This window comes from Staurois parvus, unplaced genomic scaffold (assembly GCF_062004578.1).
Source record: "Staurois parvus isolate SC_StPar_1 unplaced genomic scaffold, SC_StPar_1.0 ptg000468l, whole genome shotgun sequence".
NCBI lineage: Eukaryota > Metazoa > Chordata > Amphibia > Anura > Ranidae > Staurois > Staurois parvus.
Window position 1 is genome coordinate 6,960,563 of NW_028318264.1, and position 144,179 is coordinate 7,104,741.

Sequence of the window (144,179 nt, forward strand, 5' to 3'; positions counted from 1 at the left end):
GAATGGAGATGCAGAGCTGTGCCTTTATTTGTAAATACAGGCACAGGATCTAGCTGGTTCTTCTCTCCCTGGAACCAGAGACATCACACGTGAGTAAAAGCAGCACACTGCACCCACACACATTAAAGACATTTTACCCCTTGATTGCCCCCTGCGACCCTGCCAGTGCAATTAGTACAGCGTCAATGTACTGACCACTGTATTAGTGCCACTAGCGACACCAGATAGCGTCAGATAGCATCAGGGTCAGTTAGCGTCCCTCCCAGCTAGGGTCAGCTAGCGTTAGATTGCCCACACACTATCGCACTCACGCTATAGGTCGCTGATCACCGTCATTACTAGTATAGTGTTTTTATGGATCAATATATTGATCATGAGCAAAACTATACCAGTGATCCCTTAGTATTAGTGTCCCCAAAAACGCTGTGTTAGCAGGATCATCCCTGTTCACTGCCAATACTAGCGTTTAGTCCCAAAGCTCGCCCCAAGAAGCGCAGTGTCAGTATAATTTCTGATCTCTGTCACCTGTAATACATTGCACACAAAACCACAGTGTTAGCAGAATCAGACCTGATCTCTGCCAGCATTAGCAGCTGAATTTTATTGGTAGCAGTTCAAGCAGTCCCTGATAGCCAGGCGCTCTTTTTCCCAGGAGTCGCACGAGGTACTTGTAAGTTTCCAAAGTCCAAAATGTCCAACGAAAGGTAAACTAGTGAAGAGGCCTACAGTATTCTGAGCATGTCAGATGAAAGCGAATCTTCTTCAGAATGCAAACCTGTAGACAGCAGCGGCACCCTGACAGGTAGCTCAGACGATAGAGAAGAGATCCCTGTTAAGATCAGGCGTACCCGACCCCATGACGCTGATGTGTTAGGATCGCATGACTTATCTCATATGCAGCAGGGTGCCAGTACTACCTTTTGGTGAACTGTTGAGCACCATTTGCCTAGTACATCCTGGTCTTTTTTATACCAGCACTGCAGTATCACTTGGTGACGTGGCATTTCCCATAAGTGCAGTACAAGCTGGTGCGGTGGTGATCACAAGTAGTGTCCCCCAGCCACCAAAAATTCGCACACAGGCCCGTAGAGCCCCTAGTGTCCTTCCGGATGTGCTTGCGAATCCTGATTGGCAGCCCACAGATTCTGCAGCACCCGTACTTCCCACATTCACTGCCCAACCTGGAATTCAGGTGGAAACAGCAAATTTACCTACTCCCCTTGATTTTATGGAGCTGTTTTTCACATAAGATTTGTACAATTTGATTGTGGGCCAAAGCAATTTATATGCTCAACAATATATCGCTGTAAACCCAAATTCAAACCTTGCCAGACCATTTGCATTTAAAACTTTTTTGGGCCTAACCTTCAACATGGGTATTACAAAAAAGAATGAGTTGCAGTTGTATTGGTCCACAGACCCGATTCATCATATGCCTGTGTTCTCTGGTGCCATAGCCAGGCATAGATACAGTATGAGACGATAATGCGCTTCATGCACTTCAGTGATAACACACTCTGTCGTCCTCGGGGTGACCCTGAACATGACATGCTCTACAAAATTCATCCCCTTATAAACCACCTCACTGAGAAATTTGCAGATGTGTATATGCCCCAGCAAAACATCTGCATGGATGAGTCCCTCATTCACTTTTCTGGCCGCCTTACATTCAAACAGTACATCCCCAGCAAGCGTGCCAGATACAGGATCAAATTGTATAAGAGACAGCGAAGTAGAGCCCCTCGACTGCCCAGACTGCATAGGAGCAGTGGCAAGATAGTTTGGGAATTGGTGTCATCTTTGTTCCATAAGGGGTACCACTTACACGTGGACAATTTCTATACAAGCGTGCCACTATTTAGACATTTGTGCAATCTTGGAATTGGCTCATGTTGCACCGTGTGACCTAGTCCCCAGGGCTTCCCCCAACGACTTGTAAAAACTTATAAAGGGAGAGAAAGCCTGCTTGAGGAATGATGAATTGCTCGCAGTGAAGTGGAAGGACAAACGGGATGTTTTCGTCCTGTCTTCCATTCACTCAGATGCTACAGTCCAAATTAACACGGTATCTGCCATTGTTGAGAAACCCCTGTGTCCACTTCTATAACCTTAACGACCAAATGCTGAATCCATACTTAGTTTCCCGGAAAGCTCGACACTGGTACAAAAACGTGTCTATTTATTTATTCCAATTGGCTATATATAACGCTTTTTTAATTTACAAAGCAACTGGACAAAGTGGATCCTTCCTAAAATTTCAGGGAGAGATCATCACGGCCCTTTTTTATCCAGAAGGTGCTGTGGCCCAAACCTCAAATTTAGATGCAGTTAGCCGGCTGCATGAGAGGAATTTTCCGGATGTCCTCTCTGGTACACCAACCCAAAGATGTTGTGTCTGTAGCAGGCAAGGAATAAAACGCAACACCAGCTTTTTTTGTCCCTCCTCTCCTGGCCAACCTGGTCTCTGCCTCAAGGACTGCTTCCATCGCTACCATACACTAGTGGAGTATTAGTATAGGGTACAGGCTACTTGGGGACTAAGAATATGCATGCATCATACATACTAGGGGGAGTACAACTGGGGGAATCAATGGTGGAGAAGGATCTGGGAGTTCTGGTAGATCACAAGCTTAATAATGGCATGCAATGCCAAGCTGCAGTTTCTAAATTGAGCAAAATCCTCTCTTGTATTATAAGAGGTATAGACTCCAGAGAGAAATATTATTTTCCCCCGTACAACTCATTAGTAAGACCTCCTTAGTAAGGCCTTAGCCAGGGAGGTAACCAAGCATCCGATGGTAACTCTGAAAGAGCTCAAGCGTTTCTCTGTGGAGAGAGGAGAATCTTCCAGAAGAACAACCATCTCTGCAGCACTCCACCAATCAGGCCTGTATGGTAGAGTGGCCAGACGGAAGCCACTCCTCCAACAAAACTCTCTGGTCTGATGAAACAAAGATTGAGCTTTTTGAACTGAATGCCAAGCGTCGTGTCTGGAGGAAAACAGGCACCTCTCACCACCAGGCCAACACCATCCCTACAGTGAAGCATGGTGGTGGCAGCATCATGCTGTGGGGATGTTTTTCAGTGGCAGGAACTGGGAGACTAGTCAGGATCGAAGGAAAGATGAATGCAGCAATGTACAGAGACATCCTTGATGAAAACCTGTTCCAGAGCATTCTGGACCTTAGACTGGGGCAACGGTTCATCTTTCAACAGGACAATGACCCTAAGCACACAGCCCACATAACAAAGGAGTGGCTACGGGACAACTCTGTGAATGTCCTGGAGTGGCCCAGCCAGTGCCCACCTACTAAGTGACATAAAAAATTGCAGCACCCACCATTTTATTCACTAGGGTGTCTGCTTTAAAAAAATATATAATGTTTGGGGGTTCAAAGTAAGTTCCTAGCAAAAAAATCTGATTTTTTTCATGTGAACAAAAAGTGTCAGAAAAGGCTTGGTCTTCAGGTGGTTAGAATAGTGAGTGATGTGTGGCATAAACTTCTAATGCTGGGCATAAAATGCCCCCACCCCCCAAATTGATCCCTTTTTGGAAAGTAGACACCCCAAACTATTTGTGAGAGGCATGTTGAGCACGTTTGTGTAAAAAAAAAAAAATGTTTTTTGTCATTTTCCAAAAACTTGTGGGAAAAAAATAAATCTTCCATCTTAGCACCTCAAGAAATGTAATAGGCAGTCAGAAAGTAAAAGCGGTGTAATTTCCATTATCTATACCATGGTTTCACACAAACCAATTAATATGCAGTTATTGGGATTTTTTTTACCAAAGACATGTAGCAAAATATATTTTGGCCTAAATTTATGACGAAATTTGAGTTTTTTGGATATTTTTTATGACAGACATGAGAAAATATCTTTTTTTTTTCAAAATTTGGGTTTTTGTTTACAGCACAAAGAAGGTTAGTCGCTAAATGCACTGGGATATAATCATTCATCTCGTGAAGGAGGAATGCCACAGAACCTGGTCTATAGAGCTACATCTGTGTACCATGAACTATCCTGTTCCTTTTGTTGGCCTGCACACAGCTCTTGGTGGCTCCAGCTGTACAGGCCACGGCACCCATGTGAATTAACCCTTAATGAACCTGTACAGGCTAACTTTACCTTTACCAGAAAACAGCAGATGCCATAAAGGGGCCCCAGTAGATATTAAAAATTGCAAAATATGCCTCCATCTTTTTGTGCCTGGTAGTCTCGGCTACCCATGCTTCCTATGTTCATCTGGTCTGGGTGGTGACATCTGCATTTGTTTTTATATGTCTACGTCTTCCTTTTTTATGTCAATTGCTGTCAATTTGTAAGTAACTCAATGCACACATGGATCACAAATTAACATGACTGTACTCTTTTATGTGTTTTGTATAATGTTTATGTAATTATATTATAGTGGTGTGAAATCCTTGATACCCTTGAGGAAAGAGCTTCATATCTCTGAAACTCATTGGGTGAAAGGAGACACATCATTTACAGGTGAAACTCGAAAAACTAGAATATCGTGCAAAAGTTCATTTATTTCAGTAATGCAACTTAAAAGGTGAAACTAATATATGAGATAGACTCATTACATGCAAAGCAAGATAGTTCAAGCCGTGATTTGTCATAAATGTGATGAATATGGCTTACAGCTCATGAAAACCCCAAATCCACAATCTCAGAAAATTAGAATATTACATGCAATCAATAAAACAAGGATTGTACATAGAACAATATCAGACCTCTGAAAAGTATAAGCATGCATATGTACTCAGTACTTGGTTTGGGCCCCTTTTGCAGCAATTACTGCCTCAATGCGGCGTGGCATGGAAGCTATCAGCCTGTAGCACTGCTGAGGTGTTAGGGAAGACCAGGATGCTTCAAAAGCAGCCTTCAGCTCTTCTGTATTGTTCGGTCTCATGTCTCTCATCTTTCTCTTGGCAATGCCCCATAGATTCTCTATGGGGTTCAGGTCAGGCGAATTTGCTGACCAATCAAGCACAGTAATCCCACGGTCATTGAACCAGGTATTGGTGCTTTTGGCAGTGTGGGCAGGTGCCAAGTCCTGCTGGGAAAAGAAGTCAGCATCCCCATAAAGCTCATCTGCGGAAGGAAGCGTGAAGTGCTCCAAAATCTCCTGGTAGACGGCTGCGTTGACCCTGGACTTAATGAAGCACAGTGGACCAACACCAGCAGATGACATGGCTCCCCAAATCAACACAGACTGGACTTCAAGCATCTTGCAGTATGTGCCTCTCCATTCTTTCTCCATACTCTGGGTCCTTGGTTTCCAAATGAGATGCAAGTTGCTGTCATCAGAATAAAGGACGTTGGACCACTGAGCAACAGACCAGGTCTGTTTTTCTTTAACCCAGGTAAGACGCTTCTGACGTTGTTTGTTGTTCAGGAGTGGCTTGACAAGAGGAATATGACATTTAAAGCCCATGTCTAGGATCCGTCTGTGTATGGTGGCTCTTGCTGCACTGACTCCAGCCTCAGTCCACTCCTTGTGAAAGTCCCCAACACTTTTGAATGGCCTTTTCCTGACAATCCTCTCCAGATTGTGGTCATCCCTGCTGCTTGTGCACCTTTTTCTTCCACACTTTACCCTTCCACATAACTTTCTATTAATGTACTTTGATACAGCACTTTGGGAACATCCAACTTCTTTTGCAATTACCTTTTGAGGCTTTCCCTCCTTATGGAGGGTGTCGATGATGATTTTCTGCACAACTGTCAGGTCAGCAGTCTTTCCCATGATTGTGATTAGAGATGAGCAAATCGAACATGGCGAAGTGGAATTCGTTTCGAATATTAGGAAAAATTTGATTCGCGCCGAATCCGAAAATTAGCAAACTTCGGATGCATGAATCGAATTTTCCCCGATCGGCCGATTTTCATCCCTTCTACAGCCGGTAAAAAGTGTCCCTGCAGAGAGCTCCGCTATTTCTGACAGTTCTCTGACAGTTCCTTCACATTTACAGCGGTTGAAACATTGTATCTATTTGTTTCCATTTAGGATACAGATGTTTTATTCGGAAACAAATAGATACAATGTTTCAACCGCTGTAAATGTGAAGGAACTGTCAGAGAACTGTCAGAAATAGCGGAGCTCTCTGCAGATACACTTTTTGCCGGAATGGAATTCTTCTTATTTTCATCCTACTTCTTCTTCTTCTTCTTCTTCATCCTCATCCTCATCCTCTTCTTCTTCTTCTTCTTCTTCATCCTCATCCTCTTCTTCTTCTTCTTCTTCTTCTTCTTCTTCTTCTTCTTCTTCTTCTTCATCCTCATCCTCTTCCTCTTCTTCTTCTTCATCCTCATCCTCTTCTTCATCCCCATTCTCTTCTTCTTCATCCTCATCCTCTTCTTCTTCATCCTCATCCTCTTCTTCTTCTTCTTCTTCATCCTCATCCTCTTCTTCTTCTTCTTCTTCTTCATCCTCATCCTCCTCTTCTTCTTCTTCTTCCTCACCATCATCCTCTTCTTCTTCTTCATCCTCTTCTTCATCCTCATCCTCTTCTTCTTCTTCTTCTTCTTCTTCATCCTCATCCTCTTCTTCCTCTTCTTCTTCTTCCTCATCCTCTTCTTCTTCTTCTTCATCCTCTTCTTCTTCTTCTTCATCCTCATCTTCTTCTTCTTCATCCTCATCCTCTTCTTCTTCTTCCTCATCCTCATCCTCTTCTTCTTCTTCTTCTTCATCCTCTTCTTCTTCTTCTTCATCCTCATCCTCTTCTTCTTCTTCTTCTTCTTCTTCTTCATCCTCATCCTCTTCTTCTTCTTCTTCACCCTCATCCTCTTCTTCTTCTTCTTCTTCCTCATCCTCATCCTCTTCTTCTTCTTCTTCTTCTTCTTCTTCCTCATCCTCTTCTTCGTCTTCTTCTTCTTCTTCATCCTCATCTTCTTCTTCTTCATCCTCATCCTCTTCTTCTTCTTCTTCACCCTCATCCTCTTCTTCTTCTTCTTCTTCCTCATCCTCATCCTCTTCTTCTTCTTCTTCTTCTTCTTCTTCTTCCTCATCCTCTTCTTCGTCTTCTTCTTCTTCTTCATCCTCATCTTCTTCTTCCTCATCCTCTTCTTCTTCTTCTTCTTCATCCTCATCCTCATCCTCTTCTTCTTCTTCTTCTTCTTCTTCTTCCTCATCCTCATCCTCTTCTTCTTCTTCTTCTTCTTCTTCTTCATCCTCATCCTCTTCTTCTTCTTCTTCTTCTTCTTATTCATCCTCATCTTCTTCTTCTTATTCTTCTTCTTCTTCTTCTTCTTCATCCTCATCCTCTTCTTCTTCTTCTTCTTCTTCATCCTCATCCTCTTCTTCTTCTTCTTCTTCTTCATCCTCATCCTCATCCTCTTCTTCTTCTTCTTCATCCTCATCTTCTTCTTCTTCATCCTCATCCTCTTTTTCTTCTTCCTCTTCTTCATCCTCATCCTCTTCTTCTTCAATTGAAGCTGCTTCTGCTCCGCCACTCTGCCATTGGACTCTTGATAGTCGTCTCCCCACACTGCTGCTGGGGGGACTTTTTAACATAGGCCTCTGTATGGCCTTCAATTTAAGCTGCTTACGCTTCGCCACTCTGCCATGGGCCCCTGTACCACCTCCTCATGCTGCTGCCAGGCCCGTAATCTGCCATGGGCCCCCGTACCGACTCCTCATGCTGCTGCCAGGCCCGTAATCTGTCATGGGCCCCTGTACCGCCTCCTCATGCTGCTGCCAGGTCCAGAGTGTGTCATGGGTCCCTGTACGGCCTCCCATTGCTGCTGTCTCCATCGCCACACTCTGCCATGTGCCACTTTCAGGTCTCCTCACACTGCTGGTGGGTTCCATTTTGTCATAGGGTGCTGTATGGCCTCCCATTGCTGCTGCCTCCACCGCCACACTGTGGCTCCACACTCTGGTTTTGGCCCCGTGACTGCCCAAATGAGTGAAGTGTGCGGTGATTCTAAGATCGACGGCACTCATCTGCATGTCATACTGACTGACAGTATTATTTCTCTTCCCCAGCAGACTCCAAGGGCATTTAAATTAAAGGTACAGTGTTCTGCACTAATATAAAGGCTCTCTGAAGCCTAGAAACCCTTTTAATAAGTTAAATTCGCAGCGAATAAATTCGCATCGAATCGAATTTATTCCGCAAATTCGGCGAATCAGCCGAATCGAATTTTTGAATAATTCGCTCATCTCTAATTGTGATTCCTACTGAACCAGTCTGAGAGACCATTTAAAGGCTCAGGAACCCTTTGCAGGTGTTATGGCTTAATTAGCTGATTAGAGTGGGACACTTTGAGCCGAGAATATTGCACCTTTTCACAATATTCTAATTTTCTGAGATTGTGGATTTGGGGTTTTCATGAGCTGTAAGCCATAATCATCACAATTATGACAAATCACGGCTTGAACTATCTTGCTTTGCATGTAATGAGTCTATCTCATATGTTAATTTCACCTTTTAAGTTGCATTACTGAAATAAATGAACTTTTGCACGATATTCAAATTTTTCGAGTTTCACCTGTATATGATGCTGTTTATGACAGCTTTTTTATATTCTTTTTGTGACATGCTATATTGTAAGCTGTATGTATGTTTTTAATTCAGATTTTGTAGTTGAATAAAAATTCCTTATAACAATGTTGTGATATTAATGCCTACACATAGGGGTTTTGAGAGAGACACACCAACTTCAAGCAGACAGTTTAACTGCCAGTCTCTCTAATTATTGATGTATTATTTGCAGCAGTCCTATCTTTGAAGAAAGTCTTACTCATCACTGCTGTAGGTATTTGGGGGTGATGGAATAGCGATGACACTGTTGATTTCTTTGTTCTTTCTATTTTACCCATGGAACCACAGGGAAAAACATCAGCAGGTGCAACATGCACCTTGTTACAACCTTGACAATGGCATGACATGATCGTTTGCACCATTGCACGGGTGACAGCAGATCATTTTCTCACAGAAGCTTGTGGGTAACCATAGACTTCTGCCCAGCCTGGGTACATTGTACTATATTCAGGGACAGGTGACACTTGGAAACAGCATGATCCCAATCACTGCATCACAAACAGTGTGTCCATGTCCTGTATTATGCTGAGGCATAATCACATCTCTTGGGCACCATGAGCCACACATTCTCTAGAGTTTTTACCTCCAGAAGATACATACCCCCCTGTTACTATGGAGGATATCCTTTTACTTTGCGGAATATCCTCAACATATAGATACCTTGGGGTTTGTTGCAGAAGGAATGGCTCCATGTACCCTGCTCAGTATTCTTTAGGTCATGCTTCCTACAGAGCAGCCTGCTCAAAGTTCATGCTTATGTAGCATCCTTTGTAAACAGTCAGTTGGTCCAATTTTACCAATGTCGCTATGGGCAGAAACACTTGTTTTGTGCTTCTGATAGACCCCAAGGTTTTCACTGCACTATATTCTAGATTTCCACTTTCTATAGCTGGGGTCACCAATGCCATTGTCACTTTAAGAGTTCCCCATGAATTCTTTCAGGTACACCACACTTGCCACATGCTGTCCATAACAAGAACTCAGGTTTTAGTGCAAATAAGATGCTTTCTGCCCATATTCTCCACCATATGTGAGGATTCAGCTCAAAGTTTAGAACTTCCAAGGATTCAGTTCAGTTGATAACTTTGTTTAAGGGCTTTATGACCCTGTGTATTTAATACAAACATGTTCCTTACATTAGGGTGCCCCATGCAGGGGTTTCCAGCATCACACAAAATAAAAAAAAGAAAAACTGTTATATGTTCCTGGCAATTCTGGTTCACTCAAACCATCTGTTTGTTCCCACACTGACCCAAACTCACAAGCATTACAACTGTCAGTACACAAACCGACACCCCATGGTCTCCTAGGAAGGGTAGAAATCTAAGCCTCAGTTAACTCACCCACATAAGGAGCTGTCCACAGCTGCACAATCAGTCTAGACTGACTACAGTCTAAAATGTGAACCAAGAAGTGGAGGCTTCCTCTCACTGAAAAATCTATAACACCTCCACGCTTCTGCATGCTAACCAGAACATGCCAAGATCTGGATAAGGAAAAGCCTACTTTCTTCAATACAGACACAAATGTTGACACATAAACACACACTCCTATATATAAATATACACATTTTAAGCTATCCAGCAACAAAACTAAAAAAAATCAGGTTAAACTACTCAGCTTAAAAACAAAGGTTTTAGTTTCTTACATTTGGAAATGCATGTGGAAGCCACTGCTCAAGGCAGTGATAAGTGTGGTCCGTAACTCTATCTGAGTTTCCCAGCTATGGAACACATAGCAATTCACATATAGAGAGCAAGATCACCTGGAGACAGCCCTTTCCTCCATTAAAGTATAGTATAAAGTATAGCAATACACCAGAAGCCCAGACATTTCCTTTCAATCCCATTGAAGCTTGAATCTTTTGTTGCACTTGTGCCTATACAAGACATGCTCAGCAAGTAGAAATCCATTTATTTAAATTGCACCTATTCACATTAGTACTCCCTGTAACTTTCACCATGTTGTCTATTGCAGGAAAAAGTTCAGAAGCTTTCTTTTGAGCAGATTAAAGTGCATTTACCTCCATAGGATTAAACTGGTGTGCCTGGATATGCACAACACACATTTATACGTCTTTTATGAGTTTCTCTGCTTTAACTGCTAAGCTCCATCCTGGAAATGAGAAAGTAAAATTGCGTATACTATCATCTAAATCTCTGTAAAACGTACAGTAGGTTCACACATTCTTGATGTATTTAACCACTTGAGAACCAACCTTTCCTTTATTTTCACCTTTTGATAACACCTCTTCCTTTACCAAGATGTCTATCAAAAATGTCAGAGGGTTAGGAAAAACATTTGTCAATGCCAGGGGTGTTTACAGTAGTCAGTGTTTATTCATTTATGTAAAACTTTAATCCCAAATGGAAAAAAAAGACTTGCTTTAACTGTAGTGTTAGCTGGAGTCTGGCTTTAAATGGTTAGTCAAGTCCATCTAAATCTGCTAGTCCATCAAACATTACCCTCTCCTGGATTGACAATGCTGCTGTGCAAAGATTGTTCCACCATCCAGAGTGGAGACACCTCTGTGACTAGCTGGATCACCAGATAAAAATAAAGAAAAACCGAAATAGGATAACTAATGCAGCCAACTCATTTGGATCAATCTACTGCAATTTACTACATTTTTGTTTTTGGGTTTAATACTGCTTTAATATTGTTGTTCCATTTTTACCTGTTGATCCCACTAGGAATCTGGTAGGGCTGTTGCACTTAGGCTAGCTGAGCCCATTCAGTGTAATCACCAGTGTATTTCCTTCAGCCAAGCAGCCCGGGTGTTGCATAATTTTCTGTTTTTATGCATGCACCTGTAAGCTGTACCTGTGTTTACAATACCACTGCCATATACAGGAGTACAGCAGAGCTCAGCCATTCATTTCAATGGGAAGCTGTATGCCACACATGGGCTGCCCGGACAAAGACAATACTCTGCATGGCCTAGGGTTATCAGTGGTGTATCCCAAGGTTCAGTGTTGGGACCCTTACTTTTTAATATATTTATAAATGATATAGGGTCTGGGATTAAAAATCCCATTTCAGTCTTTGCAGATGACACCAAGCTGTGCAGTGGAATAACGTCCTTACAGGATGTCTTCAATTTACAAGCCGACCTCAACGTACTGTTTAATTGGGCAACTATGAGGCAAATGAAGTTTAATGTTGATAAATGTAAGGTTATGCACTGATACTAACATTTATAGGTAAAGAAGATCCAGGGAATATCCGATTGCTTCTCGGGGGATCAGGAAGGAATTTCTTTCCCTGCAGGAGCAAATTGGATCATGCTTTGCTGGGTTTTTTTTGCCTTCCTCTGGATCAACTGTGGGTATAGGAGTATAACTTTTTTTTTTTTTTAATGGTTGAACTGGATGGACTTATGTCTTTTTTCAGCCAGACTAACTATGTAACTATGTAACCAGCAATGCTGAATAGGCTCAGCTGGCCTGTGTGCAACAACCTGTAAGCTGATTACTTTCTGGGCTTTCCTGCATCTGTACTGCACTGTTGACAGCTGTTCTTTACTATTTTTGAGTACTCTAGAACACCTCCCCTTGGTGTACTTCCTATCCTAGGTCACAATTTTGCTGCTCCATAGGATTTTTTGAAGATGTTTACATACGTATTGTTTTATACATGTTTTCATATATCTTTTTATGTTTTTAAAAATGTTGCCTTTTGGTCCTGCTAGATCATATTTACATAAAAAATATTATTTTCCAAAAAAAACATTTCTTTGTGGGAATATTTTTGAGGAGTTGCAGGAGAATATGCTGAGATCCAACAGCAGAACAAAACACCATTGGGGAGATTAACTAAAACTGGAGCTGTCAGAATCTGGTGCAGCTGTGCCCAGCTTTCAACCTCAGCTTGTTCAATTAAGCTTTGACAATAAATCCTAGAAGATGATTGGTTTCTCTGCAGAGCTTCACCAGATTTTGCACTCTCCAGTGTTAGTAAATCTTTCCCCCCTGATATCACAACAGCACATAGATAAGCTGCTATACAATAGAAATGACAATAGATGATGTCACAGATGATTCAAAATTTTCATCGGGCAAGAAAAAAAATTCCTGAAGCTTAAAAAACACGTATAACACACACACACGCAAAAAAAAAAACACTTAAAAAATGCATGTAGCACACTTACTAAAAACACAAAATGCACTAAAACGTTTGTAAATCTCTTGAAATACACTCTTCTCAGGTGGGAATGCAGCCTTCATTCCAGTGTATATTTTCACCAAATAAAAAAAGCAACAATGTAAGTTCCTCTGAATTATGTGAATCTAGCAAAAAGTCAAAGGTGTGCCAGTACAAGGGGGAGGGGCACCTCTTGAAATAAATAAAAAGTCCAAAAATAGTTTTGTTTAGTTAGAACTGTTAAACAAAAAGCGCAAAAAGCTATGAAACTTAATCAATACCAGCTAACGAAATGTAACTTCCCTAATATGGAAGTGTGATGTTCATTCTTTCAGGGAATTGTAAGCAATTGTTGGCATAAGGTCAGTTTAAGCCTGGTTCACAGAAAACTAAGTACACGCGTTAAATTTACACAATAACACAGTAATCCTAAAGTCTATCTATTATTTTCAGAGATTAATGTTGTCACAGAGCCATTAAAGATCAAATGTAACATCAGGACAAAAAAAGGTTCCACACAAGCCAAAAATACAGTTTAATCTTTATATGTATCATATAAAGAATACCTATAATCTAAAAATATTTTAGACATATAGCTGATGCAAGGAGGAAGAACACATTAAATATATACACATTAAATCAGTACTTTTATGATTTTGATGTGGTGGATGAAAGATAACTCCCTTTAAATCTACTCTGTAAGTTTATTTGTCAAGCAGTTTGCATAGACATACTGATAAATCTGTCTTGTGGTGTGAGAGATTGCTCCCCTTGAGATACAATGACAGGAGTTAATAAATCAAGGTTAGAGTTTTAATATATTCAGATGGAGGTGCAGTTATTTTCAGCATCTACAAGATCTGCTCTATTTGTCAAATCAACTATGAGAAATATTTAAAAAAATGATGTTTACTATGATAGCCCATATTTTTAGCATGTAGTGTGTAGCATATGTACTGGAATAAAATAAACATGTAGCAATACCTAGTTATATATGTTAAAAAGTTTAGAAGAATAATATGATTTACTGTGGGGAATGTTGTAGCAAACAGTACATATATTTAATAAGACATCTCTGCTTATGGTTCACCGCATCAGATCTTTCACCAGTCTTGAAAAGTTAAGGATAAGATATCTTCCTATATTTGTTCAAAGTCACTATGCATTCAAGCTTGTATTTCCTCCCAACATTCTTGAAAATTATTGTGACAAATGCCAAAAGGTTTTGTTGGCTATGATTACTGGTTATTATCACTTGTTTCTTAACTCTTGCACAACCTAATTTTTTAGGTCATTCTTAAAGTGGTTGACTCATTAGTAAAAACAACAAAACATGTATTACAGCTATATAATCTCTATAGAGAGATATATCATATTACCTCTGTACAAATCATTAATAAGACCTCTTCTGGAATATGCAGTTCAGTTTTGGGCACCAATTCACAAAAAGAACATTGGGGAACTGGAGAAAGTACAGAGAAGGGCAACTATACTGATATGAGGCATGGAGGAGCTCAGCTATGAGGAAAGATCAGAGGAACTGAATTTATTCTCTCTTGAGAAGAGGAGATTAAGGGGGGATATGATCAACATGTATACAGTAAATACATCAGTGGTTCATATAGTGAACTCGGTGTAGAGCTATTCACCCTGAGGTCATCACAGAGGACAAGGGGGCAATCTTTACATCTGGAGGAAAAGAAATGTATTCTCTCTTGAGAAGAGGATATTAAGGGAGATATGATCTCCATGTATAAATACATCAGTGGTTCATATAGTGAACTCGGTGTAGAGCTATTCACTTTGAGGTCATCACAGAGGACAAGGGGGCACTCTTTACCTCTGAAGGAAAATAAATTTATTCTCCAAACATGGAAAGGTTTCTTCACAGTGAGAGCTGTGAAAATGTGGAATAGAGACCTCAAGAGGTGGTTCTGGCCAGCTCAGTGGATTGCTTCAAAAAAGGCCTGGATTCTTTCTTAGATACACAGAATATAACTGGATACTAACATTTATAGGTAAAGTTGATCCAGGGAATATCCGATTGCCTCTCGGGGGATCAGGAAATCATTTTTTTCCCAGCAAATTGGATCATGCTTTGCTGGTTTTTTTTGCCTTTCTCTGGATCAACTGTGAGTATAGGATTATAACTTTTTTTTTAATGGTTGAACTGGAAGGACTTTTGTCTTTTTTTCAGCCAGACTAGCTATATTTTCATAAAATCCAGAATATGAGCTGGCAGTTCAGACTGAAAATAATTTACAAGAGATTTACAGGTGAAACAGGTCAGCAATAATGTGGGATATTTTTAAGGAACAAACAGATGCTGCAATAAACATCCAAACCTGATACTTTGCCACGAAATCAACATAAGTCATCAACTACATTGGTGTTCCTTATTGGATTTTTTCATTGAAAAATCACTAACTGCTTTTTATAGCAGTATTAAACCCAAAAGAAAACATTCATGATATTGCAGTTTACCAATTCTTAGATATGATGGCTGCATTACTTTTCTTTTTTTTAGGCTGTCTTCTTTTATGTACACTTGGTGATCCAGCCAGTAAATCTGTCAAGCTGTCTTGCAGATGTAGAAGTTAAAGGGGTACTCACCCCTCTCCTGATATCATCCAGGCATTTTGACAGTTGTCATCCTCGGACCGTGGCTGGAGATGCCACCGGATTATTCCACACCACTGGCTAGGCTTGGCGCCCTGGTGTCCCATGTTGCTGCATGCCAGCATCACCATTGTACACACTGTGCCTTCAGCTGTTTTGTGTCCTGATGTCCTATATACATTGTGCCCCTGCAGTCTAGCAGATTGGTGAATATTTCACATGTATGTGTGCTGCTTTTTAATAAAGGTGTTATTGCTTGGTTTCAACCTTAGCACCCTGCTGGACAAGGGATGAGACAAACCATTTACCATTGATATGGGTGCTTACAATGATCAGCTTTTATTTTTTTATTAAAAACCTGTATCTCAAAAGAATAAAAAATGATTGTTGGAACTACAGAGTGTTAGCCAGATCACAAAGTAAAAACAGAGGGGAAAAAGCCTTAAAAAAAAAAAGAAAACTAATGCATCCATCACATCTAATGATTGGTAAGCTGCAATATATTACATGCCTGTGTAGTGCAGACCCAGGACTTTTCTGGCTGTTTGGTCCCAGGTTCTATTCCCTGATAGGCACACAGCAGCCAGGCCTACAGAGTTTTCCAATCACTCAAGCCAGATAACAGACTGTGCATATACTTTTTTGTTGTTTTTATTTTGCTATAGCACAGGGATAGGGTGAGCCTAGGGATACTCCAGTAAACTTTAAACGGGTAGCAGAGGACACTAATGCTGAACTAACACTTTGGGGTGATAGCACCCCATTTGAAGTTGTAGACAAAGTGGTACTAAACAGAGACTCCTCAACATGAACACAGTCCTGATTGTACTTGGTAGCAAAGTGAAACTTCATGGTGAAGGCACCCCTTTGCGAAGTGTAGTCCAAGTGGTACTATGCAGGAATTCCTCAGCAGGAATACAGTCCTGAGTGTACGAGCAGTAAAGAAAATCTCCCAAAAGAGGCCAAATAAAGTCTTTAAGAAGGCTGGTACTCACTGCATCCTGAATACTGTGTAGCCACATACAGTATCAGTCAGTTTCTGTACTCCAACTGTGTCCTAGATCCTTAGGAAGCTTTCTGCAAATGCTTCAGGAGACCAGAACAGAGGTGCCCCAGCCAAACAGTAGCTGGGACACCATAAAAGATATATGAGCTGCAGGTGAATCTCCCAGAATGCCACAGCCCTCAGACTGGGTCTTACTCCCCCAAGAATAAGAGCCCTCTGCTCTGAGTTCAAGCCTATTTATACTCTACGCAGCCCAATGCTGGTCACAATCTATATTGACCAGGGATTGGCTGGAAAGATGTTAATATGCAGGCTGGAGACTCTGCTCCTCCACCCACTATGTCCCATGATCCCCTTGAAGATAGGGGAAGTAGCTGAGCCCACACCAGCAGAGCCCATAGATGACCTTAACTAACAATTGCTGCTCTCGCTGAGAACAGCACGGCCAAAAACTACATGGAAACAACAGTAGCCTAATAGGGCGCTACATTTGCTTTTGGATTTATTGCCACTTTAAACTATAATAATGAGCTCCAGAGGATTGAGAAGGTAGCCTAAGTGAGCTGTTTTCCTTGTTTTCCACTAAGCAAATGATGAGTAGACTTATGTATTGATCCTTAATTGGTTTAGGTTATTTGGTGTGTACTCATATTCTACATACACTCACTGTCCACTTTATTAGGTACACCTGTTCAATTGCTTGGTAACACATATTGTTAATCAGCCAATCACATGGCAGTAACTCAATACATTTAGGCATCTAGACGTGGTGAAGACAACTTACTGAAGTTCAAACTGAGCATCAGAATGGGGAAGAAAGGGGATTTAAGTGACTTTGACAGTGGCATGGTTGTTGGTGCCAGACGGGCTGGTCTAAGTATTTTAAAAACTGCTGATCTGCTGGGATTTTCACTCACAACCATCTCTAGGGTTTACAGAGAATAGTTCAAAAAGGAGAAAATATCCAGTGAGCAGCAATTGTGTGGATGAAAATGCCTTGTTGATGTCAGAGGTCAGAGGAGAATGGGCAGACTGGTTTGAGATGATAGAAAGGCAGAAAAACAGTAACTCATATCAATATGGGACAAAATCTCTGAGGAATGTTTCCAAAACCTTGTTGAATCTATGCCACAAAGAAGTATTATTATTATTATACAGGATTTATATAGCGCCAACAGTTTGTGCAATTCTTTAAGTAAGGCAGTTCTGAAGGCAAAAGGGGGTCCAACTAGCAAGGTGTACCTAATAAAGTGGTGAGTGTATAATGCTGGTGATTAGCCCTTTGCCCTCAGCTCAAAGTAACAAAGGTCTTGTTTTTCTGGTTCTGTTTTTGGTCCTGGTCCTGGTAGTAAACCGCGACCAAAAAAAAAAAAAATCCCCTGCAAGATAAAGGCATAATGTGCCAGTATGCATTGCATACTAGCACACTATGTAAAACTTACCTTAAAACGAAGCCCTCCAGTGGCGCTGCCACCGCTACAGAGGCTTCCATTTTCACCAGGTCTTCCTTCCAGGTTCATGAGCTTCGGTCATCTGGCTGGCTGAGCCACAAAGCCATCACTCCCGCGCATGCTCATGGGAGCTTTGGGACACGTGCTCTGAAGGAACGACATCAATATCTCGGCGCACATTTAAGAGATATTCATTTTACCTACAGGTAAGCTTTATTACAAGTTTACCTGTAGATAAAAATTACTAAAGTGGCTTTACTACCACTTTAAATCTCATCTGATCAGCCATCTGTTAGGTCATTAAACTATAGCAAAACAAAGAACATGAACCATGGGGTGGGCTTCATGTTCTTTCTGCTGGCTCATATCTATGGCTTTTTTATTTACAATGTATTACTTTGATTGTACTCAATATTCTGTTTTTATGGAATGTTATCTGGGATTGTCTATTGTTGATAGAGGAGAAACTATATGAAAAATTTTGGCTTAAAAAGAATAACCAAAGAAGTTGAAACATTCAGTAGCAGAATTCAAATAGGCTTAGATTGCAAACAATGTATCCAAAAACAGGACAGCTTGGCTTTGGTCTAGACCTAAAAATGATCATTCTGAATCATAAATACATAAACTGTGCTTCACAATATTTGATCTAATATATTCATGTACCTGTCTGTGAAGGTGTATATGACACAAAAACAAAAAATACAACATGTAGGAATATAAAAAATGGGACAGACTCAATGGGGTTTATTTACTAAAGCTGGAGAGTCCAAAATCAGACTCCCTTCTGCATAGAAACCAATCAGCTTCTAACCTCAGCTTGTTCAATGAAGCTTTGGCAATGAAACCTGGAAGCTGATTGGTTTCTATGCAGAAGGGAGTCTGATTTTGGACTCTCCAGCTTTAGTAAATAAACCCCATTGAGTCTGTCCCATTTTTTATATTCCTACATGTTGTATTTTTTGTTTTTGTGTCATATACACCTTCACAGACTTTTTTTCTGCCATCACTTTTCTATGTTTCTATTAGACCCTTTATAAATTCCGCCCATTATTACACACTTCTTAACATATTGTGTTGGTTTCACATTCCTTTTGGATACTGATTTTTTGTGAGCACTATATTTTGTTTAAGTGTATGCACTATATGACATAATTGGAGGCACTGCTTTTGTATTTACGTTTGAGAATTTATTGTCAAAATGTTGAAATGGTGACTCATGCCACGGGTTATTTGTTTTTGTATCATTTTTTATTGCTGGAGGCTTTTCACAAAATTGACAGAAAAGTAAAGTATATGCAGTCTTCTTTTAGAAGTATGCTTATAATTTAAGTGACCCTGTGTCGGTAATTTTAGGTATGTATCTTTTTAGAAAATTTCAAACGTTGTATCTCACCATATCAAATCTCAAACACCCACTGATAATAAAATTTTTTTCTGTTCCTCCTAATTGTGTTCTATTTAACCAATTCAATACCGGGCAATTTTACACCTTCCTGCCCAGGCCAGTTTTCAGGTTTCAGCGCTCTCACACTTTGAATGACAATTGCGCGGTCATACAACATTGTACCCAAACTAAAAATTTATCATTTTCTTCACACAACTAGAGCTTTCTTTTTAGTGGTATTTAATCACCGCTGGGGTTTTTATTTTTTGCTAAATTAACAAAAAAAGACCAAAAATTTTGAAAACAACATGTTTTTCTTTGTTTCTGTTATAAAAGTTTGCAAATAAATAATTATTCTTCATAAATTTAGGCCGAGATGTATTCTGCTACATGTCTTTGGTGAAAATAACCCAAATTAGGATGTATTTTTTAGTTTGTAGGAAAGTTATAGATATATCTATATTGTACCGCGCTCCAAAATTAATAAATCTAAGTGCTCTAAATAAATAAATAAATAATTGTATATAACTAAAAATTCAATAATAATCTATATCCATAATACTTAAATTCATAATTGCATAATACTTGAATCCATGATAGAAGTGAAAAAATTCCATTAATATTGTAAATCAATACATAAAAAACTTCGTGCCTGAAAAACTATTTAAAAAATAATAAATAAATAAAATAAAATAAACTGGAAGAAAATTTTGTATGAATTAATAATAGTTCAGTTCATACGAATTGAGATGGTAATGTGAATCAATCTGACTGGCGTGGTAAGTCTATGTTCATGGCATGAACCTCTCTCTCCTTCCTCCTCTCCTTTCTCCTCAATTCAGCTTTTCTCAATTAGGACTTTCTCCTCTATCTGCTTGGCTTATTCCTCCATAAACGATGCATACATAGAAAAGGGAAAAAGAAACATAGTGTCTTATCCTTAGTAAAAATGTTTAATGAGCTTCTGATCTCCCACTCACATGGTATCAGCAAAAGTAACGCTTTGTGTAAATAAATCCAGGTCCTCCTGCAAACAGCCCTGCAGGTGTGTGTGTGTTCACTCGCTATACTCGCCGTTTCCTCTGTGGATGCGTGATGACGTCACCGCCCCTCCCCTACGCGTTACGCTACAGGGACTCGTAGCTTCCTCTGGGGGATGTAAAACTACATCCCCCAGAGGAAGCTACGAGTCCCTGTAGCGTAACGCGTAGGGGAGGGGCGGTGACGTCATCACGCATCCACAGAGGAAACGGCGAGTATAGCGAGTGAACACACACACACCTGCAGGGCTGTTTGCAGGAGGACCTGGATTTATTTACACAAAGCGTTACTTTTGCTGATACCATGTGAGTGGGAGATCAGAAGCTCATTAAACATTTTTACTAAGGATAAGACACTATGTTTCTTTTTCCCTTTTCTATGTATGCATCGTTTATGGAGGAATAAGCCAAGCAGATAGAGGAGAAAGTCCTAATTGAGAAAAGCTGAATTGAGGAGAAAGGAGAGGAGGAAGGAGAGAGAGGTTCATGCCATGAACATAGACTTACCACGCCAGTCAGATTGATTCACATTACCATCTCAATTCGTATGAACTGAACTATTATTAATTCATACAAAATTTTCTTCCAGTTTATTTTATTTTATTTATTTATTATTTTTTAAATAGTTTTTCAGGCACGAAGTTTTTTATGTATTGATTTACAATATTAATGGAATTTTTTCACTTCTATCATGGATTCAAGTATTATGCAATTATGAATTTAAGTATTATGGATATAGATTATTATTGAATTTTTAGTTATATACAATTATTTATTTATTTATTTAGAGCACTTAGATTTATTAATTTTGGAGCGCGGTACAATATAGATATATGAAATTAACATCCATACACCTGGAGAGGGTGTAAAAAGTACCTGGCGATCTAAATATTTATTATTTAATTAAGCACGGTTATTGATTTATTAGTTGTTCACTTGATTCATAGATTCAATATTATTAGTAATTTCATACACAGAATTTATTGCTCTATAAGTAAGAAAACTTCTAGTGGCTCACAAGTATTTTATTAATTTGCATTTTTAGGAAAGTTATAGAGTTCACAAACTATGGGATATATCTGAATATTGATCAATCCTAAAGTTCTGACAGCCAATCTAATTTCTTGAGATCCAAGAATGTCGGAACAGTACAGATATCCCCCAAATGACCCCTTTTTGCAAAGAAGACAGTCCGACGTGCTTCATAAGAGGCATGGCGAGTTTTTTGAAGTTGTATTTTTTTTTATCCTAATTTTTTGGAAAATTAAAAAAATTTGTTTCACAATTTTTTTTTTACATATTGTCACCAGTGCAGTACAGCATCATCATATAACTGGCATGGCGGTGATCAGGGACACTGACTGGTGACAGTATGACAAAAAAAAAAAATATATATTTTTTTTTATTATTATTTTTTATTTTTTTTTTATTTATTTTTATTTTTTTTAAGATTTTTTTTCCTATTTCACTATGACCAAAGTAGTACAATGTTACCATAGTAACATTGTCCTACTTTGGGGAAGTGATCAGTATTTTATTTATTTTTTTTACACAACTTGCTTATAGCAAAGAATTACTTTGCTATAAGCAAGCATTTACCTGAATGACATCGATTCATTCAGGGGTTTTTTTTTTTTTGTGCTTAGCTGTGATTTGGCCACAGCTAATCACATGACATGTGCATGTGATTAGCTGTGACCATTCACAGCTAGACACTAGTATACAATGGATGGCATGAATGAATGATGCAGCCATGTGGGTGGAGTCCCGCATGCCCCTCTGTTTTAAAATCTGACAAATAGTAAAATAGTACATGGAGACTTCTCATACTATCTGTCACATGGAGAGGGGGGTGGCGGGCATCGGCTGTAGCTGCGGATATGGGAACATGTTACCGTTCCACCTTAAAAACTAGTGGAGCATGTAACATATTCCAAAGGTGGACTTATCCTTTAACCAATAGCCGCCCGGCCAATAGCCATTTGGCGGCCGGCAAAATGCTGTAGATTTCCATATGGCGTCCTCCCGGGCATGCACAGTTTCTGAGCATGCAGAGCCGCGCAGCGGCACAATCTGTCACTGGCCGTGTACCTCAGACACCAGTCATTGTCCCTGATCACCGCCATGCCAGTTATATGATGACGCTGTACTGCACTGGTGACAATATGTAAAAAAAAAATTGTGCAAATAATTTTTTTTATTTTTTCATTTTCCGAAAAATTATGACAAAAAAATACAACTTCAAAAAACTCGCCATTCCTCTTATGAAGGACGTCGGACTGTCTACTCTGCAAAAAGGGGTCTTTTGGGGGATATCTGTACTGTTCTGACATTCTTGGACCTCAAGAAATTAGATTGGCCGTCAGTACTTCAGGATTGATCAATATTCAGATTTATACCATAGATTGTGAACTCTATAACTTTCCTACAAACTAAAAAATACATCCTAATTTGGGTTATTTTCACCAAAGACATGTAGTAGAATACATCTCGGCCTAAATTTATGAAGAACAATTATTTATTTGCAAACTTTTATAACAGAAACAAAGAAAAATGTGTTTTTTTTCAAAATGTTTGGTCTTTTTTTGTTAATTTAGCAAAAAATAAAAACCCCAGTGGTGATTAAATACCACCAAAAGAAAGCTCTAGTTGTGTGAAGAAAATGATAAAATTTTAGTTTGGGTACAATGTTGTATGACCGCGCAATTGTCATTCAAAGTGTGAGAGCGCTGAAACCTGAAAAATGGCCTGGGCAGGAAGGGGGAAATAGTGCCCGGTATTGAATTGGTTAAAAGACATGTGCCATTGGTTCAAAGCTGTGTTAGAGTCCTTTATTTTCTCAATTTTTTAAGTGCCTCCTATGTGACCATATACCTGAGAGTATTTTCAGGTTTGGTGATAATACAACCATATTTAGATGTCTGTGCAGCAAATGTACTGCATAACCTAGATCTCTACTCTGCCAAATGATCATGCTTATGGAAAGAGCCAGAAAAAAGTTCACCTGCAGCAGCAAAACAATACAACTCACTTCTTAAATTATTGATTTCCTTGAGAACTATTAATTAATGATCTAGCTAAAGATGTTTTTCTCCTGTTTATAGGTCCATTTACAGCTCATGTTTTCATGATCTTCAGGCACAGCTGTGTTCATTAAATAGGATTTATATAGGCAAGAAGGAAATTACCAGTGGCATGATGTCTAACTTCATACAAAAGTGCAAAAAGTGCAGCTTAAATTTTCAAATAACTGTCATGTTTCTATTTTTATCAGAAACATATTTTTGTGTCATTTTAGACAAGACAAATTATAGAATGAAATTTTAATTTTTACAGTACAGTTTACATTATTTACAGTACGCCTTTAAAAATAAAAACCCTAGTCAAAATAAAAAAAAAACAGATTAATTTATTTTTTATATAGTTACATAGTTACTCTGGTTGAAAAAAGACACAAGTCCATCCAGTTCATCCAATAGAAGTTACACATTCCTATATACATAATCCTATACCCACGGTTTATTCAGAGGAAGGCAAAAAAAACAATTAAGCATGGTCCAATTTGCTCTAGCAGGGAAAAAAATGCCTTACTGATCCCCCAAGAGACAATTGGATATACCATGGATCAGGGGCGGACTGACAACTCATGGGGCCCCTGGGCAGTAGGGGATCATGGGACCCCTATGTCCTTGCCCAAACTCAAAAAAGCCTATGAAAAAGGTACCAGGGGCATCTCATGGGGCCCCCTAATGACCCCGGGCCCTCGGGCAGTCCCCGAGTTTCCAAATGGTCAGTCCGCCCCTGCCATGGATGAAGTTTACTTCTAAATAGTATCTATTTATATTTTCTGTATCTAGGAAAGAATCCCAGCCTTTTTAAAAAAAAAAAATCTACTGAGCTAGCCAGCATCAGCTCTTGAGGGAGTCTATTCCACATTTTCACAGCTATTACTGTGAAAAACCCTTTCCATATTTAGAGGTTCAATCTCTTTTCTTCCAGATGTAAAGAATGCCCCTTATCCTTCGTGATAACCTTAAAGTGAATAACACCAAGTTCACTAGAAGAATCACTTTTTTTGTACATGTTGATCATATCCCTCTTAATCTTCTTTTTTCAAGAGAGCATAAATTCAGTTTCTCTAATCTTTCCTCATAGCTGAACTCCTCCATGCCTCTTATCAGTTTGGTTGCTCTTCTCTGCACTTTCTCTAGTTATCTGATATCCTTTTTGAGAATTGGTACCCAAAACTGAACTGCATATTCTAGATGAGTTCTTACGAATGATTTGTACAGGGGCAAAATGATGTCTTCCTCTCTGAAGTCCACTCTCTTAATACAAAATAGGATTTTGCTCGCTTTGGAAACTGCAGCTTGGCATTGCAAGCTATTATTAAGCCTATGTTCTACCAAAACACCCAGATCCTTCTCCACCATTGATTCCCCCTTATGTTTTCCTCCTAGAATGTATGTTGCATGCATGTTTTTGACCCCCAAGTGCATAATCTTACATTTATCAAAATTAAACCTCATTTGCTACATAGTTGCCCAATTAAACAGTGCATTGAGGTTGGTTTGTAAGTTGAAGACATCCTGTGAGGACGTTATTCCACTGCACAGCTTGGTGTCATCTGCAAAGACTGAAATGGTACTTTTAATCACAGACCCTATATCATTTTTAAATATGTTAAAAAATAAGAGACCCAACACTGAACCTTGGGGTACACCACTGATGACCTTAGAGCATTCATAGTATAAATCATTAACCACTACTCTCTGAATACGGTCTTTTAGTTAGTTTTCTATCCATTTACAAACTGATTTTTCCAAGCCTATACACTTTACCTTACACATTAGCTGTGTGTTGGGAACTGTGTCAAATGATTTAGCAAAATCCAAGTATAATATATCCACAACCACTCCTTTGTCTAAGTTTTTGCTGACCTCCTCATAAAAAGAAATCAGATTTGTTTGACAACTCCTGTTTTTCATGAATCTTTTCTGTCTGTTGCTTAGAATATATTTTTCTAGCAAGAACTCATCCATGTGGTTTTTTATTAAACTATTAAGCAGGGGTGGACTGACAACTCACAGGGCCCCTGGGCAATAGGGGATCATGGGGCTCCTGTGTCCTTGCCCACACTCAAAAAAAGCCTATAAAAAGGTACCAGGGGCATTTCATGGGGCCCCCAACTGACCCCGGGCCCTCGGGCAGTGCCCGAGTGCTCGAATGGTCAGTCCGGCCAAGCTGTCAAGTATCTTCCCAGTTATAGAAGTTAAGAAGTTACATCTTTTTGTCTACAGATTGGATAGGAAATAAAATCATTTTTACAGAACAATGTTGACAAAGAATTGCCTGGGTTGTCCCACAAAAAACAATGCATGTATTACAAAAAAAGTGATCTAGTCCATAATGGGTATAAGGCTATGGGACCTGAAGTGGTTAGAAATTTTAGAATATTGTTTGCTGGATTCCTGTAGGTTGTCGCTCTTGATATTTTTAGATAAATTGAACTGGGTTGATTTGACAGATGGTCTAGATATTTTGTGTAATTTATCTGACAAAATAAAAGGCTTTGGCTTTTTTCCAAAATGTTTAGATGAAGGCATGCTATTGACAGATAATTGGCCACATTTTGGCCAATTAACTACCATCAGAACTAAAAAACATACTGGAGATACTTAGGACATATAATTTTTGTCAGGATTCGTGATGAAGAGGTAATATTAATATTATTGGTATTGTACATAAACAACATCAAACTACCAGGGCTATAGGTTAAGTATGTGTTTATTCACATGGCATCTAAAAAGTATAAAAATAATATTAAGCATAAAACTAGTAACTGTATTTGTATCTCACAAACTTCACATGTTTTGCAGTAGAGAAAATATACTAATGGCGTATAATGGACCAACAGTTCTGATTTATAAAATGCTTTTAAAAAATGTATTAACAAATAAAAAGATATTCCAAACAACATTACTTTTGAACTCCAAAGTCAACTAAAAACAGATGGCTGTGAAGCACCATGCTTAATTTAGATTGAATTGAGGGTAATTTATTTAAATAATTCATAACTTGATCACAAGCTACCTTCTTTTATTTACAAAATTTCCATTACAGTATGTGGGCTGCATGATTCATCTCATATAGAAAAGGATTGAGCATTATTATTTTGGTGAGAAAAACTCTTCACCCTTATATAACAGGGCATGTTTTCTCTCCTTCCACATCATAGAGAGGGTTTTGTGTTGTGATGGACATCTATATATCGCTAAAACAGATGGTGTACTGAATGCTTTGAATTTTAGATAGAATATGTATTTGCAAAGTAAAAATATTTGATTTTTATGGGAATAGTCTTTATTCTTGCATTCTTACTTTGTCATCAGTTAAAGTGAAATGTTCTAGCTTCCAGCTAGTTTTAAAACTGCCCCCTTCTAACACCTATGCTAACTAACATATCTAAGAAAGATGTAGTGTATATGCTTCTCAAAAAAATTAAAGAATCACTTTTTCCTCTGGGTATAGCATCAAGTCAGTTAAACTCCTGGGATATTGATCTGGTCAGTTAAGTAGCAGGGTGGGTTGTTAATCAGTTTTAGCTGCTTTGGTGTTAATAAAATTAACAACAGGTGCGCTAGATGGGCAACAATGAAACAACCCCCAAAATAGGAATGGTTTTACAGGAGGAGCCCACTGACATTTTTTTCACTACTCCTCTTTTCTCACTGTTTTTCACTACTGGTAGCATGAGGTGAGGTGATACCTGGGCCCTACAAAGGTTGCACAGGCAGTCCAACTCCTCCAGGATGGTACAGCAATACGTGCCATTGCCAGAAGGTTTGCTGTGTCTCTCAGCACAGTTTCAAGAGCATAGAGGAGATTCCAGGAGACAGTTACTCTACGAGCTGGACAGGGAGACAGAAGGTCCTTGAGCCATCAGCAGGTCCGGTATCTGCTTCTTTGTGCACGGTATCTGCTTCTTTGTGCAAGGAGGAACAAGATGACCACTGCCAGAGCCCTACAAAATGACCTCCAGCAGGCCACTTGCGTGAATGTCTCTGACCAAACAATCAGAAACAGACTTCATGAGGGTGGTCTGAGGGCTCAATGTCCTCTAGTGAGTTCTGTGCTCAGCACCATGGAGCTTGACTGGCATTTGCCATTGAACACCAGAATTGGCAGGTATCCCACTGGTGCCCTGTGCTTTTCAGAGAGTGCAGGTTCACCCTGAGCACATGTGACAGATGTGAAAGGGTCTAGAGAAGACATGGAGAACATTGTGCTGCCTGTAACATCATTCAGCATGACCAATTTGGTGGTGGGTCAGTGATGGTCTGGGGAGGCATATCCATGGAGGGACGCACAGACCTCTACAGGCTAGACAATGGCACCCTGACTGCCATTAGGTATCAGGATGAAATCCTTGGACCCATTGTCAGACCCTATGCTAGTGCAGTGTGTCCTGGGTTCCTCCTGGTGCACAACAATGCCCGGCCTCATGTGGCGAGAGTATGCAGGTAGTTCCTGGAGGATGAAGGAATTGATACCATTGAATAGACCCCACACTCTCCTGACCTAAATCCAATAGAACACCTCTGGGATATCATGTTTCGGTCCATCCAACGCCACCAGGTTGCACCTCAGACAATCCAGGAGCTCAGTGATGCCCTGGTCCAGATCTTGGAGGAAATATCCCAGGACACCATCAGTCGTCTCATTAAGAGAATTCTGTGATGTTGTCAGGCATGTATACAAGCATGTGAGAGCCAAACAAAACTACTGAGTACCATGTTGAGTTGCTGCAATGAAATTTCAGCAAAATGGACTAGCCTTCTGAATCATTTTTTCACTTTGATTTTCGGGGTGTCTTTGAATTCAGTCCTATGTAGGTTGATAATTTTCATTTCCATCAAACAATTAGACATCATTTTTTCACTTTGATTTTTGGGGTGTCTTTACATTCAGTCCTCTGTAGGTTGATAATTTTAATTTCCATCAAACGATGGGACATCCTTACGTTCCTAACACGTTACCCAGTCCATATCAGTATAGATATCTAGCATGATATTTTTCCCCATTGAGATCTGATGTGTTATCAAAGTATTCCTTTTTTAGCAGCGTACTTACCTATTTTTAGGCTGTTCCAGTCTGGTTTCATGATCTGGCTCATCTGTGTCAGCCAGCGGAGCTTCAGGGGAAAGGAGGAATTGTGGATAAAGGATGGGCCACTGAAGCCTATGGCTGCTAAGAATTCCAGCCGTTGTCGGAGTGCTCTCTCATCTCCCCTACAGCCACCACTGGCTGAGACAGGGGAGATCACATGATGAGACTGGAACGCCCTGAACATCTTGTACATGTTTTTACACAAGTTAGTTGGCATAGGTGTTAGAAGGGGGAGGAGACAGTTTTAAGGACAGTTCCAGGAGAAAGCTGGAATTCCACTTCAAATGAATTTGCAATCATATATTGATATAAAGACTCCTCTTTAATGCAAAAGTTGTATCATGACTTTGTGCATATTGTGTATATTGCTTTTAATCATCCATGGCAGATTTTTTAACAACCCACACGCACACACTAAGCAGTACGGATATTTTAACCGCTTTCCTGCCGCTCTATAGCAGATATACTGCTACAGGGCGGCAGGGGTACACAAAATCACGTATACAGTATATATGTAATTTTGCATTTCTGGGTAGGGGGCGTGCCCTACCTGCGCCTCCATTCGCTGTTGTCAATCACCGGGTCCCAGACGGTGATTACTTGCTGGCTCCCAGTGATTGCCGAGGATCTCCGACGGGGAGGAGGGCTGCTTTGTTTACTCACACTCCTCCTCCCTGTTGGCTCGGACACACTGCTCTGGATGGCTGTTCATGGCACAGCCATCCAGAGCAGTGTGCTTACAGTTAAGCACACTGACACAGCTCCCCAGTAAAACATTCCAAGCACACAGTTAACGGTTTGATCTCCCCTCATATTAACCCCTTCCTGCCCAGTGCCATTAGTACAGTCTCAGTGCTACTTTTTAGCACTGATCACTGTATTGGTGTCACTGGGGATGTCAGTGACACCAAGTCAGTTCCCCCCAGTGTCAGAATGCCCACCGCAGTCCCACAGTCTAGCTATAAGTTGCTGATTGCCGCCATTAATAGTAAAAAAATAATAATTCCAGTGTATATATATATATATATATATATATACCGCCATTTCTAAACACTATAACTTTCACATAAACCAATTCATTTACATGTATTGGGATTTTTTTCTAGCAAAGACATGTCGTAGAACACATTTTGGCCTAGATTTATGATGAAATTTGATTTTGTTACATTTTTTTACTGGACATGTTTAAGAGCAAATGTCAAGAATTTTTTTTTTCTCAAAATTGTTGGTCTTTTTTTTATAGCGCAAATAATAAAGAACACACATGCAATCAAATTTCACAGAAAGAAATCTCAATTTGTGGGAAAAAAAGTACGTAAATTTAATTTGGGTGCAGTGTTGCATGACCGTGCAATTGTCAGTTAACCACTTGCCTACCAGGCACTTATACCCCCTTATTTACCAGGCCAATTTTCAGCTTTAAGCGCTGCCGCACTTTGATTGACAATTGCGCGGTCATGCAACATTGTACCCATATGAAATTTTGATCATTTTTTTCTCACAAATAGAGCTTTCTTTTGGTGGTATTTAATCGCCACTGGGCGCTTTACTTTTTGCGCTATAAATAAAAAAAGTGCAAAAAATTTGAAAAAAAAAAAAGTTTCCTTATTTCTATTATAAAATTTTTCAAACAGGTATTTTTTCTCCTTCACTGATGTGCGTTGATGAGGCGGCACTGATGGGCACTGATAGGCAGCACTAAAGGGCACTGATAGGCAGTACTAATGAGGTGGCACTGATAGACAGCACTAATGAGGTGTCACGGATAGGTGGCACTAATATGCAGCACTGATAAGCGGCACTGATAGGTGACACTGATGATGGGTACTGATAGACGGCACTGACTGGCATCACTGCTGGGCACTGACTGGCGGCACTGACTGGCACAACCCCTGGGCACTGACTGGTGGCACTGACTGGCAGCACTGCTGGGCTGCACTGGTGGGTGGCACTGGTGGGCAGCACTGGTGGGTGGGCACAGGTGGGTGGCACTGGTGGGCACAGGTGGGTGGCACTTCTGGGCACAGGTAGGTGGCACTTCTGGGCACAGGTGTGTGACACTGCAGAGTGGCACAGGTGGGTGCACTGCTGGGCACAGGTGGGTGCACTGCTGGGCACAGGTGGGTGATCTGCTGGGCACAGGTGGGCGGAGCTAGTGGGCGCACTGCTGGGCACAGGTGGGCGGAACTTGCGGGTGGCACTGCTGGGCACTGATCATCAGGGCACTGATCATCAGTGCCCTGATGATCGGTGCCGATCCCTGCTGTGACAACTGCCGGTTCTCGGCAGTACTTTCCTCACGATCTGACAGCGTGAGGAAAGTGCAGCCGAGAACCGGCACTTGCATTTCCCTGTGATCAGCGTGTCATTGGACACCGCTGATCACGTGGTAAAAGGCCGCTGTGATCGGCCTTTTACCACATCACGTGATCAGCTGTGTCCGTAGGACACAGCGATCACGGAGATCGCCGGGTGCGCGCCACCTGGGGCGCGCAGGAGAGCGCGTTCTGGGGGGACGTCATATGACGTCCACTCAGAACTGGCCGGCCGCAGTGCAGTCGTCATTCGGCTATCTGCGGTCGACTACTAGTTAAAGCAACGCATACCATGACGCAAAAGATGGCCTGGTCAGAAAGGGGAGTAAATCCTCAGGAGGGCAAGTGGTTAATGGGATTGTTTGTGCAGCCAGATTAAATAAAGGTAGAATGTGACTAAAATGCATTAAACAGTTGCAAATATGACTAAATAACATATTACTGGTGGAGGAGCTTGTTGTGTTCAGGAATTTTTGAGGACAAGTGCAGGATTTACATTAATTTATCAACACCTTTTAAATGGAACCAGTCTGATCAGCTGAGATGGGTCCCCAGCCAATAAATAGGTTGGTGACATCATTGGCTCCATGAACCATCTTTAAATAAGGTAAGGGTGATAAATATAGACCAATACTGTAACGATCTATCGTTGGTTGATAACAGTGATCAGTAAATCATCTAAATGATGTGTTGAAGCCAGGGGTGGACTGACAACTCATGGGGCCCCCCGGGCAATAGGGGATCATGGGGCCCCTGTGTCCTTGCTCAAACTCAAAAAAGCTTATGAAAATGGTACCAGGGACATCTCATGGGGCCCCCTACTGACCCCGGGCCCTCGGGCAGTGCCCGAGTTTCCAAATGGTCAGTCCGCCCCTGGTTGTAGCAGAGGTACAAGGGGGCTGATCATTATTAAAGCAATGGAGAAATCAGAGGAGCTGTACATAAAAAATATTTCTAGCACAGGAACATGTCTGGGAAAATGTTTATTTATGACAAGGTCCTGAAAAACTTCTACAATTAGATTCCTTTTGATCTGTTAAATATACCAGTGAAAGTACTTTTTTATACCTGGTTGAAAAGTGCAAAAATACCTGTTATATTTGCCAGACATATTTCTGTGATCTCTGGCTGTGCACAGGGATTGAAGAGATGAGAAGTGGACAAGAGAAGGTCTGTATTCTTTGTAATCCTTCAGAAAGGAAGTAGGCAGTGCTGACAATAAAGGTTTAGGAATTCAAAGCTGTGTTGTCATATCTAGGAATACAAGAGCATACTATATTTCTGAAATATCAACATTTATTTTTCTATACTTGCAAACTTGTTTAACCCTGTCGCTGCCACCAACGTAGAAACTATGTCTGTAGTAGTGGGAGGTTTTACACACACTTGTAATTAGCAATAAAGGTCTGCACACCACTATTGATGGCACCATTCAGCAACCAACAATATATTATTATTTAGGGTGCTTAAGCTTCTCCACAGTATTAATCTGTTAGTACAATAGTTTTTAATGTATAGCATAAGCACACCTCATAGCCAAACTGCTTTAGCAATAAGTTAGGCTTATACAGTACATACAATCACACAGCAGGTGTCAGGAATGGACTTGCCAATAATGGTGGGACTCACCTGCCTTGTGGGCTGCAGTACCAGGGCTGGCCAGCGGGTGCTCTCAGCAATCAGAGACTCACCCCTGCAGTCAGCCAAAACACCTGAAGCTGATTACAGGGGTTGTATTTAAGGAATGGCCAGACTCACAGTCAGGGCCTTGGTGTGTGTTTTTCCATGGGCCCCTGTATCTTGTAACCTGCATTCCTGTTCCTGTTCCTGTTTCTGCCTGACTTGTTGCCGACCCTGCCTGATCCTGACCTCTGCTGACTTCTCATGTTTGATCCCTGGCTTGTGACCCTGACCATTCTCTCCGCCTGCTCCTCCTGTACCTACCTGCCCGATAGTTATCGACCCGGCCTGCCTGACTACGTTGTGCTCTATATGTGTATGTACCTGTGTATCTATATCAGTTTAGGTTTGGGTTTGTTTCACCTTGTTGTATTCCCAAAAAAGGGATATGACACTGTGACCAAGGGAATGGTAAAATCTGTTTCAGATGCGTCAACTCTTTAGGGGGGAGAGAAATGTTGAGTGCTGTAGATTTATTCGGGTTTATTATTAGACCAGAAAGCGCGCCAAACGCCTCGAGAAGTCGGAGTAGGGAGGGTGAAGAAGTCAACGGTGACGTGAGAAAGAGCAAGACGTCATCCGCAAAGAGACATAGCTTATGGTGTGTGCCCCCAATTTCGAGTCCCCTGACATCCGGATTAGCTCTAATTAAGAGGGCTAGGGGCTCTATAGCCAGAGCAAAGAGCAAGGGGGACAGAGGGCAGCCCTGTCTCGTGCCTCTGGAGATCGGGAACTGAGCTGACATGTGCCCCAGATACCTAATTCTGGCCGAAGGCTCTCGATACAGCGAGAAGATCCAGGTTAAGAAATGTGGGCAAAAACCCCACCGATGCAAAATATAATCGAGGTATGGCCATGAGACTGTATCAAATGCTTTCCGGATATCTAGGGACAGGAAATATGCGGGAATATTACGGGATCTTGCTAAGTTTGCCAAAAGGGATGCACGTCTGATGTTATCTTCTGCTTGTCTAGTCGGGATAAAGTCCACTTGGTCATTATGAATTAAAGAGCCAATATACAGGTTAAGACGTGAAGAAAGGACTTTTGCTAGCAGTTTGATGTCAATGTTAAGGAGAGAGATTGGCCTATAGTTGGACCACTGCGTGTCATCAGAATTCGGCTTTGGGATCATTGAAATGTTCGCTTGCACTGTTTCATGGTTGAAGGTTTGGCCAGATAGTAAAGCGTTAAAAGAATTAGTGAGGATAGGTGTAAGGAGATGAGCAAATTTTTTATAGTAAGTGGCTGAGAAGCCATCTGGCCCTGGGCGTTTACGTAGCTTTAGACTTGTAATAGCGTCTAAGGTTTCGGCTTGGGAGATGGGTCTTTCAAGTGCCGCTAACTGGCACTCTGAGAGTTTCGGGAAAGAAATGGAAGTTAAAAGGGTATCAGCCTGTGTGGGGTCGAAAGGTGTGGAAGAGGAGTAAAGTTGTGACAAGTGTTTATGGAACGTCCGTAGGATGTGTTCCGGGTTACTAGTGAGGTTGCCAGAGGAGGTGCGTATCCTGATAGGTTTAGTGAGCTGGTCGAGCCTGCGAAGTGAAAGAGCCAGGAATGTGTTGGGTTTATTTGCCCTAGTATAGTATTTGTGCCTAGATCTACGGAGTGAGAGTTCCGCTTGGTCTGTGAGAAAGAGATCTAGGGCTAATCTAGATCGCTCCAGGGTTTCACGATTGGCAGGCGTAGGAGCCGCCTGGAAGGCTTGATGAGAACGATCATAAGTTTGCTCCAGTAGAAGACGTTGCTGCCTTTTGGTTTTATTTAAGAAGGATGCTTTGCTAATGCAAAACCCTCGCAATACCGGCTTGTGTGCTTCCCATAACAGGAGAGGGGAGATATCAGGTGATTGATTGAGAGAGAAGTAGTCTTTAAGGGCTGCTTCTATTTCTAGACAGTGAGCTGGGTTTACAAGCAGGTTATCATTAATGATCCAAGAGGATTCAGCAGGGGATGGGGCCAACGAGGCCATAGATGTGAACACGGCGCAATGGTCAGACCAGGGAATGGGAATTATTTCAGAGGTCAAAAGCCGAGGGGAAGAGGCAGTGGTGACAAAAATATGATCTATCCTAGAGAATGACCGGTGGGGGTGAGAATAGAAGGTGTATTGGCGTTTGGTCGGGTTAAGTTCTCGCCATGAGTCTATCAAAGAATAACGTTGTAGTATGGATTGGAAGGTTTGTTTAGAAGCAGGGATAGGAGATAGTTGAGGAGATTTGTCAAGAAAGGGATATATTACATTGTTAGAGTCTCCGCTAACAATTAAAGTTCCGCGTTTATGATGGTCTATAACCGAGAGTATGTGTGAAAGGAATGGTAAAGGGTCTTGGTTTGGGGCGTAGTATGCAACAATGGTGACATCTACATCAAGGAGTTGCCCTACTAACAGGAGGTAACGACCTTCTGGGTCTTTGATTTCGGTGGTAGGACACTTTTTTTATATGATCCGTTTACAAAGCGATCATGCATTACTCCATCCTGAATCATTATTATTATTATTATACAGGATTTATATAGCGCCAACAGTTTGCTCAGCGCTTTACAATATAATGGGAGACAATACAGCAACAATACAGTTCAATACGAGAGGGATAGGAGGACCCTGCTCCTTGGAACTTACAATCTAGGAGGGAGGGGCTAGTGGTACAAAATGTAGTAACTGTGGGGGATGGACTGGTTGGAAGAGTAGAGGATTCCATTATTAGCTGAGGGCAGGATAGGCTTCCCTGAAGAGATAGGTTTTCAGAGATCGCCTAAAAGTGAGCAGAGTAGGCGATAGTCTGATAAATTGGGGTAGAGAGTTCCAGAGGATGGGGGAAGCTCTGGAGAAGTCCTGGAGACAAGCATGGGAGGAGGAGACAAGGAGCTAGAGAGCAGGAGGTCTTGCGAGGAGCAAAGAGTACGGTTTGGGTGATATTTAGAGACAAGGTCGGTGATGTAATTTGGGACGGAGTTATAAATAGCTTTATACGTTATTGTTAATGTTTTGAATTTTATCCGTTGGGCAATGGGAAGCCAGTGGAGGGACTGGCAGAGAGGGGTGGCATTTACAGAACGGTTAGTAAGATGGATGAGTCTGGCAGCAGCATTCATGATAGACTGAAGAGGGGATAGCCTGCGATTAGGTAGGCCAGTGAGGAGGGAGTTACAATAGTCAAGGCGAGATATAACCAGGGAGTGAATAAGTTGCTTAGTGGTTTCCGAGGTTAGGAATGGGCGCATCTTGGAGATGTTTCAGAGGTTACACAACTTGGACAGTGATTGGATTTGGGGCTAAAAGGACAGATTGGAGTCTAGGATTACACCTAGTACCCTGGCATTAGGGAAGGGACTGATGATTGTGTTATTGATCTTGATGGAGAAGTCAGGGGAGGGGGCACGGGCTGGAGGTAATACTAAGAGCTCAGTTTTGGAAAGATTGAGTTTGAGGAAGTGGAGTGACATCCATGCTGATATGTCACTTAGTAGGTTAGTAATGCAAGAGGAGACTGAAGGGGTGAGGTGAGGGGTAGAAAGATAGATTTGTGTGTCATCAGCATAGAGATGGTACTTAAAGCCATGGGAGTTTATCAAGTGACCAAGGGAGGAAGTGTAAATGGAGAAGAGAAGGGGTCCAAGGACAGAACCTTGAGGGACCCCTACAGAAAGAGGGAGTGAAGAGGAGGAGGCAGCATTATAGGTAACGCTGAAGGAGAGCTGCAATAGGTAGAAGGAGAACCGGGAGAGAGCAGAGTCTCGGAGGCCAAGAGAGTGGAGTTTTTTTTAGGAGGAGGGGATGGTCAACCTTATCAAAAGCAGCAGGGAGGTCAAGTAGTAAGAGTACGGAGTTGTGACCATTGGTTTTAGCAGTTAGTAGATCATTAGTGAGTTTTAGTAGGGCAGTTTCAGTGGAGTGTAGTGTGTGAAAGCCAGACTGTAAAGGGTCAGTGTTGTCAGTGAGGTGGGAGCTCAAGCGATTGTAGACTAAGTGTTCTAGGAGTTTAGAGGTAAATGGCAACAGGGAGATGGGTCTTAAGTTGTTCAGGTTGGTGGGGTCCAGGTAGGGCTTTTTAAGTATGGGAGTGATGTGCGCATGCTTTAGAGGGGAGGGGAAGGCACCAGTAGAGAGGGAAAGATTGAAGATGTGAGTGAGGGATCATAGAATGGAAGAAGAGGGTGACCGTAGTAGTTGTGAGGGGACAGGATCCAGGGGGCAGGTAGTGAGACAGGCTTCTGAGAAAACCTTAATGACCTCTTCGGTAGTAGCAAGGTCAAAAGAGGAAAGTGTTGAGGGAGGTTTAGTATAAGGTATGCTAAGTGGGATGGATGTCTGTGCAGTGGCGATGCCCCTACGAATTGCGTCAATCTTGTTTTTGAAATGATTTGCAATCTCTTGAGCAGTGAGTGAGGTACTGGGTGGAGGTGGAGAAAGTAGAGAGTTAAAAGTAGAGAAGAGACGACGAGGACTGGGTGACAAGGTATTAATAAGAGTGACAAAGTAGGCTTGTTTGGCAGCATGAAGGGAGGAATTGTATGTTAAGAAAGCAGATTTATACAGGGTGAATGCTTGTTGAGATTTGGTTTTACGCCACAATCACTCCAGCGCATGACTATGTCGTTTAAGATTTCTGGTGGCATCAGTCTGCCAAGGTTGTAACGGTCAGGGCCTGATGCTTCGTGTTGTTAGAGGAGCGAGTGAGTCTAATGTGGATGAAAGCGAACTGTTGTAGACAGCAGTGGCCAGGTCAGGGCAGGACAGGGGAGAGCGTCAGTCATAGAGTTGGTCAGTTGCAGAGTGGAAAGGAGCAGGGTTCAAGTTGTGATGGTTTCTACGGGTAATTGTTTGCTGCTTGGAGGGATAGGTGTTTGAAGATGAGGACACTGTGAAGGTGATGAGATTGTGATCAGAGAGAGCAAAGGGGGTGTTTTTGAGGTTATAGGGAGTGCAAAGATGGGAGAAAACAAGGTCTAATGAATTCCCATCAGAGTGAGTGGAGGACTGTATACATTGTGCTAATGCAAAAGATGAGGTTAGGTTGAAGAGTTGGGATGTAGCCGGGTTGTTGACATTAATGGGGATGTTAAAATCTCCGAGAATGATAGTGGGTAGTTCAGAGGAGAGAAAGTAGGGTAGCCAGGTGGAGAAATCATCAAGAAAGCGGGACACCGGTCCAGGAGGCTGATAGATCACTGCAATCCTCAGAGAAATGGGAGAAAACAGCTGGATGCAGTGAGTCTCGAAAGAAGAGAAGGATAGAGAGGGAGGGTTAGGGATGACTTGAAAGGTGCTCAGTGGGGATAGAAGCAAATTAACTCCACCACCTTTCTGACCACTGGGTCTGGGTGAGTGGGTCCAGAGGAGGCCTCCTTCGGAAAGTGCTGTGGGAGAAGCAGAATCTGCTGCTTGAAGCCAGGTTTGTGTGATTGCTAGTAGGTTAAGGGAGCGGGAGACAAAAAGGTCATGGACAGAGGTGAGCTTATTACAGACAGATCGGGCATTCCATAGCACACATGAAAAAGGGAGGGTGGTTTTTGGGAGCATGGGAACTGATATTAAATTGAGGGGATTGCGGCTATTCCCGGAAGAAAGAGGATGCCTGGTGTGGGGGTGAGATAGTGGAGGACCAGGCTTTGGGGAGATATCCCCAGAGGTTAGGAGAAGAAGAAGGGTGAGGAAAGTAAGATGGGAGTGGGATGTACACGAGTGCACATGCCTTCCAGGCCTGGTGTTTGGGTCAGCAGGAGAGTAAAGTATCAGCAGGAGGTGATAAGAGCAGTAGTAGGGAGATGGTAGCAGTGAGGGTGAGATGTACAAGTTTTGGAGTGGAGCAGAGGGGTAAAGAAGTGAGATTTTGGGAACGCAGGTTAGTAATATGAAAAGGAGTGGGGGGGACATATTAAAAGGTACACTCAGACTTGTAAGAGATGTTTCCCAGGGTGTTTGCTTGCAGTCTGTCCAGTCTGTCATACCAGGCCACATGCCCTCAACATTGGAAGGGTACATTGCAAGAGAAGGCAGTACTGTAAAGTCTGCCCCATTGCAAGGTACTTTTTACCCATGTTGATGGGGATAAGAGTTTCATCTCTACCTCCTGTTCCCCAAAAGGAATCTGGGGACTGCAGGAGGAGACTTATTGGAATCTGGAAGCTTCAGATATCCAGCCCCCCCCAACATGAATGCGTAAGGTACTGTACATAAGACCTATTGTTGCTCATTCTCTAAAAAAAGGAAATAGTTAATAAAAACATCCACACAAAAATGTAAAAGTAAAGTAAAATAGTAAAAGAATAATTAACAACTCCCCTCAATGTACATTCAACATCAGTCACACTGTCAAGTGATTGGGTCCAGTGTCATTCTCCATGGCTGATGCCCGACAACCTGCCACCACAGTGATGCTACCCCTCTGTTATGCCCAATAAAAAAATGTAAATAAAATCATAGACACTGTGAAAAATATCCTTTATTAAAAAAAACTCCTTCCCCAAACAATAATGCCCCACATTGTAACTCCCATGACGCCAAGCAATTTAAATTTAGCATCAGTCATGATAAGTGACACCTGATGGCCCATCGACAGTGCTGCTTTACTGCTATGCCCTTTGCAAATGACTTATATCTAGAGTCACTAGATGATATTTTGCCAACCAGAGCATTGGAGAGCTGTCATTTGTGATGAAAGCAGCAGGGTCAGCATTGTGTGGCAGCAGGTTGTAGGGTGTCACTTAGGGTGATTGATGCAGGACCTACATCACTGGACAATGTAGAGGACATTGGATTTTCAGTGCATTGGGGGGGCATTGCTTAATAGTATTTTTTAAAATGACTTTTTTGGTGTGGGTGTTTTTATTTACTATTCCATTTTTATGTGCTATTTCTAAAGGAGTACATCATACTTGCACACATCTTCACATACAAGTTAAAGGCATTCATCAAGCATGTTATTTAAAAGCCTTATTTTTAATATTGCACTTTAATCCGCATTAAAACAAACAAGGGATCCCTGTGCTCAGATTCCAACAGCTAGTGCATGCACTTATCCATCAGGTGCTAAAGGGGTGTAAAATGTATGCAATGCATTGATATATGACCCCCATGGCGATCTACACCTCTTTTTTTTAACAAGCACTTGCAAATTGGTCTTGAAAAAGGCCAGAAAAAAAAAACAAGATTCAGCTCCCATAGACTCTATTAAGATTTGGTGCTATATACAGGTTTAGTGGAGTTTTCCTGAGTTGGCTAAACTTTGTGCCAAATTCATAGGTTTGCTCATTCCTATACATGATCATTGTGCTGTACTACACTGTCACTTTAGAACTCTAGGTCTGCTAATGTAACAAAGTTGTTGTTGTTTACAGGGGCAGACTGACAACTCATGGGGCCCCCGGGCAATAGGGGATCATGGGGCCCTTGTGTCCTTGCCCAAACTCAAAAAAGCCTATGAAAAAGGTACCAGAAGCATCTCATGGGGCCCCCTACTGACCCCGGGCCCTCCGGCAGTGCCCGAGTTTCCAAATGGTCAGTCCGCCCCTGGTTGTTTATAGCCTGTAGAACCTTGTGTTCTGATCCTCCATATAGAATTTAATTTCATACTAGAATTGCAGTGCATACACTGGCTAACTAGTATCTACCGCTCTGTGTAAATAAATATTAACCTCAAAATAACAAGTTTGTCAAGGCCCTCCCTATATAGTGTATTCTCAACTCTAGTCTATGAGAGTCTCTGCATTAAAGTATATATAGCAATGGATACGTTAAGGGCAGGACCAATGCTCCCTAAAGGCACAGAGACAAACCAAAAGCCCAGCAGTGCAGAAGAGCAGCTTAGGGCATCTTATGTGTCCACTGGCCATATACAGCAAGCCTAGCAAATATAGCATCTGCCTTAGTTTATAACTAGGTTTTATAGCGAGGTGCACATGGAAAGACTTTGCATAGCAAATAAAACCAAATATGTTTACCAGCAAACTTACCAGCTATCCAGAAAAAAAAAATTATATATATATATATACATCATTATCTGGGTCCTCAGGGTCATCTCAAGTTTACTAATCGTAAAGGTAGAACGGGCATTAAAAGGCTTAAAAATAGATTGTCAATCTATTTCAAATTTTAATAAGAATCAATAAAAGTACTTTTAAGGGAAGAGAAACCTAAAATGTGCTAAAACTCTCAGCATTGCTCCAAACATCAGCATTCGCACGTAATGGAATCATACCATACCCAGTGTGTGAACTGCTGTACTGGACTTTGGTAAAGTGAACCTGTTCCCAGATTATAGGCATTCAAGTATTTGCATATGCTTAACAAGCAATGAAAGACCTAACAGAAACTGATGCTGGCCTTTGTAGCTTCATGTATTGTCATAGCTTACAATAGAGACTCTGAAGTCTTGTTTAAGTAGATTCTAACAGCTTACCAGCACCTAGTGTTGGTTTACATTAGAAGCTGCCAAGAAAACAAGGGGAAAAAAGTTGTGACTGCAGTGCCTCTGTTATGAACTTTAAAGATGACACTATTTTATTTGACACTAAAGATAACGGTCTTAATTTGGACATGGGATTCCTCAACCACTATCCGACAGCTTTATGACTATCTATTAGCTAAAACTTGACCCCCTCTGTGTGAGTGTTGTATCCCCCCTCCCCCCCTCACTTTTGATGTATCTTATCTGTAGCCCTTTTTTTTTTTTTTTTTTTCTCTCAATCCATTCTAACATTCTGCTTAAACTTTGTGATTTTTAATAGTACTGCTTAGACCTTGAAGAAGGGGACATACCCCGAAAGCTTGTCCTCAAAATTGTATGTTAGTGCAAATAAAAAAAGTATCACGGACAGTACTCAATTGTTTCTGAACTTTAAAGATGAACTTCTCCACAATGTCTACAGCCACCCAGGTAAATGTGAGCTTGTTTTGGAGTGATTTTACTGCTTGTTCAGAATAAGTAAATATTTAAAGTATATAGTTTACACAGGTTCACTTTACAGAAGTAGTTGTTAATTTAAACATATCCACTTGCATAAAATGAGTACCTTTTTATCTCAGCAGACCAGCATGAATTTGGAATTCAGTAAAATGCTTGCTACTCCATCAACTGTAAATTGAATATAATGAGGTCATTTTCTGAGATTGCCATCGAGTACTGACAAAATATTTTATGTAAATGTACAGAGTATTTAGAACTTCATAGATTTTATGTCATTGGATCACAGCCAAACACTTGCACGAGCAATGTATACTGAATAATTGATCTTTAAATTGGCACACAATACTGTGAATAGCCAGTGTAGTAACTGCTTAGATGTCTAATTAAATATACATCATTATATTGTGTTAGGCTAAGAAAATATAAAAGTTTCCTTTTCAGTAATAATATATCCTTTACCTTAAAATTTTCTGGAATACACTATAATTTTTCTCAACACCAAAAACAGTTGTCATGTAGTCAATCAAACAAAGTTTGCTGAATTATACTAGGAAATATGCATCTAAACAAGTGTTCTGTTTCTCCATATTTTCTTATTAATTTTCAATGTTACTTTAATGTTTGCAATGTGGTTTCATGGTGTGGTTTCAAAATGTATTCTATGTTATATGCATAGAATATCAGTATTTCATTGTATTATGCATGTGATACATATTGTACCACTATCTTAAAAAATCCCAGAAGATCATGCTTTGTATATATTTCTTTGCATGGAACTAAATAACTGAAGTGATTCTTCTATTTATAGACCACAGGATGTCTAAATGATTAATGATGTGCTTGGAGTACCTGAATATTATAGCTTTTTTGTATATAGAATGCTATATAGAGATTGCTCTTAAGGCATAATCACTAGAAACATTAAACCATGGAAAACAGGTATTAACATACTCAGTTCTTTACTAATTAGCATTAAATACAAATGTTTTTCACTGTTAAAGAAAGGTGTTTGATGGGTTTAAAATAATATACTTAAATTAATCAGAATGAGGCCACATCAAATGGACATTAGGCATCATTCACACTGAGCGTAGCGATCCATTCACCCATGCAAAGGTCCATCTTCACCCATGTGGAGTGTAGAGGTGTTCAGTGTAGGCAGCCTCTGTAGCAAACTAGCTCATCAGAGTTGGAGCGGAGTTCTCCTTCAACCCTTTTTTCTCTTTTTATTCGAGATGTTTTCTATTTCTCAGCCCTCATTCCCTACCTCCCTCCCTTCCTGAGAGGCAAATGTTATCTCCTGACAGATGGTGCGGGTCAACCAGGTTTGGTGCCAGTTGTCTAAGTAAACATGTAACCTTTCTCACCTACGTCTGATAAGGCAGCATTTCTCAGAGAATTGGGAAGCACTGACCCCAAAACTGTGTAAGCCCCCACCTCATAAAACAGATAATAGCTTCTCTCCCGGACTTAAAAGAGAATTGAACATTCCTCAGGTCAACTGTGTGTTTCATATCATGGATTATGAAGCTGTTAGTTTTAACTGAGTTTCCCACTGACCACTCCCAAAACGTGTAGTAAGAGCTCCCCTCCCCTTTGAGAGGGACTTTTAAGAAGAGACAAGTTAGAGTTTTGACACACAGATCTCCCAGCGTAACATCAATCTACCACCTGGGGAGACCCTTTGCAACTTGGATCTGCAAACCCAGGCATATGGGCAAGTAACTTAACCCTGTAATCTTCTTCCTAATTATCTCTTTGCTGTGTCTTTGTATACATATATATATATTTTGTGACATCTCTTTGTAAATATTTTATTGCACCTGTTTGACTCTTTTAGTAATAAATCTTTCTTCCTGAAAGTGTTAAACTGTTTCTAAGCGCTTACTTGCAATTCACAAATTCCTGCCCTTTGAAGAGACGCTACTGTGTTTGTTTACTCCCTGCCCAATTGACCATATTGGACAGGTGACTTTTCAATCATTATAGTGTATTTCTGACAGAGTCCGTCTTCTCTGTACATTTCAAGATGGTGGTGGCAGTGTGAAGGGTTAGTTGCGTAATTAACCCGACCCAGTAACAAGCGCATTCAGGCTGCAGGCAACGATTGTAGCCCATTAGCTGGACAATCGCTGTGCAGGGTGCAGCTGGGTGGGGCCTTGTTGCGCGCATCACAGCGTGGTTTTAGATCGGCCGGTCCTTCGGTCACGAGTTTGGTGAGAAGGTCTGGGGTCTGACGCCGTGGGTGTGACGTATTACTGTTAGTCGCGGTCGTGCGATTGTCGCATGTTGGTGGCGGCGACCGTGGATCCGTGACAGCCTCCATAAATCAATGACAGGTTGAGTGTACATCCATGAAGATCCATTGCAAGGATCTGAATGCAGTCTGTCTGTATTCTCATTCATGCATTGCATCCAGATAGATGACCATTCCTGGATGCACTTGCAGACCTGTGTAGGTCCGTGCAACCAACATGACTGTCATTGATTTGAATAGGTTGGCTGCACAGAGCTCACAGAACCCGCAGCTGTCTTCACTGTCCTTCACGCAGGTGTTCAGACTGGTACACCAGAGTGAATGAGGCCTTCAAATGTTATTATTTTCTGAACTTAAATTAGTCTACACTTTTTGTTTTTAGTTTTGGATAGAATTCAGATGGGCCTGAACTAGCTATGAGCTTCTGGTTTGTTCTGAAAACAGGTTCAGTTTGAAGTTTGCCTGTTTGGGCATTCTTCCTTCGGCCCATTTGGCAGGAACCAAACATCATATTGAGTAGAGGGCTTTTCTCCTGCTTTTATATATGTCAGCTTTCTTCTTCCGCTTTCAAGGTTAAGAAAAACGCTTCATGTCTATTATGGATTTTACAGGGGAACCCCATGCAAAAAAAAGTGTCCACATCCTTATCTCATCCTTCTGATCAAGATCCTTATCTTAGCATGCAGCCTGGAAGGCCAGGAAAGGAGGGAATGAGAAAATATCTCCCTTATCCTGAACCATACCAGGTCACATGCTCTCATCATGGAGTGGTTCCTTCCTAGGAGGGATCATGTCATTAAGGACACAGCCCTGGCCTTCTGGTTGTGGGGGTCTGCCAGGGGCTTATCAAAATCAATAAAGGGACACTCAGATAGCAGGCCTTACATATGAGTGAGTAAGGGGTACGTAGTAACCCATCTCATTTACAAAAAAGTGAAAAGTAAATAAAAGCACACACACATTTTTTGACAAGTCCCTTAATTAAAAAAGTGATAAATATAAATTCATCATCTATCACTTTGCCTAGCAAGGCAGATCCACATCAGTCACTATAAATTATGCCCACTGAAAGCCATCCAACCACTGACACAGCCATTCTTGATGACTACTTGCACACAAATTATGTTATTGACATTTATACCCCTTACCCATTCACATGGGGTTTTAGATACCAATGCAACCTCATCTGCAAACCCACACAACCACTGGGCCAGAGCTGTGGGGTCCCCTCTGGCAAGGTATTCCCCCATGTTAAGGGCATGTGGCCTCATACTGTATGGTGTGGGGGATACACCAGGACCTAAGGGGGAATGGTAGGAATTATAGGAGGAACTATTTTTTTTGTGTTGTCCCCAACAAACGTTTATACTAGACCCTCATCTAGAATAATTCCGGTATATATGTAGGGATGATAAACATTGTTATAGCCGACACTCGTCTTCCCGAATAATAAACTTTATTGAACAAGTAAAATGTGGCTATTTTATATGCACATTTTACTCTTTCAATAAAGTTTATTATTTGGGAAGATGAGTACTGACTATAACAATTTTCATCATTCAGTTGCATCTGTGCTGGGAAGACACAGAGAGCCAGAGCCCCAACATTCCACCTCTGTGGGGATTATTTCTGGGCATAGCATCTACTTGTTCACATATATGATCCCTGGCTGTTTGTTAAGAAACAGAAGTAAAGCGGCCCAAGTGATCAATTTTGGAGAATTTAAACCACATTTTTTCTCTCTGTAAATGTCAGTTTTTCTGCAGTAATTTGTGTGCATGGTACAGATGCACCACTTCACAGTCAAGTTAAGGGCACCCTCCAAGTATGCTACTTAAAGGAATTTTGTACTTTTATTGTTTCACTTTAAGCATTATTAAAATGGTTACAAAAGTATTTCCAAAAGCCTTGATGTTCATGTGTCCACGTTAAGACAGACTCTCTACAAATGGAGAAAGTTTAGCACTGCTGCTACTCTCCCTAGGCATGGTCGTCCTGTCAAAATGACTGCAAGAGCACAGCGCAGAATGCTGCATGAGGTAAAGAAGAATCCCAGAGTGTCAGCTAAAGACCTACAGAAATCTCTGGCACATGCTAACATTTTTGTTGACACATCTACAATTAGGAAAACATTAAACAAGAATGGAGTACATGGGAGGACACCACGGAGGAAGCCATTGCTGTCCAAAAAGAATATTGCAGCACGTTTGAAGATTGCAAAAGAGCACCTGGATGTTCCACAGCACTACTGGCAACATATACTGTGGACAGATGAAACCAAGATTGAGTTGTTTGGGAAGAACACACAACACTATGTGTGGAGAAAAAAAGGCACAGCACACCAACATCAAAACCTCATCCCCACTGTAAAACATGGCGGAGGGAGCATCATGGTTTGGGGCTGCTTTGCTGCCTCAGGGCCTGGACGGATTGTTGTCATTGATGGGAAAATGAATTCCAGAGTTTATCAAGACATTTTGCAGGAAAACGTACGACCATCTGTCCGCCAACTGAACCCCTGCAGAGGATGGGTGATGCAACAGGACAATGACCCAAAGCATACAAGTAATTCAACAAAACAATGGCTGCAACAGCACAGAATACGCCTTCTGGAGTGGCCCAGTCAGAGTCCTGACCTCAACCCCATTGAAATGCCGTGGCATGACCTTAAGAGAGCGATTCACACCAGACATCCCAAGAATATTGCTACACTGAAACAGTTTTGTGAAGAGGAGTGGTCCAAAATTACTCCAGATCGTTGTGCAGGTCTGATCTGCAACTACAGGAAACGTTTGGTTGAGGTTATTGCTGCCAAAGGAGGGTCAACCAGTTATTAAGTCCAAAGGTTCACATACTTTTTCCTCCCTGCACTGTGAATGTTTACATGTTATGTGCAATTAAACCATGGCAACGTCTAATGTTTGTGTAGTATTATGTTCAGCAGACTGTGTTCTTCTATTGTTGTGACTTAGATAACGTTCAGAGCACATTTTATGCCCAATTCATGCAAAACTCCACGTAATCCCAAGGGGTTCACATACTTTTTCTTGCAACTGTATATGTGTCACTACTTAGCAGATTCACTGGTCCTAGTGAACAGGGGAATTCTTTCAGTGTATAAAGTTGTTCTGGTGACAGTTGTCTTAGCGGGGTCACCCTCTTTTTATGGAGAGATCTCCTCTTACTTCCTTCTGTATAAAAGGAACTGAAGTGAAATGATCATTTAACCATATTGGACAATTCCGGAGATGTTTAATTAACATTGTCATGTGTAAATTGAATATGATTGTCATCTGATCTGGCTTATTTCAGGCACATTAGGTTACAATCAATATGGGCACCAGAAGGCTGATTTTTTATTACTTCCTTCTAAATAAGGGCTGATGTGCTGGTGTTATTTCCCTCTCTCTCCTTTACTTTAACAATAATAGTAATAGTAGCATGTACTGTCTATTTAGGTAATCTTTTTTTAAATAGTTTTTTGGCTTGTTGTATCATGTCTGACCTCTATCTAATATCTAGGGCAAAGTGCATTTTGGATTTTTACTGCTACTAACAAAGTAGTTTCTATGTCAGCAGTTATATAAATAATTTATTTTTGCCATCTTTAGTAAGATAGTTTGCAATTTGGGTCAGTCATGTGCATATCTGAGAAATAAAAGCACACAGTTTTCTCTTTGTACTTAGAAAACAAGGAACAGATCAGTAATGTTCGTTTTGTTCTGTTTTTTTTTCTTTTTTTTTATACACTGTAAAAGACGATTGTTAACAAACATACAATGAAGTCATTATCTGTAATCAAATGTGTGGAACAAAGTCATTTTTATACTTCAGGGGAACAAACACATGTAGTTAAAGTCTCAAATCTAATTGAGATTCTAGAAAATTGTACCAATTTGCATAGGTTTTGTTTAAATGATGAACTAAATAAAACATCATTAACTAGATTAGGTAAATAGATGTTTATCTGGGTTCTGCATTTTAATTTAAATCGTTTAATTAACAGCATGCTTCTACAGCCCATATAATGGTGTAAACACGTTTTTACATGTTCTGTTGGTTTATTATAAAGTGCAATATATATAATATCCTTATGTATAGAATAAATAATGGGTAAAACAATAAATACTGTATCTTTTACTCATTTGTTTGTTTGTTGATACAATAGCATGCAAACAGATTGTAAATTAAACATACAAGAAAGAAAATCTTTTGCATTCACTATAAGCATGTGTCATACGGTGTTCATGTATCGTAGGCCCTCTAAGGTGCAAGACTGTACCTGCAACCATAATTCAATCATCTTCAAAGAGCTGAGGAGGACCAGCAGAAATACCTTAACTTACAGTTTACTGAGGAGAAGGCACAGTCATGTCCAATGCATCACCTGATGTATGGGAGATCTACTGCCAAGCCTAAATACTGTTAAATAGGTGGTGTCAAAGCTTATGCAAGTACCGACTTTCAGAAAGTCAGTATTTACATTCTTCCATCTGTTAGGGCCACACTCACTAGAGCATCAGGCTTGTAAAAGTAGGATGCAGCTGGCTTCAGCTCTCAGATGAGTGCTGTGAGCTAGAGCTAGCTGTCATTCAAGCAGCTAAGTGGATCTCGACAATATGGTTGGGATTCTTCCAAAGCCTGGTGTGGCTCTGTGACTCTGGGTCACAGTATAGCAAAAGTAAATGCACTCCTGTGACTCACAAGAGAAGTATGATGAAAAAAAAGCTTTGGCCATACTTGACTTTTAATAAAGGTTAAGTTTCATTTCCAGTGGGTAGAAGAAGCAAGATTATGAAGTGCATCATATTCCAGGTTTTTCTTGAATTTAAGAAGATTGATGCATCTTATTTGATGAGTTTTAAATGCCAGTTTAAAGTAAAGGCATGTCAGTAGTAGATGAGTTTAAGGTTCAGTCTGAACACAAGTTAGCACCAAACCATGACTGTTCCAGCATTCAGAACACCCAAATGTTTAGCCATTTGGCAGGATCCAAATGTCATGTATATTGGTGGTATTACTTCCCCTATTACTGACATGACAATTTTCCCTCTGTCAATGGCAGGCACTATCGAGTCCTTAACAACCAGTGGCATTAATGAGAATTTCCAATCACTTAAAGCTGCATTAAAATCTTATTAAGAAAAAATTAAGGGACTAATATTGTGGCTAAATACTAAACAGGGGAACTCTGTTCTCAAAAAAAGGACTAAAAAAGCCCCTCCTATTTAGCACAGAAATCACTGACACAAAAGTCCACAGAAGAGAATAGTCTTTTTAGTTTGCACTTTGTCAGGGGCAAACAAAATCAGTAATGCCACATAGCAAATGGCAGCCATCTTAGCATTTGCCCCCTGTTTATAATGTTTACAATTGTATAAATTTAGAAACATGCAACACAATGAAAAAAAGAAAAGAGTCACTTTGTGATACAATTTTACTTAAATAATAGAGTTGTAGTGAAATAAACCGTTTTTTGGTATGCTTTCTTGCCACCCCAACTTTAAAATGGGTGGAGATGTAGCTAGTTTCTTGAGTCTAGGAACCCTAATTACAGAGTTATCACAAGTATTTTTAGCATTTACTCCAGATTTTTTCATATTTTAGGAGCAGCATCTTGCTTAATATGTTAATTTATATATGGGTAGTCTCAATATTTTTTTTCTTTGTGGAATTAATGTTTAGGTCCTCAAATACACCAAAAAGGCACACTTTTTGGTTACAGATATTAGGGATATTGAAATGAGTGGAAATAAAATCAGTAATTTGGGACCAGAAGGGTCTAACTTTGTCACACCTCCAAGCATATGCAATAAATCACCAGTATCTTTTAGACATTTGTGGCAGATGAGTGAATCATTTTTATACACTTGGAATAATGGTAGTGGCAAGACGTACTGTATTTTCCAGAGTATAAGGCGACTGGGTGTATAAGACGACCCCCTAATTTTCCAATTAAAACATAGGTTTTGGGCTATACTCGCAGTATAAGACTACCCCCCTTCCGAGGCAACACCATTTAAAAACATCAGATTTTTTAATTGAAATGGTTATGAGTTGCCGGTACTTAAAATCCTTCAAAATCCTCATGTTCATCCTCTGACATCAAAAGTTCATGAATGACATCTTGTGATACATTTGTAAGACAGTCATCATATGGATCAAATTCCAAATCAGATGGTTACCGCTGGATGTGCAGTAATACGGTAGCTTCGGCTAAATACAGTATACAGTATATATACAGCCCGCTGGATGTGCGGTAATACGGTAGCTTCGGCTACATACAGTATATATACAGCCCGCTGGATGTGCGGTAATACGGTAGCTTCGGCTACATACAGTATACAGTACATATACAGCCCGCTGGATGTGCAGTAATGTACATACAGTATACCGTGCTGAGCCAAGCTGGCTCAAAACAAATGTCCCTATGACAGATTAATCTGTCAGCCCGCTGGATGTGCGGTATATACAGTATACTGAGCCAAGCCGTTTCAAAACGTACCGGTACGTCCCTACGGTAATCAGCCCGCTGGATGTGTGTATGCACAGTAGCTGAGGCTACATACATATACGCTGGGCCAATCACAGCGAGCGATGTATTCTACTAATGAATACAAAGCCTGCTTGGATTGGCTGAGGTTGTGACATCATCAGCCCACCTCTCTGACTCAGCCAATCCGAGCAGGCTTTGTATTCATTAGTAGAATACATCACTCGCCATGATTGGCCCAGCGTATACTGTATGTAGCTGCAGCTACAGTACATACACGCATCCAGCAGGCCGATTACAGTAGGGACGTACCGGAACATTTTGAAACCGCTTGGCTCAGCGCAGTATACTGTATATACCGCACATCCAGCGGGCTGACAGATTAATCTGTCATAGGGACATTTGTTTTGAGCCAGCTTGGCTCAGCACGGTATACTGTATGTACATTACTGCACATCCAGCCAGCTTGACCCAAACAAACTCAAGGTTCACATGTTAGACCCCGCGTATAAGACGACCCCCAATTTTTGGGGTATATTTTTAAGTATAAAAAGTAGTCTTATACGCCAGAAAATACTGTAAATGAAAATATTATAAGGGTTTATCTCTGCCCGATATTGTAGTATGAAAATATGAAGTGAAAAAATTCTGCCAGTTTTGGTCTGAGATATCCGAAATATCTTTTCGCCAGTGTTTCAGTATCTTAGAGACTTTGGGGCATTTGTCCCTCAGGAGGGTATTATAGAACCCAACTAATTAGAGATCTGTTGGGTGTGAGATGGCTGGAGTAGAATACAGTTATAAAACAGTATACCTTGTATCCCTATTTGAGCTTCAGTCACATGACTAAGTTAAAGATCCTAAAATACCATACTTCAATGATACCTAATTTACGGTTTTAATACATAATAAGGTTTTGAAGAAGCCTCGTGTAAATAATTGATGAATATATTTCAAACCTTTCTGTGCCCATTGTAGACCACCCGGTAGAGAATATAAATATACAGTTGTGGCCAAAATTATTCAACCCCCAATGCTGTAAAGGGGTTTAGGGACTATAGTGTACATTTGGAATTGTATTCAGAATCAAATCCTACAAGGACGTTGTAACTACCCAAATGCAACTAAAATGACATCAATTGTTTATGTAATACAGTAGTAAATGGTTCTTATGTGGTTTCTTCATTGCCACAATTATTCAACCCCTTAAAGACTACCACTCTGAAGAACAGAGGTTCATACAGGTGCTTTCCATCAGGTATTGAAAACACCTGTGGATGTCACCGAGCAGCAATCAAGCATAATAAGCACCAATTAGGCAGCTTTAAAATGACTGTGATACTCAGCTCCTTCTAGACATTTACTGGTGTGGTTACAAACATGGTGAAGGCAAGAGAATGGTCCAGGAAGACAAGAGAAGAGGTGATTTCTCTTCACAGGAAGGGCAATGGCTATAAGAAGATTGCAAAGATGTTAAACATACCAAGAGACACCTTAGGAAGCATCATTCGCAAATTCAAGGCAAAGGGCACTGTTGAAACGCTACCTGGTCGTGGCAGAAAGAAGATGCTGACTTCGACTGCTGTGCGCTACCTGAAGCGTAGAGTGGAGAGAAGTCCCCGTGTGACTGCTGAGGAACTGAGAAAAGATTTGTCAGATGTGGGTACAGAAGTTTCAGCCCAGACAATAAGACGCACACTGCGTAATGAAGGCCTCCGTGCCAGAACTCCCAGGCGTACCCCCTTGCTGTCTCCAAAGAATAAGAAGAGTCGACTGCAGTATGCCAAAAGCCATGTGGACAAACCACAAAAGTTGTGGGATAGTGTTCTGTGGACTGATGAAACAAAATTAGAACTGTTTGGGCCCATGGATCAACGCTATGTTTGGAGGAGGAAGAACAAGGCCTATGATGAAAAGAACACCTTGCCTACTGTGAAGCATGGTGGAGGGTCAATCATGCTTTGGGGCTGTTTTGCTTCTGCAGGTACAGGGAAGCTTCAGCGTGTGCAAGGTACCATGAATTCTCTTCAGTACCAGGAGATATTGGATGGAAACGTGATGCAGTCCGTCACACACCTGAGGCTTGGGAGACGTTGGACCTTTCAACAGGACAATGATCCCAAGCATACCTCCAAGTCCACTAGAGCATGGTTGCAGAGGAAAGGCTGGAACATTTTGGAGTGGCCATCGCAGTCACCAGACTTAAATCCGATTGAGAACCTCTGGTGGGACTTAAAGAAAGCAGTTGCAGTGCGCAAGCCTAAGAATGTGACTGAACTGGAGGCCTTTGCCCATGAAGAATGGGCGAAGATACCCGTAGATCGCTGCAAGACACTTGTGTCAAGCTATGCTTCACGTTTAAAAGCTGTTATAACTGTAAAAGGATGCTGTACTAAGTACTAAGATTGAATGTCACTTGGGGGTTGAATAAAACTGATAATGCTGTGAGCACAGAAAAGACATTTGTGGTTATTTCATTATAACTGTTATGTTATATTTGTCTGACCTACAAGTGCCTCTTTAATGTAAATGTAAGCAAGATGACTGAATGATCAAAAGCAATGTCAAACTGGCCAAAACACTCAATTTCAGTGGGGGTTGAATAATTTTGGCCACAACTGTAGCAGTGTTTAGTAAAGAAATAACACTAATGTTTCTGGTATTTTCTTAGTGGTAAGAATAAAATTGTATTCCTTTTTTTGCAGTCAAATTTGAGAAAAAACAACTATACAGTATGATTGATATGTATTCCCATTCTCACAACAGACCTATTTTTCTTACCTGTTAGATGTTTCTCAGCAAAATGCCTCATGTCTGATTGTGGGGATTTCTGAACAATGTCAGAGTGAGTATGTCCTAAGGCAGCCCATATATAAGCTGGTGGGTTGAAGGAAAAAAAAAAAACTGACCTAGTTCCCCATACAAACATTTGAGATTAATGGGGGAATCCTCCCCTCTGAGCTATTGTATTCTGACAGTGTAGAGACTTCCCCACCCTCTGAATACACTTATCAGTGTATTCTGCAGAAGTGGACTAGTAGATTGACTTCTGTACAATCACAGGGCCCATATATGGATGGAAATTTGGCTGGTGCCTGCTGAACCAGCAACAATTTCAACCCATGTATGGCCAGCTTAAGGAAAGGCTAAATAACGTCTCAATAATATACAATGGAAGAAGCATTTAAACCTTTAACCCTTTGTTAGGACAAACAGAGTTCAAAACTATTTTGCCACTGATAATGAATCTCCCTGTAGAGTACAGATAAGTTATTCATGGCAAAACAGCTGTGCTTTGAGGTAAAGGATCTGATTATTTTGTGGGTCTAGTAATTTTTTTAAATTAATGTGACCATGTCACCAGGGGATCGGGAAAAACAAAGCCAGTCTGCAAAAGAAGAAACTTTGGACATACTTTTCTCATAGGTGGTGTGGTAAACCTTTTCTCTCTTGAAGATCTCAAGGCCCTAGCTTGTCCCCCACTAGTCACTGTTGTACAACCAGCCACTGCATCACTACTGTTTGCGTATAATGTTACATGTTGTTTGTTTGCATTCAAAAAATGTTGTCCCTTCCTCACACCATAGCTAGGAGGTGATCTGTATAGTTAGACCCACCCTCTTTTCAGTGTGTCCTTACTTTCTGTCCTGAGCACATGCAATTGCTGGAGCTATTTGGATTAAAGCTTTCTATGATCTGCAGGATATCATTTGGATCAACTGTCTACAAATTCTACTGAGACTGCTAGTTATGGCTAGCTTACCACAACTGAATCAGTTATAGAGATCACATTTGCAGTGTGCACATTGGAGAGGCAGAACAGTCCTCTAGTGACATAGTGCACATCAAGAGGAACCAAAGTGCCTAGCAGGGAACATCATAGCAAAGCAAAGCAAAGTTGTTTTGCTATCCAAAACAACTGGAAGTGTCAGACTGGTTACTATGAACAGCTGCACCAGTTTCTCTGGGCTCCAAATTTTGTAAATCTCCCCCAATACCTTACTTAGGTTTTGGTTTATAATGCTTTAGTATCTGGTAATTATTTACTGTATTTTGTGATATCTTACGTACTGTGCCTCACATGCCGTACAAACGTTGCTTTTTAATTTCTTTATGTTTTTTTATTGACAACTGGAATACCACTATTGCTTGATTGTGTGCCTTGGGCTTTATGTTTTCACGCTAGCCATTTATTCTACTGAATGCCTGCCATCCATGTTGTCACTATGCACTTTTGTACCTCAATGATATGCTGAACCATTATTTATATATATATATACAGTCAGGTCCATAAATATTGGGACATCGACACAATTCTAACATTTTTGGCTCTATACACCACCACAATGGATTTGAAATGAAACGAACAAGATGTGCTTTAACTGCAGACTGTCAGCTTTAATTTGAGGGTATTTACATCCAAATCAGGTGAACGGTGTAGGAATTATAACAGTTTGCATATGTGCCTCCCACTTGTTAAGGGACCAAAAGTAATGGGACAGAATAATAATCATAAATCTAACTTTCACTTTTTAATACTTGGTTGCAAATCCTTTGCAGTCAATTACAGCCTGAAGTCTGGAACGCATAGACATCACCAGACGCTGGGTTTCATCCCTGGTGATGCTCTGCCAGGCCTCTACTGCAACTGTCTTCAGTTCCTACTTGTTTTGGGGCATTTTCCCTTCGGTTTTGTCTTCAGCAAGTGAAATGCATGCTCAATCGGATTCAGGTCAGGTGATTGACTTGGCCATTGCATAACATTCCACTTCTTTCCCTTAAACTCTTTGATTGCTTTTGCAGTCTGCTTTGAGTCATTGTCCATCTGCACTGTGAAGCGTCCAATGAGTTGTGAAGCATTTGGCTGAATATGAGCAGATAATATTCCCGAAACACTTCAGAATTCATCCGGCTGCTTTTGTCAGCAGTCACACCATCAATAAATACAAGAGAAGCAGTTCTATTGGCAGCCATACATGCCCACGCCATGGCACTACCACCACCATGCTTCACTGATGAGGTGGTATGCTTAGGATCATGAGCAGTTCCTTTCCTTCTCCATACTCTTCTCTTCCCATCACTCTGGTACAAGTTGATCTCGGTCTCATCTGTCCATAGGATGTTGTTCCAGAACTGTGAAGGCTTTTTTAGATGTCGTTTGGCAAACTCTAATCTGGCCTTCCTGTTTTTGAGGCTCACCAATGGTTTCCATCTTGTGGTGAACCCTCTGTATTCACTCTGGTGAAGTCTTCTCTTGATTGTTGACTTTGACACACATACACCTACCTCCTGGAGAGTGTTCTTGATCTGGCCAACTGTTGTGAAGGGTGTTTTCTTCACCAGGTAAAGAATTCTTCGGTCATCCACCACAGTTGTTTTCCGTGGTCTTCCGGGTCTTTTGGTGTTGCTGAGCTCACCGGTGCGTTCCTTCTTTTTAAGAATGTTCCAAACAGTTGTTTTGGCCATGCCTAATGTTTTTGCTATCTCTCTAATGGGTTTGTTTTGTTTTTTCAGCCTAATGATGGCTTGCTTCACTGATAGTGACAGTTCTTTGAATCTCATCTTGAGAGTTGACAGCAACAGATTCCAAATGCAAATAGCACACTTGAAAAGAACTCTGGACCTTTTATCTGCTCATTGTAATTGGGATAACATACACCTGGCCATGGAACAGCTGAGAAGCCAACTGTCCCATTACTTTTGGTCCCTTAACAAGTGGGAAGCACATATGCAAACTGTTGTAATTCCTACACTGTTCACCTGATTTGGATGTAAATACCCCAAAATTAAAGCTGACAGTCTGCAGTTAAAGCACATCTTGTTCGTTTCATTTCAAATCCATTGTGGTGGTGTATAGAGCCAAAAATGTTAGAATTGTGTCGATGTCCCAATATTTATGGACCTGACTGTATATATTTATTTATTTTTAACTGTACTTTTTGCATTGTAAAACTCTTGATAAAAATATGATTATTAAAAAAATCTCCCTCAATTGCTCTAGTAAGACAAAACAGACATGTCCAGTGACACCATATATCACAGCAAACAATTTTTAACTAAAGACAAAACTTTTTTTTTCATTTTGGATAGGGTAAGGATAGGTTAGAACCCCCATGATTTTTTGTTTTTGTCATTTGTGTTTCATTGGGGAGAATTACTGTTCTAATTCCAACCCAAAATGTGAGATTTTCTTTCCTTTTCACTTGCAATGACAAGGAGAAACAATAGAAATAGACACAGTGAATCTCTCTAACAGGGACACAGACAGCAGAAAAAACTGACACATGTTCTTATCCCTCTTCGCTGTATCCATCAAAGTGGACATGGTGTCATGCGATAAAACAGTATTTCACATTTCACATTTTTTTTGTTTGTAAAGTCTAAAAAATTGGAATTATAAAATATTTTTGTTTAAATATTATTTTTCCAATAAACTAATGGTATTCAGCAAATATTGAACTTAGTAGTGTATTGCTGCATAGAGAAATGTCTAACTATAACAAGCCATGTCAATGTAGATTGATATTGTTACATTGTTTGCCTTTTCTTATGCTAAATTCAAGCTTAGTCAAGATAACAGATAGATGCGGTAAACTGGGTGCAAACTGTGAGGATTTTTAAATTTTTTTCAACAAAAACAAAAAATCCCTCACAGATTTCTACAGAAACAAAAGTGATGTGGTTGCAGGAATCTCCCCTGCTGTGGTATTGTGTTCTGACAGCGGGGACTCACCATGTCAGAATACACTGCCAAGCATTGGGTGCAGTGGCTGTTCCAATGCTTCTTTTCTAGCAGATCTGTCACGGTCAGGAGTCAGGCTCAGAGACCAGTAGCTATAGCAGTAGAGAGGCTCCCACCAACCAACAGGATAATAAACAAGCAGTCACCCTGGAAGATCTGAGGTGCGGGGTCTATCAGGGGCGTATTTGCCGCAAGGCAAACAAGGCGTTTGTCTAGGACATCACTTTTTAGGGGGACGGCGCAGTGCCGCCTCCCCCTTCCAACGGAAGGGACATTTAGTTCAGGGGCGGTAGGGGGCTGCTGTGTCTTACCTGGCTCCGGTCCCAGTCCCACGACGATCCAGTCCAGGAAGCGCTGCTCCTTCATTCTCTCCGGCCACTCCCTCACTCGATGTTCACGCGGCCTCTCGGCTCCGCCTCCTCACCGGTGATTGGGTGCCAGAACTGTAGCTCAGGAAAGGCACACAGGTGGCCAATCACCTGCGAGGAGGCGGAGCCTAGCGGCCCCACGAACATTAAGTGAGGGAGCTCCTGAAGTGAATGAAGCAGGACAGCTGACCACCCGGTAAGTGTGCCATGCTGATGGTGCTGCTGCAACCAGGTATGCTGGCTGCAGCAGCACCTAGGCTGGAGCAGGGGTCAGCAAGTTAAGTGTCATTGGGAGGAATAGTTGGTGTCACTGATACTAATGATGGGGCATTATTCCTCCCACTGACACCAACGATGGGGCACTATTTCTCCCCCCACTGACACCAACGATGGGGTACTATTCCTCCCCCCACTGATACCAACGATGGGGCACTATTCCTCCCCCCACTGACACCAACAATGGGGTACTATTCCTCCCCCCACTGACACCAACGATATGGCACTATTCCTCCCACCACTGACACCAACGATGGGGCACTATTCCTCCCCCCACTGACACCAACGATGGAACACTATTCCTTCCCCCACTGACACCAATGATGGGGTACTATTCCTCCCACTGACACCAATGTTGGGACACTATTCCACCCACTGACACCAATGACGGGGCACTATTCCTCCCCCCACTGACACCAATGATGGAACACTATTCCTTCCCCCACTGACACCAGTGATGGGGTACTATTCCTCCCACTGACACCAATGTTGGGACTATCCCCCCCCACTGACACCAATGACGGGGCACTATTCCCCCCCACTGACACCAACAATGGGGCACTATTCCTCCCCCCACTGACACCAACGATGAGGCACTATTCCTCTCCCCACTGACACCAGTGATGGAACAATATTCCTTCCCCCACTGACACCAATGATGGGGTACTATTCCTCCCACTGACACCAATGTTGGGACACTATCCCCCCACTGACACCAATGATGGGGCACTATTCCTCACACACTAACACTAATGATGGGGCACCATCATTAGTGTTAGTGTGTCTATTTCTATCTCTATATCATGCAAAACAAACATTTCTAGAACATAACATGAATTTACTAATTTGTGATTAAGTGTTGTAGATAAGGCCTACTTCTAATCCAATGAATAATACACATTCATGGGATCTGTTGTTCATAAAACAATTCACTTCAAAACCAGGCCAATTCTGGCATTTTTTACGTACATTTGAAAACCTGCATTTTTTGCTAGAAAATTACTTTGAACTCCCAAACACTATATATTTTCTAAAATCAGACTGTGGAGAATAAAATGGTGACTGTAATTTTTATATGACAATATTTGCGCTACGGTTCATGAAGAATACATTTTCAGGATAAAATATAGTTTAATATATTTTAGTGCATACAAACATTACAATACCCTAATTTTGGTAAAATATAAAAGATGTTACGCTGAATAAATGGATACTTATTCACTGAACCCTTCCTCCTAGATTGTAAACGCTAACGAGCAGGGCCCTCTGTTTCCTCTTGTACCAAATTGTATTGTAACTGTAATGTCTGCCTTCATTTTGTAAAGAGCTGCGCAAACTGTTGGCGCTATATAAATCCTGTATAATTATACTTAACATGTAATGCTTTAGAATTGCGCCTGTGGAATGGTGACAAACTACAGTACATTAAATTATTCATAAACAATGCTTTAAATGTCTTTACAGGTCACCAGTTTAGAGTTAAATGGGAGGTCGGATGTTGGAATTAGTGCTCTCACTCTAACATTTGCGGTGATACTTCACATGTGTTATCTGATCACTTTTTACATATGTATGCATCCTCATTGGTTCTGGTTTTATATACTATAGAGATCAGAAAATGGAAGTTACTCCTTCTCTATGGTCAGCACAATTCTTCCCACTGATACCAATGATAGGGCACTATTCCCCCCACTGACACCAACGATGGGGCGTGATTCTTCCCACTGACACCAATGATGGGGCACTATTCCTCCCACTGACACCAATGATGGGGCACGATTCTTCCCACTGACACCAATGATGGGGCACTATTCCTCCCACTGATACCAATGATAGGGCACTATTCCTTCCACTGACAACAATGATGGGACAATATTCCTCCCACTGATACCAATGATGGGGCACGGTTCTTCCCACTGACATCAATGATGGGGCACTATTCCTCCCACTGACACTAATGATGGAGCACTATTCCTCCCACTGACACCAATGATGGGACACTATTCCTCCCACTGACACCAATGATGGGGCACGATTCTTCCCACTGACACCAGTGATGGGGCACTATGCCTCCCACTGACACCAATGATGGGACATTATTCCTCCCACTGACACCAATGATGGGGCACTATTCCTCCCACTGACACCAATGATGGGACATTATTCCTCCCACTGACACCAATGATGGAGCACTATGCCCCCCACTGACACCAATGATGGGGCACTATTCCTCACACACTAACACTAATGATGGGGCACCATCATTGGTGCCAGTGTGAGAAATCGTGCCCCATCATTGTTGTCAGTGGGAGGAATAGCGGCCCATTGTTGTCAGTGGGTGGAGCGCTAATAGGAAGAGGTGGAGCCTAAAGAGGAAGGGGTGGGGTTTGCAGGTGACAGGGTAGGCCAAATTTAGATGCCGGGGGTGCCCGATTTTAGTCTTGCCTAGGGCAGCACAAAACCAAAATACACCACTGGGTCTAAGCTATAACTGCTATTCACCAGAGCTCCCTGAGGTGGAGACTGGTTTTGCTGTGTTAGTATCAGGTTGCCGTCCTCAGGATCGCCCCAGTAGGAGGTGAGAAGACAAGGACCAGCAGCAGATAAGGATCAAGCAGAAGATTATTATTATACAATATTTATAAAGTGCCAATAGTTCGCTCAGCACTGTACATTACAAAGGGGGACAGAACATGTGACAGAACAATAACAATACAATGCAAAACATGAGGGGATCGAGGGCCCTGCTCTTTCGAGCTTACAATCTAGGAGGGAGGGGATAGTGGTACAGGAGGAGATAGCTGTGGGGGATGGAGTGGTGGGAAGAGTGGAGGAGGTCGGCAAGTTAGCAGGGGGTGGGGTAGGCTTCCCTGAAGAGATGGGTTTTCAGGGTGTGCCTAAAGGAGAGGAGAGTAGGTGATAAACTGATGGGTTGGGGCAGGGAGTTCCAGAGGATGGGTGACACCCTGGAGAAGTCCTGGAGGCGGGCATGGGAGGAGGAGACCAGGGAACTAGAGAGAAGGAGGTCTTGTGAGGAGCGGAGTGTGCATGCTGGGTGGTACTTGGATATTAGGTCGGTGATGTAGTTCGGGGCAGTATGGTGATTAGTCAGTAAATAAGCCAAAGGTCAGTAAGAAGTGGTTGCAGGACAGTCCGCCCCTGTTGCAGGATCAAGCTGAAGCATAGTAGAGGCACAAGCCTCTGTTGAACAGAGAGCACTAGACATGGATCACAATTCGATACATATGTACCCAGCTATGAAACGAAATTGAAGAGAGTGTTTTGAGTTTGTAATCTGGGAGACTTCTGGTTGAAATATCTATTGTGGTCTTATTGATAAAGAAACTGTTATTTGCTGTTGATTAAGTCCATGTTTAAACAAAGCATCTGTATTTTAAACCTGCGCATCATATTGGTAGATAAGCAATTAAAACAAAAGGCATCTGGTCTGAAGCAAATTTGGCTGGCATTTTAATTGCTGTTCAATACCTCTAAAAGCTTTTCTCTGTATTGGAGGTCTATTTTTATGAGGAAGGTCAGGGGACAGATTTATTATTTTAAGTAAAAATTGCACTTATGCTTTTAATTGTCTTGAACTTAATTTTTGCAATAGAGTCAGCTATAAAAAGGTTTTAGGTTTGGCACTCTAAGAGATTCAGAAATGCAATAAAAACATTTTAGGAAAGTTTTATTTCATCTATTTATTAGTTTATAAAATGTTAATTATGTTAAAATTGAATGTAAAGGTAGATTTATCTATGGTTGTGCAATATGAACATTAAAGCTTTCTTGTACTTGACACTGTTTGTCAAGTAGGATTATAATCCGGTATATCACAGGCCTGCCTCGCCACTGGCTTTCCCCGCTTCAGTCGATCCTGAATACGGCTGCCAGACTCATTCACCTCACCAACCGCTCCGTTTCCGCCACCCCCCTCTGCCAATCCCTCCAGTGGCTTCCGATTGCGCAACGGATCAAATTCAAAATCCTAACACTGACGTACAAAGCCATCCACCATACTGCCCCGAACTACATCACTGACCTAATATCCAAGTACCACCCAACACGCACACTCCGCTCCTCACAAGACCTCCTTCTCTCTAGTTCCCTGGTCTCCTCCTCCCATGCCCGCCTCCAGGACTTCTCCTGGGTGTCACCCATCCTCTGGAACTCCCTGCCCCAACCCATCAGATTATCACCTACTTTCCTCTCCTTTAGGCGCACCCTGAAAACCCATCTCTTCAGGGAAGCCTACCCCACCCCCTGCTAACTTGCCGACCTCCTCCACTCTTCCTACCACTCCATCCCCCACAGCTATCTCCTCCTGTGCCACCATCCCCTCCCTCCTAGATTGTAAGCTCAAAAGAGCAGGGCCCTCAATCCCCTCATGTTTTGCATTGTATTGTTATTGTTCTGCCACATGTTCTGTCCCCCTTTGTAATGTACAGCGCTGAGCGAACTATTGGCGTTTTATAAATACTATATAATAATAATAATAATAATCTTACCTATTTGCTCAGCCTGAATGAAATACAGAAGTTTAGCTGGTTGAGCTGTATGCTTATTTGTATTGATGGTAAACAGAATCACTTTCCAGCTCCTTTAATATAAACTAAATTGCTGCAGTTGGTACTATTAGCCATGTTTTCCTATATATACACTACTACTGCTACTACTTAACATTTCAACTATACAAAACAGTACATGCTGTATAAACATGGGTATTTCAAATTAAAAGTAAAACTATATAGTGGGAAATCACAGATGCAGCTAAAGCACACGGCTTTCAGGACATAGAGTTTTACAAATTACACATATTTAGGGCCCTTTCATGTGAACTTTCTGATCAGATCTGTCAGTCAGTTTTTCAGGTGGACCTGAAGTTTATTGACAGACTGATGTACATGGACTTGTGTCCATTTACATCAATGTATCTCTGAGTCCATGCAGTTCTTGAAAAAGAAATGCAAAAGGACAGTTCTTTTCTGTTTTTTTAGACCTAGACATGATTGGAGGTAGCCTGAGCACACGTCTTTTAGCATCTGCCAGCACATTAATCCAACATGGGTCTGTCTTAATCTGCTGTCAAAACGCAGAGAACTGAATTGGCACAGATATCACAAAACTGACATCTATTCCATTCAGCTCCAATTCAAGAGGGGAACTGCTTGGATATCCCTTGCTGAACAGATCAAAGCATTTGTGTCTGAAAGGAGCAATAGGGCCTTGCATGTCACATGTTCAGCATAAAGGGGTAATAAAGGCTATTAAGAAAAAAATCCCCTTGCAAATTAAGAGCATACTGTGCTAGTATTTATCACATACTAGCACTTTACAAAAAACGTACCTTAAAACAAAGCTCTCCAGCAGCATGCTGTCACCGCTGACAGGGTTGCTGTCTTCATCCAGTCTTCCTTCCAGGTTCTTGGGCTCCGGCCATTTTAATGGCCAAACGGCGTTGATGTCAATCCCACGCTTGTGCACAGGAGCCATGGCCAACCCACAGCGCTCTGGATGGACAGCATGCCATCCCTTGAGAAAGCAGTGTGCATGCACTGGCAACATCACCAACTTCAGAAGTAGTAAATATGTCCTAAAATGTTCACATTTAGCTGATATTCCTTGTACCTACAATTAAGTTTTGTTATAAGCTTACCTGTAGGTACAAGTGAGCAAGCTCTGTTTACTACCACTTTAACCACATCCCAACTGCATTATAGCAGATATACTGCTACAGGGTGGCACAGGTGCACAAAATCAAGTATATATGTGATTTGTATTCCTGGGTAGGGGGCACGAGTGAGCCACGCGTGCGATCTACCCGTGCATCCATTCGGCTGTCAATAACTAGGTCCCTGCCGATGATTCCCCGAAGGCGCCCGCTGATTACTGAGAATCTCCTACAGGGAGGAGGACTTCTTTGTTTACTAACAGTTCTTCTCTGTCGGCTTGGGCACACTGCTCTGGATGGCTGTGCACAGCACAGCCATCCAGGGCAGTGTGCTTACAGTGAAGCACCAACACACCACCCCCCAATAAAACACTCCAGTACACAGTTAACCCTTTGACCGCCCCTCATGTTAACCATTTCCTGCACAGTGTCATTAGTACAGTATCAGTGCTTTTTTTAGCACTGATCACTGTATTGGTGTCACTGGGGATGTCAGTGACAAGTCAGTTCCCCCCAGTGTCAGAATGCCTGCCGCAGTCCCGCAGTAAGTCACTGATCACCGCCATTACTAGTAAAAAAAAAAATTACAGTATCTATACTGCCATTTGTAAACGCTATAACTTTCACGTAAACCAATTAATTTACATGTATTGGGATTTCTTTTAGCAAAGACATGTAGCAGAATAAATTTATGATGAAATTTAATTTTTTTTTATTTTTTACTGGACATGTTTAATAGCAAAATGTCAAAAATATTGTTTTTTTCTCAAAATTGTTTGTCTTTTTTTTATAGTGCAAAAAATTTAAAAAGGCACAGGTGATAAAAAAGCGCCGAAAGAAAGCTCAATTCGTGTGAAAAAAGGACATAAATTTAATTTGGGTGCAGCGTTGCATGACCGCGTAATTGTCAGTCAAGGTAATGCAGCGCCATAATGCAAAAAATGACCTGGTCAGGAAAGGGGGCACATCCTCACGAGGGTAAGCGGTTAAGGAAAATTTTAGTATAAAACATAAACATAAAATATATATGGAGTGTGTATGTGTGTGTGTAGTGGGGCTGAGTATAAAGTAGTTGTGCTTTGCTTGCTTTACTCTAAGACAGAAAGGAGGTGAGGCTGTACATACAGCAGTGAGCTGTGACATATATAGTTGTGGCCACCACCCCAAAAGTAGAGAAAAAAACACAATAAAGAAGGGTATTCAAGGGGAACCCGCCAATATATGTATATGAAAAAATCAACTCTATAAATGTGATTGTAAAAAACGTTGCAACCATTTTTATTGAACAGACATTAAAAACACAGTTCCTCTAATAAAAAGAAGAAACTGATCACTGCATGGAGTTACACTTGTCATTTGAGATGATTCCGTGTTTCGTGGTGACTTCTCTGGCTGCCTTACTTTTTCTCTTCTGAAATTCCCCAAATCATTCTTGATGACTTTAACATCCCTGTTAATCTTAACACTCCTGCTACTTCTAAACATTTGAGCCTAACCACTTCATTTGATCTAAAACAATGGATACGTGCTTCTACTCACTCTGATGGTAACTGCCTCGACCTTGTATTCTCCTACCTATGCACTCCTTGCAACCTCACCAACTATCCTTTTCCTCTCTCTGATCACTCCCTTATTAGCTTCAATCTCTCCTTGGCTTCCTCCTCCTTGTCTTCCAACTGCCGAACAGTTACCCGTAGAAACCTTCGCTATTTTAACCCTTCTTTTTTCTGCAACAGATTGTCTTTATGACAAAATCTCAGCCCTGTCCTGCCCCAACCTGGTCACTTCTGTCTACAATAGTTCACTATCATCCACCGTGGACACATTCCCCCCTCACAACAACTACAGCCCCGGCAAACAGACAATACCAGATGTCTCAAAAAATGTAGCCGTGCTCTTGAGCGATTATGGCATAAGACTAATACCTAGCAAGACTTCGACCAATATAAATCTGCCCTTCAAAAATACAATTCCTGTTTCTACACTGTCAAACAGACCTATTTTATCACTCTCATTAACACTCTCTCACGCAATCCCCATCAACTCTTTTCTACCCTTAATTCTCTACTTCGTCCTTCTTTACCTCCACCCACTAACTCATTCACTTCAAAAATAAGATTGATACAATTTGTGACGAGATCTCCACTGTACAGATATCTCCCTCACCCTACACTCCTTGTCCACCTGCACAATCTATACTTCCCTTGTTTAACCCAGATACTATAGAGGAGGTTGGTAAACTTTTTTCTAAAGCCTACCTAACCACCTTTAAAATAAATCTCCGGTTGGAGGGTTGCAGATCTACACCTCCCGTTTTTGGGGTGCCTGGAGTCACGAGGGGGATCCTAGTCTGCCTATCATTTGGGGCCTAAGGGTCTCTGGATCTGGAGGTACTACTGCACCCGAGGTTGATGTCAGTGCTTGAGAGGGAGGATCCATATATGTTCTGGAGCTGCATGCTTGGCTGGTTCTCTGGATAAGATCACATACAGGCGCATTTGATATGTGCGGTCGGTGAGTGCGCATTTCTATTGTTTTCCAGTCACCTGATGAGGAGAAGGCCTGCACTTTTTTTGATTTTAATGTGACTAAAGACTTGATGAACTATTATAAAACATGTTGTTTTGAATCACATTATAGCGCTGCACTATATGTATACTATATACCTAACCACCTGTCTCCTGGACCCTGTTCCCTCGCAAATACTACGGTCACCCTCTGGATCTATTCTTCTCTCTTTAACTCATATCTTTAATCTCTCCCTTTCTACTGGCATCTTCCCCAACTCTCTAAAGCATGCACTAGTCACCTCCATACTTAAAAACCTCACTGGATCCCACCAATTTTGGCAACCTTACTCTCTTTTGCCTCCAAACTCCTTGCACGTCTAGTCTACAACTGGCTGAGCTGCCACCTCATTGAGAATAACCTTCTCAATACCCTTCAGTCTGGATTACGCCCACAACACTTCACAGAAACTGCTCTCCTAAAACTCACAAACCACGTACTAACCGTTAAAACTAATAGTCACTATTCTGAATTCTTACTCTTGGACCTCTCCGCTGCCTTTGACACCTCAAAAAACCCTATTTGCCTGGTCTCTGTTGGTTCGAATCTTACCTATCTCACCGCACCTTCAGTGTTCTTACGACTCTACTTCCTCCTCTCCTACTCCTCTTACCGTCGGGGTCCCCCAAGGTTCTGTTCTTGGACCTCTCCTATTCTTAATCTACATTTCTTCCTTCGGTCAGCTAGTAGCTTCCCATGGTTTCCAATTTCATTTGCTGATGACACACTACTCTATCTCTGTACTCCTCAGCTCACCCCATCGGTTTCCTCATGTATCACTGATTTACTAATAGACATATCAATCTAGTTGTCACACCATATGCTGCTTGAATCCAGGTTTCTGTAATTGCTAGTAGGTTAAGGGAGCGAGAGACAAAAAGGTAATGGACAGAGGTGAGCTTATTACAGACATAGCGGTCATTCCAGAGCGCACATGAAAAAGGGAGGGTGGTTTTTGGGAGCACAGGGATCGATATTAAATTGAGGGGAGTGTGGCTATTCCTGGAAGAAAGAGGGTGCCTGGTGTGGGGGTGAGATAGTGGACGACCAGGGTTTGGGGAGATATCCCCAGAGGTTAGGAGAAGAAGGAGGGTGAGGAAAGTAACATGTGAGTGCACACGCCTTCCAGTCCTGTTGTTTGGGTCAGCAGGTGAGTAAAGTATCAGCTGGAGGTGATGAGAGCAGTAGTAGGGAGATGGTAGCAGTGAAGGTGAGATGTACAAGTTTTGCAGTGGAGCAGAGGGATAAAGAAGTGAGATTTTGGGAACGCAGGAAAGTAATATGAAAAGGAGGAGTAGAGGGGACATATTAAAAAGGTACACAGAGTGGGACTCAGACTTGTAAGAGATGTTTCCCAGGGTGTTTGCTTGCAGTCTGTCCAGCGTGCAGTAGAGTTTCTTGCTGTTAGACTGTGTTAGACTGTGTGCATCTGTGATTTGTACATGTTTAAATTTATTCTGTCTTGGATTGGATTCTAAAAAATCCTCATCTTCAGTATTTTGATTGCTGCATATTAGTATTTGAACCATCACCAAGTCTACTACCTGTGTGTTTGTGTTGTTTGACTGGATTGGTGATTCTGGATGGTGGACCTTTACATTTAGTTGCCCCTGAAGACTGTTTGTTTTCAATACCACCATGTGATTTACTACCACCACTAACCTTGTTTAAATGTGTTCCTGACGTGCTGTGGGTCCTCCTCTCTGACATGTTGTACCTTGAAAGGAAAGAACTGAAGATGTTGAATTATCTGATATATAACTTTCCGATTTATCATCTATTTTTTGGAAATAAAGATATATTACTCATAATATTCTGCCATTATTCAAAATACTGAAGATGAGGATTTTTTAGAATCCTTTCTCAATCACAATATGGAGATCAATATTAACAATTTATTTGTTGATTTTTGTCTTAATTTTGGTTATTTTTGTCCAGGATGGCTTACTTCTGTGTGGACTGTGTCCTCCTTCTTGGATGCTATATATGGGCTTGTGGTGGAAATGTTTGTTACCTCTCCTTTATGTCTGGCCATTATTGTTAGTAAAGATACTTTGTTTCAATATTGTCGCTAGGTGGAGTCCTGTGATTGTGGTATTCTGTTTAAATGTGATGCTGGAGTGAGAGCATGTGTGCCGTTGTATCACTGCGCATGTGCATCGTTATGTCATTGCATGCATGCACGGTGATGTCATTTCTAGTGTGGTGGCCATTTTTGAGATTTGATTTCTTTGGTCCACATAGTTTAAGGATAGCCCTTGTGATGGTAATTGATTGATTAGTGGTATTTGTGACATCTGTGAGCAAACCCTCAATGGGGGAAAGGACTGCCTCTCCTTCCAGCCTCTGAATGGCTATGGAGTATTCTACTGGTAGGTGTTTTGAGGCTGGATAATTATGGGTGGATCCTTGGGAGGCCCAGGGACTATAAAATGGGCTATTAGATGGGACTTCTTTCTCTCTATCCTTGGCAGCACATGCATCAATGCAGCGGTGGGTTTTGACTGACGTATTACACTAGAAGTGTTAGGTGACACAGATTGTAGTGGCATTTTAGATCTTTATGGTATTATGGCATATCCAGTTAGTAATATTTAGTATGGTATTGAGTATCTTTTTTTTTCTTTGTGTTTTGTTTGTTTTTCTCAGAGAGGCCATTTCAAACTATATATGAGGAACATATGTCTCTCTTGGATGCTGGATTTTGCCTCCCCATATCATTATTTCATCTGTAGTTCACCAGATGCGCTTTTTCCACTCCTATATTGAGTGGAGAGGTATTTTGAAATAACTGGTTTAGATGTTACCCATCTTTGCATTGTTGATTTGAGCCATATTTGACGTTGGAGTGAGTATAATGGGGATTTAGAAGTGTAATCAACATATATTCAACATAAGGTTGGATACCGCACCCACTGATGACGTGCCGCCGCACCCACGGACACCAACCTATTTCACCCGCAGACTACTACCAACCAGCTGCTATCCTTGCTGCCCTCCACTCTCCCTCTCCCCTCCCAGAAGAACTCAATAGTCTCCTCCACAGCGCTTCAGACGCTCTGCTTCACCATCCCGGACTTGCACCCCCTCACCTCCCCCGGCATTTCGGACACTTCGCTTTGCCATCCCTGACCAGCACCCCTTCACCCCCCTGACCTTTCCAGCACCCCACTCACCCCAACATGCAGCCCACGCTCCTCCTCCTCGTCCTCCTCTCCTCCATCCTTAAAACCGCCTCCCTCTACCCGCCCACCCCCACTAAGCAGCTCTATATCGCCCCCTCGCTTCTCCCCTCTCCCCATTACGGCACCCACCACCTCCTCCTGCTACTCCACTTCCCCACTGACCCACTTGCCACCACGTCCAGACCCACACGCTCCTACACCTCCCGTTCCCATGCCACCTTCCTCACCCTCCTCCTTCTCATATCAGCTGGGGACATCTCCCCGAACCCTGGCCCCTCACCACCTCACCCCCCCCTAGAGCCCCCCCTGCTCACGCCAGCCAACGCGACCGCAAGCCAAAGTCCTTGGCGTCATTCTTGACTCGAACCTCTCCTTCCTCCCTCATGTCAAATCACTTGCAAACACATGCAGGCTCCATCTCCGCAATATTGCCAAGATATGTGCCTTCCTCACCCCAGACACCACCAAACTTCTTGTACACTCCCTCATCATCTCACGCCTTGACTACTGCAACTCTCTTCTCATTGGCCTACCCAAGTGCAGGCTCTCCCCGCTCCAGACCATCCTGAACTCAGCGGCCAGACTCATCCACCTCACCACCCGCTCCACCTCTGCCACCCCCCTCTGCCTCTCCCTCCACTGGCTCCCGATTGCCCAACGCATCAAATTTAAACTTCTAATCCTGACCTACAAAGCCGTTCACAACACTGCCCCTGACTACCTCACCAACCTGATCCCCTGATCCTTGTGGCAGAGAGTATGTACAATTTATAGCCAAAAGGATCAACACTCACAAAGTGTAACCTTTACATTAAAATTAACATGTTATGAAATGTATAAGATACTGCAGTTCCAGTTCAAATATGGCATATTTATAAAGAAGTGAATGTGACTTACAAAACAGTCACTGGTGGTGAATCAATTAGGGTAATTTAAAACACATGAAGCAGCAAATGTTTTTGAAACATAATTTTAAATTGAAATATATGCAATCTGTTTTTAAAACACATAACTACTAACTGCTGACTGCTATAATCACTGTTTATGAATTAGATGGTATGAATTCTGATCAATATAATCAATATGAAGTTCTTAATCAGTGTAGAAAGCAAGAAAAACTAAATTAAGGTTCTCAGGAAAACATCAAAGGAATGGGGTTATTAATGGGGTTATAATTTCAATTCATCACATAATTTAATCTGAGATTCATAATTTCATAATTAAACATGTTTCAAAAAACTTTAGAACCAACTCAGTAAGATGTGTACATTGACATAATGGGGGAAATTTACTAAAGCTGGTGCACTCGGAATATGATGCAGCTGTGCATATTAGTCAATCAGCTTCATAACTTCAACCTGTTCAATTAGTCTTTGACCTAAAATCCTAGAAGCTGATTGGTTTCTATGCAGAGCTGCACCAGATTTTGCATACTCCAACTTTAGTAAATGTGTATTTATACCCAAGAGCAAAAGTTGTATATATTTCAGCTTACCAGTCCTTTGATGTGGTAGCTTCCTTAGGTTACATTTTGGGGGGCTCTTTTTCCATTATTTTCACCTGGTGATCCTCCCATACCCTGTCCTATGGTGTCAACACTTACTGTTTTTGATCTATGGAGGAGCAGCGTTGTCACTGTAGGATATAAAGTGAGTTAGAACTACAGAACAGCCCCCTCTCCACATTTCAATAACAGAGGGGTGTTCTGTAATCCATAGACAGAACTCAGGAAAGGCAGAAAACATTGTTTGAAATATCAGTGCAGCATTGTCAGCTTACTACAGGATGTTAGGTGAGCAATTAGCGACTTGATTACTGCAACTCCCTCCTCACTGGCCTGCCTTGCCGCTGGCTATCCCCACTTCAGTCGATCCTGAATACGGCTGCCAGACTCATTCACCTTTCCAACCGCTCCATTTCCGCCACCCCCCTCTGCCAATCCCTCCACTGGCTTCCGATTGCGCAACGGATCAAATTCAAAATCCTAACACTGACGTACAAAGCCATCCACCATACTGCCCCGAACTACATCACTGACCTAATATCCAAGCACCGCCCAGCACGCACACTCCGCTTCTCACAAGACCTCCTTCTCTCTAGTTCCCTGGTCTCCTCCTCCCATGCCCGCCTCCAGGACTTCTCCAGGGTGTCACCCATCCTCTGGAACTCCCTGCTCCAACCCATCAGATTATCACCTACTCTCCTCTCCTTTAGGCGCACTCTGAAAAACCACCTCTTCAGGGAAGCCTACCCCACCCCCTGCTAACTTGCCAACCTCCTCCATTCTTCCTACCACCCCATCCCCCACAGCTATCTCCTTCTGTGCCACCATCCCCTCCCTCCTAGATTGTAAGCTCGAAAGAGCAGGGCCCTCAATCCCCTCATGTTTTGCATTGTATTGTTGTTGCTCTGTCACATGTTCTGTCCCCCTTTGTAATGTACAGAACTGAGCGAACTATTGGCGCTTTATAAATACTGTATAATAATAATAATACATTTCTGGCAGGATCAACTGGTATTTTTTTTACCATTGGACAGAAATACTTAAAAATCTAATTGAACTTCCCATTTAAATAAGCTAAATACAGTAGTACAGGTGCATCATCATGAAAGGTGTGCAAATAAGTTCTTTTTACTTGAAAACAGAACCTGAGGACAAAAAATTAAGAACCCCCATTCTGTAGTACTGTAGAAGTAGTGGTCTCTCTGCAAAGTCTGCCACAGTCAGAGCTAATGTATTCTAAGCAGCAGAGCTTTACTGATTGCAGAGTTATAGACTTTACCCAAAAGGGCAAGAAAGAAAAGGGAAAAGGGGGGAGAAAGGGAAACCTCCCTACATTAAGGGGAGATAACTGGATTTTTAAGGTGCCAATAATATAGCGACGACAAAAGCTAAAATTTACAATATTTATTGATGAATCAATTTAAAATAAAAAATAAAAGAAATACACTTCAATATCAAAACATTATCAAAACATTATTGATTGTACTCATTCAAAAGATATATTCCAGTATCATATTTCTCAACATGTTTCGCCTGTTTCAGGCACCTTCAGGAAATATTTTATTTTTTATTTTAAATTTCTTATTGAAGACCAAAGACCAAGTTTTTTCAGAACAAGGTTACAAAAACACTTAAGATGTGAACGTTGTATTGAAATAAATCCACAATCAATATAAAAGAAAACAAAATCAAAAGAAACAACAGAAATATGAACATATTTAGACAGCATGGTAAACTGTACATTTCAAAAACACAAGACAACATAAACCTGCACATTGTTGGGTTACAATAATTGTCAGAGGTTTGGTAAGTAAAGAGGTATCTGAGCTATATGAGGGGGGAGGGAAGAGGGAGAGAGGAAGGATTTCTACCAAAGGGAGAGTGAGTCCATGGATCCCAGATAGATTGAAAATGACCTGAATAGTCACCCACTAGTGCTGTAAGATATTCCATTTCTTTGATTTCAGAGATTGCTCTTAAAAGATGAGTTAGTGTGGGGGCATTGACTGATTTCCAGAGTCGTGGTATCATCTGTCTAGCAGCCATCAGAATATGTATTCCCAACCTCTTAGACTGCTTAGAAATACCCCTAAAGGGTAGCCCCAAAAGATAATGTAGTGGGTCTAGGGGAAGGTTAACACTGAGTACTTGCTCCAAGACCATTTTAACCAATAGTTCAATAACCCGCAATCTGTGGATAGAACCAAAAGATGTGTGCCAAGGTGCCTTCTCCTCCCATGCACCTCCAGCACTGTCAGACAGATTTGGGTTGATCACATGAAGCACTACCGGGGTCTTGTGCCAATGCATCAATATTTTATATACATTTTCTTTATACACAGCACAATGAGAGGTTTTAGTAACAGAGTCCCAGATCATCAGCCAACATTTCAGGGAGATTGGGCGTTGGAGTTCGTTTTCCCATCTCTTCATATAACGGTGAGAGTTATTAATAGGCGGACTGCTATTGAGGAGTAGCATATACAAAGAGGTGAAAAGATATTGCTAGGAGGGACCTTTAGCCACTATCCTTTCAAAATCTGTAGGGCGAGCTAGAGTCAGAGAGGAATTCAAGGTATGGAAATAATGACGGAACTGCATATAGGCATATCTAGCTGATGCAGATAATGTGAGCTTCCACACCCTAAGCTCTTCAAATGACTGAAAAATGTGTGAAACAGGATTGATCATATGATGGAGTTGGAATATCCCACTAATTGCCCAAGAGCTCATCTGTGGGTAAGACAGACTATCTGGGAGTTCTGGATTATACAAAACATTCAGCAATGGGGAGCATATGGGTAATAACTGCTGGAGTTTCACACACGTTGACCATATTTTGAGGGTGAATTTCATAGATTCAAGCATGGGGGGGGGGGGTGATGAGTAATGTAAAGGGTGTATCAATGAACATGTGTGGATCAGATAAATATATCCTAATTCAATCTCCGTCCATCTGTTCTGGGCTTCTTGGGTGAACCATGACAGCGTTTGTCTCAAATGGGTGGATAAATAATATCTGATGTTATCTGGTACCCCTAAGCCTCTGTTGCTTTTAGGAGTCATAGGAACCATTCTCGCTATTCAAGGCTTTCTGGCATGCCAAATAAGTCTAAGGAACGCTCGTTGTAAAGTTTGCAGTTTAGCTTGCAGTATTGCCACTGGGAGAGTTTCAAAAAGGAAAAGTAGCTTTGGTAGAATTGACATCTTTAACACATTTACTCTAGCCAGGAAAGATATCTTACAGGTGTCCCACTTATTTAGAAGAGCATAAATTTCCCGAAACATTGGGGGATAGTTAGCCTCAAACAACTGAGTATAAGTTGGGGGTATATGAGTGCCAAGGTATTTAATAGATGACAAGCACTAGTGGTATGAGTAATTTTGTTGGAGCAATGAGAGATCTTCGGATGGGATATTAAGGGGCATTGCTTCCGTCTTTGAAGTGTTTATTTTATAGCCAGATAGATCACTAAAAGCTTGTAAAAGTTTATGCAAAGCAGGTAATGACAAATGTAGTTTAGTCAATAGAATGTCATCTGCAGAAAGTTAGAGTTTGTATTCTTTCCCCTCACAGTCACTCCCGCTATGTCAGGGTGTGCTCTAATCACCACTGCCAATGGTTCAAGTCACAACACAAATAAGAGCGGAGACAGAGGACATCCCTGTCTAGTTCTGTTAAGCATTGGAAAAGTGTCAGGTGTGGCATAAGGAGGCTTAACCTGTGCGGTAGGTCGTGAATATAGTGCCATAATTGCTTTAAAAATGGCCCTTGTATTCCTACATGTCTCAATAAATCAAACATATAGGGTCATCCCAACCTATCAAATGCCTTCCGACTGTCTAAACTTAACAATAGAGCCAGTTTTCATGAGCCATTGAGTATATCAACTAAGTTGATCATATGCCTAGTGTTGTCTCCTGCCTGGCTTGCCAATGTAAGTCCCATTTGATCATTGTGTATAATTTTGGGAAGTAAAGAAGCTAAGTGATTGGCCAAGTGTTTCGTAAAAATTTTATAATGCGTGTTCAGTAATATTATGGGCCTGTAGTTAGCTGGGGTCGTAAGGTTTTTGCCTGGTTTGGGAATGACTGTGATATGAGAATGTTGGAATTGCGAATTAGGTTCTTCCCAGCTCATCAGAGAGGAATAAAATTCCAATAGAGCAGGGCGTATATCCACGATAAATTGCTTGCAGTATGAAAACCCATCTGGGCCCGGCACTTTGTGCGACGGTAGTTCCTTAACAACTGCACATAGCTCCTCCATAGTAATAGTTCAAGAGTAATCTATCTTCCCTTTTTAGTTTAGGGAGATGAAAGGCTGAAAAAAAAGGCGTCGAAAGAATCTCTATAGAAAGTGGGATGTCCATCTGGTGATAAGCAGTTATGAAGCTTACGACAGAAGTCTCCAAACACTTGGGCTATCCGTTGGGGGCAATACGTGAGGGTGCCATCTGTTTGAAACAAAAAGTCAGGGTCTTGAGTAGTCGAATGTGTTTTCAATTTATTAACCAGCATCCTATGAGGTTTATTAGTGTATTGGTAAAACTTCATCATCCATAACAGTTTCTTCGCTATAGAACTATCCTCAAGTGACAAGTTGGTCTTTACATTGTACCACTAAGCGAAGTTTAGGTAAAGAGGGTGAATCGATTAGTTTTTTTTCCGCTTGAAATAATTGGTTCATAAGGTAAGTTTTCTGATGGAGCAATTACTTTTTAAGACGTGAGCTTTTCATTATAAAGCGACCCCTAATAAACGCTTTATGGGCTTCCCACAAAGTTGAAGAGGCTGAGACAGATCCAGTATTGAGTTAAAAAAACTCATGCAACGCTGTCAAAATAGAAGAGTTGACTCCTGCATAACATAGAAGTGTGTCATTCAGGCGCCAATGGCATGTGGGTGAATTTAGTCGATCTACAAACAGATCTATAGCCAAAAATGAATGATCGGACCAGGAGCTGGGAACAATATTGGAGCCTACTGTCTGTTTAAGTAGGGGGGCTGAACAAAAAGTAATCTAGTCTGGTATAGATGTGATGCACCGGGGAAAAGAACGAAAACTGTTTAGCAGTCGGGTGTTGTATTCTCCAAATATCAAACAGCTTACGTCTTCTGATCCATTGACGAAAGGAGGTGGACTGTTTCAAAACATGTTTTGAGGGCATTTGTCCCCGAAGGGATCTCCTACCTCGGGCTGCTGATATAGATAAATTAAAGTCTATTCCAATAATCATGAAAGGGTGTGAATAGGCTAAATGTGGGGAGATAGTATCTCGAAAGAACACCAATTGATTAGTATTAGGAGCGTATACATTAATAATTGAAATATAGACGTCACCATATTGACATTGCAGTAGTATAAATCTGCCCTGGGTGTCTAGAACAGAAGATAACACAGGGCAACCTTTCTTGATAAGAATAGCGACACAAGCTTTACCTGTGCCGTCCTTGGCGGACTATGCTATAGGAAAATACTTGAGGGCAAAGTTAAATGAGCTTCCCTTTTTGAAATGTGTTTCCTGGATAAGAATAATATCAGTTTTAGACTGACGGAATTCCCTAAGAACTATTGAATTTAAACTTTTAACATTACATGAGTAAAGTTGTAAAGGCATGTTGGCGTATTCTGAATATGAGGCAGTTGTATGCAGGGCAGTATGACAAATAAGTAAACTTTAGAGGGTAAAAGAATTCCCCAAAAAGATAGAAGCTTAAAAGAGAACCAACATCAGTGTAAATAAAACCAATAGCTTTATTATGTTTCACAAAAAATTGGTAATAGACCTATTAGGTCAAAAGATCTCTATTCACATGAATAAAATAGATAAGGTTATCACCTTAAAATGACCCGGGCCACACATACTATGAATATAGACATATTACTACTATCTTCCGTCTTAAATGAACATTAATTAAGAGTCAATTAACCAGAGTCTAGCATAGTGGAATAACCAACTTAAGCTAGTGGTGCATGATTCAATGGAAAATAAACTCTCCAACCGGGACATAGTCCACCATAGATTGACAGCACATATAAATGAACAGAAATGACGCAGAGGGACTCACTAAATTGACCCAATTAATCTAGAGCCATAATGGCAATACACATCCCATAAGGGATAATAGCCACAAAAATTGTTATTGAAATGTGCACATTGGAATAGTAGCTCACAGTTGAATGTTGAATAGTTGGAAGCTTGTTGATCTGTTCATCCAGTAAATCCACTCAATCTGATCACAGATTAATGAAAATAAATTGAACATCCAGCTTCAATAGACATTGATAGACGACACTGTTAATGGTATACAGTAGAGGATGAGGGCTAATATCCATTTGACCTGATCACAGGTGTATAGGAATTGATTGTATCCAAATCACATTGTAGACATCAGTGACATTGATTTCCCACTTGAAGTAAAGGCTAATAGCCTAATAGTAATGAAGCTTGAAGGCTATGATGCCAGCATAATGAGACCAGATCAGTCCAGCTCAATCACAGGTGTACAAATATCATTGGTATTCAGATTGGAGTGAAGTCTAACAGCCTAGTATTATGTGGTTGAAGAGTGATTAAACCAGTGTTATCAAATCAACTCGGTCCAGCTTGATCTCCAATGCAAAATGGTATCCACAGTCAATATTAACAAATATAGAGTCACTGTATATCAGAGTAATAGCTATGGACCATGTAAGTGAATGGTACTGGTGTAGCAATGATACGGCAACTGCTGCTAAAAAATTGTGCCTGCAGGCTCTCACCACTCTGATCTGAGCATATATTGACACACTTCACATGGTTAAATTAGCTGATGGCTTTGCGTGCATCCGGGTGACCGGACCATCTATAGCTTCCAAACAGACGAGCCGGGTTGGAGTGAATGACCCCGTAATAGTAATTGTAGTAGTAGTTCAAAGCAGTAATCCCGGTAGTGTAGTAAAAGTGGTGTAGGAGTTGCCACCCCACTCAGAACAGCATGAGGTGGATCAACACGCGCCCATTTCCGTAGGGGTGGCCCAGGATCTAGCTGACGCTGCCTACGTCAGCGCGTTTCGCACACATGACCGTGCGCTTCGTCAGGACATTGGGGTGTACAAGCTCCCAGCCTTTTGACGAGACAAGCGTCCCATTCAACCAATCAGAAAGGCCAGGGGCAGTCCCCATTTAAAGGGCAGCACTTCTACATCTCAGCAGAACTGTTACTTTTAAAAGTAATAGGTGGATTATGACATAAAACAATTTTACACAGTGTTAACTAGTTTTACACAACTTTAAACATCCAAGGTGTTCATATAATTGTATATTGGTGCACTATTTATGGAAAAGTCCCAGTTTTCTAAATGTATTAATAAATCCTAATACAATCATCAATGGCATTAACAGTGGAAGTTCATTGCTAGCATAAAGGAGAACTAGGATTCATATTGGGACTTAAAAAGGGACAGTATCTATCATGATTCCAAGAAAACCTTAAGACTCATTCCATTATTTAACCCAAAGGATACCAGAGTTTTTAATTTGAAAATCCAGCTCTTTTCTTTCTTCAATAACACTGTATTGAAGTCATCCCTTCTAGGTGATAATTTAAGAGCGAAAAATCCTTTCACTCTCAAGCCAGTTATTTGGCTTCCATGATATTCAGCAAAATGTTGGGCCAAAGGCGTGTCTTCATTTAATCTAATACTTTTCAAATGCTCACCTACCCTAATGTGGAGTTGGCGTTTAGTTTTCCCTACATAGTATTTTCTACAAGGGCACGCAATAATGTAGAGAACCCGAGTTGTAGCACAGTTTATAAATTGTCTTATCTGATACTGTCTTTTCCTTTCAGAATCCATAAAGGTCTCTGTTTTGTCCACGAATTTAAAGGGAAACATCCCTTTTAGCTCTGGAAGGTCCATCAGCCAAGTCCGACTTGTCGTTCTAATGAACTCAGACTGTACAAGTAAATCATTTAAATTTTTGGCCCTCCTAGCAACCATCAATGGCCTTGGGCCTTGTCAAAATGTGCCAATGTCTCTCAAGGATTTCTTTCATGACATTCCACTTTTTCCCAAACTGAGTAATAATCCTTACTGGGACTTCACCTAAGGTCACCTCATTATTTGTGGCTTCTCTAGATCTTATTAAATCGTATCTATCTCTAACCCCCACTTTCTTTTTTGCTTCTCTTAAAGTGCGGTGTGGGTAGCCTCTTTCCTTAAACCTATTGTATAGGTCACTAGCTTCATGTCTATAATCCTCATCCTCAGAACAATTTCTACAGATTCTCAGAAATTGACCCACTGGTATTCCTCTAATCAGGGAATTTGGATGATGACTAGTGGCATGCAAAAGGGTATTTGCTGCCGTTTTCTTCCTGAAGGTTTTAGTTTTAAGTCTACCATATATCTATTCAAGGAATGCAATCTGAAAAGGATCAACTGTATATGTCAACTTAATGTTACGAGTTTTATTACCAAGTTCCTCCATAACATTTTTAGTTCGTCGAGTATTCCATAGCATTAATACACCATCTATGTACCTCAGCCATAAATAAGAATGGCTAAGGTACATTGGCGAGGCATATACAATCTCCTTTTCCCACCACCCGAGATGGAGGCAAGTATAAGCCGGAGTCCAAGGGGCCCCCATAGACGTACCTCTAATCTGCTGGTAGAATAAACTGTTAAATTGGAAATAATTCTGATTAAGCACCATTTCAAGTAATTCAATTATAAATTAATTTTGGGACCCCATATATGGAAACAAAGTATCTAAGAAATGGGAAACTGCTGCTATCCCCCACTTATGTGGTATTGACGTATACAATGACTCAACGTCAATACCTACAAGAAGAGTCTCTTCAGTTACTTGGATCCTATCAATCTTATTCAAGACATCCTTAGTGTCTTTCACATAAGACGGTAGTTGCAGATACCATGTCCTTAATGAGTGAGTCTATATATTTTCCAACTTTCTCCAAGGGCCTTTTACTGCTGAAACTATAGGATGGTCTGGTGGATTTTTAGCATTCTTATGAATTTTTGGGATAATGTAAAAGGTAGGAGTACTGAATTCTCTAACGCTCAAATATTCCAGCTCTTTATTGGATATTAAACCTGCTTCATGTGCAAAGGACAACTTTTCATTAAGTAGAGCTATAAGGTAAGGAAATGGATTAAATGTAAGTCTTATGTAGGTACTACTATCATTTAACTGTCTAAGCACCTCTTTCTCACAGAGCTTGTTGGTCATCAAAACCAAATTTCCACCCTTATCACTTTTCTTAATGACTAGGTTTGGAGCTTTCTTTAATTTCTTCAGAGCTTTTCTTTCCTCAATAGAGAGATTATCTGAAGTAAAACTGTCCCAATCAAGTTTAGAAAGATCCTCCTGAACCAAGTCCAGGAAGACCCCTAGCCATTTATTTTTCCTAAATTGGGCATATACAGTAGGTGGACTTATTTTTAAGACTAGCCTGCCTCCTCCATTGTCCCTCCAAACCAATGTCCTCATTTTCACTACTATCTAGGTTCTCCTCGAGTAAAGATACCAGGTTATCTAGAATCTGCTGATCTTCAACCCCCATATTAAATTCTGGGTCAATACTTTTACTTTTCTCCAAATGTATTAGTCTTAAAAAGACCTTCCTCAGAAACATACAGAGATCCTTATAGACTTCAAAATGATCCATCTTATTAGCTGGTGAAAAGCTGAGGCCCTTATTGAGTAAATTTATATGTCTTCTTTCAAGTTGGAAATCAGATAGGTTGATAACTTTCAAATCTAGTTGACGTAGCCGCATTGGGGACTCCATTGAATTCACTGTTACCAGCCTCTCTGGCTCCGGGTGTGTCCCCCCTCTAATTGCTTGATATTGTGGATTTCGTTCAAATTCCCTTTTCCTCTTCCTCCTTCTATTCCCGGGGTTACTACTTTCAAAATTCCTTTCGGTGTTAATGAATCTTCTGCCATAGCGGATGTTTCATCTAAAAAACCTACTGAAATCAGCTCCTCACCCTTCCTTTCAGAGGAAGTGACCTCTGCCCTAGATCTAGATCTTGACTGGCATTTCCTCCTTTTGGATCTACTTCTACGCTTGGGGGTAAGGTCAAAGATCTTACCTTTGGCCCAATCCTCAAGATCTCTTTTAAATTTAGATTGTTTTGTGGCTTTAAGATTTTTTTTGCACTTTTTCTATCTCTCTTTTAAGTAAATCATTAAATTTAACAAAATCAGGTTCATCCATCCAGCAGGGGGTCATCATCCATGTGTAATGAACTCTCAGATATCCAGTCAGGAAACCACCAAATATGGCATAGAGCATCGGACTAAGGGATCCACCTTGAAAGGAAGGGCTCGTGGTGCAGCGAGCCCAAACAGAAACTCTGATAGTGTAGTAATTTGAGATCCTTTATTGATAAATATAATAGCAGATATAAACTTACATGTGGGAGATAAGGCAGAAACAAAAATGGCCGCCGGCCTCCACGTGGCTCAGACGGCATGATGTCACCAGCTAGGCTCCACTGGAGCCGGCTGCCATTTTTGTTTCTGCCTTATTTCCCACATGTGAGTTTATATCTGCTATTATATTTATCAATAAAGGATCTCAAATTACTACACTATCAGAGTTTCTGTTTGGGCTCGCTGCACCACGAGCCCCTCCTTTCAAGGTGGATCCCTTAGTCCAATGCCCTATGCCTTATTTGGTGGTTTCCTGACTGGATATCTGAGAGTTCATTACACATGGATGATGACCCCCTGCTGGATGGATGAAGTACCACAGTTGGTATAGATGAGATGCTGATCACCTGCCGAGCTGTTCGTTTGCCAGATGATCTCCAGATCCTTTCCTTTCCAGTTCCAGAGTACCAGGAGTGGTCTGATAACTCAAATGCACAATTGTGTGCGCTATCTGGTTAGTGCATAATATATATACCCACCTAAGAGCACGGGAATCACTGATACTTCACCTCGTATTGGAACATCCACCATCACGTCGCGGGATGTGATAGCATATTTTATTAGTCACTATATGCACTTTATAATGTTACTGAATTAGATTTTATTTTAATTTTCATTTATTATTGACCGACATACCTTATATCTATGTTTACTAGTTCAAATACCCTATACTTAGCGCTGCATTTTTTATATGATGTCATTGAGAAGGTTTTGAGGCTGTACCTTTATGCTAGCTGCTCATTTATTTGTCCAAGCGCTCGTAATAACCTCTCAGTATGAATGTATAATATATTTAACATTACATGAGTATAGTCGTAAAAACACGTTGGCATGTTCTGAATATGAGGCAGTTGTATGCAGGGCAGTATGACAAATAAACCATGCTGTTCTAACAAAGAGTAACACAAAAAAAAACATTGACTGAGAAAGATGCATCCAGCGCATCGCAAGATTATTAGCAGACACAGAGTAAACAAATCCAAAAAGGGAAAAAAATTGCAGACATAATGAGATACCAAAATATGGAGGTGGCCTGAGCAGCCAAGGCCGCCCAGGCATCTACAGCAATAGCTGTAGATGTTTGGGGAGGACATAGGGAGGGTACAAACTAGGTGGTAACTTCACTCCTCTCTTCCAAATTAAACAGCAAATAACAGGATATCATCTGAGAAAATCCTGATAGGGTGTCGGAGGTATCCTCAAGAGGATATCACAATTAATGAGCAAAGCATATCTGTAGATAATAAGTCTTCAGTGGCAACAGCTGCACTTAGCATGATGTCATCAGGTGACAGAAGAAAACTGGGAAGCAGGAGACCATTGAGGGATCGGGAGGTGTGTCTTGTTTCTAGATCTTGCTGGGGTCAACATCTTGTTAGGAGTGTTGAATGCTCTTGGCTTGGGTAGGGGTAGTGCTAAGTCTTCACCCGGGATAGAGGGTAGTCCCAAGTTACGCAGAAACGTCTCTCCTTCTTGAAGATCTCTGATTGTGTATTGAGTGCCATCTTTGGTTACTGTTAACCTGAATGGGAAGCCCTGTCAGGAATGGACTTGCCAATAATGGTGGGACTCACCTGCCTTGTGGGCTGCAGTACCAGGGCTGGCCAGCGGGTGCTCTCAGCAATCAGAGACTCACCCCTGCAATCAGCCAAACACCTGAAGCTGATTGCAGGGGTTGTATTTAAGGAATGGCCAGACTCACAGTCAGGGCCTTGGTGTGTGTTTTTCCATGGGCCCCTGTACCTTGTATCCTGTATTCCTGTTCCTGTCTGACTTGTTGCCAACCCTGCCTAATCCTGACCTCTGCTGACTTCTGCTTGATCCCTGGCTTGTGACCCTGACCATTCTCTGCCTGACCCTCTGTACCGCGCTGCCCGTGAGTTACTGAACCCAGCTTGTGACCCCGACCACTCTCCCGCCTGTTCCTGGTACTCCGTTTGCCCGTTTGCTACTGACCCAGCCTGCCTGACTTCTCTTTGTATTGTATGTATTGTTATCGGTGGGTGGTTTGGTTTGGTTTGGTTTGTTTGCACTGTGTTTATGTTTAGTTTTGCACTGCGTTTTGTATTGTTAGTCTTAATAAATTATATTGTTTATACCATATCTGAAGCCTGCGTTTCCCTGTGTCAGTCCACACCCCTCTGGTCATACCTGGAGCCCTGACAAGCCCCATCTGTATATAATACAATGCTTCTGACATTGGAGAGTAAGCAGGCAAAGTGTACGTCTCTTAGACAGTGTAAAAGGGGACAAATCACTATAGATTTGAATTTTTCCCTTCTAAAATCAACCGAGGCAGTGTTACGCGTAGAATTCAGCAGAGATTCCTTACTATTATAGTAGTAAAACAGAACAATGATGTCTCTTGGTCTAGCGCCCAATTTAGGTTTCAGGGCAAGAGAGTGGTGGGCTCCATTCATTCGCCAATCTATGTCTAGAGCCACGGGGGCCAATGCGGTGAACAGACTCAGCAGATAATCTTGCAGATCCACGTTTCCTATTGATTCAGGAACGCCGTGTATACAGAGATTTTGTCTCCTTTCCATATTCTCCAGGTCTTCCTGTAGGGATTGTAGTTGGGACATCCATTGATTCAAAGTATGATTGTCTTCCTCCAGTACATGTACATACTGCACCAGATCATCAAATGTGATTTCTAAGTGATCTGTACGTTCTTCCACCAATGCTATCTCCCCTCTGAGTTCCTGAGCTATTTTCCCCATTGTCACAGAGATTAGTATAGGATAAACTCCGCAGAAGTCATCCAGAATGTCTGCTGTGAGGTAGGGGATAGGAGAGGGAAAAGATAGAGCAGTATGATGAGTTACCTTCACCTCACGACCTTTCGGATCCTTCGTTTCTGCTGCTGGAATTGTGTGATCACTCGAGGCTGGGGATGCAGCTCATGACACATATCTATCCATATAAGTAGGCTGCAAGTGTTTGGCTGGTGATGGAGGGTACTTCTGATGCCCGATTTTGCCCATGGGGGGTATTTTCCCAGCATTTTAAAGTTATTTGGTCTGATAGGATTTTTTCCCAATTGGTTAGGGAGGTTGTTTGTAGAGTGAATTGTAAGTTTATGAGGTGTGTATAGAAAGTGGATATACCTTTACCTGGGTATTGGGGTTTGGTGAAGAAGATGTAGGCTGTAATTGGTATTATAGTGTTTTGGGGTAAGCTAGTTGTTTGTAGACAATGAGCGATTCTTAGGTACAGTATGTAAAATTTTCAGTAGTAGGGATATTATATTTGGATTGAAGAATTTGGAAGGGGTAGAAGAATTGATTGATATAGAGGTCTGTTTAGTTGGTTATTCCTTGTTTTGTCCATTGAGATAGGTCTAATGAGGGAATGAGGAGGTGTAGTATATTGGTTGGAGTAGGTATATGTTTATCGTCTTTGAATTTAGTGGATAGGAGGTCCCGCCAAGCTTGTAGGGAGGCTATAATGCAGGGATGTTTTAGTTGTAGTTCTATTCGTTTGGACGGTGGGGTCAAGAGTATATTTTGGGGTTTAAGTGGTTGAAAAGGGAGGGTTTCCATTATGGAACAAATTTTTTCCTTCGAAGGATTCCACCAGAAATATAATTGGTCTAAGAGAGTAGCTGTGTAATAAGATTTGAGGTGTGGGAGTCCTGCTCCTCCTTTAGTTGAAGGTCGTATTAGAAGATTGGTGGTACATCTCGGTTTTTTCGAGTTCCATGGGAACTTTTTGAGGTTTGTTTGTAGTTTAGAGAAGAATGAATTAGGGATTGGTAAGGGGAGTGTGCGGAATATGTACAAGATTTTGGGTAAAATATACATTTTTAGTGTCGCCACTCGGCCTAGTTTGGAGAGTTCTGAGGTGCGTAAAGTGTTTAGTTCTCAGGGATGGTTTCAAGCAATATTTTGTGATTTGCTGTGTATAGATGGTCTGTCATTGGTGTGAGTCTGATTCCTAAGTAAGGAAAGCTGTTTGTTTCCCATACAAATGGGAATTGTTTGGCTAGTGGATTTGGAGTTGGGCTGAGATGTGAAGGTTAAGTATGGAATATTTGGGTTCATTAAGTTTGTAGTATGAAACTGTTGAGTAGGTATATAGGTGTGAGCGAATCGTTTGGAGGGAGTTTCTTGGGTTGTTCACCATTAATATTATATTGTCCGCAAATAGGCTGAATTTGTGTTCCATGTTAAGATGTGTGATTCCTGTAAATGTTCTGTCTTCTCTGAGTTTGGAAGCTAGGGGTTCAATAAGGAGTGTAAATATTATCAGGGAGAGTGGGCAGCCTTGTATTGTACCGTTTGAGATGTCGAAGGGATCGGATAATGTGCCATCTGTCAGAACTCTAGCGGACGGGTGTGACTATAATGACAAGATGGCTTTCATCATCCATCCTGTGATGCCAAATTTTTGAAGTGTGAGTTGCATGATTTGCCAATGTATCCAGTTGAATGCTTTCTCTGTGTCCAAAGATAGGAGCAAGGAGGGGGTCTTAGTACTTTCTAAGTTGTGTAAGAGGGATATAATTCTTCTGGTAGCATCGGGTATTTGGCGACCTGGGATGAAACCTACTTGATCCAGGTGTATTAGGGTGGGTAGGTAGGGGAGAATTCTTCGGGATATGATTTTTGCATATAGTTTTATGTCAGTATTGAGTAGCTAAATTGGCCTGAAGTTTTGGACGAGTTGGGGGTCTTTGTCCGGTTTTGGTATTGTCGTTATGATAGATTGCAACATGTCTTTGGGGAATGAGCCTGTGGTGGCAGCGTGATTGAAGAGTTTGGTCAGGTGTGGTGACAGTTCTGTGGCAAAGTGTTTATAGTATTCGTTAGTGTATCTGTTGTTTCCTGGTGATTTATTAATTGGGAGTGTTTTAATGGTCGTTTCTATTTCTTTGGGTGATATTGGGGTAGAAATGGAGTCAAGTTGGTCTGAGAATAGCTGAGGGAGGTTGGTCGTTTGGAGAAATTGTTGTATGGATGTGATTGTTGGTTGAATGGTGTTGAATAATGCAAAGGCATTCGCTATGTCTTGGGGGTTTGTGCTTAGGGTATTCGTAGATGGGTGTTTAATTGAGGCTATTTTGGATTTCAGCTCTTTTTGTTTTACCATTTTGGCTAACATCGAGCTGGCTTTGTTACCTAGTGAGTAGAATTTCACTCTCATCTTTTGGAGATTTAGATCATATTTGTGGAGTAGAAGGGATCTTAATTTATTTCTATCTGCTGTCAAAGATGCAGAGATTGTTGAGTCTTGAGATTTTTTGTTTTTTTCCTCATTTGTTTTGATTGATGTTAGGAGGTTATCTATTTGTTGGGTTCTGTTTTTGTTGATGCAGGAGTTTAGTTGTATCAGAATACCTCTCATGTATGCTTTATATGTTGACCACAGAGTGGTTATGGATATATCAGGAGTATCATTAAATTCGAAGATTGTTCTGTGTGCATCTATTATCTGTTGCTTGTAGTCTTGGTTTTTCAGCAGGAACGAGTTCAGTCGCCATAAACAGGGTATCGACGAATGTTGTTTGCTGTCAAGAGAGATTGTGATCGGAGCATGGTCTGACCAAGTAGTAGTACCAATCTTGGAGGAGGTGATGTGTTGTAACGTCATTTTATTGGTGATTAAGACGTCGATTCTAAAGTAGGATGAGTGGGATAGAGAATAGTAGGTATAGTCTTTTACTGTACTGTGTTGGCATCTCCAGATGTCATAGAGATCGTTGGAATGAAGAAATTGGTTGAAGATCTGTTTTGAAGATCTTTTGTTGGATGAGGAGTCCAGAAGAGGATTACCGATAATGTTAAAGTCCCTGCCGATAAGTAGTCTGCCTTTTCTGTGTTGATTTATGGTGGAGTTACGTTTGTTGAAGAATTGTATTTGATTGGTGTTAGGACCCTAGACGTTCACCAATGTATATGTAGTATCATTGATTTTGCAGAGCAATATGTGGTAGAGGCCTTGTGGGTCCGTTGTTGCCAAAATAAATTGGAACTTCAGGGAGTCTCTTATGGCTGTAATGACGCCGTTTTTATTTTTAGGATTCATTGCCATATATACTGTGGAGAACTGAGGAATGTTGAATTTAGGGATTTTAGATGAGGCGAAGTGGGTCTCTTGTAGGAATACGATGTCAGGTTGAATGGTGCAGACTTCTCTCGAAAACAGGGACCTTTTGAAGGGGGAGTTGAGACCTTGGACATTTAGCGAAGATATAGTTATCATTTTGTTGATTGTAGATGGTTTGAATTCCGTAGCTGTGGTTATTCAGATGCTGTGAAGAGGAGTGGTTTTCCTCGTGGTGGAGGTGATGGACCATCAGGTGTGCGGTTTTGTGAGCATGGGATTGCTATTTTTGTGGATTGAGTGTTCAGTTGTGTGGAGGGGGTTGTTGAGGGGGGCAGTTCTAGCGACTGATGACTGGTAGCTTGGGGTATGAATAAGGGTAAAAACAGGGGTAAAAAAGACTTGCAAACAACGCAAGTAACATGTGTAGCAGTATCTGCTACTGTGTAGAGCGGAGGCTTGAGAAAGCATGACTCTTTCGAGAGCTCATGCTTGAGACGAACTTGGACGATCGATATGTTCGATCAGGGGCCAATTGCCAGCTTGTGTGTTAGAGAGTGGTGCCCAGGGAATTGGGCGTGAAGGTAATATGCTTGAGTGCTTGAGAGGAGCCTATCATCATTCTGCTTCCATCTATTGCGGCTGGTTGGATGCTGGTTGATGGGAATCTGCTGGTATTATTCTCGATGATTTCAATAGTTCGATGCCTGCTTCCAGGGATTTAATTGTGTAGAATCTGCCTTGGTATTTGACATTTAGTTTCCTAGGGAAGCCCCATTGATAACCAATGTTATGATTCCGTAGTGCTTTTGTTATGCTGATGAGCTTCTTACAGTTGGAGAATGTGGCTTTGGACAGGTCTGCGAATAATTTAGAAATGACGGTTTGGGGATTCGATGTGCCCGATCTATAGCCAATTCCACGTCAGTGAGGGTGGGGATGAGATTTTTCATATATTGTTGTAAATATGGGACTATGGTGTCTGTGGTGATGGACTCCGGGATCCCGCTGAATTTAATGTTGTTTCGCCTGGAGCGATCTTCTAAGTCTGCCAGTTTGAGCCTGATTTGTTCCATGTCTGTCTCATGGTCTGTGTGTGCATCTATAAGATCATTACGTGTGGTACACATTTCTCCTAGTTTGTTCTCGATATGGCGGATGCGTTTTTCTTGATTTTGGACCATATTTGAAATTTGGAATAATGATGCCGTCAGGTCATGATGTAATGTTTGTCGCAGAGAAAGGAGCATGTTCTTCATGGAAATCTCAGTGATAGGTTGGTCAGAAGCAGGATAGGATTCAATTAAAGATAGAGCATTAGCAGATAGGATAGTATTTGAAAGAGAAGGTTGTTGTCTGTCAGGGGGTGATCCTGTGTCTAGTCTGGGTCTGGATTTTGCTGGGCTGCTGGATGTGGGAGACAGGGGGGAGAGGACTTACCAGGATCCCCTGGGTGAAGCGATTCCTTCAGTCTGGGTTCCCGATGGTATGCTGCCTGGTGGTCTCCCCTTGCTGCTGTTGCTGGGCAGACAAGCCCTTCTGCAGGGGGCCGGCGCCATCTTGGCTGCAGGGGCCAAGCGCTGGGAAGAAGCTGGTCATCTTACTAGGATGACCCGGCATTTTCCTCCTGCGGGTAATAGCCCGTTCGGATGACGAAGGGGTTAATGGCTCTAATGAGCTTATTTATATACCCTGGGGCCGTAGTGTGCCAATGTCATGCTGGCGGGTGGACGGAGCTCTTTTCAGTGAGCGTCCATCCCCAGAGCCGGCCGCGCATGTGCCTCTTCATCTCTGCTTTGAATAGCTGATGTTGGCTCCGGAGGAGCTGGAAGAGAGAGCGGTGAAGCGGAGCAGTATCACTGTGTTACTACCATCTTCAGCTTCCGCGCATGCGCCCCCCAAGTAATATTTTTTATAACACCTACAACAAACAGATTCATATTCACTACAAAATATGCAGGTTACATACACTGTATTCATATATGGAACATCAAAACAAGTTCACATATTTACAAACTATGTGCGATGTACATCATATATACATGTGTGAAGCAAAAGCTTCAAAAGTTGCTGGAGGGCCACTTACCAAATAATTCATACATATCCCATGAATTGATAATGATATACAAAGTAATAATGGCTAATGTGGCATAGTTTGATTGGACACTCAATCCTCTGTATAGCACAGACAAAATTACATTTATCATGGCTTCCAGAGGGACACAAAAGCTGGATTGGACAATGAAATAAAATAACTTCTTCTGGTTCTTTACAAGCTGTCAATTCTACTTCAGTCAACAAATGGTGGATCAGTTTCTAACTCTATGCCTACTAATCTAATGAATGCCTCTACAGTTCCTAAGGTAAGCAATTTGCCCACCAACACACTTAGTGAATCTCACATACCATCTACTGAAGTACCCACAGCGCCCATTTTAGGATATAAAAAATAGCTCCTGAAGAAGCCTGAAACAGGCGAAACATGTTGAGAAATATGACACCGGAAAATATATTTTGAATGAGTACAATCAATAATGTTTTGATACTGAAGTGTATTTCTTTGATTTTAAATTGATTCATCAATAAATATTGTAAATTTTAGCTTTTGTCGTCACTATATTGTTTGGCACTTTTTCCCTTTTCTTTCTTTCTGGTATTTTTGTTCTAATTTGGGATGTGGTGCCGTTGAGCTCCTCTCTGAACCTTACTACTCTTGTACTTTACTCAAAAGGGGTATATGTCAGTCTTCTGTAGAGAGAACACTGCTTCCACACATGGAGCAAGGTTCCTTCTCTACAGCATGCTGGCAGGGGACAGAATTTATCCTATCTAGAGGACTTTGACACATTTTGTTTTCATGCACCAAACATTTATGAATGTTAGTTAAACTGATATTTCACTTGGACTTCGACTTTATTCTTTAGTTTACCTTAATAATTTTCTTTTTAAAATCTTCAGTCTACAAACCTAAAGCCCAATAAGAACTTGTTTTGAATATAACATTGTTGGGTTAAAGCCAAATGGGTTTTCATTGGCATCAATGTCTTCTTTAGGGAGAATTCTTCTCACTGCCTATCAGGACAAAACAATTATGTGAAATCTTGCCAATGGAGATACATACAAAACAAAACCCACATTATAGGCCAGTGGTTCTTAACCTGGGTTCGATCGAACCCCAGGGGTTCGGTGAGTCAGTCTCGCGGCTTCGGTGGAGGTGAAGACCCACACCCGACTCATATGATTCGTGATGACATGCCCCGCTTGTCCATCATTGGCTGCAGGTGGTCACGCAACATCGCTTAGCCCAGTGGTCGGCAAGCCGCGGCTCGCGAGCCACATGCGGCTCTTTACACGCTTTAATGCGGCTCTTGTGTGCCGGGCGCCCGCTCCCCTCCCTCCTCTTGGGCGGCAGAGACTCTGCAGCGTGATCCAAAAAAAAAAACAGCCAGGGCAGCGCGCTCAAATGCAATGATTGGCCAGTCTCGCTGCCACTCACATCCTGATAGCCAGTGATTGGCTGTCAGGATGTGTGTAGGCGGGGCAGCGTGACGAACGTGAGAGGAGCTAGGCTCCTCTCACAGTCCGCCCTGAAGACCGGAACGGCGCGGGAATACGGCGAGAGGAACGCGCGGAGCAAAGGTAAGTGAATTGACACAGGGGGGACTTGGCTTACTACTTGCTACTTACTTACTACTACTATATAAGGGATGAATTAATATGGGGGATGAATTACTATAGGGGGGATGAATTACTATATGGGGGATGAATTACTATGGGGGATGAATTACTATGGGGGATGAATTACTATATGGGGGATGAATTACTATATGGGGGATGTATTACTATGGGGGATGAATTACTATATGGGGGATGAATTACTATATGGGGGATGAATTACTATGGGGGATGAATTACTATATGGGGGATGAATTACTATGGGGGATGAATTACTATAAAACAGTGGTTCTTAACCTGGGTTCGATCGAACCCCAGGGGTTCAGTGAGTCAGTCTCGCGGGTTCGGCAGAGGTGAAGACCCACACCCGACTCATATGATTCGTGCAGTAAATATTCATTATTATGTTTTTGTTTTTGTGTGAAAATCATGTTTTAATGGTTTTGTTCTTTGTTCTTAACGGTTTTGTTCATTTTGTGCACCTATGTATAAATATATACCTATGTTTTGAATTTTAAAAATCATATTTTATTTTTCCAATTAAGAAGGGTTCGGTGAATGCGCATATGAAACTGGTGGGGTTCAGTACCTCCAACAAGGTTAAGAACCACTGTTATAGGCCCATGCACACTAGCTTAAAAAAATTCTGCTCTTAGAAGAGTTTAGCATTTTGCCTGGAGAAGCAGCTAATGTTTCCATAATGTGTCCATTATGTGCACATTAGGTTGTTTAGAAGCTCCACATTTAGAGGTAGAAAAAAAAATCCCTTTTGTTTTGTTTAAATAGAGGTTTTCTGGCAGAAAAAAAGCTAAATGATCCTAAATGCTGCTACAAAAAATGACCAAAATTTGCGGGTTTTTTTGCCAAGAGTGTTTTTTTTTAAGCCAGTGTGTATGGACCCTAACAGTTAAGTGGAGAAGGTGCTAGTACCTATTACACAAAAGTTTAGAACTTATTACAATTGTTTCTTACCATATGTGGTTTTTTGATGACAACTGTTCCCCCCATTTCTTGTACAGATATCCTATGGCGAGGATTGAGAGACAGAAATAAAGACTTCACAGAAATTTTAACTCTTCCTTCCTGCATCCAAAAAAAGACATTTTGGATGGAGTTAGAGTAAATAACCATAGATGCAGAATCTGTATTCACATGAAATATTTGACAACTGATTGTCTCTGTTTCTTATAAATTAGTATCTTTCACTTGATGCAGTATTGTATCTTCTCTCAAATAGCTGAATTTTCTGCTCTTTTCAATAGACACCTCACAAAAATTCAGAGTTATTGCGTGACATAAGCCTGCAGTATTTCAAGAAGTAAAAATGTGTGGACTTTTTGTGAATTATCCCCAGTTTTCAGTAACCCTCATAAGTGCTGTGTGGTACTGAATGCTAGCAATCAAATATCATGATTATTATCATATACAGATCCCAAATCCGAGTGAACATATTTGGGATTATCATGACACATGTGCTTGCATTCAAGTAGCATAATAATTGAACTGAATAGGAGCAGCCAAAGGTGCCTCAGACATGTACAACAGCCACTCAAATGCAGTATGTAACATAATTGAACACAGTAGTCACTCAGACTGTGTCCCTGGTTCATAATGAGTAACTCACATGGATATGGAATAGGACAGGTTGAAAAATAAAATGAAGAGCATTGTGATAACTTTGTGAAGGATGACTGGTGATGGTCTTGGGAAAACAGGAGTACTGGAACTCATTTGCGGGTTCTGCTGGTCTTCTTCAGCTTCATCAGGCAAGGTGTTATCTAATATCAGGGTGTCAGTTGCAGAGATTTTCCATCATGTTGAAAAATTTCTGTACAATCTGTCTAGGTATATAATCTGTTTAAAAAAACATGTGAGGTATAAATTAGAAATTGAGTATGCACTTCAGACAGTGTTTATCAAATAGCAATTCTGTCGTTTTTGTTTTTTCTTCTAAAGGTTTACCTGTTTATTCATCTTCACATGTATTGCATATTTTTCAATTTATTCTATACCCTGTGCAATTTTGACATTTAAACAACACTGATAAACAATGCAATGTGTAAATGTGGATTCATCTTTAAAAAATGTCCACTTGTGGTCTCTATTGAAAGTCTGTGTGACAATGCAGGAGCACAGTTGGAAGACAGGTATGGACCATTGTCATCTTATAACTGGCAGGACCTAAACAGGGATCCTCATGGCAGGATTATCAGGCATAACTTATTGGTGCATATTTAAAAATATTGAAAATAAATTTGGAAACAACGTTAATATGTTAAAGATCATATGAGATTGAATTTACATAAACTTTAACTCTTCCAGAAGCTCTGCAGTCCAGAACAACAGACCTAAGGTAATGACCGGATTTCTGATAAAATATAAAACAGTAAAACACCTAAAGCGTTAACATACAGTAAATTTACAAAGATGTGGAGTACTTTAAAAAATATGTAGTTAAATTTTAAATTTAATCTTTAACGTGTGAAGAAAAATTCACTTCTGTTGGCCTGTGCGACTCCCATAAATCATGTATTACAACAGATGAAATGCACAGAGATATCATTAATATAGTCATAAATTTAGATTAAGTAATTATTTCCCAACAGGGAAATTCCTCTAGTAGAACTATTTTATATCATGTCTGTCTTCAGGGCAGACATTATATAAAAATATTGTCAAATAATTTTCCTTATCTTAAATCTTTTTATTCAGTTATGCTGTACAATGAAAGTACTTTTCTCTATGGATATTATTTCATACCCCATTAAAAAAGAGCCTGCAGGTAAAGATTCAAAAGTATGCTAGAGACATAAAGTGTGTAAAATGAATGAATTAATAATTAAAGAAGACATGTTTATCAAAACTAAATGTCTCTATATGTATATGAGCTATATGAGCTGTTACTGATCAGATTCAGTAAAACATTCTGAAATTCTTACGGTATTTCTAACCAGTTAAGGAACTAACAACATTTGCAACACAAAGTCATATCTTGCCTTATTTGATAAGCACATATTTATCTTTATTCCATTCTGATAACTGTGTTGGAGCTAAACACTCATTATTTTTATTTCAATACAAACCAGTGACATTGAGAGAATGCTTAGTAAACCAATCTACATATGCTTTAGGAATGATCACAATTTAAAATAAAAAAACAATGAAAATAAGTCAATTAACATATTTATATATAGACTGTATAGTGAGCGCTACTGCAAAAAAAAGCTTATTCAAATTATGTATATAAGCCGCTAGAACACCAAAAAGGTAACCAACAAACCCTTCCAAAGAACTATAGAAATAATAAAGGTGCAGCGCTAGGAGTAAGAGTAATATCATGCAAATAACAACAAGAAAAAAAGAACACAAATTAAGATATATACAATGTGTAAATTAGTTATCAAGAGCACATTGGGTAATATAAAATTATTGGTCAAAAATCAATATAGTGTCCAAATCACAAGAAATGTGGATATAGGAATCTTGCAGGGTCCCGTCTATCGGTGTAGATAAATAAATACGTGGAATGCGCACTCACCAGAAGTGTGTTTAAAATACGCATGAAAGAAGTTTCCTCTATCAACAGATACATCTAGGTCATCTGCGTTCTGGTCAGGCTGCACTCGCAAACATCCTTTGGTCATCCGTTATGACAGGGCTCCAGGGTTCATCAGACAATCCCACACATCCGGGGTCCCCCTTTAGGATAGGCACTGCGGAGGGTGGCACTGTGTATACCTTTATTTACCTATGAGGTACTCAGCTTTCCCAGCTCTTTGCTCCTTTCCTCACAACACACTTCCTCCCTGAGTTGTCATCACTTCCGGCTTCTTCTGGTGGGCGGGAACTCTCTTGCTTCTCTGAAGCCGGAAGTGTCCAGCAGGAACTGCCTGCTTACTGAGCAATTGTCCCACCAGAAGAAGCCGGATGTGATGACAACTCAGGGAGGAAGTGTGTTGTGAAGGAAGGAGCCCAGGGGGGACCCCAGATGTGTGGGATTGTCTGATGAACCCTGGAGCCCTGTCATAATGGATGACCAAAGGATGTTTGCGAGTGCAGCCTGACCAGAACGCAGATAACCTAGATGTATCTGTTGATAGAGGAAACTTCTTTCATGCGTATTTTAAATGCACTTCTGGTGAGTGCGCATTCCACTTATTTATTTATCTTCACCTTTGGATCACTTATCTTCACCGATAGACGGGACCCTGCAAGATTCCTATATCCACATTTCTTGTGATTTGGACACTATATTAATTTTTGACGAATAATTTTATATTACCCAATGTGCTGTTGATAACTAATTTGCACATTGTATATATCTTAATTTCTGTTCTTTTTTCTTGTTGATATTTGCATGATATTACTCTTACTCCTAGCGCTGCACCTTTATTATTTCTATAATTAACATATTTAGTTGTGCATTAATCACTTCTTGATTGTGCTATAGCCAAATGAGGGCCACAGCGCGGTTGTCCAGTTCTGGGATGGCGTCATACAATGTCCTCCAAGAACCTGCCCCCCGCCCATCCCCAGCAGCGTGCACCCAAGGCTGACTGTGATCGCTGTGTCTTTTGGACACAGCTAGTCAACATGACATGGTAAAGGGCCAATTGCAACGGCCTTTTACCACTTGATCAGCTGCGTCCAATCACAGCTGATCACCATGGAAATACACTTGCTGGTTATTGTACTGCTGATAACTGGCAACTGTGAAAGAATTCATCTACACTGATAATCAGGGCACTGATTATCAGTGCCCTGATTATCAGTGCAGCCTCTAAAGTGCCCATCAGTGTCCAAGATTGCTGCCCAGCTGTGCTGCCAATCTGTGCCCAGGACTGCCGCCAATCTGTGCCCAGCAGTGCCAGCAATTTGTGTCCATCAATGCCACCAGTCAGTGTCCTTCAGTGCTGCCTATCAGTGCCCATCAGTGCCGCTTATCAGTGCAGTCTCATCAGTTCAGCCTATCAGTGCTGCCTCATCAGTGCCCATCAGTGCTGCCTATCAGTGCCTATCAGTGCAGCCTCATCAACACAGTCAGTGAAGGAGAAAAATTACCTGTTCACAAAATGTTATAATAGAAACAAATAAAACTTTTTTTTTCAAACTTTTTGTTTATAGTGCAATAAATAAAAACCCAGTGGTTAATCTCCAAAAGAAAGCTCTATTTGAATGAAAAAATTAGAAAAATGCCATATGAGTACAGTGTTGCATGACCACGCAATTGTTATTCAAAGTGCAACAGCACTGAATGCTGAAAATTGGCTTGGGCAGGAAGGGGGTAAATGTGACCAGTAGGCAAATGGTTAAAGGATAACCAAGGATGACCAAACTCCCTTCTCCCTCTTTTTGGGAAAACCATTGACCATTGAATGAATCCATAGGAATGAATGAAAATTCTTTTGTATTTGCAAGTCCACATTGATATTATTTTTATAGTTGCATTTAGGGCTTTTTTACATTGATCCATTTTTGATGTGATGTGTTTTTGGGAAAAATGCATGAAAAATGTATCCCTTTATATCCTATGGAACTCTTCACACCAATGTGCTGAAGATGCTGTGCGTCTTTAACAGTCCTACATGCACCAGCTTATGTGCATTTTTCAAAAGTGCACCAAAAATACATCTCCCGTAAATTTCTAAAGAAAACATACCACAACAAATCAAAAACAGCAAAAATGCACCCGCTGTGCATTTTTGGTGTATTTTTTGAGTCACGTGTCTAAGTTTTAGAGGCGCATGATTGGAGTCAGGAGTCCAGACAACGCGACAAAAATGCATTTAAAACACTGCAAAAATGTTGCAAAAACACATATGTATTAAGGCTACTATCTAGCAACCTTGCTTTATTTTGCTATGATAACCAGCTTAATTTGTCATATGGACTTGAAAAAAAAAGAACATACCTTAATTTGAAATTTGTGGAGTTTTGAACACTTACCCGTGGTGCATTGCAGGACCTTTCACCACCTTCAGAATTCCCACCTGAATTTTGTCACTTGCATTTAAACCTTATTGTACATTCCTATGATATGGTATGACAAGAACACTACATTTATAAAGAGCAAACTTTAATAAGGATGCAATCTTTATTGTATACCACTAAATAAGACTAACTTTTCTCAACAAAGAGCACCGAAGACAAGTGGGGGTGTTTTAGAGAAACATTAAACAATGGCCTTCACCAGTACATTCCATTGGGAACAAATATAAAACAGCAAAAGTTAAACCTGCATGGCTAAGATCGAGGATAAAAAGACATATAAATGAGAAAGAACTAGCCTTATAAATGGAAGATGGACAGGTCACCATCCGCATTTCAGATCTAAAAGTACTGCAGCAACAAGTCAAAGCAGCTAATAGAGATTGTAAAATGATATTACTGCAGTAAATAAATAATAAAAAAGGAAGAAATTCTTCATATGTATAAATGTAAAAATGTAAAGACAGAACATGTAGACTCTATAAAAGATGATCAGGGGAGGTTGGTCACAAGTCACAGGGGAAAAAAACTGATGAATTAAATACATTATTTTCCTCAGGTTATAAAAACTCAAAGGCAGGTTTAATAAACAAAAAACAGTAATGTTAATAGCACAGTATTGAATATACCTCTGTGGCTGACCAACATTCAGGTTAAAAAAAGGAGCAGAAAAGCAATGTGAATACATCTCCAGATCCAGATAGTTTAAACCTGAAAGTCCTTAAAGAACTTAATTATGCTATAGCCAGATCATTGCTCCTAATTTTTAAGGCCATATTATTGATTAGAATGTTACCAACCAATTGGCGAAGAGAAAATGTGGTACTAATATGCAAGACAGACCAGTCAACCTAATATCAATAGTATGTAAAGTAATAGAACGAATAGTCAGGGCCTATGTAAAATAATTTTACCAATATGGATTTATGAAGGATTATTCTAGTCAGACCAATGGGTTAACCCTCAACACAGCAGTGAGCAGTAATTTAGATGAATTTAGAAGCATTGCAGTTTAAATAGTTTTGCTAAAGAATTTGACACAATACCACACAAATGTCTAATTTACAAATTAAGATCTATGGGTTTTGATGAAATTGCATGTACATGGATAGAAAACTGTGTAAAGGAAAAACTGAGAATAGTGATAAATGGTTGATTTTCTAAATGACATTAAGATTGAAAGAAAATGCTTCCAACACAGGGTGGTTATTGTGGGGATACAAACCAGGCTCCAAAGTGCCACATCCTATTCATAACAATTTGTGACTGAAAGTAAAGAACCTTATGGACTTTACAGGCACTACAAACAATGGTTCATAAAATGTAACACTTTATTGGACATGCACAAAATAGTACATGGTTACTGAATATATTCTGACTCTGTAACATGCAAAATTATGAGCAATGCAGATTCATGTATTGCTAGTAACTCCTACATTATCAAAGATATTCCTCAACTCAGCAATAACTAAAAAGGGGTGCTCTTTGGATGATAATAATAGTAATGGCTCAACATGTTTTGCAATGATATTGTTTCTTTCTTCAGGAGCTGTAAGAAGACTTCTATGTGAAGCAGGGGCGGACTGACGACTCATGGGGCCCCCGGGCTATAGGGGATCATGGGGCCCCTGTGTCCTTGCCCAAACTCAAAAAAGCCTATGAAAAAGGTACCAGGGGCATCTCATGGGGCCCCCACTGACCCCAGGCCCTCGGGCAGTGCCAAAATGGTCAGTCCGCCCCTGATGTGAAGAGATATACAGAATTGTGTAGATAAAATAACAACCAACAACTTACATACAATGCTGAATGCTGAATGTACACATATCAAAACAAATGATAATGAAGCAAATATAATACCTCAAAGCACATACATCTGCATAGAGGTGATGCATGGAAGCATCTAAGGACACTATGAGGGGCCAATCGATGAGGGGATCCCAGCAATAACGGAGGGGCGAGTCACCCGCCCTATGACAGTGCCTGGTATGTAAAAAGTATATGATGATTGATAATAGTATAATGAGGCCCTCCTAACGAATTGGTACCGCTATAAATTAGGGGATATAACTGACCTCACCGCAAATAGCACATAGTAAGGCCACTGGTTATTGTCCTGGTATGGGAACACCTGGGTCAGCCTGCAGGGGCCAGTATTGTATGTATATATCTATACGTAACACAAAGAAGAAAAAGAGGGACATCAATATTTAATTTGTAGAGCATAAAATCCCCACTTGTCCCCAACTGGGACCCCAATAGACAAAGAAACCAATAGAGAGAGCAGCATAAGGAAGGGCAATGGACCTTACTTACACATTGGATGATGCATTGAAGGCCCTGGAAATGCCCCCTAATAGTGGCAGTTTAATATTATTTCTTCTGAGATAAACAGTTAATATGAATTAAGACTTTCATGGACAATCATTGTCCTAAAACCAGTCATATAGTGATCTATAGAGAAACATATATATGATCATTTGGAGCAAATCCCACTAGTTAACATTAATCTCAAACTCGCTAAAGCAGATAACATTATTACTGTACCTATATGGAGATGTAGAAGGTGTACTGACTACCAAAGGTCTCAAGATTGCCCAGGAGCTTAAAACGCTGCCACCATACCACATAGAAGGCCTCAGAATTGCTCAAGAGTCCTAGATGCCACCACCATGCTGCCATGAGCTGCTAATCACCCTCACCATTTATAGGGATCCCAACCCAGGATGCTCGTGCAGCCAATGGTGGCTCGTGACGTGACAGAGGCTGGCCATATACGGCCGAGCATGTGCACCACACACACGTGTACTAAAACAACCACCATAAAGATGACGGAAAGAGCGTGAGCAGATGACAACTGGCAGCCATATTGGACACCACTGCTGGAGGCAGGCGGTGATTTTCTAAATGGTCTAGGGTTGTGAGTGGTGTGACCCAGGACTCTCCCAGGACCAGTTCTGTTTAACTTGTTTTTAAATGAAATAGAGGTTTGAAGTATTAGTTTAGTTTTAGTGTTTGCTGATGATATCAAGCTATACTTCACCACATCACATAGCAACTTTACAAAAGGACCCTGATAAAATATAGGGGTGGGCAGCTACATGGCAAACATGGTTTAATACTGCAAAATGTAAAGCTATGTACTTAGAAGTTAAAGATTTGTATGCAAGATACTCATTAGGGTAAACTCTGGGGAAATCAAGGATTGAAAAAGTCCTTGTAGACCATAGATTTAGCAACAGCATGAAATGCCAAGCTGCCACCAGCAAGGCTAACAGACTAGTATCATGCATTAAAAATGGTATTTACTAGGGCGCATGCGCGGCCGGCTCCGGGATGGCAGCGCTTTGAAGGCAGCTCCGTCCATCCGCCAGCACTGAGCGGCACACATCGACCCTGGGGACCACAACCGCTTCACAGCCCTTCATGAAGGGTGCCCGCACCTCGGCGCCTATGCCCCGCAGGAGGAAAACCGCGGGGCAACCCGGGAAGCTGACTGATTTCTTCCCGGCGGCAGGGCCTGAAATCCAAGATGGCGCCCGCAACGGCAGACAGGGAGACAGAGGCAGCACTGAGGAGGACTACAGGGCCCAGCAAACGGATCCCAGACTGAGACAGCAACTGTACCCAGGAGACCCTGGTGAGTTGTCACCTCCACTGTCCCCTACAACAAGCAGCCCAGCCAAATCTCGGCCACGGTTAGATGATGGCCCTGACCCCTCATATCAGGCCCTAAATCTCCCTGCTCCAACACCACATGCAGCCTTTACTGAAATTGATGCGTTCCCTGCTTCAGACCAACCGCTGACAGAGATTTGCATGAGGAACATGCTCTCATCACTACGTCAGACCCTACATATTGATATTTCCACGTCGCTCAACCAAATTACGAGTATTATAAGTCAACAAGAACGCAGAATACAGCATATAGAAACCAATATGGGAGATATCATAACGGCACATAATGATTTGATTGATGCTCACGCAGATCACACTTCAGAAATCGAACAAATCAACCTAAAACTAGCCGATCTAGAAGATAGATCGCGCCGCAACAACATTAAATTTAGAGGGATACCTGAATCTGTCACTAATGAGACACTACTACCTTATCTACAACAGTACATCAAGCTCCTCATCCCAACGATCCCGGACTTAGAGCTGGCGATCGATCGAGCTCATAGATTGCCCAAACCTTCATTTCTATCCGCTGCTATTCCAAGAGATGTTTTAGCCCGTATACACTTCTATCACATCAAAGAGAGAATCATGACGGCGGCCAGAAACCCACCGCCACTCCCACCAACGCATACAAATATTAGATTATATGCTGACTTATCAAAAGCTACACTTCTCAACAGGAAAAAAATGGTAACCATTACCAAGGCCCTCAGAAACCATAACATAGCTTACCAATGGGGTTTCTCCATGAAGCTAACAGTGCGCCACAAAGGCAGAATATTCACGATCAAATCTCTAGAAGCAGGCCTAGACCTACTCAAAGCATGGAACATTATACCCATAGAATCGCAGGGAGCTGCGCTACCTTCCCTCCAACATATGGAGACAACATGATCAACAACGCAGATCAAGATAAGTTGAGGCAAACTTATATTCACGTTCTTCCCCAGAAGCTTTAGTCCAATACCGAGTTACTGGCGATCGGCCTAGAACCGATGAAAATTGTTTTACGAGGTTACATCTGGCTTGACCCTTCTGATGGTCAAAGTCCGTTCAAACCCCCCAGTTTTTCAGTAGCTAAGGAAGCTACTAGGTTTACTTGCATTTTGCGCAAGTTTTTTTTACTATTGTTCTATGTGTCCCTTCCCCTAATGTGGCACCACCAAGTATTTAACTTGCAACCAAGACCTACTTATCTCGAATATATATGGAAGACCAATTATAATCCACCAATTGAACCTACTCCACATAACATTGTCAGAAACCTTTATTCTCGCATATGGCCATACACTGAGCCACGATTCTCTCAAACAACACGCCATTTTAATATACACCTCAAGGAAAGACTATTAAATGATTAAAATCACATCCCTTAATGTACGAGGTCTCAACTCTCCCTTCAAGAGATCGATGCTCTCCAAAGAAACCCGGAAATCCCAAGCCGACATCTTCTTTATACAAGAATCCCACTTTGTTACAGGAAAAATTCCCAAACTACAGCTACCTCGATTCTCCCAAGTATTTATGGCAACTGATGTTAAAAAGAAAAATGGAGTTATCACTGCCATTAAAGACTCTACCACATTCCGAACTATCTCAAACATAGCCGATCCGCATGGTCGTTATCATATCTTGGTGTGCCAAATAGTCAATATCATATACACGCTAGTGAATGTATACGGCCCAAACAACAAACAACTGTCCTTTTTCCGCAAACTCCACAAACTCATATCACAACACAAACAAGGCAGACTTATCATTGGAGGCGATTTTAACATTATGGGTAATCCGCTCTTAGATTCGTCTTCTACTAAAAAATCCACCAAGCCGGGCTTTAACCACTTCTTACATGAACATGACTTATACGATATATGGAGATGTCAACACGGCACTGAGAGAGATTACACCTACTACTCCCCTCCTCATCTTTCTTATTCAAGAATCGACAAGTTCATCACTGACAAATGGACATTACAACTAGAGATGAGCGAATTATTCAAAAATTCGATTCGGCTGATTCGCCGAATTTGCGGGAGAAATTTGATTCGATGCGAATTAATTCGCCGCGAATTTAACTTATTTAAAGGGTTTCTAGGCTTCAGAGAGCCTTTTTAGTGCAGAACACTGTACCTTTAATTTAAATGCCCTTGGAGTCTGCTGGGGAAGAGAAATAATACTGTCAGTCAGTATGACATGCAGATGAGTGCCATCGATCTTAGAATCACCGCACACTTCACTCATTTGGGCAGTCACGGGGCACGACAAAGAAGAAGAAGAAGAAGAAGAATGAAAAGAAGAAGAAGAAGAATGAAAAGAAGAAGAAGAAGAATGAAAAGAAGAATGAAAAGAAGAAGAAGAAGAATGAAAAGAAGAAGAAGAAGAATGAAAAGAAGAATGAGAAGAAGAATGAAAAGAAGAAGAAGAAGAATGAAAAGAAGAATGAAAAGAAGAAGAAGAAGAATGAAAAGAAGAAGAAGAAGAATGAAAAGAAGAATGAAAAGAAGAAGAATGAAAAGAAGAAGAAGAAGAATGAAAAGAAGAATGAAAAAAAGAAGAAGAAGAATGAAAAGAAGAATGAAAAGAAGAAGAAGAAGAATGAAAAGAAGAATGAAAAGAAGAAGAAGAAGAATGAAAAGAAGAAGAAGAAGAATGAAAAGAATGAAAAGAAGAAGAAGAAGAATGAAAAGAAGAATGAAAAGAAGAAGAAGAAGAATGAAAATAAGAAGAAGAAGAATGAAAAGAAGAAGAAGAATGAAAAGAAGAATGAAAAGAAGAAGAAGAAGAATGAAAAGAAGAAGAAGAAGAATGAAAAGAAGAATGAAAAGAAGGAGAAGAAGAATGAAAAGAAGAAGAAGAAGAATGAAAAGAAGAAGAAGAAGAGGAATGAAAAGAAGAATGAAAAGAAGAAGAAGAAGAATGAAAAGAAGAATGAAAATAAGAAGAAGAAGAATGAAAAGAAGAAGAAGAAGAATGAAAAGAAGAAGAAGAATGAAAAGAAGAATGAAAAGAAGAAGAAGAAGAAGAAGAATGAAAAGAAGAAGAAGAATGAAAAGAAGAAGAAGAAGAATGAAAAGAAGAATTAAAAGAAGCAGAATGAAAAGAAGAAGAAGAAGAAGAATGAAAAGAAGAAGAAGAAGAATGAAAAGAAGAAGAAGAATGAAAAGAAGAATGAAAAGAAGAAGAATGAAAAGAAGAAGAAGAAGAATGAAAAGAAGAATGAAAAGAAGAAGAATGAAAAGAAGAATGAAAAGAAGAAGAAGAAGAATGAAAAGAAGAATGAAAAGAAGAAGAATGAAAAGAAGAAGAATGAAAAGAAGAAGAAGAAGAATGAAAAGAAGAATGAAAAGAAGAAGAAGAAGAATGAAAAGAAGAAGAAGAAGAATGAAAAGAAGAATGAAAAGAAGAAGAAGAAGAATGAAAAGAAGAAGAATGAAAAGAAGAAGAAGAAGAATGAAGAGAAGAATGAAAAGAAGAAGAAGAAGAATGAAAAGAAGAAGAAGAATGAAAAGAAGAATGAAAAGAAGAAGAAGAAGAATGAAAAGAAGAAGAAGAATGAAAAGAAGAAGAAGAAGAATGAAAAGAAGAAGAAGAAGAATGAAAAGAAGAATGAAAAGAAGAAGAAGAATGAAAAGAAGAAGAAGAAGAATGAAAAGAAGAATGAAAAGAAGAAGAAGAATGAAAAGAAGGAGAAGAATGAAAAGAAGAAGTATTCCAGTACAGCAAAAAGTGTATCTGCAGAGAGCTCCGCTATTTCTGACAGTTCTCTGACAGTTTCTTCACATTTACAGCGGTTGAAACATTGTATCTATTTATTTCCGAATAAAAACATCTGTATCCTAAATGGAAACAAATAGATACAATGTTTCAACCGCTGTAAATGAACTGTCAGAACTGTCAGAAATAGCGGAGCTCTCTGCAGTGACACTTTTGCCGGCTGATCGGGAAAAATTCGATTCGTGCACCCGAAGTTGGCTAAAATTCGGATTCGATGCGAATCGAATTTTTATCGATATTCGAAACGAATTCCACTTCGCCTGGTTCGATTCGCTCATCTCTAATTACAACATGTGAGATCATCTATCATCGGTACCATAACTTGGTCAGATCACGCTCCAATCAGTATATCCTTAGATGACAATCCACGTTCAGCAATACCACCCATATGGAGATTGAACGCTTCACTACTGAGAAACCCAGAAAACCTGAAACATATCCTAGAAGCCCACAACCTTTTTTTTTAAACGAACTCTACTCCTGATATCTCTATCACTACACTTTGGCAAACATACAAAGCCTACATGAGAGGTATCCTTATACAATTGAACTCCTGCACAAATAGACACAGATCCCAACAAATTGACCAATTACTAACCTCTATCCACGCACATGAAGAGATAAACAAAAAGAACCCAAATCCTTCCACGTCTGCAGCCCTAGCCCTAGACAGAAATAAACTACGAACCATTCTGCTCCACAATTATGATAACAATCTCCAAAAAACAAAAACCAAATTTTACGCACTAGGAAATAAAGCAAACTCACTCCTCGCCAAAATTGTTAAACAAAAACGACTTAAAGCTAAAATCTCCACAATTCAACACCCTAACACTCGCACCATTCTAACAAACCCACAAGACATAGCTAATGCGTTTGCGACATACTACCAAGATCTGTATAATATAAAGGATGACCCAAACACAATCCAACCAACAGCTCTTTCCATTAGAAATTTTCTACAGAACACAAATCTTCCTTGTATCACTCCTCATCAACTAGAATCTCTCTCTACGCCGATAACACCCTTAGAGATCCAAAAAACTATAAGTACTCTCCCCTTAAACAAATCACCAGGAAACGATGGCTTTATTAACGAATATTACAAATCACTAGCACCCAATCTTACTTCCCACCTAGCGACCTTATATAATCATGTCGCCACTTATGGGGAATTTCCCCAGGACATGCTACAGTCCATAATCACCACCATTCCAAAAACTGGCAAAGATCCCCAATTAGTACAAAACTATAGACCGATTTCATTACTCAATACAGACATAAAAATATATGCTAAAATAATCGCCCTAAGACTACTCCCATATCTACCTACATTAGTCCACCCAGATCAAGTAGGATTTATACCCGGTAGACAGGCCCCAGATGCTACAAGACGAATTATATCCATACTGCACCACCTTGAGAACAAAAAACAACCCTCCCTTTTCCTGTCATTAGATGCGGAAAAAGCATTCGACCGAATTCATTGGCAATTTATGAACCTTACATTACAAAAATTTGGAATAAATGACTGGATGCTTTCAGCGATACTATCCCTCTACTCCAAGCCCACCGCCAGAGTACTGACCAATGGCACACTTTCACAACCTTTCTGTATAACGAATGGTACCAGACAAGGATGCCCCCTATCCCCCATAATTTTTGCCCTACTTATCGAGCTGTTAGCAACTAATCTTAGAAATGAATCTAACTTTATGGGAATTAACATGTATCAACATGAGCACAAACTTAGTCTCTTCGCAGACGATATTATTCTTATGATTACAAACCCCTATAAGTCACTTCATTCGATTCGTACACATATCCGTAGTTATGCAGATGTTTCGTATTACAAACTCAATGAACCCAAATCATCTATACTCAACCTACATACACCTATTGACACTAAAAATCTAATTTCCAAAAATTTCCCCTTTACCTGGGAATCACATAGCATACCCTATCTAGAGATAAAACTTACCGCAACCACTAGCCAACTTTACGCAACTAATTACAAACCATTATTGGAAACCATCCCCCAAGAAATAAAAATTCTACGCACAACCACACTATCAACTTTAGGTAGAGTAGCAACTTTAAAAATGTGTATATTACCGAAAATACTATATATTTTTCGGACGCTCTCTATACCAGTTCCTCATACCTTCTTCTCAAAAATTCAAGCTACACTAAATAAATTTTTATGGAACTCTAAAAAACCCAGATGTTCCACGAACTTATTATTACGCCCACCCTCCAGAGGCGGGACAGGTCTCCCCCATCTAAAATCATATTACCAAGCAGTCCTCTTAGACCAACTTTTCTTCTGGTGGCACCCAACCGACGAGAAGATCTGGACCAAACTAGAAAACTCATTATGCTCACCACACATGATAACAGACATGCTATACATACCCAGGATAGCCCTACCTAAAAATCTGCAAACACACCCATGCATCCAGGCTTCTTTAAATGCTTGGTTTGACTTTTCAGCCCTCAATCAAGCAAACAAGAGCAATGTGAAAATTCCCACCCCCTTTTCAACCCTACACTCCCTTACCCCCCACTTAAACATATCAACATGGAGCAGTCTTGGTATAACCCACATCCAAGATCTCTACACAATACACAAACTAGACTCATTCTCCGTCCTCCAAAAGAAATTTAATATTCCAAACAAAGAACAATATACTTATTTACGAATAGTCCACTCTCTTCACAAAACACAAATACCACTTGAGATAGAAATTCCGGCAACTGCACGACACTTCTTCCAAAAGACACGATACCCCAAGAAAGGAATCTCAACTTTCTATTCACTCATAACTGAAATACAGTTCACTACAAACAACTCTTCCTTACTCAATTGGGAAAAGAATCTCTCCCAACCAATCACTCTAAACACTTGGGAAAAGACATTCAATATCACATTTAAAGCTTCTAAATGTAGCTCCCATTGGGAGAATTATCTGAAAATCCTACACCATTGGTATCTGACACCAACTAAATTGTCTCAATTTTACCCTCAACATTCACAACTCTGCTGGAGACATTGTGGAGAAAAGGGATCTCTCCTTCACATACTTTGGGACTGTAAATCTCTTAAATCTTATTGGATCTTATTTTCCAGATCATCTCATCACTCACAGGAACTCCAATTACTCCAAATCCCGCCCTAGCTCTCCTCCACAACGGAATAGACATATTCCCTGTAAAGGTACGCACTATTATCATCCACATTCTAGCAGCTGCAAAACTTAACATCACCAGACTATGGAGATCCACTACAACCCCTTTATTATCCCGCCTCATTTCCGATCTCAATTTCCAATGCGAGATGGAAAGAAGAACCGCACTCTATAATTCCTCCTACCATAAATTTAAAACCAATTGGTCACGATGGTTAAATAATCCCAGTTGCTCAATTAAATGATTACTATTCAAAAGGAACACATTATTCTCTACCCATACTGAATTGGTGCTTACCCTCCCCTCCCCCCACTTCCTTCCCTGTTCTTCCACTACCCTCATGTTCTCCCCACTATTATGCCCCACTAGTCTTCTAGAATGGTTCACAACATACAGAGCATACCTCTCATGTAACTAATCTACAGGAATACAAGTTCCCCGGCCACTTGGTGGGGATTCTTCGCTTATCTTTTGTCATTATTTCTTATATAATGTTATTCTTGATGTGAACCAAAATATTCGACTATCTAATATTACTTATGTATGTTTAAATTTCAATAAAAATTATTTGAATATAAAAATGGTATTTACTCAAGAGATAAAATTATAATTCTACCACTGTACAAAACACAGGTTCGGCTTCATCTTGAGTATGCAGTTCAATCTTGGACACCAATCCTCAGGAAAGATGTACTTTAACTGGAGAGAGTTTAGAGAAGGGGAACAATATTACTAAGGGGCTGGAGGACCTCCGTTTTGAAGAACAATTACAAAAATTAAACATATTCTCCCAGGAGAAGAGGTGCTTGGGAGGGGATATGATCATATCATACAAATGTAAGGTCTCTGAAGAAGAAACATGGCCACAGCATGAGGTTTGAGGAGAAGTGGTTCAGTCTTAAACTGCATAAGAGGTTCTCTAATGTAGTAAAGAAGAGAAACTCCCTACCTGGCGTCAGTTGGGAATGTTAATAACTTCAAAAACCTACTAGATGTAGAGGGTTCTGATGTATAGGGTTATGATTTGTAGCAAGTTTGTAGCACCATACATACACATACACACATAGGTCTAACTGGATTGACCTGTGTCTCTTTTTAACCCACTCACTGATGTCCCCTCCATAGTAATCACAGTTATGCAAAGCTATTTATCAACAGCCCCACCCCCTGTGTTGCATTCAAGCCTGCAGAAAGTGTAGGATGGGATGAATAAATAAAGTTTCATGAGGATGACTGTGGTGAAGGGTGATAGATTTCTGATAGGTACACAGTACCGTATAAGAGCACAGTGGCTAAATGGTTAGCACTTCTGCCTGGCAGCACTAGGGTCTTTGGTTTGAATCCCAACCACGGAGCCACCTGCCTGGAGTTTGCATGTTCTCCCTGTGCCTGCATGGGTTTTCTCCAGGTACTCCGGTTTCCTCCCACACTCCAAAGACATGTTGGTAGGTTCATTGAATCCTGGCTAAATTGGACCTAGTATGTGTATGAATGTAAGTTAGGGTTCTTAGATTGTATGCCCCTTTAGGGTTAGGAACTGATGTGAATATACAATATATATGTAAAGCACTATGGCAATTGACAGTGTGATATAAGTACCTGTAATAATAATAAGAGAAGTCAGAGATGTTTTAGCTATACTCACAGATAGATCTATAGGTGGTGCACTGACCATCAATCTCAGTGACTTACAGATATTGAGAATTGGACTGATGCTTAAATTGCTACTTCAATAACCAATCATTGCCAGCAATAAGTACCTTTTGATTATTTTTGAATTTTATATAAGTGTGCTATTATTCACTAGCACTATATTGAAAGGTTTTAATTGAATCAGCATGAAGTATTGTTTAGTGTTGTGTTCAGCAGAAAAGTCAGAATAGTCCTCGCATTTTAAATCTTTGGCAAGTGAAAGGAGATTATACAATAAAAATGTAATGGGGCCAGCTATAATAAGATTCCCCCCAGTGCCACTGTATGATTTAATGGAGATGTGGAAGATGAATTAACCCAATTAGCTATGAATGGCTAATTTAGAATGGTGTATTTTATTTAATTGTAAATATCATTATTGATGTGACTTACATAGTGTTTTATAATTCTTCAATGGTTTTAGTTAGTCTTTGGAAATATGGGAGGCAAGAGTACTGTATTTCATTATGGCTGTTGGGAAAAAGATTCAGATGTGTGTGAGACAAATCCTGTTTGTCCTGACAAATTTATGTCCATATTCACCTTGGAGAATTTTTAATACTATTATGTGCTGCATGGGCTGTTAAATTATGTCAGCAGACTTAGAAGAGCAATAATGGGGGATTTTGGATAATCCAGCCTCCTCACTAAAAAGGAAGGGGGGGGGCTATCAAACAATTTGCTGCTTTTTTTCTTCTTGCTATTAATCTTTTTTTTTGTTTTCTTTATGTGGTGGTTGATTTGAGGTTAGCAGTTGCTTTTAATTTATTTTGAGGGTATATCGGTCTTTATATTATGTTATTGGGGGGGGGGGGTAGGTTAAATTGCTTCATATTTTACTAAAAGGTTTCCCTTAAAAAAAAAAAAAAAAAAGATCGAATTTCGGGATTTTCATTGCTTTTGTGGTTTTTCTTTATTTTTATTTTATATTGATAGAACCTTTTATAAGTTTAGGTTGCTCAGAGTGGAGTATTCATTTGTTACTGACCATCTGTTCTTTAAGCAGCTTTTTTGTTTTCAGCACAACACTGCATTGTTTCACAGAAAAAAAGTGCAACAGCAGTGTGCACCTAAACCACCTCAGATTATATCATTCACGTTGATTGTCCCCACATTTCCCCATAAAGAGAATGAACCACTTGTACAGTGGCTGGAAGGGAGCAGAGACTATGTATTGAAGATGGACATTCCGGTAGGTCCTAAATCATCAGCCGCTCGTGCACACTCTTTGGAACATGCACTGACAAGACCTTTGACTGCTGTATCCACTGGACACTGTGAGCACTGATCATTGTACCTGGCCACTGTGAGCAGTCCTGGTACCCTGATATCATATGATCGCTGGGGCCAATCACAGCATCACAGTTACAGTAGCAAAGAAAGCTGTCATTCATAGCACCATTGTTTACTACTGTGTAATCTCTGTGACAGTGGCCCTGTACCATGTGATAACCGTGACCAATCACAGCATCAAAGTGGTAAACAAAGGTTTCATGAATGAAACCTTTGGAAAGTTTTACTTATTGCTTATAAAGTGATCATCACTGTAATAAGCATTGTTGTGCACCAGGAGGAACCCAGGACCCACTGCACCAGAGTAGGGTCTGACAATGAGTCTTAAGATTTCATCCCGATACCTAACAGCAGTCAGGGTGCCATTGTCTAGCCTGTAGAGGTCTGTGCGTCCCTCCATGGATATGCCTCCCCAGATCATCACTGACCCACCACCAAAATGGTCATGTTGAATGATGTTGCAGGCAGCAGAACGTTCTCCATGGCTTCTCCAGACCTTTTCATGTCTGTCACATCTGCACAGGATGAACCTGCTCTCATCTGTGAAAAGCACAGGGTGACAGTGGCAGACCTGTCAATTCTGGTGTTCAACGGCAAATGCCAATCGAGCTCTATGGTGCTGGGCAGTGAGCACAGGGTTCACTAGAGGACATTGGGCCCTCAGATCACCCTCATGAAGTCTGTTCTGATTGTTTGGTCAGAGACATTCACACCAGTGGCCTGCTGGAGGTCATTTTATAGGGCTCTGGCAGTGCTCATCCTGTCCCTCCTTGCACAAAGGAGCAGATACTGGTCCTGCTGATAGGTTAAGGACCTTCTATGGCCCTGCCCTGCTTTCCCAGAGTACCTGCCTGTCTCCTGTAATCTCCTCCATGTTCTTGAGACTGTGTTGGGAGACACAGCAAACCTGGCAATGGCATGTATTGATGTGCCATCCTGGAGGAGTTGGACTGCCTGTGCAACCTCTGTAGGGTCCAGGTATGGCCTCATGCTACCAGTAGTGACACTGACCCTAGCCAAATGCAAAACTAGTGAAAAACATTCAGTGTACCTGTTGTTAATTTCATTAACACCAAGCAGCTGAAATTGATTAACAACTCCCCTGCTACTTAACTGATCAGATCAATATCCCAGGAGTTTAACTGACTTGATGCTATAGTCTGATTAAAAAGTGTTCCTTTCATTTTTTGAGTGGTGTATATACTTATTTGGGTTATTTTTACAAAAAAAATAGCAGAATACAATGTGTTTTTTTTTTCAAAATGTTTGGTATTTTTCATTTATATAGCAAAAAATTAAAAATTTCAGTAGTGATTAAATACCACAAAAATAAATTTATATCTGTCTAAAAAAATGATAAAAACTCATTTGGATACAGTGTTGCATGACTGAGCAATTGTCAAAGTGTGACAGTGCTGATAAATGGCCTGGACTGGAAGGGGTGACGTCTGGACTCTGCTTATAACTATCCTGCTTCTGACCTCTTTTACATAGATTTATCCTTTGCAGTATATTAATTCTCAAAGCTGGTGCTCTTTTTCTAGTAAATTCAAACCCTGGATTGCTATTTAAAATGATGTTGCTGTTGGCTAATTCAGTGTTACAGGCAGTGAAAACAAAGAAGAAATTTGGATGAATTTGGAGGAATTTTTCTAATGAGTTCAGCCCAGAGACCCAAAGCTATTAACCCTCTGTGTACTGTGACATGGGGTAGTTGGCTCTCATGGTAGATGTGTTGCTTTAGTGAGTCCACGGCAGACAGGAACTATTTTCAAGGGCTTGGTAGCCCACTTTTATTTAAAAGAAAGTAAAAGTTCACAAAACAATGATTTCACATGCAGGGGATCTTCTTCAGCTTCAGCAAAAACACAAACACTGGAACATTCTGAGCCACCTGGTGGCTCAGCTGGTGGTTTCCATCTGGGAGCCCTGGGCTCTTCTCAGACCTGAGTATATATTGACACCTCACAGCTGTGTACTCTAGATTGCAGGTGTCTATCAAAACCAGGATACAGGACTGAATGTTCCAATTCAGAGCAGCAGAAACAAGAGAAAGCCCACACACACCTGTGCAATTAAACTGCCTAATCACACAGTGGCATGGCCTCGCACTGCCACAGCACCAAAAAGTACAGAGACAGGAAGAGGACTTGCATCCCTGCAATGAAGATTTCTGCACAAGCCACCTGCCAGTATGACACAGAACACACTTTATTACAGCTGAGTCAGGTCAGTAAAAAAGGAAAAAAGGACTAGTGTTATAAAAATAGATTTGCCAACATGTCATGTGGGCAGGAAACAAAGATTAGATGTCCAAGCCTGTCCAACAGTGGGGCTGAAGAAGCTGTGTCTGGCTGACAGAGAAGAAAAGACTGTGACTGAGAGCCAGGAGGTTGGCATTTATCTGTGCTGTATCCACCTGTACCTGGTACCTGGTAGACGTCTCAACACTGAAGGTGGAACAGATGGTGCCGAGGGACAGGAGGAACACGAGTGCCTGCAAATGTTGATTGCAGAACTTGCAACTGGAGGTGTAAACTCAGTAGATCAGGCAGGACATCCGATAAAGAACAGAAGAGATGCAGGAATGACCAATCGAGGTTAAAGGAGCACTCCATTGGAACTTCAAGATTTTGATGTGTGGCTTGCCAGAACTTCTAACAAGCGTGAGGCTGGAGCACACTGTGACAACTGGAGCTGATATTATATACAGCCAGGGCAAGCACTTGGCAGGACTGTAAAGCTGAACTGGAGCCAGAAGCATAGTCAGAGGGGTAGCCAGGCTCAGCAACAAACAAGCAATGAGGTACCGAAACATCAGACAGGAACATGGTTAGGAGTAGCAAGGATCAGAAACCGATGAGCAGATGCATAAACAGGATCCAAGAGCAGGTCAATGGCAAGCAGGGTCAGCAATGTATAACACACAGGATACAAGCAGAACACAAGGAAATGGCTCAAGACCAGTCTGCACTGACAGGGAGTAAAAGCCTCTCTTAAATAGTAAAGTATTTATGAACTCTGACTGTGTTTGTGTTTCTGCATTGACTGTGTGGTGTGCATATCCTGTGTGTATTTGTGTGTGTTTCCTCACTTTTGTGTGTGTGTCTGTGTGGCAGCTGTGTGCATGGACACACGGACCTGACAACCATTTTGTTAAGGTCTCCCATCTTGTCCTGGTCTGCAGATGTCATTCTCACTCTGTCCAGTCCCCCCCCCCCTTTAAATGGAATGTGATCTGTGTGTGTGCACTGGGGTCACAAGTTCATAAGACACAGCTGGATAAGCTTCATGGTTGTAACCCCAATTAAACCTGGTGCCAGAGGGTCTGACAAACACTTTCATCTGCCCGGTCGTAAAAATATAACTGTTTGTCACTTGACATGTAAGCATTACCTCAGAGTGGCCATAAAACGTACATTCCACATTTCTCATACAAATTCATAAACTTCTGCAGGAAATGAGCACATTGATATAAAGCATATATTCAGATAGGTCATTTTAATATGAATCACCAGACACCTTACACCCCTAGGTAGCACCTACAAGAGAGTAGAAAGCAATATATTTTTATCTGGAATGGCAGGATATGCCATATTTGGTGTCTGGACATTCGGAATATGATTCTGCATATTAATCTGCCAGTGGCTAGGATGCTACATGTACCTATTGAAGGTTATTGACCATGGTATAAACTTGGGAGGGATTTGGTCATTGCCTGCGTCCCTGCCTAACACCCCTCCCCAAATGAGGCAATTGGCCCTTGGCTTCAGGAGACACCCCCTGCTGGGATACTAGAAAAAATGCTGACATGCCTGGACAGAAAAAAGAAAAGATACCTCCCTTTTAACATCAGGAGCATCTTTGGGGGAAAGGCAACCTTTTTGATCGGACGTTTGGACTCTGCTTAAACCAAGGACTTTTTGCAAGTATCCTACCTTCTGAAACTTCTTTCTTTTATTTCTCTGTTGTTTCATTGCTCTCTCTCTATTTATATATATATATATATATATATATATATATATATATATATCTGTTACATCTTTTTCTGTAAATATTTTAATAGCACTTTTTGACTTTTTTAGTAATAAATCCTATTTTCTGAAAAGTGTTGAAACTGTCTCTAAAGCTTCTAGTGCAAACTAAAAGAGTCCCTGTCTCTGAAGTGTGCTACTGTATGTGATAATCCTCTGAAATATATCTGTCTGTGGTGGCAGTGTGTATAACAGACGCTTATATTAATATCATAATGTTACTGTTAAGAGTTGTGAGTTTACTCCTTCTCTGTAAAAAGGTGGTGGTGCCAGTGTGAAGGGTTAATTGAGTTATTAACCTGACCCAGTAACAATCTCTCTCAGGCGGCTGGCACATAGATTGTGGTCCCGCGAGGTGTGAAATCTTTGTACAGGGTGCAGCTGAGAGTGGCATTGTTACGCAAGTGACAGCGCGGTCTGGGATCGGCTGGTCCTTAGGTCACAAGTTGGTGAGAAGGGCTGGGGTCTGACGCCATGCACCATCACAGTCTGACCTGACTTTGTGTGTGTTGGCACTGTGTCTGCACTGACTGAAAGTTGTTTCTGTATTGTGATGGTGCAAGGCTCTGTCATTGTGGAATGGGGAAAGGGTTTGCACATGTGCTGAGTGCAGAACTATGGAGTGTTAATTTTGAGTGAAGAAAACTGCTTTTGCAGAATTTTCCAGATTTTGATATTTCCACATGGGACTCCATAGTTTGGAGATTCCAAAGAGTCTTGGGGAGGATGGAATCTCCAACCCAGTGTCTGGGTTTTGTGGTCAACCAGCAGGGCGTAGGCCCAGGTGCATACAGGCCTTATAATGTTGGTCTGCTGAGAGTTGCAGGTAGGGTGGAGTGGAGGGGAGTTGGGGTTGCAAGTGCTGCCATTGAGAGGGAGACCATCCCTGTGCAGAGATAGTGGGCATTAAGGAGCTCAACGTTGTGTGCTCTAAGGAGCTCAAAGCTGCGTGCATTCAAGAAGTCCAAAGTTGTGTGCATGGAATAGCCAGTGGTCTGGGAGACCAAACAAGCGAAGGTACTGCTGACCAGAGAGCCATGTGGGCTGGTATTTTCCAATGTTGAGATTTTGCTGAAAAAGAACGTCTGCATGGGAAACTTTATGTTGCACACTGAGCAGCACAGGTGTGTAAAATCATGTATATATATATATATACAGTATATATATATATATGTAATTTTGCAGTTCCGGGTAGGGGGTGCGCACGCGCCCTACCTACGCCACAATTCGCGGCCTCGGCTGTCAATCACCGAGTCACGGGTGGTGATTCCCCGTTGGCACCCAGTGATCGCCGAGGATTTCCGACGGGGGAGAGACCTGTATGTAAACAATACAGATCTCTCCCCTGTTAGTTCCTGCAGACTGCTTTGTATGGCTTTGCATAGCAGAGTCATACAAAACAGTGTGCTTACAGTGAAACACACACACAGCCCCCATAGTAAAGCAGCACACAGTTAACCCTTTGATCGCCCCACATGGTAATAAAAATTGGCTACCAAGCCCCTGAACACAGTTTAGTCTGACATGGACTTCACTAAAAAAAGTACATCTACCACTGAGCTAAATATCCCCATGTCACAGTATCTAACTACAATTCTAACAATAAATACCTATACTTACCCTGACATTTTTTCATGTGATACATAAGTACATAATGTACATAAGTATTTAACTTTTTTTTAAAGTAAAATTATGATTTTTTTTTATTTTTATTTTTTTTTAGGAAAATGGTGACAGTTTATTGATGCGCCTTATATGAATAGAAAGCACAAAACCAGCATGATGTGGATGATCAATGTACAGTACGAATGAGGATTTCACTGTATGCATTAAACATCATTGTACAATCAGCTTGATTGTTTCAGGGATCTTGATCGCTGTGTGTGCAGACATCTGCATATACAGTTTGCAGGTCTGCAATGCAGACATGCTGTAACTACGTAATTATCCCTGCTTTGGTTCAATTGCTTTAGCAAATCAATCAGTAAATCAATATTTTACAAAACTTCATCTAAACATTATGAATGCGTTGATTTTCATGGAAGATCTTTAGATCTCTGTACTAATCTAAATCTAAATTTAGAAAATTTACAAATACACAGATGTGACCAGTTCTTTTGGACTTCATGAAGTCTGCTAAATTCGACCAGGCTAGGATTTTCTCACCATTTTAACCTTCCTAGTGGTATTCCCGAGTGTAGCTCGGGGTAAAATTTTAGTTTCAAAAGCGGTAACCCCGAGCTACCATGCAGCGTTGCACAGGGATTCCCTGCAGCGCTTACCTTGTCCTTCGCTCCCACGATGTGTCCCCTGCAGTGTCCCCGGCCATCTCCTCCAGCTGATGCTGGCATCCAGCTTCCGTGTTCCGGTCCCTGTGACGTCGGGACGTACGGTCGCCGGAACAGGCAGCAAATTTGAAAATTTTAAAAAATGACATTTTTTTTAAAACGATTATTACATAGTAAAACATTGCTGTTTCAAAGCATTTCACATACATTTTATCCCTAATGCTTTGTCCTGTCCCCTACCTGCATTTTGACTGTTCTTTCTGCCTGGAAACTAAGAAACGTCCATGGCGTCCAAAAAGCGGCCCTTTAGGTCAAAAGTGGTTTTAGACCAGCTAGAGAACAGCGATAGTAAATCAGAACTACTTGCAGAATTGAGTGATAATGATTCGTGGGGGAAATTCGTCATCAGACACTGAAAACGATTCTGCGACTTTGCTCAGCGATGTGCGAACTTGGCGCTCTATTTCAAATTTCAGTGTCTTTGGTTTGATTATATTATTGAATTAAATTTATTATTATATTATTATTTTTTATGATTATTTATTAAATTATAATTTATGATTTCGTGTTTCAAGTTTTTTCCTACCCGGGATGTTTACTAGACTCTTGTTCGGACAGATTTCAGTGAGTTATTCCTAAAAATTACAGGCCTACAATAAAAAACTACATATTTCCATGCAAAAAAATGGTACCGCTTTCATCACCAAAAATCTGAAATAATCATACCGCTAGGGAGGTTAAATTATCCTTATGAGTATTGGGCTACATACTGTATGTTAATGCAGTAAATAACTGAAAATACACTGAAGAGTAATAATGTCCTAAAGTTGTTTTTTGTTTACTATTTTATTCTGTATAGCATTTATTTGAATGGTAGGATGTTTTATGACATAATATACGCCCTGCATTTATTTAAAATTACATTTGGATGTCATTTGTGAGTTCTGTCTTTTAATACCACGGATTATTCTAATGAAAAGAACTGCAATGTTTTAAATGAGCCAAACACTGAAATACTAATATGGTAAACAAATACAGCAGGTGGGCACAACAAAAACATCAGCTAATGTCTATTGAAAATAAATGCTTTGAAACCTTCTCCTCTACATTCATCCAGAAAAGCAAATAAATATACATGCAGCGCCTTGCGGAAAATGGAAAAGTCAACAGCTCGATGTGTATTTTACTTGGTTCAATCCACCACATATAATAAAAGTTTTGTCTTAGTTCAGAAGCTGACTGCACAAATTTAGGCAAAATAGCTGAAAATAATTCACTAGAAAACTTTTATTTTTCTATTCACAACCTCGGCTTTAGATCAGGGGCGGACTGACAACTCATGGGGCCCCCAGGCAATAGGGGATCATGGGGCCCCTGTGTCCTTGCCCAAACTCAAAAAAGCCTATGAAAAAGGTACCAGGGGCATCTCATGGGGCCCCCTACTGACCCTGGGCCCTCGGGCAGTGCCCGAGTTTCCAAATGGTCAGTCCACCCCTGCTTTAGATCATCACCTACTGGTTAAGTGCCACCTGCAGCAGTGTCCCTGTTGGTGACCAAAACCACCCTACACTGTGGAAACACATATTCACTAGCCTAGCATCTAGGAGTTAAGACACATACATTTCCCCTGAAATCCTAAATCTCAGGATAACATATGTAGGTCCTGGTAGTTTAACCAGCTTCAGCCTTTGACCACATGCAGCTCCTTGCCACATGCAGGTTTGGCTGCAACAATACAGTTTCCCTGGCGGCTGACGCAGGGATTTTTGCCCTTGTGGGGGATACGTACGTATATAACAGAAGAGCCAGTTTCTTGCATCCATAGATATCAAAGATGAATGCCTCCATGCACCAATTTATCAGGGGTACCAGCATTTTTTGTGCTTTGCTGTAGAGGAGGAGCATTATCAGTTTGCAACCTTGCTGTTCAGCTCTACAATGGCCGCCTTGGGTGTTCAAGACGCTGGTGTAGGTGTTAGCTGCCTTGAGGTCAAAAGGGATCCCAGTTATAGAGTATCTGTATGAACTTCTATTGAAACTAGAATCCAACTTGTTCATCCCCATCTGGAGATGCTTTGGTGAACTTTAAATCAAAGAAGTTCTTTCTGGCTCAGTCACAATACCTGGTATTCTAAGGATTGGCCTTGATACCAACCAGGCCAAGGTGTTCCTTCATCTTCCAAAAAACTATGGAAGCTACAACTTCAAGTTTGCCTACCTTGCTCTTGCAAGTGGTCATCCATTCGTCACTGCATGTAAACCTGGGTTTTTTGGTAGTGGCCCTCCTCAAGTGCAACACCACACCAGAATGCTGCAGCACAAGATCTTGTCACAATAGAACAAGTCTCCATTGTCTCTGGACAGGGAGATCAAAGTAAGTTACCTGATGAAGTAATCTTTAATTTTGTGGTTCCACTCTCTGCTACTGCTATTCAGGAAGTTGTTTCTCCTTCTGCCCTGGAAAATAGTAACAATGGATGGTAGCCTGTGGCAGGAGGGGAGTACTGGGTCTCTGGTCCACTCAAGGTACTTGGACTCCAGAGGCGTCCCTGCTTCACATATATATGTGATAAAACTTCATTCTGATGAAATTGACTCTGCTTTTCTGCATGCGCCTCCTGGAGGGACATACTGGGTGAGGGGGCTAGGAGCAGAGTGGTACATAGTTAGTCCGGCTGAAAAAAGACAAACATCCATCCAGTTCAACCATAGAAAAAAAAAAGTTATAATCCTATACCCACAGTTGATCCAGAGGAAGGCAAAAAAACCCAACAAAGCATGATCCAATTTGCACCTGCTGGGAAAAATAATTCCTTCCTGATCCCCCGAGAGGCAATCGGATATTCCCTGGATCAACTTTACCTATAAATGTTAGTATCCAGTTATATTCTGTGTATCTAAGAAAGAATCCAGGCCTTTTTTGAAGCAATCCACTGAGCAGGCCAGAACCAACTCTTAAGGGAGTCTAATCCACATTTTCACAGCTCTCACTATGAAGAAACCTTTCCGTGTTTGGAGGTAAAATTTCTTTTCCTCCAGATGTAAAGAGTGCCCCCTTGTCCTCTGTGATGACCTCGGGGTGAATAACTCTACACCGAGTTCACTATATGAACCAATGATGTCTTTATACATGTTCATCATATCCCCCCTTAATCTCCTCTTCTCAAGAGAGAATAAATTCAGTTCCTCTAATCTTTCCTCATAGCTGAGCTCCTCCATGCCGCTTATCAGTTTGGTTGCCCTTCTCTGTACTTTCTTCGGTTCCCCAATGTTTTTTCTGTGAATTGGTACCCAAAACTGAACTGCATATTCCATATGAGGTCTTACTAATGATTTGTACCGGGGTAATATGATATCTCGCTCTCTGGAGTCTATACCTCCTTTAATACAAGAGAGGATTTTGCTCGCTTTAGAAACCGCAGCTTGGCATTGCATGCCATTATTAAGCTTGTGATCTACCAGAACTCCTAGATCCTTCTCCTCCATTGATTCCCCCAGTTGTACCCCCCCTAGTATGTATGATGTATGCATATTCTTAGCCCCCAAGTGCATAACCTTACATTTATCAACATTAAACCTCATTTGCCACATAGTTGCCCAATTACACAGTGCATTGAGGTAGGCTTGTAAGTTGAAGACATCCTGTAAGGACGTTATTCCACTGCACAGCTTGGTGTCACTGAAATGGGATTTTTAATCTCAGACCCTATATCATTTATTAATATATTAAAAAGTAAGGGTCCCAACACTGAACCTTGGGGTACACCACTGATTACCCCAGACCATTCAGAGTATGAATCATTAACCACTACTCTCTGAATACGATCTTTTAGCCAGTTTTCTATCCATTTACCTACAGATTTTTCCAAGCCCGAAGACTTTACCTTACAAATTAGCCGTGTGTGGGGAACTGTGTCAAATGCTTTTGCAAAGTCCAAGTATACCATGTCCACCGCCACCCCTCTGTCCAAGTATACCACGTCAACCGCCACCCCTCTGTCCAAGGTTTTGCTCACCCCCTCATAAAAAAAAATCAGATTTGTTTGACAACTTCTGTCTTTCATGAATTCATGCTGTCTGTTGCTTAAAATATTTTTTTCCAGCAAGAACTCATCTATGTGGTCTTTTAATAAACTCTCCAGTATTTTCCCAACTATAGAAGTTAAACTAACAGGTTTACTTGGTAAAGATTTTGACCCCTTTTTAAATATTGGCACCACATTGGCCTTACGCCAATCCAGTGGTACTATGCCTGTCATTAAAGAGTCCCTAAAAATTAAAAACAATGGCTTTGAAATGACAGAGCTCAATTCTTTAAGGACCCGTGGGTGTATGCCATCCAGTCCAGGTGCTTTATTCACCTTTATACTGTCTAAATATTTTTGGATCATATCAATTGTGAGCCAATGTGGATCATCTGGAGCTGTTTCAATACCATGCCCATTATGGACAAGAGCTCCCCCATGCTCCTTTGTATACACAGAGCTGAAGAAGGTATTAAATAAATTTGCCTTCTCTTTGTCCACAGTCACCCACTCTAGAGTATTTTGTAAAGAGCCTACATGCTCGGACCAGACCTTTTTACTATTAATATATTTGAAGAATTTTTGGGGGTTGGTCCTGCTATATTTTGCAATCTGTCGTTCGTTTTAAATTTTTGCGGCCTTTATTTCCTTTTTGCATATTCTGTTATATTCTTTGTAATGTTTAAACAATGATAGCGTTCCTTCATTTTTATATTGAATAAATGCTCTTTTCCTATTATCTATAGTCCTTTTAACTTTGGCCGTAAGCCAAATAGGTTTGGTTTTTAGCCTTTTAAACTTGTTGCCCATGGGAATATATTTTTCAGTGTGTTCACATGTAGACTTTTTGAAGAACTCCCATATCTGTGTTGTGTTCATCGATGCCAATATTCCCTCCCAGTCTAAGTCTTGGAGAGCAGCTCTCAGCCTTGGAAAATTACCTTTCTTGAAATTGAGCATTTGTATTTTTCCTGTATGTGCTTGCTGTTTACAGCTAACAATAAATGAAATCATGTTATGGTCACTGCTACACAGATGTTCTTTTATATGGACATTCATAATAAGCTCTGCATGGTTTGAGATTACCAGGTCTAGCAGAGTATCATTCCTAGTAGGGGCCTCTATGAACTGTACCATAAAATTGTCCTGTAGTAGGTTTAAAAATTTTAACTGTTTCTGCAGTACCATTACTCTAGTCAATTTCCGGGTAGTTAAAATCCCCCATTATTATCACTGTCCCAGCCCTTGCAGCTCTTTCAATCTGTACAAGGAGTTGAGTCTCCACCTCCTCATTAACACTGGGAGGCTTATAGCAAACTCCAATGATTACCTTTGTAGTACGCACCCCCACGTGCAGTTCCACCCATAATACTTCAGCCTCATCACACTCTCCATCAACTAGGTCCTCTTTCACACACTCTGAGATCACTTCTCACATAGAGACAGACACCACCACCTTTCCTATTTACTCTGTCTCTTCAAAAGAGAACATAGCCAGGAATATTAATGGCCCAGTCATGCGAAGAATGAAGCCAAGATTCAGCAATACCAATTAAATTATAGCTCTCTTCATGCAACAAAGCCTCCAACTCACCTATTTTGCTTGGCAGACTTTTGGCATTGGTGAACAAACACTTTAATTGAATGACACCTTGTTCATGTGTATTTTGCATATTTTTTACTTTCATACAAATGGTACCAATTCAACTAGTTGTTTTTAACATGGAAACCTTCTCATTATCTGCCATAGTCTTCCCCCCATCTTTCCCCATTCCACCCACCAATAAGTACTGACCCCTGTCTGATCTGTCTACCCCGTTATAATCTAATTCTCCCTCCCTCCTCGATTTTTGTTTGAATACTCCTCCAGCCTTCCCATAAACCTCTCCCCCAGCACAGCAGACCCACTTCCATTTAGGTGCAGACCATCTCCCAATGAAAATCAGCCCAGTGATCTAGAAACCCAAATCTTTCCCTCTTACACCAGGTCTTCAGCCATGCATTGAGTTCTCTAATTTCCCCATCTTTCCTGAGTTGTGCATGGCACAGGTAATATTTCAGAGAATATCACCTTGGAGGTCCTTCCCTTAAACTTGCAGCCTAGTTCTTTAAATTGATTCTTAAGGAGCCTCCACCTTCCATGTATTCTGTCACTGGTTCCAACATGAACCAAGACAGCTAGGTCATGCCCAGCACCTCCCAGTAATTTATCAACCCTGTCCACCACATGCCAAACCCTGGCACCAGGGAGACAGCAAACCATTTGGTTGAGGCGATCCTGGTGACAATTTATTCTATCAGTCCTTCTGATCATAGAATTCCCTACTACCACCAGCTGTCTAGGCCTTCCTGCACTACCCCCACCACCCCTCCCAGATGGTCGTCCCTCCTGGCTGTTAGAGATAGCAGTGACATCCAGGGCTACCACCCCTGAGCTTGCCACCCCTTCACCCAACTTGGCAAATCTGTTTGGGTGCTCAAACCCAGGGCCAGCCTTCCTTTTCTGTGAGCCCCTACCACTCCCTCTTGTTACAATAACCCCTCTTCCTACGTGATAATCCTGATTAGCCCATCCGCCCTCCACATCAATCCCATTAGCTACCTGCTCAGAGAGCAGAAGACCCCTTTCAAGGTTGATAGTTCTGCCCAGTGTTGCAACTTGCTCCTCCAGACCTCTAATGTGAGATTCCAGAAGGGCAAGCCACTCACATCTGTAGCAGTGGTATCCATCCTGGAGCTGTTGCTCCATTGCTTCATACATGCAGCACAGTGTGCACTGCACAAAACCCTCAACCCTGCTAGCACTCATATCCCAGTTACAAAACTAACAGGAAAGATCAGTTGTCACTTACAGGTGGTAGCACTGGTAATGCCTCACATAATGAGTTGTGCAGCTAAAGTAGTCATGTGGTAGTTCTGTCCACAGTACACATACCAGAGGTAGAGAACTGGCAAATTGAAAATGGTCTGAGTCAAAAAGATTTGGATCAGGGAAAGTGGGTCCTCCATCCAGAAGTCTTTCAGCAAATCTGCTAGTGGTGAAAAACACAAGATGTCAATCTTTTGTTTTTGTGTCCTAATCAAATGGTGGACAGGTTTGTCGGCCATAAAACCGTTGTGAAGATTCAGCAAATGCATTGGTGGCTCCATTGGATCACTATACTCACATATATCCATTCGACTACCAGCAGACTTACCCCCCTTCATCACCAGTTCATATTTTGCTATATGGTGCTGTGCTACTTTAGCTGACAAGTTTACAGTCATGCAACACTGTACACAAATTAAATTTATATTTTTTTTTACAAAAATAGAGCTTTCTTTTTGGTGGTATTTGATTACAACTGGGTTTTTGTGAATTTTGAACAAAAAACACAATAGTTTTTCCTTTTTGCTATAAAACATATCCCATAAAAAAATGTCTTCATAAATTTAGGCCAAAATATATTCTGCCACATGTCTTTGGTAATAAATATCCCAATAAGTGTATATTAATTGGTTTGTGTGAAAATGATAGCATCTACAAATGACAGTATATATACTGGAATTTAGGAAAGCACCGACACCGATGCCAGTAAGTATCAGGAATTCATACTTGCCAATAAAAAACTTGTGCATCCCAACTGGAATTTTTTTTTTATACTAGTAATGGCGGTGATCAGTGACTTATAGGGGGACTGTGATTCTGACACTGGCTAACTGACACCGACATGACCATTGACACTAATACAGTGATCAGTGCTATTAAAATACCCTGATTCTCTACTAATGACACTGGGCAGGAAGGGGTTAACATCTGGGGCAATCAAACTGTTAACTGTGTGCATAACTATATTTAATGTGTTGACTGTGTGCTGTTTTACTAGGGGATGTTCCAGTTTTTGTCTCCCCACTGTCAGTACAGAGATCTGTGTTGTTTACAAACACAGATCTCTCTCCTGTCACCTCTCCTTTCACTAGCTCCGATGATAAATGGGTCCTGGCTGAGAATAACCATCCGGGACCCACTGATTGGCATGTCACAGAAGCCAATGACAGCGTGGGTAGGCGGGTGTGTGCATGCACACGTACCCCCCATCTGGAAAAGCAAAATCACCTATGTTGTACATGATTTTGCACAGGCGGCTCACACTGTAGGAGTAAAGCTACAGTGTGTGGCCAGCAAGTGGATATGCTAACCCACCGGTAAAAGTTTTATTGTGGCTAATACATGGGTTAAATGGATTTCAGTGATCCTGGGGGCTCTAGATTGGCACTACAAGTCACTGTATGGCTCTTTCCTTCAGTGCAAAAAGGTTTTAGAGGAGGCACAGGGCTGCAGGATTAGTTGAATTATTGCAGATGGTTCATGCTGGCAGCTTAGAAGGAGGCAGGGGTTGTGTGAGCTCTATGTGCACCATTTGTCAATCCCCTACTCCTCTTGTGCTCTCAATCAGAGCTGAACATAGATATGACTCCTTTATCCAGTGTGGGCAGACATCCATGGGAGGAAAGAGTGTAACCTGTCTAACTATGCTGCTCAACAAGCACTGCACAGATTTTAACAGGACCAAGTGCAATGTGCACTGGGTCCTCTGGAGGGTTCTAAACCTCAGGTGGTACTCCTTATTTAAGCATAAGTTAAAAGTAAAGTGCAAGGCATTGACAGTATTATTTTAGTGTCTTCTGGCATCTCTGCTGCTTGTCTGCATCTCTATTCAGGGGTTATGCATGTTGCACCTCCAGTCAGGCCACCGCTGTAACTGTGGGACTTTACCCTGATATTGTTGGTGTTGCCAAAACTGTTGTAGATATAAGGGAGATCCTGCTGCCAACACTGTCTCAAAACGTGGCAATGCTAGTAACCATTGCTTTGGAAAGTCTCTGTTCTGTTGGAGTTGTCTTGCAAACCTCCATTTTTGGTTCTTCATATGGTCATCCTACATCCAAGAGTCTCTTTCCTGCCTAAAAATAGCATCTGTTTTCAACTTGATTGAAGATCTTGTGGGGTTTATTTACTAAAGCTGAAGAGTGCAAAATCAGACTCACTTCTGCATAGAAACCAAACATCTTCCAGCTTTCATTGGCAAAGCATAATTGAACAATCTGAGATTAGAAGCTGATGCTATGGTTCTATGCAGGAATGAGCCTGATTTTGCATTCTCTAGCTTTAGTAAATAAACCCCAATATTTCTGTACTTTTGATTTGAACCAGTCCACCCTAAGGAACTTGTCCAGCATTCTTCATATGTAGTTAGGGTAATAAGGGCTCACATAAGAGCATTGCAGTGTCAGCTGCTTTTTTTTTCAACAGTTTGTCTAATTTTTGTAAGTAAAGCAAGAAAATAACTCATAACAATGTGTCTTTACTAAACAGGATTGCTTTATATACAAACTACTCACAGTCATAGGAAAACAACACATAAAGAGTGTTACTAATATGAGTACATATACACATACGCATTATCTATCCTTTCCTAGCAAAATCAATAGTCTGTAAGCAATTTGATATACTAAAAGTCACTTGGCTTCCACAATAGCTGGCCCACAATTTGTTTGCTATTTAAGCTAATGCAGGAAAAATGGTTCTTGGCAGTCTCTCTGTCTTGCAGTGAAGCTTTAGTGTTCTCCCATGGTAGAGTCCTTTGGTGGAGTCCTCTACAGTCCTTTCAGCTTTGGTTAAGGCCTTTTTATCTTAAAACATCTATAGCTTTTCCCACATAGGTGTTGATATTCCCATTTTCTTCCTTTGTCTATTTCTATGAGGGAAACATTCCTAGAAGCCAGCACAGTGCTATAAATGCCATCAGTGCCATGTCAGAAGGTCAAACTATTGTTGATTCTTGCAGAGAAAACATTTGACAGTATACACTGGTCATAGACGAAACAGGTTCTTGATAAATTTGGATTTATCGGTCATATCTATGCTGCCATCCTGGCTCTATACTTCTGTCCCACTGCACAGGTGTATGTATCTGAATGCCGTCTACAAACATTTACTATTACCACCGTTTTGACACAGGGGTGCCTGTGGCAGGCGCAGCACCCTTTGGTGCCTAGTGCGCTGTGGCATTAGAAAAAATTATGCAATTGCTGTTTCTTTGTTTGATTGTACTGACTTTACTCTGTAATTCCTCCAATGCCGCTCTATGGATGCAGTAGGTTTAAAGAGCACACCGAATACTTTAGTTAACTTCTTTAATAACTTCAATCTTCTTCATATAACTGCTTACAATGGCTTGTTTCTTTCATATTACAATGGTTTAATTCCTATTACATTGGGTTGATTCGATAGCTTATCTCGATAGGTTCAATAGATTCGATAAATTCGTTCTGTATATTTCAATAGATTGATAAATTCACTTGGATTTATAAATTCGATTATGATTACTCTACAGTGACTTGATTCGTAAGTTCGTAAGTTCGGTGGAACTACAAGTAAACACATACAACAGTTTTTACATACAGATCTACCTGCATTACTAAACAACAGAGGAACACACAAGTGCATTAAATACCTATTTGCCCTTCTCTGCTTCCATAAAGCTTCTCTGACTGGAACTCTGTCTGTTTCCTCTTCTGTCTGGTGAGCATGTGTCTCTAGAAAATCCTAGCAGGGAGTTTTACACAGGCATAAATGTGAAACTGGCTGGGATTGGTTAAGGCTCTGTACAGTGTGAGGCTGTCTGTGATTGGCTCACCTTTAACTAACTCTTAAAGGCATATTTTCCTTTTCTGCTTCTGCTAACACAATGAATATAGAAATGTCATATAACATTCAAAGACATAAATCACAGCAATGATTCTGCATTTGGCTTTAACATGTGCACATATACACTGTACTGAGGTTATTGGCAGCTTTGGTATACACATATATGTCAACCATATTAGCAACCTAGGACTGGTCTTAGCTGGCCAGCTACAGTGCCCACTTTTGCCCTCTATCTTTAACCTACTTATCAAACCTCTAGCTGAGGCCATAAGATCCCATCCTGAGAGTTCAGGCCTAAAATTTCCAAATAGCATGCACACAATTAAATTATTTTTCAGACAACATGATCTTAAGACTGACTAATCCATCCACCTACGGTTCATCAGATTTTGTTAACCTTTAGCACGGTTTCTTACTACAAGGTTAACCATTCTAAATCCATAAAATTTTAGACTTAAGGGCTGACCAACCCACTAAACACTATCAACAAGAATGACTTCCTTACACATGAAAGGATAGTAATAGCCCATACTTTAACCTCCAAAACTAACCTCTAAAACATCTTTTAGAAAAACAGTCAAGAGAAGTTGCTCAACTAACAAAATCCAAACTTTCCTGGTCAGGTAGACTGGTATCGTTTAAAATGCTCTTGCTACCCCAAATATTATACCTTTATATAACTCTCCCCATACCTTTCTAAATATTTGAACTCCTTGATTTCACTGTATAAAATCTTTTCATGGAACCACAAAAAACCTAGATGTACACATTTACAACTCATAAAACATAGAAAGGTTGGTGGCACATGATCTATAGATCTTTCTGACTACTTTACCTCAATCTGCCTAGACCAGCTAAAGCACTGGATACAACTTTCCCCCGACAATCTGTGGCTTAATATTGAGCAATCCTCAGTCCCTGGAGGCAACCTACACTATTATTTGGTATTTGACCTTTGGAAACCAGTACCCCTAAAACCTCTAACACCCTTAATACAATCCTCTCTGTTAGCCTGGATAGCTCTTAATTCTACTTCTCTGAGCCCCATGCAAATCTCTCCTCTATATATACTATCACCGATTTAGAACTGATTGTACTTCATCTCTCTATACATCCCTGAAACCATACGCCATGGAACCTTACATCAGATTTATATGACGGGACCATTCTAAAAGCTTTGAGGCACTTGTAGAAGAATTGGGCCTACTAAACTCATACTTTTTTAAACGCAAGCAAATATTGCACGCTTTACGATGTTTTCTGGAAAATTTAAAAAAATATTTCGACCACTGCTTGGCAATTTTTTAGTACCCTCGTCCCCAATAAGAAGGGCATTTCTTTATTCTATAATATTTTACATGATAAGGGGATCTTCCCTAAATCTTTTCCATTCTTACATGGGGAAGCCAAATTTTCAATCTCCTATACGGCCTCACAATAGACTCATGCATTGTATTGATCATTGGGAACTGATATAAAAGCTTACCCTGCGATGGTACTAAACCTCAACCAAACCAGCTAAATTCTGTCCAACACAGACCTCATTATGCTGGAGAGGTTTTGCTTCCACAGGGACATTGATGCACATTATGTGGAACCATATGTGTAGTTTCTAGAAGAAAATCTTTAAACTGCTGGCAGACATCAACAGCATATTAGCAGCTCCCTCCCCATCCTTAGCAATCCTAAACTTAGAGATTAATAATTATTACCCTCATTTTCATACAGTGTCAGGGGACTAATCAAAGGAAGATGGGCACTGTCACTTATACTCAGCATGGCCACAGGTTACAAGCTCCTGTGCATATTGGCGCACGTGGGTAAGTGAGCGTGCAAATTGGTGGGTGCGCATGTGTGGTGGCGCCCACAGGGCTTAATAGATTTTCGCGCCCATTTGCCTTTCAAAGGACAGCAGTTCTGACCACTAGTTGCTGGATGATCATCACGACTTGAACTATCTTGCTTTGCATGTAATGAGTCTATCTCATTTATTAGTTTCACCTTTAAGTTTCATTACTGAAATAAATGAACTTTTGCACGATATTCTAATTTTTCGAGTTTTACCTGTATATATTGTACAGGATACCGGGAATTTGTCCTGGATGGCAGATACATTTCCCCGATATTTTGGGTGTGGTCTCCTTAAGGGGGACAATTGCAGAGACATTGCAGTACTCCCTAGAAGGTTAAATTTGTATTAGGGTCCTGGGGGAGGATTAAATAGCAGCAGAGGGAATCAGCTGGTGTGTCAGGAAGTGAATGGGAGAGAGACTCACAAGCTGTGTGGCAAGGGGAAGCTCTCAGATAAGCTGAGACACAGGCTGCTGACACCGCTACCCCCCCCCCTCCAATATGTGGCCTGCCTGGCACCCTTACTATGGAGGAGCCTAACCCCTGTATGGGACCGAAGAATAACGGTGAGCTTGTGGTTTCACTTCTGATATTACTTTTTGGACTGTTTATAGACTTTGGCTGAAGTAAGCTATCTTTTTGTTTATCCGTGATCTAAATGAATGAACTGTTTTACTTTCACTAAACTGGCTGGCGGTCATTCCAGAGCTACCCCATATTACAATGTATATTATATACACACACATCTATGCTGATGTAATACAATATTTCATGCTGTATCCAATAAGTTGTTGTCCAAGCATGTGATATCAAGAACCAAACCCACCTTTTCAAGTCACAGTGCATTCAACGGTCTGAAGTACATCCTGGGCTTTTTACTGTTAAACATCAATTTCTCAGGATTTCATGGTGCCACTTGGTCACCAGTTTGTATATTCACATGTTTTACAATGTGGATGGGGTAGCATCGGCGGATGCGATTTTGGGTGTGATGTTTTGTGGGCGGCAGTTTGGCTGGCCTATACTGTCTTCTTTTAGGGTGGTTAGTCTGGTTTTCTGTTTAATTTTGATGGCCTTGTTGTGACATTGCCCTGGACAGTGATCTTGATGATCCAATGCAGAAGCTATGTCTTTCAATGAAAGAAAAGGAAAATAGAATTTTTGTGTATTCACCATAAAATCATATTCTCTGTGTTGGAGGGCACAGCACCCACCCTCTGAATTGCTGCTTCCCCTGTATGTAAATACATTGTTTTTGCTTGCACTGCTATGCCTTTTAACAAAGTTGTTCTACAGTGTGGGAAAGTTTCGGCCACCACAAGGGGTTGCTCCCTGGGCTGTCATTTGTTTTTAGTTGCATGTAGCATCCTACTCCTGCGGTTGGCACTATACCTAGTAGGTGATGATAAAAGCAGAAACTGAATTCTGTAGTGAAGTCAGAAAAAGGCGATTTTATGGTAGGTACAATATACATCTGACATAAAATAGTGCAGCGCTGAAAATAATGACAAAATGACAAAAAAGTAGTCCACTAAAAGTCTATGTCATATAAACGTATCCAGTGTCAGATGTGGATTCAGAATAGGTGATCCGTGTGGAAATGGCTGGAAAACGCACTCACCAGAAGTAAGACACATAAACGCAGTGTGTATATAAAGCTCATGGATCTTCAATCCAGAGGGAAGTAAAGCTGATCCGGTTACAGGAATGGTGGATCCCTCCTCCGCAGATGCAGCAACAGATCTTCCTTAACACGATTAGATGTAGAATTCCAAGACCAAGGTTCTGCAAGCAAAAGCTCCTCAAGGGAGTTTTAGGGAAGGACACCCATAGTGAAGTAGGTAATAAAAGGCAGCTTTATTCACAATAATGATATCCAGTTCAAAGCAGGCAGGTATCATACAGATGTGTCAGCAAGACAACTAACCCTGGTACTTTGAATAGTGGCCGCCGGGCCTCCACGTGGCACCGGCGGCGTAGCGTCTCGACGTCCAGGCTCCTCCTTAGGTGAATAAAGCTGCCTTTTATTACCTACTTCACTATGGGTGTCCTTCCCTAAAACTCCCTTGAGGAGCTTTTGCTTGCAGAACCTTGGTCTTGGAATTCTACATCTAATCGTGTTAAGGAAGATCTGTTGCTGCATCTGCGGAGGAGGGATCCACCATTCCTGTAACCGGATCAGCTTTACTTCCCTCTGGATTGAAGATCCATGAGCTTTATATACACACTGCGTTTATGTGTCTTACTTCTGGTGAGTGCGTTTTCCAGCCATTTCCACACGGATCACCTATTCTGAATCCACATCTGACACTGGATACGTTTATATGACATAGACTTTTAGTGGACTACTTTTTTGTCATTTTGTCATTATTTTCAGCGCTGCACTATTTTATGTTATTGCTTTTAAGTGTTATTGGTTGCTTAGAGTGCCTAGCCGCTATCAGGATTTAGCGCTCACTGCTGTTTCTTCTTATACAATATACATCTGGTATATGTTAGGTATATAAATGCTATTTTAGTCTTCCAGCTACAAGAAATACAAGTCAAATACTTTATAACGCTGAATGCTATTCAAAATCTCTATATTCACTGGGAATGTCCTGCAGTAATACAAGAGCACTTGGACCAAAGAGCAATTTTAAAAGAAGGAAGAAAAAAATATAGCTCCCTTAGGAAACATTTGTTGTTTGTTCATTTTGTAGCCAGCAAGCCGAGCTTTAGTTTCTTTCCCATTCAGACAGAATTTGTTGCAGACGTAGTGCACATTTCTATACTTAGTAACATGGAAGTAAGGAAATTTTATCAAGCTCAATTCGCCTTTATTTACCATATTTTATTATCACTGCCACTATCTTTATAATGAGTAAAAATTTATTTTTTCATGGCAGCAACCCTACCTCCCAATGTTGTTTTAAAGTGTAACCCCAGTGAAACGTACTTGTTTTGAAAGTGTGACAGAATATAAGTCTCTGTTAGACTCCATTGGGGGGATTTTCCCTCATTTCCATGTTGAATGTGTTTTAGGTCATTTCCAAATATAAATACAATTTTTTTATCATTGAAAAAAGCCTTGTTATTTGATGTTCCTTATCTATAGAAATGTGGAATGCCTGTGCCTGTGAAATAAAATGTATTATAGAATCTACACACATCTTAATTTACAAAAATTGACAGTGTAGTATCCTCGCCAAAAAGTAAGAGGACATTTTCAACATAGATATATTAATTAAAAGCTTGCTGTGGTTCTATTTTTCAACCACCTAAAAATACATTATTGCTGTCTGTGTCATTGTTGAAGATTTCACTTCACTTACTGTATCATGACAATGTTGTCATTGGGATGAAAAGTCCGAAGAAATCTCACCAGGGGGTTACTGACAGCAATAAAAACCTGACAGCAGTACTAATCTTTTCCCACTCTATACAAAACAAAAAATATCAGTGTCCACTTCCATGTGATTTGATTTTAAAAGTAAAACATAGTGTAAAATATAATGGGAAAATATCAATATGGACATACACGAGTGTGTTTAATCATTCTGAAATTAGCAATCTGATTGCTGAAAAATGTTTTTTTTTCTCTTGAATCAATAAACATTTTTCATATTTTTTCTTCAAGTCTCTGGTGTGCTACCTAACCTTCCTTCTTGCTGCCTGTTGCAGGCTGACAATGCTAAGCCAATGCCACAGAATAGACCTGATAGGCAGCCGGAAGGAGGGTGGTGTGGTGTGTGTCAGTTTTCATTTTTAACCACTTCACACCTAAGGGGAAAACAAATCTTAACACCTAAGCACAATTTTGCAACTTTGACATGTGTTAGTAAAACCGTTTTTTTGTACATCCAGGTGAGTCATACCTTGTTTTTTTCAGGACAAATTGGGCTTTCATTTGGTTGTAAATGGTAATGGATATCTCCTGATTTTTTTTTTATTATCAAAGGAAAACTGGCCCAAAATAGTAAAATAAAAATATTTTTTTTTAAATTTAGCTGTGTTTTCTTGTTACTACCATAACCTACCACCAAGAACAACCCAAAATAAATTTTCCAGCTCTTGACAATCGCAGCGATACCATATACTGTATGTGTATGTTATTTGTTGTTTGTACCTGTACTACAGCCCAGAAACAATAGTGAACATTTTGTTTTTATATTTTTTTTAACCTAAAACACAGTGACACTGATACCAATGGAAAAAATTTTTTTTACATTTGACCCTGACCTTGACACAACCCTGACATTGAACTAGATCAAACCTTGATCTAGGTATTTTTCTTTATTTTCTCTTTATTTTTTAATATTTATTAATTTTATTTATTTATTTTTTAACAAACCATGTTTTTTTCTCTATGCAAGGAAAGAGAGAAGTACAATGTATCTCTCTCCTCCATTCTGAGAGAAAAAAAACAAGGGGGGCGGGCTGTGCAATGACTATTCACTGTGATAGCCAATCAGAGGCTATCACAGCGATCATGTGACCCGGAATCAGGAGTCCCAATCGTTATAGCGGGACCCGAGGTTCTCAGTGACACCCAAGTCTTTGTGCTGGGGTGAGCGCACTGTGAGGCCACATATTTTTGTGACGTTGGCATCAAGGGGTTAAGGTTAACAGCATTTTTAGCAAGTACATTAAATATTAAATGATTTTGTCATTGCAGCGTATCATCACTTTCTGTGAGCTAAAAAAAAAAAGTAAAAACAGCTTAAAAGAGAAAAATATCCTCTGTAGACGGCTATTTTTAATCCCCAATGTAATGGAAACAATGGGAAATACCCAGGTGAGAATACATGATTAGAAAATTGACCGATCAGTCATCCGATGACCAAGAGGCGTCCGTTCGTTGGTTGAAATCGTGGCCCACATTAACCAATCTAAAAAAATCGTTTGTCGGGCAATACGTAGAGTTGATGTCTTCCGTACAAGTGGAAGTGATGCAGTGTACATGTGACCTTGTGGCCACGCCCTTCTGGCCAGTACAAGCGATATACACAACAATTACTAGCAATGAGTATAATATAGTTTATTACATTAACTATATACATAAATAGTGATACATAAAATATAATCTGCAGAATTCTGGTTTCATAATCTCATTAGGCCAATATACTTTTAACATTTGGATTTTTCGTTCATATTTACGAAGATTCCTTGGACATAAACATCCGAGTCCTCTTCTGTTGCCGCTCATGCGTGATAGCGCTTGATAGATTTTTTTCTTACGGCCGCCATACCACCACATAGAAAATCGGTCGTTCGAATGCAAAATGGCAATTTTTTATTGTTGTTCAACCGGATTTTTTTGTTCACAATATCGTTATCGGTTAAAACATCCTGCTCATCAACGAAGAGATAATTGTTTGATCAGTGGTTCCGCAAACTTTTTCGGACGGTTTTCTTATCGTGTGTATGGGGCATTACTGTAGTTGGTTCTCTCCATAGATACAGTGGAGTGAGTGAGCCTAGCTACCTAAGAACATGAACTGTGCTTTTGCAGGATTACCAGGTGGAAATAAAGGAAAAAAGCAGCCACCTAATCTAATGACTGGTAAGCTGCAATATATAAAAATTTGTTTTTGGGTTTAGATATGTATAAAGTAGAACTCCAGCCAAAAATAAGAAAAAAATAGTATTACTTTAAAAGATAAAATGACCAAAACATTACTGCAATATTCAACTTCCCTCCAGAAGTACTTTTTTCTGCTGCTCAATATCCTCATTCTGCTGGCCAGCATCATTCAACCCACTTGCTGTGAGCCCAGCTCATACTAGATCTACTCCAGCCTCTGACTTGACAAGGAAAGGAGAAGTAGCATAGTAATGAGCTATTCTCCGTCACTTTGCTTTCTCTACCTATCAGCATGTTTCATTTCAGCACTAGAATTGGCTAGTGCTTTGTAATGCTTCTTCCTCTTACACTCCAGCGGTGCTATACAGAGACTGACTGATACAACATACAGTAGGCTCTTGTATTTAAAAATACATTTATTGATGTATGAATGATTATAAAGCTTCATAAAAGTGGTAGTAAACCACAGGTAAAAAAAAAATAAAAAATCCCCTGAAAGGTAATATTATAATGTACTAGTATGCATCACATACTAGCACATTTTGAAGGAGTTAATTTAACCTCCTCAGCGGTATGATTATTTCCGATTTTTTTTTGCTGAAAGCGGTACCATTTTTTTGCATGGAAATATGTAGTTTTTTATTGTAGGCTGTAATTTTTAGGAATAACTCACTGAAATCTGTACGAACAAGAGTCTAGTAAACATCCCGGGTAGGATAAAACTTGAAACACGAAATCATAAATTATAATTTAATAAATAATCATAAAAAATAATAATATAATAATAATAAATTTAATTCAATAATATAATCAAACCAAAAACACTGAAATTTGAAATAGAGCGCCAAGTTCGCACATCGCTGAGCAAAGTCGCAAAATCGTTTTCAGTGTCTGATGACGAATTTCCCCCACGAATCATTATCACTCAATTCTGCAAGTGGTTCTGATTTACTATCGCTGTTCTCTAGCTGGTCTAAAACCGCTTTTGACGTAAAGGGATGCTTTTTGGACGCCATGGACTTTTCTAAGTTTCCAGGCAGAAAGAACAGTAAAAATGCAGGCAGGGCACAGGACAAAGCAGTAGGGACAAAATGTATGTGAAATGCATTGAAACAGCAATGTTTTCCTATGTAATAATCATTTTAAAAAAATGACATTTTTAAAAAATTTCAAATTTGCCGCCAGTTCCGGCACCCATACGTCCCGAAGTCACAGGGACCGGAACACGGAAGCCGGATGCTGGCATCGGCCGGAGGAGATGGCCGGGGGCGCTGCAGGGGACACGTCGTGGGAGCGAAGGACAAGGTAAGTGCTGCAGGGACCCCCTGAGCAATGCCGCATGGTAAGCCCGAGTGTAGCTCGGGGTTACCGCTCTTGGTACTCAAATTTTACCCCGAGCTACACTCGGGAATACCGCTAAGAAGGTTAAAATGAAGCCCTCCAGGGGCACACTGTCACTGCTGACAGGGCTTCCATCTTCACCCGGTCTTCCTTCAGGGTTCGTGAGATCTGGCCATCTGACTGGCCGAACCGTGATGACGTCACTTGCGCACATACGTGCGGGAGTCCCAGACCACAACACAGTGCTCTGAAGGAACAGTACGGATATGCTGTTCCTTCAGAATGTATGCTCTCAGAAAGCTAATATCTCGAAACAGTGCATGTTTAGGAGATATTCATTTTACCTACAGGTAAAATTTATTATAGGCTGACCTGTAGGTAGCAGTGTTAAAAAAGAGCTTACTACCACTTTAATATGTGTCTTTTATATCTGCCTAATGCTCAGCTTTAAAATTCCAAAGAGAAAGCAACCTGGAGGGTATAATGTTGATATAATTTATAATAATGTATCCTTCCCATCATATTTCTCAGAAAAGAGGAAGCCACTCTCAAATAACAACAATCCACAGATTTCTGAGCAATGCAGAATTATCCAAAACAATGTTGAATGCTTTGTTGTTTACTTTCTATGGAGTAATAAATGTATTCAACTACAAAGGATCTAAGGATGATGCATCCAGCTGAGTTTTTTTGGCTGACTGAATATTTGCAAATAAAACAGTAAGAACTTACCATGAAAAAAAATCAGATACTGTAGAAATTATTCTGTCATAATTTTTTTCCATAGGACATTATCACATTTCTCCCTCAGGAGAGATAAATTCTAGCCAATCCATGACTCCTAATGCCAGTACTGGAACAACTCTCTCTCTCTTTCGCTCTCCCCCTCTTGTGTGCTCTCTATCTCGCTCTCTCTCTCTTTTGCTCTCTCTCGCCCTCTTTCTCTCTTGCCCTCGCCCTCTTTCTCTCTTGCCCTCTCTCTTTCTCTCTCTCTCTCTAACTCTCTCTCTTTCTCTCCCCCTCGCTCTCCCACTCTCTCCTTCTCTCTCGCCCTATCTCTCTCCCCCCCCTCTCTCACACTCTCTCTCTCTCTCTTTCGCTTGCTCTCTCTCGCTCACTCTCTCTCTTTCTCTCTGAACCCCTCTCTCTCTTTTACGCTCTCTCTCTCTCTCCCCCTCTCCCTCTCTCTTTCTCTCTCTCTCCCTGCCCCCCCCCCCTCGTTCTCCCTCTCGCTCTCTCTCTCTCCCCCTCTCGTTCTCCCTTTCTCTCTCTCTCTCTCTGTCTCTCTCAATGTTTTATGAACAGCTTCCATTTTGCCTCTCTGTCAGTTGCTGTTTTCCCCTTCTACAGCCCTACACCCGTCTATGTTCAGTCACCATTCTGCTACCTGTTTTTCCCCTTATTGTACATGATTACCTCTTGCTCTGTTGTATTCTATTCTCCCATTCCACAATTGACATATATCCCCCCCCCCCACATGATTATTTTGATGAAATTGCATATTTGACCAAATAACAGCCATCCAGCTAAAATATTGTCAAATGGGCAGTAATACATACCATTGTGTTGAATCATTGAAAGACCAGCAACCATTTAAGACATAATAATGTATTTGAAAATGGGCACATATTTGCTACTTCTTTTTCACCAGCAAAAAATTGAACCTACCTGCACTAGTTTGCAGGAGTAGAGAGCTGCTGTAAGTGACTTCTCCCAAAATGTGACAAATAAACACAGAAACTGTGCAAAAATATAAAAAGTTACCTTATTTACCCAATTTGTGTGTAATCTCCTGTTAAAAAAACAAACACAATTCTTTAAAAGGAAATCATAAGGAGGTCAGTCAGAGTGTAATTAGTGCGTCTTCAGATAGATGTTGATACTCTTTGTATAAAAACACTTTGAAAAAAAGGCTGCATAAAGAAAACAATTATTTTTCATGCAGACACATTTAAAGAAAAGGAATATAGTAAATTCATAATACAATCAAATTGACCTCTTTCCACCCACTTAATGCATATATGCAGCAGCATAGATGGTGGGCTTTAACACCCACATGCCGATCATATGGGGCCAGGAACAGCTGAGATTTATGTGCTGAAAACATGCTCACTGCTCACTTCCAGCACAGTCTCTGAGCTGTCATAGATAGTCCTCGGTCTCTTGTAATAACCAGGAGTCAGCAGGACCAATTCCTTGATCATGTGACCACTATGACAGCCAATCACCATGGTCACGTGACCTGGCCAAACACTGCCATGGTAACATGCAATAATGGAGGGCCAGGGCTTAAAATAGGTTGATGAAGCTTAAACTATAAGTGTAGTCAAACAGATAAATACACAATAAGTACAAATAGCAAGGGACCGGGATTTTAATGGCACGCCACAATAATCAGAGGAAAGTAAAAACTACAAAATGTATTAGTATTCATTTAAAAGAAACACATACATATAAAAACATGATAGCAAGGAGGTCCTAGGTCACATATCACAGCCATAGTGTAACACCTGAACACGAATAATACATATATAAACCCTGGCACGTTTCAATTCTTGGCACACATCTTCATCAGGGGGAGTTTGTGTCCTTTTTTTCATTTTTTTTTTTTTTGTGATTTGTGGCTTTCCTTTTTTTTTTTTTTTGCCCTTATTGTGTTTGTCTCTACCTTAGTGGTATACTCTGGGGGAACCTTTGCATTTGAGACATTTAAGCCTTTGTGAGGATCTTCCCCTTGGAAACTCGATAATTTGACATATTATGGTCCTGTAAGTCTATGGTCATGATCTCTGTACATAATAAATGATCTTTTTGATATTGACGGTATATTGTTTGCGTGAACTATGATATATGCTTATATTGTAGATCTCACCAATGTGACCCATATTCCCCCGATGAAGATTGTGCCAAGAATTGAAACCCTCTGGGGTTCATATGCATTATTCATGTTCATGTGTTACATTCATATAGCATTATCTACCACAGAATCACTTTTCACCTGTTTATCACAGATATTTCTGGGACGTTTTTTCATCCGAATGATCTCATCCATTTAATTTATATTGGACTGTTTACCATTGTCACTTTATATTTATATTTATCTGCAATTTATATTCACTCGCTGATATTCTGCAGGACACCCATGCAATATTATTCACTTTAACGCCTTTGAATATATCACCATTGTCACTTTATTCAGTAATATTGGATAGAGCTGCATTTTACAGTTTTTATGTTTTTAAGGAAATAGGGGTTCATCCTTTCATGCTAGCTGCTTTATGTGAATCCGAGCGCTCGCTTCTTTCTCCCTTTTTTGAGTTTATGTGTTACATTATGCCTGTAATATGTGACCTAAGACCTTCTTGTTAATATGTTTTTATATGTATGTTGTTGTTTTTAAATGAATAATATTAGATTTTGTAATTTTTACTTTCGTTTGATTTTTGTAGTGTGTCATGAAAACCCTGGTTCCTTGCTATTTTTACATATTACATTTTTGGGATGTGGCACTTATTATAACCAGATTGGGCTATCTATAATCAGATAAATAAGCAGCTGAAATATTTATTTTTAAATTGTCTTACCTGCCAACATTTTTGTATTTTTATAAGCTAGATGCGTTTTCCAGACAATATGGTCCTGTTTACTTTTCTCCTCTCCAGTCATAGCAATGCAGCTTGGTTACCATCATAAGTGATAGTGAAACAACAAGAGCTTACTGAAAAGCTCATCTCTCTGCTCTCTCCTCCAAAAAGCATTTTTCATTTGTTAAATTTATGGTACTGCATGGATTAGGCAGACCCACTCATTTTATGAAAGAACGATTATAGGTTTTCTAATTTGTAAGATTGATTGTTTACCCCAAAAGACCAGATGATTGTTGGACTGGGTGACTTTCTTATTGCATTATTTATTGCTTATGTAGTCTGATATACTTTTGTGTGTATTGTATATTTTTTAGATAAAGGGGTTGATTTACTAAAGACAAATAGACATTTTGCAAGAGAATTTCCCCCATAGCTTAGTGAATGTGGTGACATTTCACTTTGCAAAGAGTATCCAATCATGTGCAAGTTAAATGAAAAACAGCATTTTTGCTTGTACACAATTGGATGATGGAAATCAGCAGAGCTTCACCTCATTCACTAAGCTCTCGGGAAAATTCCCTTGCAAAAGTGAACAGCCTGTTTATTTGGTTTTAGTAAATAGTCCCCAAGGAGTTTTTTGTTCATAAATGAAACATATTATTTAGGTTTACAGCAAAATTGAAAATAATTAGTGGATGTGGTGAAGTTTCACTTTGCAAAGAGTAACCAATCATGTGCAAAGAAAACAAAAAAACAGCATTTTTGCTTCTACATAATTGTTAGCTGTAAACAGCAAACACATAGGGGAAAAATAAAACCGCTCAATTGTAAGAGCGCTAATTTTCCAAGGCTGAGAGCTACTCTCCAAGACTTAGACTGGGAGGGAATATTGGCATCGATGAGCACGACACAGAAATGGGAGTTCTTCAAAAAGACTGTATGTGAACACACTGCTAAATATATTCCCATGGGCAACAAGTTTAAAAGGCTAAACATCAAACCTATGTCGCTTACAGTCAAAGTTAAAAAAGCTATAGATAATAAGAAAAGAGCTTTTATTAAATATAAAAATGAAGGAATGCTATCATCGTTTAAGCATTACAAAGAATATAACAGAATATGCAAAAAGTATATAAAAGCCGTAAAAATTTAAAACAAACGACAGACCAACCCAAAAAAATTCTTCAAATATATTAATAGTAAAAAGGTCCAGTCTGTGCATGTAGGCCCTTTACAAAATAATCTAGAGGGGGTTACTGGGGACAAAGAGAAGGCAAATTTATTAAATACTTTCTTCAACTCTGTGTATACAAAGGAGCATGGGGGAGCTCTTGTCCATAATGGGCATGGTACTGACACAGCTCCAGATGATCCACATTGGCTCACAATTGATATGATCCAAAAATATTTAGACAGAATAAAGGTGAATAAAGCACCTGGACGTGATGGCATACACCCACGGGTCCTTAAAGAATTGAGCTCTATCATTTTAAAGCCATTGTTTCTAATTTTTATGGACTCTTTAATGACTGGCATAGTACCACTGGATTGGCGTAAGGCCAATGTGGTGCCAATATTTAAAAAGGGGTCAAAATCTTTAGCAAGTAATTATAGACCTGTTAGTTTAACTTCTATAGTTGGGAAGATACTGGAGAGTTTAATAAAAGACCACATAGATGAGTTATTGCTGGAAAAAAATATTTTAAGCAACAGACAGCATGGATTCATGAAAGACAGAAGTTGTCAAACAAATCTGATTTCTTTTTATGAGGGGGTGAGCAAAAACCTTGGACAGAGGGGTGGTGGTGGCCGTGGTATACTTGGACAGAGGGGTGGCGGTGGACGTTGTATACTTGGACATTGCAAAAGTGTTTGACACAGTTCCCCACACACAGCTAATGTGTAAAGTAAAATCTACGGGCTTGGAAAAATCCGTATGTAAATGGGTAGAAAACTGGCTAAAAGATCGTATTCAGAGAGTAGTGGTTAATGATTCATACTCTGAATGGTCTGGGGTCATCAGTGGTGTACCCCAAGGTTCAGTGTTGGGACCCTTACTTTTTAATATATTTATAAACGATATAGGGTCTGAGATTAAAAATCTAATTTCAGTCTTTGCAGATGACACCAAGCTGTGCAGTGGAATAACTCCTTACAGGATGTATCGAACTTACATGCTGACCTCAATGCACTGTTTAATTGGGCAACTATGTGGAAAATGAGGTTTAATGTTGATAAATGTAAGGTTCTGCACTTGGGGGCTAAGAATATGCATGCATCATACATACTGGGGGGGGGGGGGTACAACTGGGGGAATCAATGGTGGAGAAGGATCTGGGAGTTCTGGTAGATCACAAGCTTAATAATGGCATGCAATGCCAAGCTGCAGTTTCTAAAGCGAGCAAAATCCTCTCTTGTATTAAAAGAGGTGTAGACTTCAGAGAGAGAGATATCATATTACCCCTGTACAAATCATTAGTAAGACCTCATCTGGAATATCCAGTTCAGTTTTGAGCACCAATTCATAAAAAGAACATTGGGGAACTGGAGAAAGTACAGAGAAGGGCAACCAAACTGATATGAGGCATGGAGGAGCTCAGCTATGAGGAAAGATTAGAGGAACTGAACTTATTCTCTCTTGAGAAGAGGAGATTAAGGGGGGATATGATCAACATGTATAAATACATCAGTGGTTCATATAGTGAACTCGGTGTAGAGCTATTCATCCTGAGGTCATCACAGAGGACAAGGGGGCACTCTTTAAGTCTGGAGGAAAAGAAATTTAATCTCCAAATACAGAAAGATTTCTTCACAGTGAGAGCTGTGAAAATGTGGAATAGACTCAAGAGTTGGTTTTGGCCAGCTCAGTGATTTACTTTAAAAAAGTCCTGGATTCTTTCTTAGATACACAGAATATAACTGGATACTAACATTTATAGGTAAAGTTTATCCAGGGTACATCCGATCGCCTCTCGGGGGATCAGGAAGGAATTTTTTCCCCTGCAGGAGCAAATTGGATCATGCTTTGCTGGGTTTTTTTTGTTTTCCTCTGGATCAACTGTGGGTATAAGATTATAACTTTTTTTTTTTTGTTAATGGTTGAACTGTTTACTTATGTCTTTTTTTTTTCAGCCAGACTAACTATGTAACTATAATTGGATGATGGAAGTCAGCGGAGCTTTGTCTCATTCATTAAGCTCTCAGGAAAATTCTCTTGCACAGTAACCAGCCTATTTGGCTTTAGTACATTTTTCCCAATGAGCTTGTGTTCATAAATTAAATAACATGGTATTTAGGTTTACAGCCATAGTGAACATAATTAACCTCATCTATCATTTATCTTAAGTTAGAACTGCTCAGAGCCATAAATTAGATTCCAGCAGACTTTTGTTCTCCAGGTGCTTTGATGTTTGGTGTGGTTATGTACCTCAGGCATGTTTAACTTAAGGAAAAAAATAAGAGTTTTTGTAATTGGAGAGGTGCAAAATATTAATACAAATTTCCTCAAAAATGAAACCCATTACTATATTAACTTAACAGTACATTTCCAGCATAGAAGTTTAAATTTTGTTTGCAGCTACAATAAATGTATCAAAAATTAAAGCCTCTAACCAGATTATTAAAAAGTGTTTGTGAATGAGTTAGAATGTTTCATCATCATTTGTTGTACTGGAATTTTACAGCAGTTTATACATTCTACTTTTGTTGTTAAAGCGTACCTATGGTTAATATATAAAATGTATTTCTACATTGAATTTCAGGTGTCTCTAGCCTAATTCTATTACTCTGAATATTCTTGAAGTTGATAAACATACTTTGTGAAGTTCCCAACACATTTACTTGAATTATGTGACACATTTTCGCTATGCCCTATGAGTAGGTGCTGCTGTGTCACACACTTGCTGACTACAGAGGTGCTGAGAGGAAAAGTTTGAAGCGGAAGAATCAGTACAGAAATCACTGCTTTTAGGCAGCAAGATGCTATGGGATATGTCCTTAAAAATTGAAAACATCTATAAATCAAACTTCGCACCATCACAGTAATTCACAGCATAATTGCTATTAATTAATGGCAATCATTTGCGGCTTTGGCTTTGATTTTATATATAAATCATATGAGGACATGCACATATGATTTGTATAATCTAGATACATGGTCCAAATATATATATATATGTATATATATATATATATATATTGTGGTGGTATTGCACAATTTTGGGACTACTGCATTAGTTTTGTTTGGTTTGTACTAGATCGCATTATATTGCACATCCATAAGCGCACAAGATAAGCGGAAAGCTCTTTTTTATTAACTTAAAAATGGGTAGTAAACAGCAGAGAAGTTGCACAGCATGCAGGGAATCCAGGAAGTTGTGGATAGGGATGGCCAGGAGACAGTCAGAATTCACAACATGAAGTGAGATTTTTCAAACAAGCTTATAGTATATTGGATTGTCAAAAATAATCATTGTTTGTATTGCTATTACAGAGCTGATGTTATAAAATGAACACATATGCTGTGACCATGAAACTCCTTAGGGTGTGGCAAACACGTCAACAGGGGCGGACTGAGAACTCATGGAGCCCCCGGGCAATAGGGGATCATGGGGCCCCTGTGTCCTTGCCCAAACTCAAAAAAGCCTATGAAAAAGGTATCAGGGGCATCT